This window comes from Salvelinus namaycush, chromosome 15 (assembly GCF_016432855.1).
Source record: "Salvelinus namaycush isolate Seneca chromosome 15, SaNama_1.0, whole genome shotgun sequence".
Classification (NCBI taxonomy): Eukaryota; Metazoa; Chordata; class Actinopteri; order Salmoniformes; family Salmonidae; genus Salvelinus; species Salvelinus namaycush.
Genome location: NC_052321.1, coordinates 5518108 through 5632597, shown reverse-complemented (window position 1 = coordinate 5632597; position 114490 = coordinate 5518108). Strand labels below are relative to the sequence as shown.

Genomic DNA, 114490 nt, shown 5'->3' with positions numbered 1-114490 from the left:
CAGATCACCGACCATTTCGAATCCCACCGTACCTTCTCCGCTTTGCAATCTGGTTTCTGAGCTGGTCATGGATCCACATCAGCCATGCTCAAGGTCCTAAACGATATCATAACCGCCATCAATAAAAGACAATACCGTGCAGCTGTATTCATCGACCTGGCCAAGGCTTTCGACTCTGTCAATCACCACATTCTTATCGGCAGACTCAACAGCCTTGGTTTCTCAAAAGATTGCCTCGCCTGGTTCATCAACTACTTCTCAGACAGTGTTCAGTGTCTCAAATCAGAGGGCCTGTTGTCCGGACCTCTGGTAGTCTCTATGGGGGTGCCTCAGGGTTCAATTCTCGGGCCGACTCTCTTCTCTGTATACATCAATGATGTCGCTCTTGCTGCTGGTGATTCTCTGATCCACCTCTACGCAGACGACACCATTCTGTATACTTCTAGCCCTTCTTTGGACACTGTGTTAACCTGTTTGGGCTGAAGGGGCAGTATTGAGTAGCCAGATAAAAGGTGCCCATTTCAAACGGCCTCGTACTCAATTCTTGCTCGTACAATATGCATATTATTATTACTATTGGATAGAAAACACTCTCTAGTTTCTAAAACCGTTTGAATTATATTTGTGAGTCAAACAGAACTCATTTGGCACAAACTTCCTGACCAGGAAGTGGAAAGTCTGAAATCGGGGCTCTGTTCTACTTCCTGCCTATAAATGGGCATGATACGTAAGAGTATACGTGCACTTCATAGACCTTCCCCTGGATGTCAAGAGGCGGTGAGAGAAGAAATTTAGTGTTTATCTTGGTCTGAAGTGGAATACAAGCTCTTTGTATGACGTGTCCGCCCATTTCCTGTTTTCTGGAGAGCGCGCAGGGGGACTTGGATTTGCCTTCTGTTTAGCTGCCGTTATAGGCGACTAATATCTCCGGCTTTGATTTTATTTGATACATGTGACCATATCATCGTAAAGTATGTTTTTTCAATATAGTTTCATCAGATTATTGAAAATTTTTTGGGAGTTTTGCCGTGTTCCGTTCTCTTCCGTTTGTTGACATGGAGAGCGTCGTGCCACTTGGCTAGTGTGCTTGCTAAATCGAGAGGGATAATGGACGTTCCAAATCCAAACAACGATTGTTCTTGACAAAGGACACCTTGTCCAACATTCTGATGAAAGATCAGCAAAAGTAAGAAACATTTTATGATGCTATTTCATATCTGTCGTACATGTGAACTAGTCGCCGACGCCCAACGTTTGGGTACTCTAGCTATACCGAAGCTGCATATCGTAATGAAGTTATTTTTAGAATTCTAACACTGCGATTTCATTAAGAACTAATGGATCTATCATTTCCTATACAACATGTATTTTTTAGTTATGTTTATGAATAGCTATTTGGTCAGAATATGTGTGTCAGAAAAAGTGTCAGAAAAATATCCGGATGTTGTGGGAAAAAGTAGCTAAGTTAGCACAATGTGTAACCACTGATTTCAGCTCTAAATATGCACATTTTCGAACAAAACATAAGTGTATGTATAACCTGATGTTATAGGACTGTCATCTGATGAAGAATATCAAGGTTAGTCAAAAAATATATATCTTTTACTGGTTTGTTACGATCGCTAACTTTTCGCTAACTTTTGGCTTGTCTTTCTGGCTATTGTGGTAAGCTAATATAACGCTATATTGTGTTTTCGCTGTAAAACACTTAATAAATCGGAAATATTGGCTGGAATCACAAGATGCCTGTCTTTCATTTGCTGTACACTATGTATTTTTCAGAAATGTTTTATGATGAGTAATTAGGTATTTGACGTTGGTGTCTGTAATTATTATGGCTGCTTTCGGTGCAATTTCTGATTGTAGCTGCAATGTAAACTATGATTTATACCTGAAATATGCACATTTTTCGAACAAAACATAGATTTATTGAATAACATGTTATAAGACTGTCATCTGATGAAGTTGTTTGTTGGTTAGTTTGGTTGGTTCTTGGTTAGTTAGGTTGGCTTTGTGCATGCTACCTGTGCTGTGAAAAATGTCTGTCCTTTTTTGTATTTGGTGGTGAGCTAACATAAATATACGTGCTGTTTTCGCTGTAAAACATTTTAAAAATCGGACATGTTGGCTGGATTCACAAGATGTGTACCTTTCATTTGCTGTATTGGACTTGTTAATGTGTGAAAGTTAAATATTTAAAAAAAATATCTTTTGAATTTCGCGCCCTGCACTTGAAGTGGCTGTTGTCATAAGTGTACCGACGCCGGGCTGCAGCCATAAGAAGTTAACTAACCTCCAGATGAGCTTCAATGCCATATAACTCTCCTTCCATGGCCTCCAACTTAATTGAAAGTAGAACTAAATGCATGCTCTTCAACCGATCGCTGCCCGTACGTCCAGCATCACTACTCTGGACGGTTCTGACTTAAAAATATGTGGACAACTACAATCACCTCGGTGTCTGGTTAGACTGTAAACTCTCCTTCCAGACTCGCATTAAGCATCTCCAATCCAAAAATTAAATCTGCTAACCATGTGTATGTGACCAATAACATCTGCTAACCATGTGTATGTGACCAATAACATCTGCTAACCATGTGTATGTGACCAATAACATCTGCTAACCATGTGTATGTGACCAATAACATCTGCTAACCATGTGTATGTGACCAATACAATTTGATTTGATTTGGTAGATCTATGGTTTTATGGTAAAATTTTTTTATGGCTCTTGACTTTCTATTCTGTATTGTGTTTTTGTTTCGTACGGTATGTGTATTTTTTCAAACATTGTTTGTCAAAATGCTTTTTGATACTACATGTATACGTTTTGACTATAACCATTTAAAACATTTGCATAAAAGCTCCATAGACTTCAATGGTACATTTTTTGGGGGGGATTCGCCACTGCTCTTGGACCATCTAAGCTACAAACACCAAAACAACATTGTAATCTACAGTCTTAACTTAGATTGCTTCAACACAGCTTTTTGCTACCAATTTACATAACACCTTTCTAAAGAAACAGTCATAACACATTTACTTTTGCAGTATCATTCATAACAACCATCATAACACATCTATTGAACATCTTTAGGATATTTTATTCTATAAAGTAGAAGTTCCCCCCCCCCCCCCACATACATTTTTATCAATCCATTGTACAACAGAAAATTGCTTATATTTTTACTGTCACAGCACCCGACCTCCTAACAAACCGGCACAGTGTCAGCCCAGCATTACCACGGATACAAGGGGAAACACTGATTACACGTGGGGTTAAAACCTCAAGCATCCACTGGGGGTTTCCACTCACCACCGAATAGGGAAAGGGGGATGTGAAACTCAAAGTGACAAATTAAAAAAATATGGCTACATACGCTTCTCTTACCATGCAAGATGATTTTATATTATGGAATAGAGCGAGATACAGATATGAGACACAGGATCTTAATTTGACCAGTTTCTCACAGCAGGAAAATAATCCTACAGCTACAGGAAATATGAATTATTATGCGGATTATAATTAATGGACATTTTTGTAGGGGTTGATGGAAAAAAAAAAAATTCTTTCAAATCAAGTATGACATTTTTAATTGGAAATTAAAATTGTTACGAGCCTTTTTATAACTCTGTTTATAAAACAGAACATTTAAAAATTCAAATACAATAAGTCTCTGACATCAGGGTGATCATTATAAGCTCCTTAATAGGGCCGGCCCTAGCCTTTTGCGAGATTTGGTTGAAAAAATTACTTTTAGGATCTGTGTCCCGCTAGCGGGACAACTTCCGGTGAAACTGGAGGGCGCGCAATTCAAATGAATAATCATACATTTGAAACATTTATGTACAAAATTTGTGTCTTATATCCGCTGAAAGCTTAAATTCTTGTTAATCTAACTGCACTGTTCGATTTACAGTAGCTATTACAGCAAAAACATGCCATACGATTGTTTGCGGACGGCGCCCCACATCAAAATATTTTTCTACCGGCACAGTTCAAATATAACAATTAAATATTCACTTACTTTTTGAAAATCTTCCTCTGATTTGTCATCCAAAGGGTCCCAGCTATAACATGTAGTGTCGTTTTGTTAGATAAAATCCTTCTTTATAGCCCAAAAAGTCAGTTTAGTTGGCGCCATCGATTTGAGTAATGTTCTTATTCAACTTGCAGAGAAAGGAATCCAAAAATCTACCCTTAAACTTTGTTTCAACAAGTCAAAATATGTTTCTATTTTCTCCTCAGATACCCTAAAATGTAATCAAACTATAATATTTCTTTCGGAAAGAAGTACGTTCAATAGGAAACCGATTTTAGCAGGTGGGTAATGTCTTCATGGCGCGCGCAAACACGAATTTCCAAGACTGTGTCCCTCTACTAAAACTGATTTCTTATCGTTTTTGAAGTTAAAAGCCTGAAACCTTGAACATAGACTGCTTACACCCTGTGGAAGCCATAGGAATTGCATCCAGGGAGCTAATTTTCTATATGACCTTTCTCTTGCATTTCTAAGAGGATGGTCTCTCAAAAAAAAAAGTTCAGGTTGGTTTTTCTTTGGATTTTCTCCTGCCATATCTATTGTTTTATATTCTCCTACATTATTTTAACATTTCTACAAACTTCAAAATGTTTTCTTTCCAATGGTACCAATTATATGCATATCCTGGCTTCAGGGCCTGAGCTACAGACTTTGGGCACGTCATTCAAACAGGAAGTGAAGAAAAAAGGAGCCCTAAGAAGATTTCCTACAATTCTACACATTTTGCCATGGGGCGGAGGGAAACATTTGTAGTTTTAAAGCTAATTTTCTACAATTCTACACATTTAGCCATTTCTGATGCTATCAGTTATGCCATGTTAGTATGATATCTGAGTGAGATTGACTAACAAAATCAATGGGAGCCCCCTGGAGGTCAGGGCCCCTGGATTAAATTAAATGTTTCCCTCATCAATCTACACACAATAACCCATAATAACAAAGTGAAAACAGGCTTTTGAAATGTTTTGCTAATTTATTAATAACAAAAAAACTTATTCACATAAGTATTCAGACCCTTTGCTTAGAGACTCGAAAATTCCGATCTGGTGTATCCTGTTTCCATTGATCATCCTTGAGATGTTTCTACAACTTGATTGGAGTCCACCTGTGGTAAATTCAATTGATTGGAAATGATTTGGAAAGGCACACACCTGTCTATATAAGGTCCCACAGTTGACAGTGCATGTCAAAGAAAAATGAGGTCGAAGGAATTGTCCGTAGAGCTCAGAGACAGGATTGTGTCGACGCACAGATATGGGGGATGGTACCAAAAAAAGTCTGCAGCATTGAAGGTCCCCAAGAACACAGTGGCTTCCATCATTCTTAAATGGAAGAAGTTTGGATCCACCAAGACTCTTTCTAGATCTGGGCAATTGAACAATCAGGGGGAGAAGGGCCTTGGTCAGGGAGGTGACCAAGAACCTGATGGTCACTCTGAGCGCTCCAGAGTTCCTCTGTGGAGATGGGAGAACCTTCCAGAAGGACAACCATCTCTGCAGTATTCCACCAATCAGGCCTTTATGGTAGAGTTGCCAGACGGAAGCCACTCCTCGTTAAATCACATGACAGCCCACTTGGAGTTTGCCAAAAGGCGCCTAAAGGACTCTCAGACCATGAGAAACCAGATTCTCTGGTCTGATGAAACCAAGATCGAACTCTTTGGCCTGAGCGTCACACCTGGAGGAATCCTGGCACCATCCCTACGGTGAAGCATGGTGGCAGCATCATACTGTGGGGATGTTCTTCAGCAGCAGTGACTGGGAGACTAGTCAGGATCAAGGGAAAGATGAATGGAGTAAAGTACAGAGAGAGAGATCCTTGACGAAAACCTGCTCCAGAGTGCTCAGGACCTCGGACTCGGGCGAAGGTTTACCTTTCAGCAGGACAACGACCCTAAGCACACTGCCAAGACAATGCAGGAGTGGCTTAGGGACAAGTGTCTGAATGTCTTTGAGTGGCCCGGACTTGAACCTGATCGAACATCTCTGGAGAGACCTGAAAATAGCTGTGCAGCGACGGTCCCCATCCAACCTTACAGAGCTTGAGAGGATCTGCAGAGAAGAATGGGAGAAACTCCCCAAATACAGGTGCCAATTTTGTAGCTTCATACCCAAGAAGACTCAAGGCTGTAATCGCTGCCAAAGGTGCTTCAACAAAGTACTGAAGACTTGTGATATTAAATATTTTGTGCAAAATGAGAAAAAAAAGTGCTTTGTAATTATGGGGAATTGTGTGTAGATTGATGAGGGGGAAAACAACTATTTAATCCATTTTAGAATAATGCTGTAATGTAACAAAATGTGGAAAAAGTCAAGGGGCCAGAGTACTTTCCGAATACACTGTAGGGCAGCAGGTAGCCTAGCGGTTAAGAGTGTTGGGCCAGTAACGGAGAGGACGCTGGATTGAATCTCTTAACCGACTAGGTGACAAATTTGTCAATGAGCAAGCCACTTAATCCTAATTGCTCTGGAAAAGAAGATCTGCTAAATGACTAAAACGTGTAAATGTAGATTAGGAGTAAGGCCCTGCGACAGGCTAGCATCCTGTCCAGAGTGTGTACATCAAGCTTAATCATGCTACAGAAACAGGAGATCTGCTCCTATGAGCCATTTAGCTCAAGGCTACTTACTTCCTTTTAACATGGACAAAGAGATGCTTGTCCTTTCTGTACAGTTCTGGGTATTTAAATATATCCTATACTGTAACGCAATAAAACAAGCTGCAGTGGCATATCTATATTTCAGTTAAGTGTTTCTGTAAATTGTGTAGCAGTTCTTGGAATATTTATTTTTCCCAGAGATGTTTTCTATAGACATTCACCATTCAAAAACCTCATGGAGCGTCCTCCATTTTGTTTTCTTCAATGGTGGTATTGGTGGATATTCTTCTGATTGAAAGAGGTTCAAATAGTAAGCCTTATTCAGAAAGACAAGAATAAACCATGAAAATGAGTCACACAGCACCCCTACAATTTCCTCTGTCTTTTGTCATGCCGAAGCGAACAGAGAAGCAGTGGAGAATGGAACAATAGAGAGGAGATGAAAGGTGTGGGGAAGACAGGTGGAAGTAGAGAGAGAGAAAATAATAGAAAAGGAGAAAAGGAGTGGGTGGTTGAGAGGAAGGAGGACACTGCCGCTAGCCTTTATGGTGAGTCTCCCCTTGTCGGTACAGAGCCTCTCCTGCATCAAGACCCCTATACTGTACTGTTCTAATACTAGATTATACTATACTATGCATCTTTGTGGCCAATACCTGGAGATTTCACCAACCTTAGAGATCCGCAGACAAATCCCTGAAGAACAACAAGACCCCTGGCCTTGACAGCATCCCTGCTGAGATGTTCAAACCCCGTGCACCCCGAAACACTCTGTTTATTACCAAAGTCTGGGAGCATGAAAACGTCTCCCGGAGAGTGGTGGCACGCCAACATAATACAATAACAAGTCCAATTGTGGGCTGTTGCTGCCAAAGTACTGCTTCACAGACTGGTCCAGAACATCACTGAAGACCTGCTAACTGAGTCAGTGTGGTTTCAGGAGAAACAGGAGCGCTGTGGACATGACAGCTTGTTGGTGATGTGGACACCATGGAACTTGAAGCTCTCAACCTGTTCCACAGTCAGCCCCGTCGATGAGAATGGAGGAGTGCTCGGTCCTCCTTTTCCTGTAGTCCACAATCATCTCCACAATCATCTCCGATCTGTGTAGATCAGCAATAAATGTTTGGACTTAGCTTAATACTGAAGCATGTCTGTTCTACAAAATATATTCCCAAATATTGTATTTCCTCTGTTTAGCTGTGTGCACTAAACTGACATGTATGATTGTTGCTGACACTCAGATGTTCTGTTAAAGGGATTTAAATAGTCTAGAATGCACCGCTGTGCTCACCTCAAACAGCGGTGCGTAGCCTATTGTAGCTACTGGGAAAAGTAATTCAAAGCCTCCACTTTATTACTCAGGTCAAGATGCAACTTTCCAGTGCTACCCATTTTTTGCCATGTAATGCTGTTATTAAAACGAATCAGACAACCCCATAGTAGATTAGTTAAGTTGGCATGTTGCTGGGTGCTTTAGGAGAGAAATATTCAGTTGCAATAGGGAGGGAAACATGTATTCTGACAAGCAGTCAATGCATTTTTGAAACCATTTTTGGCAGATGTATTTTGAAAGCAGTAACCTTTGTTAAAAAAAAGAATGGGGAACCACTTTTTGCTACCATTTTTTTATTTCTGTACTCCTCCAGTGGCATCTTTTACAAAATCAGCTACAACCGGAGTTTCAAGCATGGTTTAGGAGCAGCTGCATGACAATAGTGATGGGTCGTTCGCGAACGAAACAGCTCTTTTTTGAACACACATTTCACTATATGACATAATGTTTTAGGCTTTTTCCCATGTTTTTTCAATGTTTAAGCCTTACTGAACAAAGAGCCGTTTGGGAGCCAAATGAACATGGCTCTTGTAGGTGAATGGAGCCAAATGATCTGGCTCACAGAAAAGACTCGCAATGCCCATCACTACAGAACAGAGTTCAATGGGGACAATAATGTTTAAAAGGGCAATTACATATTTTGTAATAGAAACCAATTTTTTTTGTCTTTTTTCGAGTGAATAATTATTATTTATATATTTGTATTTATAATGAAACAATAATTAATAATAATATCAATTAGGATGTTGTTCCCAGTGGGGTAAATGCAGATGGACAAACGGTATGCTTCACCCTGTCACGTCCTGACCTTAGTTCCTTTTTTACGTCTCTATTTTGGTTTGGTCAGGGCGTGAGTTGGGGTGGGCATTCTATGTTTTTCATTCTATGTTTTGTATTTCTATGTGTTTGGCCTGGTATGGTTCCCAATCAGAGGCAGCTGTCTATCGTTGTCTCTGATTGAGAACCATACTTAGGTAGCCTTTTCCCACCTGGTGTTTGTGGGTAGTTGTTTTGTGTTGTGTCACCTTTCAGGACTGTTTCGATTTTCGTTGTTTCACTTTTGTTATTTTGTATTTAGTGTTCAGTTATAATAAATTAACATGGACACGTACCACGCTGCATTTTGGTCCGATCTTTCCTGTTCTTCAGATGAAGATCGTTACACACCCTATGTACATTTTAAGCCACTATGCTGCATCAGTTGGGCAACAGGTGATAATGCTTATTGCTAATAGCAACTCTGATAAACCATAGGCCATATGGTCCAATATGTAAACACAGTTTTAACATCTTTAACCTGTCTCCTCCCCTTCATTTTTACCAATATGTTTTTGGGCTCATTTCTGGAGATGGTAATTATATTTCATTTGGTGTCGGCATCATTTAATTATAATTCATTTTGGAGTAATATGACCTTTTAAAAAGTCACCAGAACTGAGCTTCTCAGTACTTCTTTCTAGAAATGATCCCGGGGGAGGACCCCGGACCCCCTCAGCAAGGGGACTGGAATTAGTCAAACTCGCAGTTTAATACATGCACAAAATGATCCTCTTTCCCTAAAAGCATGATGGTCATGACTTTCTGACATGAAAGGGCAGGTTAATTTGGCCCCAGACAATCGATCTGAGATCGACTTAAGTTTCAGTCACAGCATTTATTTTTATTTTTTTACACCATGCGTTTTTGGGGCAAAGCATGTTGCTGGCTCACACCTAAGAACCAATTTGTTATGCAACTTGTGTCTAGGATTCCTGTTCCTCTCAGTGTGTCTTGGTACACAACTCCGATTTGAGTTATCAGTTTAAGATCTTAGATACTGTTTTATCGACAATGTTTTCAAACGGGAGATTGGGTATTAAAGAACTACAGAAAGAGGACCTAACAGCTTTTAGCAACCAGCAGAAAAATAGCATGGGACAATGCTTTGTGATTCGTTACACCACTTCTATCCGACAACAACATTATCATCTACTTTACTCCTATACTTTTTTTGTAATGTTTAAGATTCTAAAGCCTGACTCAGCCCCACCAATGGGGGGACAGATTTAGAGGTCAGGCCTAAAACCAAGCGAGACGTCAGCCCTGATAGAGTGGCAGGATTAGTGGTGACTAACCCCGTGGCTTGGCTATTATCTGGTGTATCTGGTTGTGACGTCAGCAAGTCTCTGGGGGTATTGCCACAGATATGGTGCGTGCGCATGATAGTAGTGTTCACTTCAGGCACCAATTGAATTATCTGTCTGAACTAGTGGTTTTGAGACTGAAGAGTTAACCTTCTCATAACCCTCTTTTGAAGAAACAAGTTGGTTCTCGTTTGTGTGTATTGGTGCTTACTGTGTTTTGGGGGCGTTGTCTGTCTGCCTGTCTGCCTGTCTGTATTGGGTACATAAAGCATTTTTGGTATCTATACCTGTATGTTTGTCTTTGAAAGAAAAAGTATATTAATTCAAACGAGTATTTCGCAGACAATGTTATTGTTGAATCCAAGTTGAACCCATGTTGAACCCAGGTGAACCCATGTTGAACCCAGGTGAACCCATGTTGAACCCGGGTGAACCCATGTTGAACCCATGAGACAATGTTATTGTTGAATCCAAGTTGAACCCATGTTGAACCCAGGTGAACCCATGTTGAACCCAGGTGAACCCATGTTGAACCCGGGTGAACCCATGTTGAACTCATGTTGAACCCATGTTGAACCCAGGTGAACCCATGTTAAACCCAAGTGAACCCAGGTGTCAAAGAGAGCACATGGTCAGGTGCATTCTGACGTCTTTATTGGGTAACTGGTGTCATCAATTTGATCCAGGCACAAATCACCATTTGTGATTTTTCAAGGAACATTTCCAAGTCTTCCCCTGAGTCGAGTGAATTAACCCCAAACTTGATCCAAACTATTCCAGTGCCACTCTCTGTTTAGACCATCGTCCTTGTCTTTCATTGTCGTATTTTCTCCGTTTTCATTCTTTATTCTTTCTTTCCTGTGCTTCTTTCCTACACTATCCCCACCATTCTTCCACTCCTGTATACATCTCTTTCTCCCCTGTGTGTGTGGAGTGGCGTGTAGCTGTAACGGCTGTCATATTCGTTCTCCTCCTCAGACGAGGAGGAGCATGGATCGGACCAACACGCAGCGAGGCATGTAGCCATAATGATTTATTAAATGAAGACGAAACACGAAGAACACTTGAATAAACTACAAAACAACAAACGACGTTAAACAGACCTGAACTTGTGAACATAAAAAACAATGAACGCACGAACAGGAAAGAACGAACGAACGAACGAACGAACGAGACGAGACAGTACCGTGTGGTGTAACAAACACAGACACAGCAACAATCACCCACAAACAAACAGTGTGAACAACCTACCTTAATATGGTTCTCAATCAGAGGAAACGTCAAACACCTGCCCCTAATTGAGAACCATATCAGGCAACACATTGAACCCAACATAGAAACACATAACATAGACTACCCACCCAGCTCACGTCCTGACCAACTAAACAAAGTTAAACAAAGGAAAATAAGGTCAGGAACGTGACAGTAGCATTGGCAGCGGATCTGGTTTATGCTGCTCCTTTATGAGTGAAAGTGGATGAGGACATCAGACTGACATCTAATAGTGACGAGGACATCAGACTGACATATATTAGTGATGAGGACATCAGACTGACATATACAGTGGGGCAAACAGGTAACGAGTGGAGGACAGAGGAGCCTCTTAAAGAAGAAGTTACAGGTCTGTGAGAGACAGAAATCTTGCTTGTTTGTAGGTGACAAAATACTTATTTTCCACCATAATCTGCAAATAAATTCATAAAAAATCCTACAATGTGATAGTTGAAGTGTACCTATGATGAAAATTACAGGCCTCTCTCATCTTTTTAAGTGGGAGAACTTGCACAACTGGTGGCTGACTAAATACTTTTTTGTCCCACTGTATTAGTGATGAGGACATCCGACTGACATCTATTAGTGATGAGGACATCAGACTGACATCTATTAGTGATGAGGACATCAGACTGACATCTATTAGTGATGAGGACCTCAGACTGACATATATTAGTGATGAGGACCTCAGACTGACATATATTAGTGATGAGGACCTCAGACTGACATATATTAGTGATGAGGGCTTGGTGGTTACAGGAACCAATGGCTTGGATTTGCATCCTACCTCCGGCGGTAGTCAGACAAGCATTGAGTGTAGACAGATCTGGACAGAGAAACTATTTAAAGCGTAATTATTCCACCCTCTAAATCACTGACAGGTGGCATCATTGACTTTATTACATCAATACATTATTTTGAAAGATTAGATGTGAAATAATATGCATATAGGAAGCGACCAGAACATCTAGTCACAATGCAGACACAGTGGACTGATAACAAACACATTTTAATACCATGTGGAGACACATTTCGTGAAATGTGGGCACAATCAGAACGTGGACAGGATCAGGACAAAGGACCCATTTTAGCACCAGGTATAAACGGGGCTACTGAAGAGGCGTTTGAAATGGCCTTGTGAGCGTTATGGAGGATGTTGTTTTTCTAAACTGCTTGTCTTTTTTTTGTTGTTGCTTGAAAACACTGAGATTATTTATGTAATGAAGAGCATTATACAAGTTGAATAAATAATAATAATAATTATCGTTATTATTATTTTTATTATGATTATTGTTATTATTGCTATTATTATGATTATTGTTATTATTATTATTATTGTTATTATTGTTATTGTTATTATTGATGTTTATTATTATTATTATTATTAGCAGATTGGGGTGATGACAGCTGAAACCAACCCTCACTTGACCCTTTTAAGCCACGCCAATAGAATGTTAAACAAAGAATAAAAAGTATTCAAGGTCTCATTTCTCACGATGATTTAACTGTCAGACATTTACATAATTACACGATAAAACCGTCAGGGTCTCATGGAAAAAGACTATGGAGTGGAAACCAAGTGTCTGTCTGGCAGAGTTGATGATTATACATTTAGGGCTAAAACAGTCATATGAATACTATTGCATAACACAGAGTTTGACAGTCTGTGTGTCCTTACTGAAAGCCACCAGACCTTGACATGTTTAGATGTCTGCATGTCCTGTTATTCTCATTGAATAAACTTGTGCGGTTTTGTAAGAACTTCCATTTTTCTTTAAATGTGAGAAACATTTCAGTCAAAGGCTTCTCCTAGTCTAGTGTGTGAAATCTCCTCTCTCGTTGTTGTGTGTAAGACTGGGATGTAAGACTGTTCATTGTCTCACAAATGCAGACCTGGGTTCAGGTAGCCTAGTGGTTAGAGCGTAGGACTAGAAACCGAAAGGTTGCAAGATCAAATCCCTGAGCTGAAAACTTAAAAGTCTGTCGTTCTGCCCCTGAACAAGGCTGTTAACCCACTGTTCCTAGGCCATCATTGAAAATAACAATTTGTTCTTAACTGATTTGCCTAATAAAATAAAATCAGTATTCATTTTCTTTAAAATACTTTGAGCCATTGACTTACCCTGGCTGGACTACCAGATGGGCGGAGTTTGCACTTATGAGACGATTCCATTGGCTCCGTTGCGCCACGCTAGCCTCAGGATCCTTTCGTGTATTTGAAAGAAAACTACAAATACTATTTGAACCCAGGTATGTTCCTTAATTGTAGTGTCTTTTGTTTGTTTCGGTCCAAGGCTCTCCTCGTCAAGTCTGTGAAATCTCTCTGGGAAATACTTCCCCTCCCACTACCAGTTTGGTCTTGTCAATATGATTTGATGTGCCTTAATACAGTATGTTATGTCTGAATGTGTTCTAATACACTATGTTATGTCTGAATGTTTGTTAATACACTATGTTATGTCTGAATGTTTGTCAATACACTATTTTATGTCTGAATGTTTGTCAATACACTATTTTATGTCTGAATGTTTGTTAATACAGTATGTTATGTCTGAATGTTTGTTATTACAGTATGTTATGTCTGAATGTTTGTTAATACAGTATGTTATGTCTGAATGTTTGTTAATACAGTATGTTATGTCTGAATGTTTGTTAATACAGTATGTTATGTCTGAATGTTTGTTAATACAGTATGTTATGTCTGAATGTGTTCTAATACAGTATGTTATGTCTGAATGTTTGTTAATACAGTATGTTATGTCTGAATGTTTGTTAATACAGTAAGTTATGTCTTAATGTGTTCTAATACAGTATTTTATGTCTGAATGTTTGTTAATACAGTATGTTATGTCTGAATGTTTGTTAATACAGTATGTTATGTCTGAATGTTTGTTAATACAGTATGTTATGTCTGAATGTTTGTTAATACAGTATGTTATGTCTGAATGTGTTCTAATACAGTATGTTATGTCTGAATGTTTGTTAATACAGTATGTTATGTCTGAATGTTTGTTAATACAGTATGTTATGTCTGAATGTTTGTTAATACAGTATGTTATGTCTGAATGTGTTCTAATACAGTATGTTATGTCTGAATGTTTGTTAATACAGTATGTTATGTCTGAATGTTTGTTAATACAGTATGTTATGTCTGAATGTGTTCTAATACAGTATGTTATGTCTGAATGTTTGTTATTACAGTATGTTATGTCTGAATGTTTGTTAATACAGTATGTTATGTCTGAATGTGTTCTAATACAGTATTTTATGTCTGAATGTTTGTTAATACACTATTTTATGTCTGAATGTTTGTTAATACAGTATGTTATGTCTGAATGTTTGTCAATACACTATTTTATGTCTGAATGTTTGTCAATACACTATTTTATGTCTGAATGTTTGTTAATACACTATTTTATGTCTGAATGTTTGTTAATACAGTATGTTATGTCTGAATGTTTGTTAATACAGTATGTTATGTCTGAATGTTTGTTAATACAGTATGTTATGTCTGAATGTTTGTTAATACAGTATGTTATGTCTGAATGTGTTCTAATACAGTATGTTATGTCTGAATGTTTGTTAATACAGTATGTTATGTCTGAATGTTTGTTATTACAGTATGTTATGTCTGAATGTTTGTTATTACAGTATGTTATGTCTGAATGTTTGTTATTACAGTATGTTATGTCTGAATGTTTGTTATAACAGTATGTTATGTCTGAATGTTTGTTATTACAGTATGTTATGTCTGAATGTGTTCTAAAACAGTATGTTAACTTATCTCTGAACTAACTGTATCCTCCAGGCAGAGTGTGTTAGCCGTCATGCCTGCTGGGAGGAGCGACCCTGTGTGTGTGTGTGTCTGTGTGTGTGTGTGTCTGTGTGTCTGTGTGTCTCTGTGCCTGTGTGAGTGTGTGTGTGTGTGTGTGTGTCTGTGTGCCTGTGTCTGTGTGTGTGTGTGTCTGTGTGACTGTGTGTCTCTGTGCCTGTGTGTGTGTGTGTGTGTGTGCATGCTTGCGCGCGTGTGTGTGAGTGCTGGGAGGGGTAGTGACCCTGTTAGAGGAGGAGGGAGGGATTGTGGGATGTGTGGGGATCTGGTGAATGTCTCCTGCCTGCCGCAGTGAGAGAATTACCCTCACTTCTCTCTATTTCTCCCGGGAGTGACGTCGTTAGGCAGCACTTAGTGGCGGAGGAGCGGTGGTTTTGCCTGGGGGCCTCGACTATGATCAGATCAGATGAGCCCCTCTGAATCCTGTTGCACTCTGGCTTAGAGAAGACAGTGGAGAGAAGAAGAGGGAGTCAGAGTTCCATGTGGTAAGCTGACTAGATAAGCACGCTTATTCTGCGAGAGAGAAAGAGAGAGAAAATTTAAAAGTCATGCAAAAACTAATGCATGTATAGCTGTTATTTGGAGTGTGTGTGTGTGTGTGTGTGTGTGTGTGTGTGTCCTCTCTGTCTGTCTGTGTGTCCTGTCTGTCTGTGTCCTGTCTGTCTGTATGTCTGTCTGTGTGTCCTGTCTGTCTGTCTGTGTGTCTGTATGTCCTGTCTGTATGTCTGTCTGTCTGTGTGTCCTGTCTGTCTGTGTGTGTGTCCTGTCTGTCTTTCTGTGTGTCTGTGTGTCCTGTCTGTCTGTCTGTCTGTCTGAGTGTTTATGTGTGTTTTTGTATTTGATATGTGACAATAGGGATCCTCTGTCTCCATGTATTAAGGACCTGCTGCCATTAGGACTTTAGAGTTTTGCTGTTGTAATTGGCCGTTACGAAAAGTTGAACTGGAGAAAGTCAAAAACCGATTCAGGGACTATCAACTGCATTCCTTTTGGGAATGACGTGTTTTGCTGTTTTTTATATATATATGACATGGTTGGTAAGATTTCTGTTCGCTATACGGTAGTTTGAGCTGTGGACAAATTAATTTACCTGTACTAACACATTTGGAAATTAATTTACCTGTACTAACACATTTGGAAATTAATTTACCTGTACTAACACATTTGGAAATTAATTTACCTGTACTAACACATTTGGAAATTAATTTACCTGTACTAACACATTTGGAACTTAATTTACCTGTACTAACACATTTGGAAATTAATTTGGAACTGACGTAGCAAAAATCATCAGTCCTGCTTTTTCACAAAATTCTGCTTTAGAACATTTGCTGCTTTGATTAAATCAGTACGTCACCTGACTTGTCTGATAGTGAAATCCTTAAAAAAAATTCACGCATTAATTTAATACAAATATAATGGTGCTTCAAGCCAAGGACTTGCGTTTAAACGGACAGTGAGCTAGAAACTTAAAGCAAATTATTATAGGAAGAGGAGGAAGGGAAGCGCACTAAGGTACACAATAGTACATTTTGGTAGATAGAAGGTGCTCTTTGGTAAAAGGGGTCAATTGGTCATCAAAAAGAAAGGAGGACCAAGGTACTCTTCATATAATTAATTAAAATGCCTGATTTGTATGGCATGTTCAATAGAAACAAGGTTTTAAAAATCCGACGCGTTTCTGCAGGGAGTACTCCCTGACGAAGGCCATGCAGCCGAAACGCGTCGGATTTTTAAAACCTTGTTTCTATTGAACATGCCATACAAATAAAGGCATTTTAATTAATTATATGAAGAGTGCCTTGGTACTCCTTTCTTTTTGATGGCAAATTATTATAGATTCCACACAACACACGAGAAGCCTGAAAGTGCCAGAGGAATGAACTGAGCCCAGAGCTAAAGGGATAATCTCTCTCTGTGTGAAAACATTGGGGTTGATTGGATTCCCTGAAACGTGCTTCACTGAGGTGGATTGTAGTTCAACGTGCCAAGATGGCCCCTCAGGCAATCTGTTATTGTGTCAACTCCTTATTGTTTCTTTAACGTTGCAAAGGGAGTCTATGATAAATACTATGAACTGTCTCGATCACTGGAGTCTAGCGGTGTCCTGAATTTATTGAGCAATTTGTGGTTAGCCCACTTTCGAAAAGGTTAGAGCTGCCCTAAACATCATGACTGTCACTGATAACGACTGAGGAACTGGCATCGTGTCCTATGATTGACAGCTTTAGAACATCACGCTCAACTGGAGGGTCTCTGTCGGTCTCCGTGTATCAACTAAAAACAGAGGTGAATTTTAAAAGGAGGGACGAGTGCAGGTAGACGTGTTACAGTAAGTCATTAGCAACATGGAGACATACAGAACGTATCCCTAAGATAGGGGAGAGGTACGGTGGGGAATTCCGTTTCCTAACATCGTGTTTTCACAGGAAATCTCTCTTCCTTCCCGTCCTGGGGAGCGTTCAGCAGGACACAACCTTTTGGAACGTTCAGATAAGAATATGCTATGTGGAATAAACATGCCTGACATGTATGCACATCAAAGCATCCCGTTGGCTGTTTGTGGCATTTCTATCTGCAATGTTCGATAACGTTTGGCTACTGAATGTAGACCTGTGTCCTAATAGTGTTGCTTTAAAGGTCCAATACGGCCGTTTTTATCTCAATATCAAATCCTTTCTGGGTGACAATTAGGCACCTTACTGTTGTCGTTTTCAATTAAAATAGTCAAAAAGACACAAAAATAGCTTCTTAGAAAAGGGCAATTTCTCACTCAAGAATTTAGCTAGGATTGTCTGGGAGTGGTCTGAGTGGGGAGGGGGAAAACTGAAAAGTAGCTGTTATTGGCAGAGGGGTTTGGAACTTTCATTCTTATTGGTCTATTAAAGATGCACTCTAAACCCTTATTTTTATTTTTTATTTCGTTTTTTTACCCCTTTTGTCTCCCCAATTTCGTGGTATCCAATTGGTAGTTACAGTCTTGTCTCATCGCTGCAACTCCCGTACGGACTCGGGAGAGGCGAAGGTCGAGAGCCACGCGTCCTCCGAAACACAACCCAACCAAGCCGCACTGCTTCTTGACACAATGCCCACTTAACCCGGAAGCCAGCCGCACCAATGTGTCGGAGGAAACACCGTGCACCTGGCAACTGTGTCAGCGTGCACTGTACCCGGCCTGCCACAGGAGTCGCTAGTGCGCGATGGGACAAGGACATCCCTGTCAGCCCAATCCTCCCCTAACCCGGACAAGGCTGGGCTAATTGTGCGCCGCCCCATGGGTCTCCCGGTCACGGGACAGAGCCTTGATCCGAACCCAGAATCTCTAGTCGCACAGCTAGCACTGCGATGCAGTTCCTTAGACCACTGCACCACTCAGAAGGCCTACACTCTTAAACTTTTGTGTAATTTCAGCCAGTGGTTTTGAAAGTGGCCAAAAGTAGTCCATGTTTTTTGTGTGTACTACGTCACGAATCCAATTCGTACTATATGTTACGAATTTATTGAGGTTGAGATCCTGGAGTGCATCTTTAACTAATTTTCTACCTGGTGATGTCATCACACAGGCCAAAACTCCATCCCACCAAAACAGGCTGAAATTTCAGGTAGGTCTTTTCAAACAGCTCTTTCACTAAAATGACATTATCACCATTTCACAGTATTATTCCAACATCATAGTGTGGAAATATAACACAAGAAAATCACACTTTTGTCTGCACTGGGCTTTTAAGAGTGTGCAGTGTCACCTCATTTCATGTGTGGTGCACCCTGTGAGAAGGCATACCCCTTTAGACAGAAACAGAAGGTGAGAGAAAGAAATTAAGGAAGTTATTTATACAAAATACTTAATGTGGTGAGACACAGGACACAGATTTTACATTTCAATCAATGTGCTACAGTGATAAAAATAGTGTGTGTGTGCGTGTTAGTGTGTACGCGTGTTAATGTGTGTGCGTGTGTGTGTGTGTGTGTGCGTGCGTGCGTGTGTGTGTATCCAGGCTGGGCATGCTCTCCAAGCCTATTGTCATCCACAATGACTTCCTTCCCTCGATGAACGGAGGCGATGGCCAAAACCCCACACCAGGAAGTGGTGTGTTACCCAGCAGCCCACAGGATATTTTGGGTCTGCTCGATTTTCCACTTCCTGTTTTTCTTATTCCTTGTTGTTGTCCCACCCCCTAAATGTTTCTTATTATGATGATTGGATGATTTATTTTTTTGAATCATTTCCAGAAGGTTTAAAATGATGGATCATACAATACTAAAGTCTCACCCTGTCCAGATAAGTCACACTCCTTTCAGACTTAGTTTTTGTCAGCCAGTTTGAATGATTAGACTAAGGCACTCCCCTCCTATCTTTAATCACAACATGTATTTGTTTTAGTTACAACTCAACTCATCATTCAAACGAGGCTCCAGTGTTATGATGCTTCATAACAGATTTCCAGATAGAAACTGTGATGTGAAAAATGTTATATCAATAGGACCCTGGATCCATCACTCACCCCTATTGTAATGCTGAATCCATTCCAAGCCCATCACTGACCCCTATTGTAATGCTGAATCCATTCCAAGCCAATCACTGACCCCTATTGTAATGCTGAATCCATTCCAAGCCCATCACTGACCCCTATTGTAATGCTGAATCCATTCCAAGCCAATCACTGACCCCTATTGTAATGCTGAATCCATTCCAAGCCAATCACTGACCCCTATCCTAATGGCCTCCCATTGACTCCTCCTTTGCAGATCTGAAATTGCTGCAAAGGAGGGTGCGTGCGTGCGTGTGCGCATGTGTTTGTGTATCCCAGGAAGTTAGAGATTGGTATCTTGTTCTCTTTCCTTATTCTTCCTTCCTGGTTATTAGATAGGAGGGAATGAGCAATAAGAGGGAATCCCCATGGAAGCCCATATTGCTGATATTAGTCTCATCCTTTCAGATCCTGAAAAGAAATGTCAAGGAATCAGTCTGGAGTCATTTAGTGTGTGTGTGTGTGTGTGTGTGTGTGCGACCGTGCGTGCGTGCGTGCGTGTGTGCGTGCGCGGGTATCCCAGGAAGTTAGAGATTGGTATCTAGTTCTCCTTACTTATTCTTCCTTCCTGGTTATTAGATAAGGGTAGAGCAGGCACTCAGTAAAGGAGGGAATCGGGATTAGAGGAGGGGAAGGAAGAAAGCATTGCTAAATTGAATGTAATGTCATAAAGCATTACGAATAGTGAATGTAATGTCATAACGCATTACTAATAGTGAATGTAATATCATAACGCATTACTAATAGTGAATGTAATGTCATAACGCATTACTAATAGTGAATGTAATGTCATAAAGCATTACTAATAGTGAATGTAATGTCATAACGCATTATTAATAGTGAATGTAATGTCATAGTGCATTACTAATAGTGAATGTAATGTCATAACGCATTACTAATAGTGAATGCAATGTCATAAAGCATTATTAATAGTGAATGTAATGTCATAAAGCATTACTAATAGTGAATGCAATGTCATAAAGCATTACTAATAGTGAATGTAATGTCATAAAGCATTATTAATAGTGAATGTAATGTCATAGCGCATTACTAATAGTGAATGTAATGTCATAACGCATTACTAATAGTGAATGTAATGTCATAACGCATTACTAATAGTGAATGCAATGTCATAAAGCATTATTAATAGTGAATGTAATGTCATAAAGCATTACTAATAGTGAATGCAATGTCATAAAGCATTACTAATAGTGAATGTAATGTCATAAAGCATTACTAATAGTGAATGTAATGTCATAAAGCATTACTAATAGTGAATGTAATGTCATAACGCATTACTAATAGTGAATGTAATGTCATAAAGCATTACTAATAGTGAATGTAATGTCATAGCGCATTACTAATAGTGAATGTAATGTCATAAAGCATTACTAATAGTGAATGCAATGTCATAAAGCATTACTAATAGTGAATGTAATGTCATAAAGCATTACGAATAGTGAATGTAATGTCAACGCATTATTAATAGTGAATGTAATATCATAACGCATTACTAATAGTGAATGTAATGTCATAAAGCATTACTAATAGTGAATGCAATGTCGTAAAGCATTACTAATAGTGAATATAATGTCATAAAGCATTACTAATAGTGAATGCAATGTCATAAAGCATTATTAATAGTGAATGTAATGTCATAAAGCATTACTAATAGTGAATGCAATGTCATAAAGCATTACTAATAGTGAATGTAATGTCATAAAGCATTACTAATAGTGAATGTAATGTCATAAAGCATTACTAATAGTGAATGTAATGTCATAACGCATTACTAATAGTGAATGTAATGTCATAAAGCATTACTAATACTGAATGTAATGTCATAAAGCATTACTAATACTGAATGTAATGTGATAAAGCATTACTAATACTGAATGTAATGTCATAAAGCATTACTAATAGTGAATGTAATGTCATAAAGCATTACTAAATTGAATGTAATGTCATAAAGCATTATTAATAGTGAATGTAATGTCATAAAGCATTACTAAATTGAATGTAATGTCATAAAGCATTACTAATAGTGAATGTAATGTCATAAAGCATTACTAATACTGAATGTAATGTCATAAAGCATTATTAATAGTGAATGTAATGTCATAAAGCATTATTAATAGTGAATGTAATGTCATAAAGCATTATTATTAGTGAATGTAATGTCATAAAGCATTATTATTAGTGGATGTCATGTCATAAAGCATTATTATTGGTGAATGTAATGTCATAAAGCATTATTAATAGTGAATGTAATGTCATAAAGCATTACTAAATTGAATGTAATGTCATAAAGCATTACTAAATTGAATGTAATGTCATAAAGCATTACTAATAGTGAATGTAATGTCATAAAGCATTACTAATACTGAATGTAATGTCATAAAGCATTATTAATAGTGAATGTAATGTCATTAAGCATTACTAAATTGAATGTAATGTCATAAAGCATTACTAATAGTAAATGTAATGTAATAAAGCATTATTATTAGTGAATGTAATGTCATAAAGCATTACTAATAGTGAATGTAATGTCATAAAGCATTACTAATACTGAATGTAATGTCATAAAGCATTACTAATAGTGAATGTAATGTCATAAAGCATTATTATTGGTGAATGTAATGTCATAAAGCATTATTATTAGTGAATGTAATGTCATAAAGCATTACTAATAGTGAATGTAATGTCATAAAGCATTATTATTAGTGAATGTAATGTCATAAAGCATTACTAATAGTGAATGTAATGTCAAAGTAATATAATTAGTCAATGTAATATAAAGTAACACAATTGTCAGGTTGAAGGTAAATCAGGAAGTAAATAATGTAATACAACTTTTTCTGACATGAACACAATCATTGAGCTAACCCTCGGTCACTGCAGATGTGGCCAGAGCATTGAGCAATGTGACTTTAAACGTCCCAGTTTGAGTTGTATTTGGATTTATTATGGTTCCCCATTAACTGCTGCCAAGGCATCAGCTACTCTTCCTGGGGTACAGCAAAATGAAGGCAGTTATAACATTTTTTAAACATTACAAGACATTCACAACAGATTTCACACCATTTGAAGTGTGTGCCCCCAGGCCTCTACTCTACTACCACATATCCACAACACTGTGTATAGTGCGTATGTTATCCTGTGTTTGTATGCATGTGTCTGTGCCTATGTTTGTGTTGCTTTACAGTCCCCGCTGTTCCATAAGGTGTATTTGTATCTGTTTTTTAAATGGCCATGGCTCTATGTAGTACTCTGCGCCTCCCATAGTCTGTTCTGGGGACTGTGAAGAGATCTCTTGTGGCATGTCTTGTGGGGTGTACAGACAGCTTGGTGCATTCAACATGTCAATACCTCTCATAAATATCAGTAGTGATGAAGTCAATCTCTCCTCCACTTTGAGCCAGGAGAGATTAACATGCATATTATTAATGTTAGCTCTCTGTGTACATCCAAGGGCCAGCTATGCTGCCAATTGAAATTTTCCTAAGTCCCTCTTTGTGGTACCTGACCACACAACTGAACAGAAGTCGAGGTGTGACAAGACTAGGGCCTTTAGGACCTGCCTTGCTGATAGTGTTGTTAAGAATGCAGAGCAGCGCTTTATTTTGGACTTCTCCCCATCCTAGCTACTGTTGTATCAATATGTTTTGACCATGACAGTTTACAATCCAGGTTACTCCAAACAGTTTAGTCTGCTCAACTTGCTCAATTACCACATTATTCATTACAAGATTTAGTTAAGGTTTAGAATTTTGTGAATGATTTGTCCCAAATGCAATGCTTTTAGTTTTTGAAATATTTAGGACTAACTTATCCCTTGCCACCCATTCTGAAACTAATTGCAGCTCTTTGTTAAGTGTTGCAGTCATTTCAGTTGCTGTGGTAGCTGGCGTAGTGTTGAGTCATCCGCATACAGAGACACACTGGCTTTACTCAGTGTGCCTCTGTGGCATGTCGTTAGTAAAGATTGCAAAAAGGTAAGGGGCCTAGACAGCTGCCCTGGGGAATTCCTGATTCTACCTAGATTATGTTAGAGGCTCCATTACAGGACACCCTCTGTGTTCTATTAGACAGATAACTCTTTATCCACAGTATAGCAGGGGGGTGTAAAGCCATAACACATATGTTTTTCCAGCAACAGACTATGATCGATAATGCCAAAAGCCACATTGAAGTATAACTAAACATCCCTCACAATCTTTTTATCATCAATTTCTCTCATCCAATCATCAGTAATTTGTGTAAGTGCTCTGCTTGTTGAATGTCCTTCCCTATACGTGTGCTGATAGTCTGTTGTCAATTTGTTTACTGTAAAATAGCATTGTATCTGGTCAAACACAATTTTTCAAAAAGTTTACAAAGGGTTGGTAGCAGGCTGATTGGTTGGCTATTTGAGCCAGTTAAGGGGGCTTTACTATCCTTTACTACTAGGTAGGGGAATAACTTTTGCTTCCCTCCAGGCCTGAGGGAACACACTTTCTAGTAGGTTTAAATTGAAGATATGGCAAATAGGAGTGGCAATATAATCTGCTATTATCCTCAGTAATTTTCCATCCAAGTTGTCAGACCCCGGTGCCATGTCGGTATTGATAGACAACAATACTTTTTCACCTCTTCCACACTTACTTTACGGGATTCAAAATTACAATGCTTGTCTTTCATAATTTGGTCAGATATACTTGGATGTGTAGTGAAAACGTTTGTTGCTGGCATGTCATGCCTTAGTTTGCTAATCTTGCCAATGAAAAAAATCATTAAAATAGTTGGCAATATCAGTGGATTTTGTGATGAATGAGCCATCTGATTCAATTAATGATGGAGCAGAGTTTGCCTTTTTGCCCAAAATTTCATTTAAGTTGCTCCAAGGCTTTTTTCTATCATTTTCTTTGTGTCATGTATCTTTGGGGTGGCAGGTAGCCTAGTGGTTAGAGCGTTGGGCCAGTAACCGAAAGGTTGCTGGATCAAATCCCTGAGCTGACAAGGTCTTTAGTTCTGCCCCTGAATAAGGCAGTTAACCCACTGGTAGGCCATCCTTGTAAATAAGAATTTGTTCCTAACTGACTTAGCTAGTTAAATTAAAAACTATATATATATTGGTTTCATTGTGTAGTTTCTTATTTGTATTCAGTTTAGTCACAAGATTTCTCAATTTGCAGTACGTTTGCCAATCGTTTGTACAGCCAGACCTATTTGCCATTTATTTTTCCTCATCCCTCTCAACCATACAGTTTTTCAATTCCTCATCAATACACAGGGATTTAACAGTGTTTTCAGTAATTGTGTTAATGGATTCATGCTTATTAGTAACTGGGATAAGCAATTTCATAAATGTGTCAAGTGCAGCGTCTGGTTGCTTCTCATTACACACCACTGACCAGCAACATATGAATCGCTACAAAACTTCTTGTATGACCTCTTATACACTATATTAGGCCCAGCCTTAGGATATGGAACGTTGGTTTTCCTAGATACGGTTACTATATTGTGATCACTACATCCGATGGATTCGGATACTGCTTTCAAACTAATTTCTGCAGCATTAGTAAAGATTTGATCAATACATTTTGGTTGATTTCATTCCTGTGCTGCTTCCCACCAGAATGGGCTTTAGGTGAGGCAGATGATCCTGTAGCCATATTACTTCAACAGTATTTAACATTAGATCCTCTCTAAGCTTTACAGGAATGTGGTTCTGAATATAAACAGCCACAGCTCCACCTTTGGCATTTCTGTCTTTTCTGTAGTTCTTATAACCATGTATTGCTACCGCTGTATCACGACTCAGGATATGACCCAGATGAAGACTCAGGAGGCAGATTGTACAGTTCTCAGATGATTTATTGTAAACACGGGGCAGGCAAAGGGCCGTTCGAATACAGGCAGGGGTTTGTGATCAGGTCAGAGTCAGGCAGGTACAGGACAGCAGGCAGGCTCGGGGTCAGGGCAGGCAGAATAGTCAGAACCGGGAAAACTAGTAAATAGAACTTGATTAAAAAAAAGGAAGACGGAAAATCATGCTGGTAAGACCTGACCAGACAAGATGACTGGCAACAGACAAACAGAGAACACAGGTATAAATACACAGGATAATGGGAAGATGGGCGACACCTGGAGGGGCTGGAGACAAGCACAAAGACAGGTGAAACAGATCAGGGTGTGACAGCATCATCAAAGGTATTATCAAAGTGAGTTTCAGAGATTGTCAGAATATGAATGTCATCTGTTACTAGCAAATTATTGATTTCATGAACCTTGTTTCTTAAGCTACATATGTTAACGTGAGCTATTTTTAAACTCTTTTCTGGGATTCTTGATAGTTTTACTTGCTTTACTGGGAAGCTTAGCAGAGGTAGACATGCTTGGGTTATTTATGTTAGTGCAGGGTGAGCTGCATACAGTGGACTTCCTGCTAGGACATACCAGCTCAGTGCTAACAGTATAACTGGTTCATAGGCATATGATTGCTGCATACAATAGCTGTAGGATCAGCAGAGCCATTCAGGGCAGTAAGAGGGACATAAATTAGGTTACTTACATTGTCTTCCAACGCCCCTGGGATAATGTACATTTGCTTAAGCATTATGCCAACTCAGCGACACAATGGTAGGGATTAGCTGAGCTGGGCTTGGGTCATTGATAAGTCATTGTGTCAACGCAGCCTTACAATGCTATGAAAGGATCCAGGATCCCAAATAATTTGGGTGGATCCCATCCTCTTTATAATTCCAGCATTGTTATAATTCCAGCATCTTTATAATTTCAAAATTGTCAATAAATGTTACACCCACAGAGCTGCAATAGTCTCGTAGTCAGTTATGGAGGGCTAAAAGTCTGCTGAACCGTTCAATGCCACGATTTAGGGAGGGCAGATATGAGGCGTTTGTTGGTGTCAAGTAGTGACCCAATCAGTTCTTTAAAATCCATCTTCAGCTGTTCTGGGCTGCCTTTCATAATGCCATTCACCCCACAAGAACCATGACAGTATCAGTCCCTGACACACAGCCTCGGGAAGTAACCTGGTGATATCCTGAACTTTTGCCCCAGGAAAACACAAAGTCTTTGCCCCAGGTTCGATGGTGAGGCATATATCTGTACCTATCACAATAGCCGGAATGATCTGGCATCTGCCGTGTCTCAAAGCAGATTGTGAGGCCAGAGCCAAAGAACTCACCTGAGAAGAGGGCTGTGTGCAGGCCTCAACAGCCAAAGGGACAGAGCTCTGATCCAGAGAGCACTGGCAGCGGTGGTCCAGGCTGTGCCCAGGCAGTTTATTGACTAGGACAGGGAGAAGTAGCTGGAGGGACATCCACAGCCATGGAGGGAACAGCCAAGCCCCCGGCAGAAGACAGCTGCCACAGCCATGGAGGGAACAGCCAAGCCCCCGGCAGAAGACAGCTGGTACAGCCATGGAGGGAACAGCCAAGCCCCCGGCAGAAGACAGCTGGTACAGCCATGGAGGGAACAGCCAAGCCCCCGGCAGAAGACAACTGGTACAGCCATGGAGGGAACAGCCAAGCCCCCGGCAGAAGACAGCTGGTACAGCCATGGAGGGAACAGCCAAGCCCCCGGCAGAAGACAGCTGGTACAGCCATGGAGGGAACAGCCAAGCCCCCGGCAGAAGACAGCTGGTACAGCCATGGAGGGAACAGCCAAGCCCCCGGCAGAAGACAGCTGGTACAGCCATGGAGGGAACAGCCAAGCCCCCGGCAGAAGACAGCTGGTACAGCCATGGAGGGAACAGCCAAGCCCCCGGCAGAAGACAGCTGGTACAGGGGCTCAAAACATTTTGAAAGTCTTAAGTCAAGACGCGGGGAAGAAGGCAGAAACGCCGAGAATAATTATTGTCCTTCTTTCTGGTTCCGACACGCATCCATTTACACTCACCTGGAGTTGAACAATGATCAGCCATTTTCTGGTTCAAGCTAGTAGAGGGGTGCAGTGGTGGAAATTGATCATAGTCCAGGAAGGCCCCATTATGATCCACTTGGATGTTTTGATTGGAAGCATTTAAAGATGTCGCAAATCATACACTTAATAGCCTGCGGGTCCCCGGCAGATTCAAAGGAGTTTTCACTGCTCAACGCCGACAGTCGAAGGGAACAAACATTTCCCGGCACCGCCTGGGACTTAGATGCTCTCTCCATGGCCGCGGACGCCCCCACCAGCGCCTCGCACAACTGTGTTGTTGTCTGTCTTGCATTGAATGTGAAGAGCGAGAGAGATGCGCAGGGGGGCGGGTGATGGCTGGGTCAGTTGTCAGTGGCAGGTCGCTGGCTGTTTCTTGCTGGCACGGCTGCGTGTTAGCGTTTGTTGTAGCCTCTCAGAGCTTAGTCGGGTGTGTCCCCAGTGTCTGTAGTCGTGGGGGATACAAAACATACAGTTACAGCATGTACTGGCCAACAGTTGGAGTCACACTCACACGCTGGAAGTAAAGACTTTCCTCAGTAGTTCTAAAGAGAGCGTTGAATGAGTTGAGCTCTTGGTAGCCTGGCTCGGGTTGTTGGTATCCAAGTACCGAAGCATGCGGGGTTGAAAGTTGAATGATGAAAGTTGAGTGAGAAAAAAACTAAGATGTTTGTAAATGTGTTAAATGCAGAGTTTTGGTTAAAGGTTATTAAAAGTAAAAAATGAAAAGTTTGGCCAAGTCGCAACAAACAGCAACACGACAATGTTATGAAGAGAATATTTCAGAAACGTTACTGTCACGTTCCTGACCTGTTTTCTGTTGTTTTGTATGTGTTTAGTTGGTCAGGACGTGAGCTGGGTGGGAATTCTATGTTGTGTGTCTAGTTTGTCTGTTTCTATGTCAGCCTAGTGTGGGTTCTCAATCAGAGGCAGATGGTAGTCGTTGTCTCTGATTGAGACTCATATATAGGAGGCTTGTTTTGTGTTGGGATTTTGTGGGTGTTTGTTACCTGTCTCTGTGTTTGTGTTCTGCACCAGATAGGTCTGTATCGGTTTTGCACATTTGTTATTTTGTATGTTGTTTGTAGTGTTTCACGTGTTCTTAATTAAACATGTTTAACACTAGCCACGCTGCACTTTGGTCCTCTCCTTCACCCCTGGAAGAAAACCTTTACAGTTACAATAGTGTGTTAACTTTGGTGTCCTCAATAAACCTGGTGTCCTCAATAAACCACTTTCAAAAAGCGCATTTCCCTGCATGGAGAAAAATACACTCAACAAAAATATAAAACGCAACATGTAAAGTGTTGGTCCCATGTTTCATGAGCTGAAATAAAAGATCCCAGACCTTTTCCATATGCACAAAAAGATTATTCGCTCAAATTGTGTGCAGAAATGTGTTTCCATCCCTGTTTGTTAGCATTTCTCCTTTGTCAAGATAATCCACCTGACAGGTGTGCTATATCAAGAAGCTGATTAAGCAGCATGGTCATTACATAGGTGTACCTTATGCTGGGGACAATAAAAGGCCACTCTAAAATATGCAACAAAATGCCATAGATGTCTTAAGTTTTGAGGGAGTGTACAATTGGTATGCTGACTGCAGGTATGTGCACCAGAGCTGTTGCTAGAGAATGTAATGTTCATTTCTCTACCATAAGCCGCCTCCAATGTCATCTTAGAGAATTTGGCAGTACATGAAACCGTCCTCATAAACGGAGACCACATGTAACCACGCCAGTCTAGGACCTCCAAATCCGGTTTCTTCACCTGCGGGATCGTCTGAGATCAGCCACCGAGACAGCTGATGAATCTGTGGGTTTGTACAACTGAAGAACTTCTGCACAAACTGTGAGAAAGCGTCTTAGGGAAGCTCATCTGCGTGCTCGTCGTCCTCACCAGGGTCTTGACCTGACTGCAGTACGGCGTCGTAACTGACTTCAGTGGGCAAATACTCACCTTCAATGGCCACTGGCACGCTGGAGAAGTGTGCTCTTCACGGATAAATCCCGGTTTCAATTGTACCAAGCAGATGGCAGACAGCGTGTACGGCGTCATGTGGGCGAGCGGTTTACTGATGTCAACTTTGTGAACAGAGTGCCCCACGGTGGCGGTGGGGTTGTTGTATGTGCAGGCATAAGCTACGGACAACAAACACAATTTAATTTTATCGATGGCAATTTGAATGCACAGAAATACCGTGAGGAGATCTTGAGGCCCGTTGTCGTGCCTATAATCCGCCGCCATCACCTCATGTTTCAGCATGATAATGCACGGCCCCATGTTGTACACAATTGTACACAATTCCTGGAGGCTGAAAATGTCCCAGTTCTTTCATGGCCTCCATACTCGCCAGACATGTTACCCATTGAGCATGTTTGGGATGCTCTGGATCGACGTGTACGACAGCATGTTCCAGTTCCCACCAATAACCAGCAACTTCGCACAGCCAACTCTATGCGAAGGAGATGAGGCAAATGGTGGTCACTCCAGATACTGACTGGGTTTCTGATCCACGCCCCTACCTTTTTTTAAAGGTGTCTGAGACCAACCGGTGCATATCTGTGTTCCCAGTCATGTGAAATCCATAGATTAGGGCCTTGTTTGTTTATTTCAATTGATTGATGTCCTTTTATGAACTCAGTAAACATCTTTGAAATTGTTGCATGTTGCGTTTATATTTTTGTTCAGTGTACATGCATACATATAAAATGTATAACAGTTGATCTGTCCCAAACCAGTTAGCTTAGTCCCAGTTATATGATCTGAAGCAAGTCTTCTCAAGGTGCAGACAGGAACATTGTTTTTTTTTGTGCAGATTTGATTGAACTACTAAAACCTAGCCCTGGTTGAACAGACTGAACCCTGCGCTCACTATTGTTGTGAGGTGAAACAATACCCCTTCAGTTCAACATCTACTTTGATTTACATTTGATTGAGTTAATAATAAATAATTCTACATGAAATCAACAAATACTTTAATCATGCCATTGGATAAAAAAAATAAAAATTAAAAGGACACATTTCCCAAATTCCTTTACATTGATGACTTTTTGCAAATCCAATCAGTTTTCCACAACGTCATTGCATTTTTCTGTTGAAATGATGTGGAAACACATTGATTCAACCAGTTTGTGAATATGGGGTAGTGAGTGAAGCAGTCCTTAGAAAACCACCCAGGGAAGTCCCAGAAGGCCCAAAAGCAGATGCCCTGGCTTCCTGGCTCTGAGGGCATAGTGCCAGCTGTCGGACCATCACACAAAGGGCTCACTGGGACCCGAGCCAGGGGTGCCAAGCACCTGCCAACACAATACACAGCCAAGCCAGGGGGTGCCAAGCCAGGGGGTGCCAAGCACCTGCCAACACAATACACAGCCAAGCCAGGGGGTGCCAAGCCAGGGGGTGCCAAGCACCTGCCAACACAATACACAGCCAAGCCAGGGGGTGCCAAACACCTGCCAACACAATACACAGCCAAGGCAGGGGGTGCCAAACACCTGCCAACACAATACACAGCCAAGCCAGGGGGTGCCAAGCACCTGCCAACACAATACACAGCCAAGCCAGGGGGTGCCAAACACCTGCCAACACAATACACAGCCAAGCCAGGGGGTGCCAAGCACCTGCCAACACAATACACAGCCAAGCCAGGGGGTGCCAAGCCAGGGGGTGCCAAGCACCTGCCAACACAATACACAGCCAAGCCAGGGGGTGCCAAGCCAGGGGGTGCCAAGCACCTGCCAACACAATACACAGCCAAGCCTGGGGGTGCCAAGCACCTGCCAACACAATACACAGCCAAGCCAGGGGGTGCCAAGCCAGGGGGTGCCAAGCACCTGCCAACACAATACACAGCCAAGCCAGGGGGTGCCAAGCCAGGGGGTGCCAAGCACCTGCCAACACAATACACAGCCAAGCCTGGGGGTGCCAAGCACCAGCCAACACAATACACAGCCAAGCCAGGGGGTGCCAAGCACCATCCAACACAATACACAACCAAGCCAGGGGGTGCCAAGCACCTGCCAACACAATACATAGCCAAGCCAGGGGGTGCCAAGCCAGGGGGTGCCAAGCCAGGGGGTGACAAGCCAGGGGGTGCCAAGCCAGGGGGTGCCAAGCCAGGGGGTAAGGAGGGAGCATATATTGTTGCACTATATTCGCATGGCAAATAGAATGATTGATTGATTGATTGATTGAGTGGGGAGATCAGGGCTGATCAGGGCCTAGATTTGAAAAGTTAGAACAGGGCTGTTCAATGTCGGTCTTGGAGGGCAGAATCCCTTCTGGTTTACATCCTCGCCTTCTAATAAGGGACTGATTCAGACCTGGGACACTAGATGAGTGCAATTATCTACCAGGTAGAAACAAAAAGTTTTTCAACCCTTCAGAACCGTAATTGAACAGCCCTGGCTTGGAACAAGCAGCCCCAGGAGAGGGCATATTTTGGGCAGACAGGATGGATAACTGCCATAATGACAGTCACCCATAATGACAGTCATCCATAATGACAGTCACCCATAATGACAGTCATCCATAATGACAGTCACCCATAATGACAGTCACCCATAATGACAGTCATCCATAATGACAGTCACCCATAATGACAGTCATCCATAATGACAGTCATCCATAATGACAGTCACCCATAATGACAGTCACCCATAATGACAGTCATCCATAATGACAGTCACCCATAATGACAGTCATCCATAATGACAGTCATCCATAACGACAGTCATCCATAACGACAGTCACCCATAATGACAGTCATCCATAATGACAGTCACCCATAACGACAGTCCCCCATAATGACAGTCATCCATAATGACAGTCATCCATAATGACAGTCACCCATAATGACAGTCATCCATAATGACAGTCATCCATAATGACAGTCATCCATAACGACAGTCATCCGACAGTCACCCATAATGACAGTCACCCATAATGACAGTCATCCATAATGACAGTCACCCATAACGACAGTCACCCATAATGACAGTCACCCATAATGACAGTCACCCATAATGACAGTCACCCATAATGACAGTCACCCATAATGACAGTCATCCATAATAGCATTCCACATGACAAACATTTTTGGGGTTCAAATCAAAAGGGCTGCAGTCAATTGCATTCACATATAACAACATAGGGGACATATGTGGTCATCTGTGGCTCAGTTGATAAAGGAAGGCACTTGCTACTCCAGGGTTGAGGGTTCGATTCCCGCTGGGGCCACCCTTATGGAAAATGTATGCACGCATGATTGAAAGATGCTTTCAAATAAAAGTGTCAGCTAATTGGCACAACAGCCTTCAAATAATCACATGTGGTTTCTATCTAACAACTGTGTGTCTGAGCTGACTAAAAAAGCAGCACAAAATATGTTGTACTGTAGTCCTAGTAAGCAGTTTAGATTGGAATTGACTTGAGTGTCTGCTATGAAGATCTTTGAATTGACTAGCAGGCCGAAGCATTCGACCCCTCCTATAGTCAATGACCATCCAGCACCACTTGATGTGTGTGTGGCAGGGCTCTAATTGCCCTGATATGAGATTTCCACAGAGAACTACTGCAGTTTAACACATTCTGCATGCTCCATCTACTCATATCAGGGCATTAGAGCCCCGGCGGGTCTCTCACACAGACACACGCGTGCACACACACACACACACACCAAGGTTATTATAGTTTTGTGTTTATATTATACATGTATTTTGAATTCAGTTTAGTTTCTGTTAGTTTTTTAGACCTGATTTGCTATTTTTTGTTTAGTTGAAGTTGCATACAGATATTTCTATTTTGTTTTAATATTATTTAAGGCTCTATTCAATCCGTAGGAAGATCTATTCAATCCGTGCTGAAGATCCGCTTTATAGCGCGATTGGCAATTAAAGGCTGAGACTGCATTCACGTTAAACACTGCATATGTAGGCTCAATCGGAAATTACCTTTATATTTTAATGCGGATCTGTGTTTCCAAGATCCATGAGTAGTGGTTCAAAGATCCATGAGTTGTGGGTCAAAGATCCAGGACCAGATTACCGGGTATTGTGACTCGGCAGCGCGAGTCACGTGGAACTTTTGTGCCCGTTGTAAACAATCTCACGAACGTCATGTAGAATGTGCGTCTTGCTATTCGCACCCTGAAACTGTTTATTCTGTAGAATTCAGAATAAACAGTTCTGTAGAATTCTGTAGAATTCTCACAAACACTCCAGGAACTGAACCAGGGTAGTGAATTTCATATGTGAAAACGCCCTTAGTTTTTAGTGTTAGGTTCAGAAGACATGTGTGGGACGCTAGGAGCCTTTTGTGTTGTATATTGATTTGATTCCCACCGGGGGACCAGTGTGGAAAAAAAGTATGAAAATGTATGCACCCACTACTGTAAGTCGTTCTGAATAAGGGCGTCTGCTAAATTACTCAAATGTCAATGTAAAATGTATATGTTTTTGGGATGTCACTTTTTGCAACAGGGGGTTAGGATTACATAAGGAGATGGGTCAGGCCATAGGTTAGCCCTTATTATGACTCTATGCAAGTCTACGTTTATTGTCACAAGTCTTGTCCTGGAGGCAGAACTGACCGATTTCCCCTTAGATAGGCCAGCTGCAAAGTTAAAACTGGCTAAATTGTAAAAAAAAAAAAAAGTTTTGTTCCTAATTTAAGGTTAGGGTTAGGCATTAGGGTTAGCAGTGTGATTAAGGTTAGGTTGAAAATCAGATTCACTCTGCAGAGCTGCCACCAGAACAAGACCCATGATGAAAAACTCTAACTTGTGTAACGGCTGTCCTCGCTGACAGAAGGAGAGGACCAAAATGCAGAGTGGTTAGTGTTCATTATTTAATGAAAGTAAAACAGAACACTTCAAGATACAAAACAACAAACGTAACCAAACCGAAAACAGTCCCGTGTGGCACGAACACTGACACAAGATACAAACACCCACAAAACACATGTGAAACCCAGGCTGCCTAAGTATGATTCTCAATCAGAGACAACGATTGACAGCTGTCTCTGATTGAGAATCATACCCGGCCGAACACAAACATCCCAACATAGAAAATCAAACATAGACAAACCCACCCAACTCACGCCCTGACCAACTAAATAAATACAAGAAAAAGGAAAACAGGTCAGGAACGTGACATAACCCCCCCCTTAAGGTGCGAACTCCGGGCGCACCAGCATAAAGTCTAGGGGAGGGTCTGGGTGGGCGTCTGTCCACGGTGGCGGCTCTGGCGCTGGTCGTGGTCCCCACCCCACCATAGTCAAACCCCGCTTCCGTGGCCTCCTCCCAATGGCCACCCTCCATGTCAATCCCACTCTACCAAAGGGCAGCTCCGGACTGAGGGGCAGCACCGGACTGAGGGGCAGCACCGGACTGAGGGGCAGCACCGGACTGAGGGGCAGCACCGGACTGAGGGGCGAATCCTGGCTGGCTGGCTCTGGCGGATCCTGGCTGGCTGGCTCTGGCGGATCCTGGCTGGCTGGCTCTGGCGGATCCTGGCTGGCTGGCTCTGGCGGCTCCTGACTGGCTGGCTCTGGCGGCTCCTGACTGGCTGGCTCTGGCGGCTCCTGACTGGCTGGCTCTGGCGGCTCCTGACTGGCTGGCTCTGGCGGCTCCTGACTGGCTGGCTCTGGCGGCTCCTGACTGGCTGGCTCTGGCGGCTCCTGACTGGCTGGCTCTGGCTGGTCCTGGCTGGACGGCTCTGGCTGGTCCTGGCTGGACGGCTCTGGCTGGTCCTGGCTGGACGGCTCTGGCTGGTCCTGGCTGGACGGCTCTGGCTGGTCCTGGCTGGACGGCTCTGGCTGGTCCTGGCTGGACGGCTCTGAAGGCTCAGTACAGACGGACAGCGCTGGGCAGGCAGACAGTTCAGACAGCGCTGGGAAGGCAGGCAGTTCAGACAGCGCTGGGAAGGCAGGCAGTTCAGACAGCGCTGGGAAGGCAGGCAGTTCAGACTCAGGCTGCGCTGGAGAGGAGGAAGGCTCTGACAGCGCTGGACAGGTGGGAGCAGCTGGAGAGAGAACCCGGAGAGACAGCCTGGTGCGGGGGGCTGCCACCGGAGGACTGGTACGTGGAGGTGGCACCGGGTATACCGGACCGTGAAGGAGGACACGCGCTCTTGAGCACCGAGCCTCCCCAACCCTACCAGGTTGAATGGTCCCCGTAGCCCTGCCAGTGCGGCGAGGTGGAATAGCCCGCACTGGGCTATGCTGGCGAACCGGGGACACCATCTGTAAGGCTGGTGCCATGTACGCCGGCCCGAGGAGACGCACTGGAGGCCAGATGCGTTGGGCCGGCTTCATGACACACGGCTCGATGCCCAACCTAGCCCGACCAGTGCGGCAAGGTGGAATAGCCCGCACTGGACTAAGCACGCGTACTGGGGACACCGTGCGCTTTACCGCATAACACGGTGTCTGACCAGTACGACGCCCTCTCACTCCACGGTAAGCACGGGGAGTTGGCTCAGGTATCCTACCCGGCTTTGCCACACTCCGCGTGTGCCCCCCCCCCCCCCCCCCCCAAGAAATTTTTGGGTCTGACTCTCGGGCTTCCGTGCTAGCCGCATACCTTCATACCGCCGGTTCCTCTCTCCCGTTGCCTCTGCTCTCCTCGCTGCCTCCAGCTGTTCCCATGGGAGGCGATCCTTTCCAGCCAGGATCTCCTCCCATGTGTAGCAACCCTTGCCGTCCAAGACGTCTTCCCATGTCCATTCCTGTGTCTGTCTCTGCTGCTGTCGCTGCCCTTTTCCACTCCGCTTGGTCCTTTGGTGGTGGGTGTTTCTGTAACGGCTGTCCTCGCTGACAGAAGGAGAGGACCAAAATGCAGAGTGGTTAGTGTTCATTATTTAATGAAAGTAAAACAGAACACTTCAAGATACAAAACAACAAACGTAACCAAACCGAAAACAGTCCCGTGTGGCACGAACACTGACACAAGATACAAACACCCACAAAACACATGTGAAACCCAGGCTGCCTAAGTATGATTCTCAATCAGAGACAACGATTGACAGCTGTCTCTGATTGAGAATCCTACCCGGCCGAACACAAACATCCCAACATAGAAAATCAAACATAGACAAACCCACCCAACTCACGCCCTGACCAACTAAATAAATAGAAGAAAAAGGAAAACAGGTCAGGAACGTGACAACTTGCTCATTCCACATCCCTTTTGATGAAAATGCATCCTTGATTGAGATACGGTTTTGCAAACCTTGAACGCTAAACTCAAAAGTGATATCCCAAGTATAAAAACAGTATAGTACACACACTAAAGGGTAAAAAAAACAAACATGTTTAGACACAACTGCAAACTGGAAGGAGTAGGGCTTTCAATTAGTTGATCTGATGTGATGTCATCGGCCTCCATCTTGCTTGAAGAACAATAGAGAAGCAATAGAGGTCAAAAGAGGAAAGAACCCTCACACAGGAAAAATAGCTATTGTGTAATACCACAATGCAGGTTTGCAGTTCATCATGTCCTCTATGGTACCTTCCATCTTCCTGTAGTTCATCATGTCCTGTATAGTACCTTCCACCCTCCTGTAGTTCATCATGTCCTCTATGGTACCTTCCATCCTCCTGCAGTTCATCATGTCCTCTATGGTACCTTCCATCTTCCTGTAGTTCATCATGTCCTGTATAGTACCTTCCATCCTCCTGTAGTTCATCATGTCCTGTATAGTACCTTCCATCCTCCTGTAGTTCATCATGTCCTGTATAGTACCTTCCATCCTCCTGTAGTTCATCATGTCCTCTATGGTACCTTCCATCCTCCTGCAGTTCATCATGTCCTCTATGCTACCTTCCATCCTCCTGTAGTTCATCATGTCCTCTATGGTACCTTCCATCCTCCTGTAGTTCATCATGTCCTCTATGGTACCTTCCATCCTCCTGTAGTTCATCATGTCCTCTATGGTACCTTCCATCCTCCTGTAGTTCATCATGTCCTCTATGGTACCTTCCATCCTCCTGTAGTTCATCATGTCCTCTATGGTACCTTCCATCCTCCTGTAGTTCATCATGTCCTCTATGGTACCTTCCATCCTCCTGTAGTTCATCATGTCCTCTATGGTACCTTCCATCCTCCTGTAGTTCATCATGTCCTCTATGATACCTTCCATCCTCCTGTAGTTCATCATGTCCTCTATAGTACCTTCCATCCTCCTGTAGTTCATCATGTCCTCTATGGTACCTTCCATCCTCCTGTAGTTCATCATGTCCTCTATGATACCTTCCATCCTCCTGTAGTTCATCATGTCCTCTATAGTACCTTCCATCCTCCTGTAGTTCATCATGTCCTCTATGGTACCTTCCATCCTCCTGTAGTTCATCATGTCCTCTATGGTACCTTCCATCCTCCTGTAGTTCATCATGTCCTCTATGGTACTGTACCTTCCATCCTCCTGTAGTTCATCATGTCCTCTATGGTACTGTACCTTCCATCCTCCTGTAGTTCATCATGTCCTCTATGGTACCTTCCATCCTCCTGTAGTTCATCAGGTCCTCTATGGTACTGTACCTTCCATCCTCCTGTAGTTCATCATGTCCTCTATGGTACCTTCCATCCTCCTGTAGTTCATCATGTCCTCTATGGTACCTTCCATCCTCCTGTAGTTCATCAGGTCCTCTATGGTACTGTACCTTCCATCCTCCTGTAGTTCATCATGTCCTCTATGGTACCTTCCATCCTCCTGTAGTTCATCATGTCCTCTATGGTACTGTACCTTCCATCCTCCTGTAGTTCATCATGTCCTCTATGGTACCTTCCATCCTCCTGTAGTTCATCATGTCCTCTATGGTACTGTACCTTCCATCCTCCTGTAGTTCATCATGTCCTCTATGGTACCTTCCATCCTCCTGTAGTTCATCATGTCCTCTATGGTACTGTACCTTCCATCCTCCTGTAGTTCATCATGTCCTCTATGGTACCTTCCATCCTCCTGTAGTTCATCATGTCCTCTATGGTACCTTCCATCCTCCTGTAGTTCATCATGTCCTCTATGGTACTGTACCTTCCATCCTCCTGTAGTTCATCATGTCCTCTATGGTACTGTACCTTCCATCCTCCTGTAGTTCATCATGTCCTCTATGGTACCTTCCATCCTCCTGTAGTTCATCATGTCCTCTATGGTACCTTCCATCCTCCTGTAGTTCATCATGTCCTCTATGGTACCTTCCATCCTCCTGTAGTTCATCATGTCCTCTATGGTACCTTCCATCCTCCTGTAGTTCATCATGTCCTCTATGGTACCTTCCATCCTCCTGTAGTTCATCATGTCCTCTATGGTACTGTACCTTCCATCCTCCTGTAGTTCATCATGTCCTCTATGGTACTGTACCTTCCATCCTCCTGTAGTTCATCATGTCCTCTATGGTACCTTCCATCCTCCTGTAGTTCATCAGGTCCTCTATGGTACTGTACCTTCCATCCTCCTGTAGTTCATCATGTCCTCTATGGTACTGTACCTTCCATCCTCCTGTAGTTCATCATGTCCTCTATGGTACCTTCCATCCTCCTGTAGTTCATCATGTCCTCTATGGTACTGTACCTTCCATCCTCCTGTAGTTCATCATGTCCTCTATGGTACCTTCCATCCTCCTGTAGTTCATCATGTCCTCTATGGTACCTTCCATCCTCCTGTAGTTCATCATGTTCTCTATGGTACCTTCCATCCTCCTGTAGTTCATCATGTCCTCTATGATACCTTCCATCCCCTTTACCTCCTCCTCCTGTAGTTCATCATGTCCTCTATGGTACCTTCCATCCTCCTGTAGTTCATCATGTCCTCTATGATACCTTCCATCCTCCTGTAGTTCATCATGTCCTCTATAGTACCTTCCATCCTCCTGTAGTTCATCATGTCCTCTATGGTACCTTCCATCCTCCTGTAGTTCATCATGTCCTCTATGATACCTTCCATCCTCCTGTAGTTCATCATGTCCTCTATGGTACCTTCCATCCTCCTGTAGTTCATCATGTCCTCTATGGTACCTTCCATCCTCCTGTAGTTCATCATGTCCTCTATGGTACTGTACCTTCCATCCTCCTGTAGTTCATCATGTCCTCTATGGTACTGTACCTTCCATCCTCCTGTAGTTCATCATGTCCTCTATGGTACCTTCCATCCTCCTGTAGTTCATCAGGTCCTCTATGGTACTGTACCTTCCATCCTCCTGTAGTTCATCATGTCCTCTATGGTACCTTCCATCCTCCTGTAGTTCATCATGTCCTCTATGGTACCTTCCATCCTCCTGTAGTTCATCAGGTCCTCTATGGTACTGTACCTTCCATCCTCCTGTAGTTCATCATGTCCTCTATGGTACCTTCCATCCTCCTGTAGTTCATCATGTCCTCTATGGTACTGTACCTTCCATCCTCCTGTAGTTCATCATGTCCTCTATGGTACCTTCCATCCTCCTGTAGTTCATCATGTCCTCTATGGTACTGTACCTTCCATCCTCCTGTAGTTCATCATGTCCTCTATGGTACCTTCCATCCTCCTGTAGTTCATCATGTCCTCTATGGTACTGTACCTTCCATCCTCCTGTAGTTCATCATGTCCTCTATGGTACCTTCCATCCTCCTGTAGTTCATCATGTCCTCTATGGTACTGTACCTTCCATCCTCCTGTAGTTCATCATGTCCTCTATGGTACCTTCCATCCTCCTGTAGTTCATCATGTCCTCTATGGTACCTTCCATCCTCCTGTAGTTCATCATGTCCTCTATGGTACCTTCCATCCTCCTGTAGTTCATCATGTCCTCTATGGTACCTTCCATCCTCCTGTAGTTCATCATGTCCTCTATGGTACCTTCCATCCTCCTGTAGTTCATCATGTCCTCTATGGTACCTTCCATCCTCCTGTAGTTCATCATGTCCTCTATGGTACCTTCCATCCTCCTGTAGTTCATCATGTCCTCTATGGTACCTTCCATCCTCCTGTAGTTCATCATGTCCTCTATGGTACTGTACCTTCCATCCTCCTGTAGTTCATCATGTCCTCTATGGTACTGTACCTTCCATCCTCCTGTAGTTCATCATGTCCTCTATGGTACCTTCCATCCTCCTGTAGTTCATCAGGTCCTCTATGGTACTGTACCTTCCATCCTCCTGTAGTTCATCATGTCCTCTATGGTACTGTACCTTCCATCCTCCTGTAGTTCATCATGTCCTCTATGGTACCTTCCATCCTCCTGTAGTTCATCATGTCCTCTACGGTACTGTACCTTCCATCCTACTGTAGTTCATCATGTCCTCTATGGTACCTTCCATCCTCCTGTAGTTCATCATGTCCTCTATGGTACCTTCCATCCTCCTGTAGTTCATCATGTCCTCTATGGTACCTTCCATCCTCCTGTAGTTCATCATGTCCTCTATGATACCTTCCATCCTCCTGTAGTTCATCATGTCCTCTATAGTACCTTCCATCCTCCTGTAGTTCATCATGTCCTCTATGGTACCTTCCATCCTCCTGTAGTTCATCATGTCCTCTATGATACCTTCCATCCTCCTGTAGTTCATCATGTCCTCTATAGTACCTTCCATCCTCCTGTAGTTCATCATGTCCTCTATGGTACCTTCCATCCTCCTGTAGTTCATCATGTCCTCTATGGTACCTTCCATCCTCCTGTAGTTCATCATGTCCTCTATGGTACTGTACCTTCCATCCTCCTGTAGTTCATCATGTCCTCTATGGTACTGTACCTTCCATCCTCCTGTAGTTCATCATGTCCTCTATGGTACCTTCCATCCTCCTGTAGTTCATCAGGTCCTCTATGGTACTGTACCTTCCATCCTCCTGTAGTTCATCATGTCCTCTATGGTACCTTCCATCCTCCTGTAGTTCATCATGTCCTCTATGGTACCTTCCATCCTCCTGTAGTTCATCAGGTCCTCTATGGTACTGTACCTTCCATCCTCCTGTAGTTCATCATGTCCTCTATGGTACCTTCCATCCTCCTGTAGTTCATCATGTCCTCTATGGTACTGTACCTTCCATCCTCCTGTAGTTCATCATGTCCTCTATGATACCTTCCATCCTCCTGTAGTTCATCATGTCCTCTATGGTACTGTACCTTCCATCCTCCTGTAGTTCATCATGTCCTCTATGGTACCTTCCATCCTCCTGTAGTTCATCATGTCCTCTATGGTACTGTACCTTCCATCCTCCTGTAGTTCATCATGTCCTCTATGGTACCTTCCATCCTCCTGTAGTTCATCATGTCCTCTATGGTACTGTACCTTCCATCCTCCTGTAGTTCATCATGTCCTCTATGGTACCTTCCATCCTCCTGTAGTTCATCATGTCCTCTATGGTACCTTCCATCCTCCTGTAGTTCATCATGTCCTCTATGGTACCTTCCATCCTCCTGTAGTTCATCATGTCCTCTATGGTACCTTCCATCCTCCTGTAGTTCATCATGTCCTCTATGGTACTGTACCTTCCATCCTCCTGTAGTTCATCATGTCCTCTATGGTACTGTACCTTCCATCCTCCTGTAGTTCATCATGTCCTCTATGGTACCTTCCATCCTCCTGTAGTTCATCAGGTCCTCTATGGTACTGTACCTTCCATCCTCCTGTAGTTCATCATGTCCTCTATGGTACTGTACCTTCCATCCTCCTGTAGTTCATCATGTCCTCTATGGTACCTTCCATCCTCCTGTAGTTCATCATGTCCTCTATGGTACTGTACCTTCCATCCTCCTGTAGTTCATCATGTCCTCTATGGTACCTTCCATCCTCCTGTAGTTCATCATGTCCTCTATGGTACTGTACCTTCCATCCTCCTGTAGTTCATCATGTCCTCTATGGTACCTTCCATCCTCCTGTAGTTCATCATGTCCTCTATGGTACTGTACCTTCCATCCTCCTGTAGTTCATCATGTCCTCTATGGTACCTTCCATCCTCCTGTAGTTCATCATGTCCTCTATGGTACTGTACCTTCCATCCTCCTGTAGTTCATCATGTCCTCTATGGTACCTTCCATCCTCCTGTAGTTCATCATGTCCTCTATGGTACTGTACCTTCCATCCTCCTGTAGTTCATCATGTCCTCTATGGTACCTTCCATCCTCCTGTAGTTCATCATGTCCTCTATGGTACCTTCCATCCTCCTGTAGTTCATCATGTCCTCTATGGTACCTTCCATCCTCCTGTAGTTCATCATGTCCTCTATGGTACCTTCCATCCTCCTGTAGTTCATCATGTCCTCTATGGTACCTTCCATCCTCCTGTAGTTCATCATGTCCTCTATGGTACCTTCCATCCTCCTGTAGTTCATCATGTCCTCTATGGTACTGTACCTTCCATCCTCCTGTAGTTCATCATGTCCTCTATGGTACCTTCCATCCTCCTGTAGTTCATCATGTCCTCTATGGTACCTTCCATCCTCCTGTAGTTCATCATGTCCTCTATGGTACCTTCCATCCTCCTGTAGTTCATCATGTCCTCTATGGTACTGTACCTTCCATCCTCCTGTAGTTCATCATGTCCTCTATGGTACCTTCCATCCTCCTGTAGTTCATCATGTCCTCTATGGTACCTTCCATCCTCCTGTAGTTCATCATGTCCTCTATGGTACCTTCCATCCTCCTGTAGTTCATCATGTCCTCTATGGTACCTTCCATCCTCCTGTAGTTCATCATGTCCTCTATGGTACCTTCCATCCTCCTGTAGTTCATCATGTCCTCTATGGTACTGTACCTTCCATCCTCCTGTAGTTCATCATGTCCTCTATGGTACCTTCCATCCTCCTGTAGTTCATCATGTCCTCTATGGTACCTTCCATCCTCCTGTAGTTCATCATGTCCTCTATGGTACTGTACCTTCCATCCTCCTGTAGTTCATCATGTCCTCTATGGTACTGTACCTTCCATCCTCCTGTAGTTCATCATGTCCTCTATGGTACTGTACCTTCCATCCTCCTGTATTTCATCATGTCCTCTATGGTACTGTACCTTCCATCCTCCTGTAGTTCATCATGTCCTCTATGGTACCTTCCATCCTCCTGTAGTTCATCATGTCCTCTATGGTACCTTCCATCCTCCTGTAGTTCATCATGTCCTCTATGGTACCTTCCATCCTCCTGTAGTTCATCATGTCCTCTATGGTACCTTCCATCCTCCTGTAGTTCATCATGTCCTCTATGGTACCTTCCATCCTCCTGTAGTTCATCATGTCCTCTATGGTACTGTACCTTCCATCCTCCTGTAGTTCATCATGTCCTCTATGGTACTGTACCTTCCATCCTCCTGTAGTTCATCATGTCCTCTATGGTACCTTCCATCCTCCTGCAGTTCATCATGTCCTCTATGGTACTGTACCTTCCATCCTCCTGTACTTCATCATGTCCTCTATGGTACCTTCCATCCTCCTGTAGTTCATCATGTCCTCTATGGTACTGTACCTTCCATCCTCCTGTAGTTCATCATGTCCTCTATAGTACCTTCCATCCTCCTGTAGTTCATCATGTCCTCTATAGTACCTTCCATCCTCCTGTAGTTCATCATGTCCTCTATAGTACCTTCCATCCTCCTGTAGTTCATCCAGTCCTCTATGGTACTGTACCTTCCATCCTCCTGTAGTTCATCATGTCCTCTATGGTACTGTACCTTCCATCCTCCTGCAGTTCATCATGTCCTCTATGGTACTGTACCTTCCATCCTCCTGTAGTTCATCATGTCCTCTATGGTACTGTACCTTCCATCCTCCTGTACTTCATCATGTCCTCTATGGTACCTTCCATCCTCCTGTAGTTCATCATGTCCTCTATGGTACTGTACCTTCCATCCTCCTGTACTTCATCATGTCCTCTATGGTACTGTACCTTCCATCCTCCTGTAGTTCATCATGTCCTCTATAGTACCTTCCATCCTCCTGTAGTTCATCATGTCCTCTATAGTACCTTCCATCCTCCTGTAGTTCATCATGTCCTCTATAGTACCTTCCATCCTCCTGTAGTTCATCATGTCCTCTATGGTACTGTACCTTCCATCCTCCTGTAGTTCATCATGTCCTCTATGGTACTGTACCTTCCATCCTCCTGTAGTTCATCATGTCCTCTATGGTACTGTACCTTCCATCCTCCTGTAGTTCATCATGTCCTCTATGGTACTGTACCTTCCATCCTCCTGTAGTTCATCATGTCCTCTATGGTACTGTACCTTCCATCCTCCTGTAGTTCATCATGTCCTCTATGGTACCTTCCATCCTCCTGTAGTTCATCATGTCCTCTATGGTACCTTCCATCCTCCTGTAGATCATCATGTCCTCTATGGTACCTTCCATCTTCCTGTAGTTCATCATGTCCTCTATGGTACCTTCCATCCTCCTGTAGATCATCATGTCCTCTATGGTACCTTCCATCCTCCTGTAGTTCATCATGTCCTCTATGGAACCTTCCATCCTCCTGTAGTTCATCATGTCCTCTATGGTACCTTCCATCCTCCTGTAGTTCATCATGTCCTCTATAGTACCTTCCATCCTCCTGTAGTTCATCATGTCCTCTATGGTACCTTCCATCCTCCTGTATTTCATCATGTCCTCTATGGTACCTTCCATCCTCCTGTATTTCATCATGTCCTCTATGGTACCTTCCATCCTCCTGTATTTCATCATGTCCTCTATGGTACCTTCCATCCTCCTGTAGTTCATCATGTCCTCTATGGTACCTTCCATCCTCCTGTAGTTCATCATGTCCTCTATGGTACCTTCCATCCTCCTGTAGTTCATCATGTCCTCTATGGTACCTTCCATCCTCCTGTAGTTCATCATGTCCTCTATGGTACCTTCCATCCTCCTGTACTTCATCATGTCCTCTATGATACCTTCCATCCTCCTGTAGTTCATCATGTCCTCTATGGTACCTTCCATCCTCCTGTAGTTCATCAGGTCCTCTATGGTACTGTACCTTCCATCCTCCTGTAGTTCATCATGTCCTCTATGGTACCTTCCATCCTCCTGTAGTTCATCATGTCCTCTATGGTACCTTCCATCCTCCTGTAGTTCATCATGTCCTCTATGGTACTGTACCTTCCATCCTCCTGTAGTTCATCATGTCCTCTATGGTACTGTACCTTCCATCCTCCTGTAGTTCATCATGTCCTCTATGGTACTGTACCTTCCATCCTCCTGTAGTTCATCATGTCCTCTATGGTACCTTCCATCCTCCTGTAGTTCATCATGTCCTCTATGGTACCTTCCATCCTCCTGTAGTTCATCATGTCCTCTATGGTACCTTCCATCCTCCTGTAGTTCATCATGTCCTCTATGGTACTGTACCTTCCATCCTCCTGTAGTTCATCATGTCCTCTATGGTACTGTACCTTCCATCCTCCTGTAGTTCATCATGTCCTCTATGGTACCTTCCATCCTCCTGTAGTTCATCATGTCCTCTATGGTACCTTCCATCCTCCTGTAGTTCATCATGTCCTCTATGGTACCTTCCATCCTCCTGTAGTTCATCATGTCCTCTATGGTACCTTCCATCCTCCTGTAGTTCATCATGTCCTCTATGGTACTGTACCTTCCATCCTCCTGTAGTTCATCATGTCCTCTATGGTACCTTCCATCCTCCTGTAGTTCATCATGTCCTCTATGGTACCTTCCATCCTCCTGTAGTTCATCATGTCCTCTATGGTACCTTCCATCCTCCTGTAGTTCATCATGTCCTCTATGGTACCTTCCATCCTCCTGTAGTTCATCATGTCCTCTATGGTACCTTCCATCCTCCTGTAGTTCATCATGTCCTCTATGGTACTGTACCTTCCATCCTCCTGTAGTTCATCATGTCCTCTATGGTACCTTCCATCCTCCTGTAGTTCATCATGTCCTCTATGGTACTGTACCTTCCATCCTCCTGTAGTTCATCATGTCCTCTATGATACCTTCCATCCTCCTGTAGTTCATCATGTCCTCTATGGTACCTTCCATCCTCCTGTAGTTCATCATGTCCTCTATGGTACCTTCCATCCTCCTGTAGTTCATCATGTCCTCTATGGTACCTTCCATCCTCCTGTAGTTCATCATGTCCTCTATGATACCTTCCATCCTCCTGTAGTTCATCATGTCCTCTATGGTACCTTCCATCCTCCTGTAGTTCATCATGTCCTCTATGGTACCTTCCATCCTCCTGTAGTTCATCATGTCCTCTATGGTACCTTCCATCCTCCTGTAGTTCATCATGTCCTCTATGGTACCTTCCATCCTCCTGTAGTTCATCATGTCCTCTATGGTACCTTCCATCCTCCTGTATTTCATCTGAAACTAGCGTTTGTTTTCTAGCAGATGGTAGTTGTTTCTTATTAATCGTAATGCAGTCTATATTTATTAATTGATTATCAGACACTCAAAAATGAAGGCATACACACGACTAATACACTCAGTGTGCATAGCTAAACTCACGACAATGGAAAATCACACATGTATTTGAAAAACCATTTAGACATAATTGTAAAACATTCTGATGATGTATACATTTTTCTTTAAGGTCAATAATGATGGCTAATGAATATGCGCTGCATGTTAAGTTTTCATCTCCTAATAGACAAATTAATTGGCAAATTAGTCAGGATTTACCAGCTAATTTATATATTGTAGGTTTTCCATCAGATGCATAAAGCGATTTATCTAAAAAATTTCATTACGGACAGCTGGAGTTTCATATTTTGAGCTGCTCGTTGCCTTAGTACCCTCTTGTTTGTTTCATTTGAGAATGAGTAAACTATGTTAAAGGGATAGTTCACTCAAAACTATATTTGTAAAAAAAAAAAAACATTAGTCCGTTGTTAATACAATCCCCCAAAAAGTGTGCAGTATGTGCAGTGAAGTTTTCAAGATATAAATCGACTCATTTCAGATTATACCATTATTGAAGACTGCAGTTTTTCTGTTTGGTTTTCATTGATTGAGAACTAGAATGAGTAATGGCTTTTGGCAGGGCTGTTGATCAATTAGACATGTATGACATTATAATTCATTCCTGCAGAGTTGGCCAGATGTTGTCATGCAGATGCAACCTCAGAGTTGGCCAGATGTTGTCTTGGGTTCTTTCTAAACAAACTGGATCCTAGCCTTCTTAAGGATAAAAAAATATACCTAGTGTACATACCCCTATTACCAGGTTCTCTCTGTCTGTCCTCTCTATAGGCTATCTTCCATCAACCCCCCTGCCTATTCCCCTCCAGGAAAAAGGAGTCAGTTGCAGAGTGGAGGAAAACACAAGACTGTGAAAGAAAACAAGAAAACGTCAAAAGACTCATCTTGAAGGAGGGAGAGAAACACCAACTGGGCGAGAGGAGGGGCTGCCTCAGCCATGGGCAAACAGAACAGCAAGCTACGGCCGGAGGTGTTGAATGACCTGCGTGAGAACACAGAGTTCACTGACCACGAGCTCCAGGAGTGGTACAGAGGCTTCCTAAAAGACTGCCCCACGGGCCACCTGACTGTGGATGAGTTCAAGAAGATCTATGCCAACTTCTTCCCGTACGGGGACGCCTCCAAATTTTCCGAGCACGTCTTCCGCACGTTCGACACCAACGCAGACGGGACGATAGACTTCAGGGAGTTCATCATCGCGCTGAGCGTAACATCACGAGGCAAGCTGGAGCAGAAGCTCAAGTGGGCCTTCAGCATGTACGACCTGGATGGGAACGGCTACATCAGCCGTGCGGAGATGCTGGAGATCGTACAGGTCAGTCTCAATCCCCTATCTTCCACCGGTGTATTGTAACATCCGGTCGTGATTGGGAGTCCCATAGGGCGGCGCACAATTGGCCCAGCGTCGTCCGGGTTTGGTCTGGGGTAGGCCGTCATTGTAAATACTAATTTAAAATTCGTTATAAAATCAATGGACCAATGGATTATAGAAATGAGTAAAGTTTGTGGAAGCTAATAGACTGAAGCGTCAAAACACAGCATCTATCACATAGTAAGAAGACAGTGCTAATCAGTGTATCCCTCATTTATCCACCTTGAAGCTAGAATCTGCAGTTGCTACATACATTTTTGGAATTACAGTGCATTCGGAAAGTACTCAGACCTCATCTTTTCCACATTTTGTTATGTTACAGCCTTTATCGAAAATTGATTAAATCATTTTTTTTACCCTTCATCAATCCACACACAATACCCCATAATGACAAAGCAAAAACAGGTTTTTAGACATTTTTTCTAATGTATAAAATTTAAAAAATGCAAATATCACATTTACATTAGTATTCAGACCCTTTACTCAGTACCTTGCTGAAGCACCTTTGACAGCGATTACAGCCTCGAGTCTTCTTGAGTATGCTTGGCACACCTGTATTTGGGGAGTTCCTCCCGTTCTTCTCTGCAGATCCTCTCAAGCTCTGTCAGGTTGGATGATGAGTGTAGCTGGATAGCTATTTTCAGGTCTCTCCAGAGATGTTCGATCGGTTTCAAATCCAGGCTCTGGCTGGGCAATTCAAGGACATTCACAGACTTGTCCCGAAGCCACTCCTGTGTTGTCTTGGCTGTGTGCTTAGGGTCATTGTCCTGTTGGAAGATGAACCTTCGCCCCAGTCTGAGGTCCTGAGCACTCTGAAGCAGGTTTTCATCAAGGATCTCTCTGTACTTTGCTCCGTTCATCTTTCCCCCGATCATGACTATCCTGAAAAACATCCCCACAGCATGATGCTTCCACCACCATGCTTCACCATAGGGATGGTGGCAAGTTTCCTTGCATAGTTCAATCTTGGTTCCATCAGACCAGAGAATGTTGTTTCTCATGGTCTGAGAGTCCTTTAGGTGCCTTTGACAAACACCAAGTGGGGTCTGAATACTTTCCGAATGAACTGTAGCTACTACGAACCTCTTAGTGTAACTGTTAAGGTGTTGGCTTGACAGACACTGGATCAGGGTTTGAGTCCCAGTCGGGGCTTCCCCCAGAATTCACTACATTGGTTTCAGAAGTCGGATGGCGCCCTCGAGGCCATCCAAGAGGCGTGTACACGTGAGGGAGTTGGTATAGTCAGCGTGGGGACACGCTCTCCTGAAGGAAGATCCATTTCCTGTATTCTAGTGGCCTCGTGGGTGATATGCTATTGTTTTTTTTCATAATTAATAAACATTTGTTTTAAATTACCCACCGAAAATCCGGTGTTTCAATGTCAAACAGTTTTGTTATATTTCAGTCTTCTGTGATGTGTAAAAAGTGTAATATTGGGATGCAAACTCAAAAGGTAATATATTTAAACTCTTTATGTGTAATGGTACAGGTGTGTTCTTTTTTTAAGCCCATAACCATGTGTGTGAGGTGTATACATTTGTTTCAAAGTAGATTTGTTTTAAGACTACCAAGAAACACTGTGTGATCCTGATTTAGCCCACCACAATAAAAGGTTAAGCCAACATCAAGAGGTCATATGAAGCAAAATGCATCATACTGTGAAACTTTCTGTATTTTGAAAGTTCTATATCTTGACAACTTGATCGCTGACATGTAAAACAGTTTGGGACTGAGTCAATAGAGGACTGATGAAACAAATACCAAAATAGTTATTTTGTGGATTTTACCTTTAACTGACCCACATTTTTTACTACAACTTCTGAGCCTGTTGGAGAGGATCAGCAACGTGAGCTGTACTGTACAGTCGTGGCCAAACGTTTTGAGAATGATACAAATATTAATTTTCACAAAGTCTGCTGCCTCAGTTTGTATGATGGCAGAATGTTATGAAGAGTGATCAAATGAATTGCAATTAATTGCAAAGTCCCTCTTTTCCATGCAAATGAACTGAATCCCCCAAAAACATTTCCACTGAATTTCAGCCCTGACACAAAAGGACCAGCGGACATAATATCAGTGATTCTCTCGTTAACACAGGTGTGAGTGTTGACGAGGACAAGGATGGAGATCACTCTGTCATGCTGATTGAGTTCGAATAACAGACTGGAAGCTTGAAAAGGAGGGTGGTGCTTGGAATCATTGTTCTTCCTCTGTCAACCATGGTTACCTGCAAGGAAACACATGCCGTCATCATTGCTTTGCACAAAAAGGGCTTCACAGGCAAAGATATTGCTGCCAGTAAGATTGCACCTAAATCAACCATTTATCGGATCATCAAGAACTTCAAGGAGAGCGGTTCAATTGTTGTGAAGAAGGCTTCAGGGCGCCCAAAAAAGTCCAGCAAGCGCCAGGGCCGTCTCCTAAAGTTGATTCAGCTGCGGGATCGGGGCACCACCAGTACAGAGCTCGCACAGTGAGGTGAAGACTTTTGGAGGATGGCCTGGTGTCAAGATGGGCAGCAAAGAAGCCACTTCTCTCCAGGAAAAACATCAGGGACAGACTGATATTCTGCAAAAGGTACAGGGATTGGACTGCTGAGGACTGGGGTACAGTCATTTTCTCTGATGAATCCCCTTTCCGATTGTTTGGGGCATCCGGAAAAAAGCTTGTCCGGAGAAGTCAAGGTGAGCGCTACCATCAGTCCTGTGTCATGCCAACAGTAAAGCATCCTGAGACCATTCATGTGTGGGGTTGCTTCTCAGCCAAGGGAGTGGGCTCCCTCACAATTTTGCCTAAGAACACAGCCATGAATAAAGAATGGTACCAACACATCCTCCGAGAGCAACTTCTCCCAACCATCCAAGAACAGTTTGGTGAAGAACAATGCCTTTTCCAGCATGATGGAGCACCTTGTCATAAGGCAAAAGTGATAACTAACTGGCTCGGGGAACAAAACATCGATATTTTGGGTCCATGGCCAGGAAACTCCCCAGACCTTAATCCCATTGAGAACTTGTGGTCAATCCTCAAGAGGCGGGTGGACAAACAAAACCCCACAAATTCTGACAAACTCCAAGCCATGATTATGCAAGAATGGGCTGCCATCAGTCAGGATGAGGCCCAGAAGTTAATTGACAGCATGCCAGAGGTCTTGAAAAAGAAGGGTCAACACTGCAAATATTGACTCTTTACATCAACTTCATGTAATGGTCAATAAATGCCTTTGACACTTATGAAATGCTTGTAATTATACTTCAGTATTCCATAATGACATCTGACAAAAATAGCTAAAAACACTGAAGCAGCAAACTTTGTGGAAATTAATATTTGTGTCATTCTCAAAACTTTTGGCCACGACTGTAGGATTACTGATCTACAAATAGTGTTCCCTGTGAAATATATATATATATTTTTTAATTAAGATTAGCAGAGCTACGCCTCGCCCGGTTTAGGCAATCCCCCCACCAAATACACAGGCACAACCAGACGTGGATTGATTGGACAAAGCTTGTGTCAGTTACAGAACATTTCCTAGAATCTTCTGCCTGCAGCAACAGTAGTGGATAATGCTAGAAATACCGGTAAAAGCACAGTGCCTCAAAAAGCGCATTATAAACCACGGCTCCTACTCATGAGCTTAGTTCAACTGTCGTACCCCATCAGAACCCAAAATAGAATCTTGTTTTACTACAATGTTTGTAAACGATATAAATGTAAACAAACACTGTATAGCTTATAAAACATGGTTAAAACTATAGTTTTCGGTCAGTCCTGGCATCCGTAGCTCTATGAATTTTAGGGGTTATATGTATACATTCCTCAGCTTTTTAACAAAACAGAGGCGGGGTGGCTGCATTGTTATTGTTTCAATTAAGGATTATAGCTTTAACTCTCTACTCCTATGGTCCTCTCTCTATTCATCTATGTGCCATCTCCCTAGGCCATCTACAAAATGGTGTCCTCTGTCATGAAGATGCCAGAAGACGAGTCCACACCTGAGAAGAGGACAGACAAGATCTTCAGACAGATGGACTCAAACAATGATGGTGAGGAACCCTGCACGGGATTCGTCCCAAATGGCACCATATTCCACAAATACAGGGAATAGAGTGCCATTTGGGACTATATGGGGAATAGGGAGCCATTTGGGACTATATAGGGAATAGGGAGCCATTTGGGACTATATGGGTAATAGGGAGCCATTTGGGACTATTGGGGAATAGGGAGCCATTTGGGACTATATGGGGAATAGGGAGCCATTTGGGACTATAATGGGTAATAGGGAGCCATTTCAGACTATAATGGGGAATAGGGAGCCATTTGGGACTATTGGGGAATAGGGAGCCATTTGGGACTATTGGGGAATAGGGAGCCATTTGGGACTATATGGGTAATAGGGAGCCATTTCAGACTATAATGGGGAATAGGGAGCCATTTGGGACATATCCAACCCAGGACTTTTTAGTGCAGGCCGTCACTATTAAGGGGTTTCTTCTGTAGGGCTATTCAACTACCGGCCCATAAAGGGGTTAGGATTAAAAAAAACTTACTGCTGGTTTTATTTTCTCCCTGATAATTTGATAGTTTGATAGTTCGATCATTTGATAGCTTGATAGCTTGATAGTCTGAAAGTTTGATAATTTGATAGTTTGGTAGCTTGATAGTTCAACAGTTTGATAGTCTGATAGTTCAACAGTTTGATAGTCTGATAGTTCAACAGTTTGATAGTCTGATAGTTCAACAGTTTGATAGTCTGATAGTTCAACAGTTTGATAGTCTGATAGTTCAACAGTTTGATAGCAATGATTGAAAGAGAGAATCAAAACCACAAGTGTTTCTGCACATAATTTAATGGCCTGCTTTATTAGGTGAATCTCAATAGTCTAAAAGTGGATAAGTGGCGCCCTCTATCTTTATGTGAAGGCATAAGAAACATGGACTCTGACAATAGCGACCTTAACCCAACATCTAGCGACCCTGTCAAAGGGTTCGGATCTCTTGGCGTAACAGCCATGTTGGGTTGATAGTCATTGGACTGGAGTTTGAGTATGTGTGATCCCTGAGGGAATTGAACCCATGACCTTCCAACTGAGCCACACAGGCTAAGTGATAGCATCCAACTGAGCCACACAGGCTAAGTGATAGCATCCAACTGAGCCACACAGGCTAAGTGATAGCATCCAACTGAGCCACACAGGTAGCATAGTGGTTAGAGCGTTGGGCCCGTAACTGAAAGTGTTGCTGGATCAAATCCCTGAGCTGACAAGGTAAAAAAATCTGTCGTTCTGCCCCTGAGCAGAACCCACTGTTCCCTGGGTGCCAAAGATGTGGATGTTGATTATGGCAACCCCCCTGTACCTCTCTGAATCAGAGGGGTTGGGTTAAATGCAGAAGATGCATTCAGTTGTACAACTGACTAGGTATCCCCCTTCTCTTTCCCCACAGGCTAAGTGATAGCTTTGAACTGAGCCACACAGGCTAAGTGATAGCTTTGAACTGAGCCACACAATAGTCCAGTTGTCTGCAGTAGTTAAAAAAAAATAGTTTTTTTAACCTTTACTTAACTAGGCAAGTCAGTTAAGAACAAATTCTTATTTTCAATGACGGCCTAGGAACAGTGGGTTAACTGCCTGTTCAGGGGCAGAACTACAGATTTGTACCTTGTCAGCTCGGGATTCAAACTTGCAACCTTTTGGTTTCTAGTCCAACGCTCTAACCACTAGGCTACGCTGCCACCCCAGCAGTGCAGAAGAGGGAAATCAGTGTATGAGAGGGAGCCACTTTAGACTACTGGGATGCAACCCTTTCTCTGCCTCCACCCATTAGCTCTTACTTTAACCTTTGATGAATAACGAAGTTCCTCATCCAATCCCGTGGCTTATTATTGCAGGTAGGCTGTCCCTGGAGGAATTCATCAAAGGTGCCAAGAGTGACCCGTCAATAGTCCGCCTGTTACAGTGTGACCCCAGCAGTGCCAATCAGTTCTAAACACACACTACTTTTAAGCCCACTGTCACATGACTATGGAGATTATATAAATATTGTAATTATCATCAGTGTTGTTTTGAAGATCGTTTGATTTGTACTGTTACAGTTTCATTTCAATCCATAGGAGGATAATGTTTATAAAATGTAATCATTTTCATATTGTATTTTACTGTAAATGTAATGTGTCCATAAGTATGTTTTAGTATTCTGATAGTGTTTGTTGTGCAACAATGACATCCAGAATGAACTGAGGTATTGCATATACAGTATCAAGCCCCTGAGAAAGGCCAAGGCCCAATGAGAAAGGCCCAAGGCCCCTGAGAAAGAACCAAGGCCCCTGAGAAAGAACCAAGGCCCCTGAGAAAGAACCAAGGCCCCTGAGAAAGAACAAAGGCCCCTGAGAAAGAACAAAGGCCCCTGAGAAAGAACAAAGGCCCCTGAGAAAGAACAAAGGCCCCTGAGAAAGAACAAAGGCCCCTGAGAAAGAACAAAGGCCCCTGAGAAAGAACCAAGGCCCCTGAGAAAGACTTACAAGACTCTTTGTTGCCAGATAACGACAAATGTTATATTTATTCTGTTTTATTGCAAGAACATTTTGTTAAAAATCACCATAAGTTAGGTTTTATGCCCTGTGCCTTTGAATGTGTGGCTAACTGATCCAACCCACTTCCGCTAGCATTGCTAGAATTTAAAAAAATGCTAGCCAGGAGAATCTGGACATTGCTTAATAAACAGCTAACAATGGTTGGGAGGAAACAACAATAGGGAAAGATGAGAATAAAACTTCTAAATAATTACTTTAACCTCCAAAACACAGGGGTTTGGCTTGAACTGTGTCTGTAAAAACTAATAGTACCTCTAATGCTGTTTTGCTGAGTGTTGAGTTTTGTGACGTGACAAAACGTTCCTATACCTACTGCCAAGTTTGTGTTTGTAGAATTTTAAATAAAGTATACTGTTATGTCAAAAACCCTCCATCTACAGTGCACGTTATTCTTCACTCTTTCTTTGTCACTATTTCGTCATATCCGTGGACACCACACTTCCTGCCTGCCACCTGGCAACCGAACGTGAGAGCTTCCTGTACTCCTCCTCCTACCAGGGGAGAGGGAGACAATAGATGTTTGTTTGCATTCTGGGTGTAGAAAAAACTAATATAATCTCACCATTTGACTATGTGTAAAAAAAAAACTAATATAATCTCACCATTTGACAGGGTGTAGATCACTGAAGCATTGAAAGTATCGCCTGCTCCGAGCGTGTCCACAACGGCCTCCGGTGGAAAGGCATCTGAGTGGACCACTATGCCATCAGGACCCATCGCATCGGCCCCTTTCTCTGCCCAGGCACATATGAGGACAGCCCTGGAACACAGGAAGCCTACTTTCAGGTGTTGAGACTACAATGGAAAACTGGATCAGAATATGAAGAGTTAACAGTGGCATAAAGTTTTAGACTGTATCCCCCCCCACATCCTCGCCCTCTTTTTCCCCAATCCGTCTGTCTGTCTGTCAGTCACTCTTTCCAGCCATCTTTCCATCCATCTGTCTCTCTACCTACCTACCTGCATGTCCCTCGCTCTCTTCCTTCATCTGTGTGTCCACTCACCCTTTCTTCACTCTGTGGTAGAGGCCCTTCAGAGCACTGGCAGCAGAGTGGAAGCCAAAGTGCATGGCCACATCCTTACTGACAAACACCTGGAGAGGAAACGTTGTTTCAGGTCAGGTATGACAGTGTTATGACCAGGTTTGGTAATGCCCTCTTTAATGCCAGCAATGACATAATCAGGATAAATAGTAAACTATCATTCTATACATATTATATAAATCATATGACGCATGCACTGTTATTGCTTACATAGTACCTCAGTGAAACCACTCCACTTTTAAAATGCAAACTATGAATCGTGTCTTATAAGGCCATGTGGGCTGGGCATCCTTATAAGGCCATGTGGACCTGGCATCCTTATAAGGCCATGTGGACCTGGCATCCTTATAAGGCCATGTGGACTGGGCATCCTTATAAGGCCATGTGGACTGGGCATCCTTATAAGGCCATGTGGACTGGGCATCCTGAAGACGCAAGACACTCTCATAATAAAAATGTGTCAAAATCTATCTCCAAACCTGTAGAGAACGCTGAACATGTTTTTGATACAACATTCCTAAAGAGCATTGTCTGTCTAGATGTTGTCGGGGGGCATTGTTCCAGAGTGTTATGGGTGATACTCATGCTATCAGTGAGGGCGTCGTACCACATCACCATAGTGGAAGAGCTGGTACAGAGGCTCCCTGGTCTTCTCTATCTCCACGGATACGGTGATCCTGTGTTGCTGTGGCAACGTGCTGTTAGACAGCTCCACCTGCTGGATCATCTTCACCTGCTCCTCAGCATTACGGCCCTGTCATGTGTCAAACATGTGTCAAACATGTGTCAAACATGTGTCAAACATGTGTCAAACATGACCAGAACCTGTCATGGATGTTTCACTCTTGGTCATGTTTATAACATGTTTGTATTTTAAGTGTTATAAACAGTACATGATACAAAAATGGTTGAATCGTGATTAAATATAGAGCTCTATGAAATAAATGTTAAAGGGGCAATCTACAGTTCAAATAACAGCAAAAGTGGACACCCAAGACACCTTTTTAGGTAAACAGTTTAGGGATGGGTCTGGAGAAATGTAACCACTCACAAATTCAGAGACAGGGCTATGGGTGAAAAGGACTGATCATCCATGACATTAAAATGATTGTTTTAACCATGTGTTTTACAGTTACATTGTTCACAAACAATGGCGTAAAACAAGCTTATACTTTGGGTTATGGGGTTACGCAGCTGAACGAAGCTTGAGGCATATATAAGTTATGTTCTTTAATGATATATAGCCATTGATTATTGATTTCAAAGTCCAAGCAATCGATTGCCCCTTTAGCCTCTGAGTAGAGTATCCGGATGACTGTGTGATCACGCACTCCGTACCCGATGTGAGCAAGACCTTTAAACAGGTCAACATTCACAAAGCCGCAGGGCCAGACGGATTACCAAGGACGTGTACTCAGAGCATGCGCTGACCAACTGCCAAGAGTCTTCACTGACATTTTTAAACTCTCCCTGACCAAGTCTGTAATACCTACATGTTTTAAGTAGACCACCATAGTCCCTGTTCCCAAGAAAGCGAAAGTAACCTGCCAAATGACTACCGCCCCGTAGCACACACATCAGTAGCCATGAAGTGCATTGAAAGGCTGGTCATGGCTAACAACAGCATCATCCCGGAAACCCTAGACCCACTCCAATTCGCATAACCCACCAACAGACCCACAGATGAGAATGCTGTTCCTTGACAACAGCTCAGCGTTCAACACCGTAGTGCCCACAAAGCTCATCACTAAGCTAAGGACCCTGGGACTAAACACCTCCCTCTGCAACTGGATCCTGGACTTCCTGACGGGCCACCCCCAGGTGGTAAGGGTAGGCAGCAACACATCTGCCACGCTGATCCTCAACACGAGGGCCCCTCAGGGGAGCGTGCTTAGTCCCCTCCTGTACTCCCTGTTCACCCACGATTGCGTGGCCAAGCACGACTTCAACACCATCATTAAGTTTGCTGACGACACAACAGTGGTAGGCTTGATCACCGACAACGATGAGACAGCCTATAGGGAAGAGGTCAGAGAACTGGTAGTGTGGTGCCAGGACAACAACCACAACGTGAGCAAAACAAAGGAGATGATCGTGGACTACAGGAAAAGGAGGGCTGAACACGCCCCCATTAACATCACTAGGGCTGTAGTAGAGCGGGTCAAGAGTTTCAAGTTCCTTGGTGTCCACATCACCAACAAACTATCATGGTCCAAACACACCAAAAAAGTTGTGAAGAGGGCACGACAATGCCCTTTTCCCCCTCAGGAGACTGAAAAGATTTGGCATGGGTCCTCAGATCCTCAAAAAAGTTATACAGCTGCACCATCAAGAGCATCCTGACTGGTTGCATCACCACCTGGTCTGGCAACTGCTCGGCATAAGGCGCTACAGAGAGTAGTGCATGCAGCCCAGTATATCACGGGGGCCAAGCTTCCTGCCCTCCAGAACCTATATACTAGGCGGTGTCAGATGAAGGCCCAATACATTGTCAAAGACTCCAGTCACCCAAGTAATAGACGGTTATCTCTGCTACCGCACGGCAAGCGGTACCAGAATGCCAAGTCTAGGACCAAAAGGCTCCTTAACAGCTTCTACCTCCAAGCCATAAGACTGCTGAACAATTAATAAAATGGCCACCGGACTATTTACATGGATCCACCCCTTTGTTTTTACACTGCTGCAACTCGCTGTTTATTATCTATTCATAGTCACTTTACCCCAACCTACATGTGTAAATTACCTCGACTAACCTGTACCCCCGCACATCGACTCGGTACCAGTACCCTCTGTATAAAGCCTCATTGTGATTTTATTCATTATTATTTTCTTAAAACTGCATTGTTGGTTAAGGTCTTGTAAGCAAGTATTTCACTGTAAGGTCTACACATGTTGTATTTGGCGAATGTGACAAATGACATTTGATTTGATCAATAAGGTCAAAGTTGAACCTAAATCTAGAGTAGACTGTTCTATAACCTCTGTGAGCTCACCTCCCAGTGGATCCATTTGTACTGACTGAGATCTACCTCAGAGAAGTCTGCTGCTGACACATCAGGCAGGTTTCTGAGAGAGAGAGGGGGGGGGGAGAAAGAGAGGGAGAGGGGGAAGAGGGGAAAGAGAAGGGGGAAGAGAGGGAGAGGGGGGGAGAAAGAGAGGGAGAAGAGGGGAAAGAGAAGGGGGAAGAGAGGGAGAGGGGGGAAGAGAGAGGGGAGAGTTGGAGAGAGGGAGAAGAGAGGGAGAGGGGAGAGTTGGAGAGAGGGAGAGGGGTTGGAGAGAGGGGGAAGAGAGAGAAAGAGAGGGGATAAGAGAGGGGGGAAGAGAATGGGGGTGGAGGGGGAAAGAGATAATCAAAGATTTCCTTTTGTAAACAAAATTATTATTAACCTTATTGGATAGGCAACCTGGACTCAGGAGTAGACGTAACATAGTAAATGTTATTCCGGGACATAATTAGTATGATTAGTATGCCAGGTCACAGTTGTAAATGAGAACTTGTTCTCAACTGGCCTACCAGATTAAATAATGGTGAAATAAAAATGATATGATATGTTTCGTATGGTATGTATAAATTTGTGGATGTCCATTATCCATTTCGTATGATATGTTATGAACTGCAATTTGTACAATATGCTACGAATTTGCAAAATGTATAATATGTTACGAATTCCAATTTGTTGTAGCTAACATTAGCTAGGTTGCTAATGTTTCCTAGGCTAGGGGTTAGGGTTGAGGAGTCATGTTAAAAGGGTTAAGATTAGTGGAAGGTTTAGCTAAGTAGTTACAAAGTAGCGGCAAAGTAGCTAGTTAGCAAAAATGTTACATTTGTCCATGATGAAATTCTAACACGCAACCTTTGGGTTGCTAGACATTTGCTTTATATGCCTGCTCATCCAACCACCCTACTTTAGTTTTTGCCTTAAGTAGCCTTCTGTCTTTCGTAAACATACCAAACGTAACATATCATATGAATTTGAGTGTCCCCGGATTTACATTTATATGTTACGTCTAGTCTATGAGACCAGGCTGGGATAGGAAATCAAGCCAGCTTAATAGATATAGAATAGATTAGGCTACTGAGTTCATAATCAAAAACTGGGAGGAGGAGGGTGTCAATCTCAAATCCGATTGGTTGTCATGTTAAACCATAGAGCCCTAGAAATGCACCCTACCAAGTTTGACAGAAAACTCATCTTGAAACGAGGGAACGTTCATACTCCCACCCTACTAGCTGATTGGCTGCTTTTTAGGCAATTGAGAAATAAATGGACCGGAAGAATAAAAAAGGAAAAATCTAGGTATTTTCTTGATGCTATGACAGAGTCTGCTGGTGATCCCTCTAAATTCTGGAAAACTGTTAACTCACTTAAACGAGGAAACTCCTCGACGTCCCTGCCAAAGCAAATTACATCGGAATCTAGGATCGTCAGTGACCAAACTTAAATTTGTGATGTTTTTAATAAGCACTTTATTTCTGCTGGTTTTCTTTTTGAAAGAAAAAAATTGCCAATATCATCCTGACAGGTCTATTGTTTCAGCCTGTCGGCCCCCAGCTGATGTGGAAAAAAGTAAGCCGGTTTTTAATTTCCAAAAGGTCACAGAAGATGAGGTCTTATCTGCACTATCTGCTATAGATTCAAAGAAATCGTTAGGCGCTGACAATCTGGATCCATATTTACTCAAGTGTGCGGCACCTATTATTGCTAATGCAGTGACGCACAGCTTCAATCAAACAGTCATAGGAAAGATTCCTAAAGCTTGGAAAACAGCTTTTGTTTTACCACTCCTCAAGGGAGGTGATGGTAGTGAATTGGATAATTATCGGACCATCTCTAAGCCCTCCTGTTTGGCAAAAATTCTAGAGTAATTCTTGAATAGGCAAATACAATCATTTTTAACTGTTAACAATACTATTTCTAGCAATCAATCTGGCTTCAGACCTAAACACAGTGTTGTAAATGATATTACTAATGCCCTAGATAATAGAAAGTACTGTGCCGCATTGTTCATAGTTTTGTCTAAAGCTTTTGACACTGTAGACCATGCAATACCTTTGGGTAAGCTGTCGTTAATAGGACTAAGGATAGAAGTCAGGCTGTTAGAGTTGACGGCATCCAGTCGGAGCCATTGGAGTTGGTTAAAGGGGTCCCACAAGGTTCTATACTTGGTCCATTACTGTTCACGCTCTACATAAACAATATCGGTGATGAGGTAAAAAAAAAGTGTAAAATTCATCTATATGCTGATGACACTCATGTACTCTATTGCTACAACGGTTGACCAAGCATTATCGCAGCTGGAGACAGATTTTAAGATATTACAAGGGTCTTTTTTACAGTTGAAACTTCTTTAAAATGCAAAGGGAAAAAAACAACATTTTGTGATATTTAATAGGTTCAAAAAGTTGGTTGAAAATACACTTGCACTTACGAGCTCAGATGGCTCTCGAATTAATCAGGTCTCTGCATATAAATACTTAGTGATATGGTTGGATGATAAACTGCTTTTTAAAATGCATGTTGACGAACTTTGTAAACCGCAAAACATCAAGCAAGTCTTCCTCTATAGAAACAGGACATTTTTGTCCTCCACAAATAGAAGACACATTGTGCAAGCTACTTTTATGTGTTATAGATTATGGGGATATTATTTACATGCATGCTACGGCATCAACACTTAAATCACTGGGTGCTACTTATCATTGCACACTTAGGTTTATTACGGGTGCTAGCTACAGAACTCACCACTGTGTTTTATATCAAAATGTGGGTTGGACTTCGCTGTACATGAGACGAGAACATGCATGTCAACATGTCTATAAAGCACTTCTGAATAAACTACCTTCTTATTTATCATCACTCATCAATATTAGAATTAGAATTCCTAAAACCAGGTCTCAACATGGATTACACTTGAGGCCCATGTGATTTCCACAGAGTTGGGTATAGCTGCCTTTTCCTGTTACACTCCTTGCTTATGGAATAGCCTGCAGACTAAACTTAAACTTGAGACTCTTGTCCTCCTTGCCCATTTGAAACATTTATTGGGGGATTTTTATTTTTGTATTGCTTGTAACTGCTTCGGGTAATGCAAGTTCTTGTGCTGTTAGGGGAATAACCTGTGTGTAAATGTAACAATCTGCTGCTGTATTTTTTTGTTATCTGTGATCGTTTTGTTTGTCTTGTGTAGTTTCTTAATCATTGTACCTAAACTGTATGTGTAAACATGTATACGCAGGGCCCAGCTGTAAAAGAGACCTTGGTCTCAGTCTGTGTTCCTTGTTGAAATAAAAGGTAGAATACTACTTCTCTATGGAAATCACATCGCATGATAGTGTTACCAATGGATGAAATGACATTGTAACAAGACATTTAGCATGCAGTGATCGAATTGGTAGAATTAGAGATGATCCCCAGAATTAACCCACGCAGCGCCACTGCAGTCAGACACGCCCCTAACCCTACGTTTACAGGACATACTGCTACAAACTGTAAAGCTGATGATACATTGGCAATATTGCCACAAAAATTTGCTAGTGTATCATGGCCTTAACTGACTTGGCTTCTGAGTAACATCCATCTATACTGTAATGAATATCTCACTCACTAATTATTAACTCACTGACAAATGATTAACTCACTCACTTGGCTCAAGAAGTTTGACTAAGAATGACAATCTTACAACACCCTTTGAGCTGATATTGTGAGGCAGTTATCTGGCTACAGCGTTGTGTGACGCTCCATTCTGGCTCTATTCCGGCTCCATTCTGGCTCCATTCTACTGCAGTGGAGCAGCATATCCCGTATTAGACCCAAACACAGCATTACAGGATCCAGCGCCGGATCGTCCGCCACGTGCGTGTCTTACGTGTCGGAGAGCACGACCGTGCGTGAGCCGCTGGGGGGACACACCACGCAACACGCACATGGGGTCTCCCCCTCCTGCTGCCAGGCAACGGACGAAATGTCCACCCCGCGGCGAGAGAAATCGCCCACGATGAAGCTGACAGAGCAGGGAGACAGACACACACAAACACGCAACCCTCAATGAACCCAATGATAATGATACTACATACATCGTCGTTATATCATGACATCATTATTGTAATAAATAATGATGATAATAATAACACGTGTTTCCTCTGGCCTGAAGGGACGGAGCGGGGGGGGGGGAACATTGGCTGCAGACTGGGAGACAAGGGCATAACCTATGACCTCTGAGAAGCATACCTGGGACATGGGGTAGAGCAGGGGGTTAGTGGGGGCAGGTTCCCACCTAGTGGTAGAGACAGGGATAGCAGCACAGGAGAGCCCAAGTGGAGAAGTGAGCAAGTGAGTGTGAGTGAGGAATTTTGGGAGAGGATCTGAATTGAACGTACACACACACACCTACCTAAACACAGACACACACCTAAACACAGACACACACAAACCTGTTCATGTGTAGGATGGTGCGAGTGCCCGTGGTCACATTGCTTATGATCATAGAGGTAGGGAAGGAGCTGTGAGGGTGTTCTGATAGGAGAGAGATGTCAATCTGGTACTTCTGAAAGTCATCTAGTACGAAGCTGTGGGATATAGTCACTGTATAAGAAAGAGAGACGTCTAGACAGACAGTTATTGTTGTTGAGATCCATAACTGTTCTCGATCACAGCACCACCACCTCAGGAAAAACTGGAATAAATGATGGCAGATTTGGAAGATGTCTTTGTAACACCAAAAGGACATGAAATAAACAAAAAACAGCCTGTCTTAAGTGATTCTAAACACATGAAATAAATCCCCAAAAGTAGACCTAAGAATTGATTCTACCAAAACACATGAAATAAATCCCCAAAAGTAGACCTAAGAATTGATTCTACCAAAACATATTAAATAAATCCCCAAAAGTAGACGTAAGAATTGATAATACCAAAACATATGAAATAAATCGCCAAAAGTAGACCTAAGATGAGAGAATAAAATACATGTTATTATTTTTTATAATAATCCATGAGTTTGTCAGATGTAAAATCTTTATAAACTGGGTGGTTTGAGCCCTGAATGCTGATTGGCTGACAGCCATGGTATATCAGACCGTATACCACGGGTTTATTTTTACTGCTCTAATTGCGTTGGCAACCAGTTTATAATAGCAATAGGGCACCTCGGGGAATTGTGATATATGGCCAATATACCACGGCTAAGGGCTGTGTCCAGGCACACCGCGATGCGTCGGGCTTAAGAACAGCCCTTAGCCGTGGTATATTGGCCATATACCACACCTCCTCGGGCCTTATTGCTTTAAATTGACAACAGGCTACTTACTCTGCAACATGCCCAGGAGCTAGGGACCCCATGAACGCACAGGGAGCGCCAAGGAGTGACAGCACAGTGCACGAGTTGGACGCGTTCCCACCACGCTGCCATCGTTGAGACAAACACCTGTGCGCACATGCAGAGGCATGGGTGAATAACAGACAGCTGTAATATCTTGTTTTGGTAGTAACCATGACTGCCCTCCTTCAAGTCATTCATTTGCTGTTGTGAATTTACTGACTAGTGTAGCAATATTGAAACAACGGCTTTCATGTTTCTTTTCGGGCTAGTCTAGTGCAAGTAGGATATATCTTAGTAGGTCTAGGCGTGAAGAACGTGAGATCGAAGTTAACGTAAAACTCATTTCATTATGATTTTTGCAAGCTAGTGGTACAGCGAAGTGTGTAGTTCGTTTACAAGTGGATCTGTCACAGCCCCTAGCCATAACATTTACGCCTACCCTTACTCTAACCTTAACCAACCCTAACCCTTACCGTAACCATTTTAAATGTCAACGTCAAATGGGGTAGGGACGTACCAGGGATCCCGCATCGCAATGAGCTAAGTAGCGGAGTATTGCGCAGGCGCAGAGCTTTATTCGCTCCGCTCCGTAATCATAAAAAGGGTGTGAGTGTTTTTAGGACTGTAGCTATGTAATTGAAACGGTAAATGCACCAGAGATGATGAGTGCATTCAGTATGAAACATCACTTACCTGGTGTCAGTGTCCTCTTCCGGGTATTTGTCCACCACATTGATAATATCCAGACATACCAGCCCGATGCACAGTATCTTTTTGTCACCCATGTTCCCTGCGTGAAATAACGGGACTTTGAACTTCGGATACAATGTTGCTCATATCACACTTGTGTGGTCTTTGAACCCCAGATAGGTGACCACCAATAGACGAGCACGGTCTGGGTCTGGCTCTGCTTTGCTGAGCGTGTGCGCCTGCGCCGCTTATCCTTCATCTTTACAGAAACATGTTTCCCCCCTGAAAGTTCCCGAGTGTAACCGAAAGATGGTGCTGTATAAAACTCATACAGTATGCTACAGGTATTCTATTCTACCTTGTAGTTAATTGCGTTCACCTGATAGTTCATTGGATTCATCTGGTGTCCCAGCTCTAAATCAGTCCCTGATTTGAGTGATATAATTAAAACCAGCAGTACTCGGGTCTCCAGGCTCGGAGTTGAGAACCACTGAGCTAGCGTATCAGAAATGATTTGGTTATGGCTTGAATAAAGTGTTGGAAAGTTTCAAGTGATTATTTATTTGCGCACATTTTCTAAATGTATAAATAGGTCAGAGTGACTTGACATGAAAGCCTACTTACATATACCATTTACCCAGTGTTACATTGAAATAAAGTTTTACAATAGTAACTTGATATTCCTGGCCTGTGGCGTTTAGAATGCAGACCCGTTCTACCAGCTCAGAATGTGATCTCACAGTGCGCGGTTGCTCCGGCGACCAGAGAAATCCCAGACTGAGAGGTTCTGCTTCCAAACAATATGTCCTGTCACTAGTGATTTGTTACGAGTTAGGTACAGTGGTCAACAGCGCAGTGTCACCATGTTGCTGAATAGAATGGTGGTATTTGGACTCTTTTGTCTGGGGATACTGTAGAGAGGCAGTGATTCGAAGGCACTGAATTTGACAGGGTAAGTTATGGGGCCTGAACTATGCTATCGGGTAGCCCGAAAATATTGTTGGTATCTCAGATTGTTCTGGCAAGTCTCACATAGAAACGTCATTGGGAGGAAGGATGTTTGAAACGCTTTTTACATTTGTATCCAAAACAATGTTTTAGAATATTATGAAAGTGTCCATTTTATGCTCTTTGTAGACCTATACATAGCATGTATAGTTCTAAAAAGACCCTATGATGCAGACATATTATGATACAGACATCTTGTTGTCATTATACTCCTCATAGTGTGCTCTAACATATGCAGTGTCTTGATGAAATGTTTTTTAAAAATCACATTCATTTATTATTAAACAAAACAAAATTGTAATATCTAAAAAAGTACTATTTTTTTATTTATTTTTTAGAAATAATGTTGGAACATTATATTCTTCAAATACATCACATTTCCAGAGTGGGCTACCTGGTACTTTTCAAGATATGGCATTATTGACGTTATAGGTAATTAACCAATCACAGCAGTCCTTTACAATTGCATATTCAGTAAATCACCAGCAGAGGGAGTTCTTTTTGAATCCATTTTCCCATTCACTGTGTTGGAGGTGCTCATTAAATGTATCATCAATTAAAAATGAGCAGAGAGCCAACTCTGGAAATATGATGTATTTGTAGAGCGGTGGTCATCAACCCGGGCGATCGACTGGTCGATCTCCAAGGAATTCCTAGTCGATCACCAAACATTTCTGTTTAAAAAAACAAAAACAATGATAAAGCCTATTTTTTGGGGGTGGTTGTGCTGTTGGTGGTAGGTGCACTTGATTCAGCAGCCCTAGCGCCGGGAAGGCAAAGTATTTCCTTTTTGAACAATTTCCTGTGTCTGAAGTAGAACTCTGCCTACCCGGCAGGCCCAGAGAGCAAATCAAGTGCACTTATAGGCCTACCGCAGGCCAATCAGATAGCTCAGATCACCATGTCTGCACAGTTTCCTCGAGCCATAGACAGTAAAAAAAAAGCCTCGAACATACAGCAAAGTCAATACTGTGAGATTTCTAAAATGTTAGAACCATAGAGACTCAATGAATACAGCAAAGAGCTGCTGTTTTTTATGAGTGAGTTCATGTTTAAGTTGTTATTCAGCATTGTCAACACTTTGTTCAACACTTTCATGAGCCATAAAATGTGCGTTCTCTCTACTTCCACTCAGGCTACAACCAGCACTGCAGCCACACTGAAGGAGTATAGCAAAGTGTTCTGATAAGATTGTGTTGTTATATTAGTGTCTTGTGTCTTTTTTAATATCAAGGAATATTTCACTTTCTCTGGTTATAGGAGTAACAACATGAATTGGTGCATGAGGCCTTACAGGAGGCATGTGAAGGTCTATAAAGATGCCTTACAGGAGGCATGTGAAGGTCTATAAAGAGGCCTTACAGGAGGTGTGTGAAGGTCTATAAAGAGGCCTTACAGGAGGCATGTGAAGGTCTATAAAGATGCCTTACAGGAGGCATGTGAAGGTCTATAAAGATGCCTTACAGGAGGCATGTGAAGGTCTATAAAGATGCCTTACAGGATGCATGTGAAGGTCTATAAAGAGGCCTTACAGGAGGCATGTGAAGATCTATAAAGAGGCCTTACAGGAGGCACGTGAAGGTCTATAAAGAGGCCTTACAGGAGGCATGTGAAGGTCTATAAAGAGGCCTTACAGGAGGCATGTGAAGGTCTATAAAGAGGCCTTACAGGAGGCATGTGAAGGTCTATAAAGAGGCCTTACAGGAGGCATGTGAAGGTCTATAAAGATGCCTTACGGGAGGCATGTGAAGGTCTATAAAGAGGCCTTACAGGAGGCATGTGAAGGTCTATAAAGATGCCTTACAGGAGGCATGTGAAGGTCTATAAAGATGCCTTACGGGAGGCATTTGAAGGTCTATAAAGAGCCTAAAATGTCCACATATGATTTTCACTGAAATAGTTTGTGGTAAAAATGTAAAAAGCATTTCAAACATCCTTCCTCCCAAAGAAGTTTCAATGTGAGAATTGGCAGAACAATCTGAGATTCCCAAAATATTTTCTGGCTTTTTTCCCGGCGTGGAATCGTCCAGATAAATACAGTAAGCGTTATTAGTAGTATTGGTAGAAAATACAATTTGAGAAAAATCTAATGTAACCCTTGCCTATACCTCCTCCCCTACTCACCCTATATACACCCACTCTCTTCTCCCCTCCTCTCTCGTATCTACACTCACTCTCTTCTTCTCTCCCCTGCCCATCGTCTCTCCATCTCCTCTCCCTCCCCAGGCTGCAACCATGACCCAGAGTGGAGGTGTGAACGTACACAGCGCGGTGGCCGAGGATCGTCTGGAGGTGCTGCAGGTGTACCGTCTGCTGCAGTGCGTACGCGAGGGAGACACGCCCGCGATAGAGAAGATGGTGCGCCTGGGCGTGCCCAACCTCATCAACCTGACAGAGCCCAGCGAGGGAAACGCCGCCATGCACCTGGCCTGCGTGGCCAACGACACCGACATGGTGCGCTTCCTGATCTCACAGGTAGGCCCATTGTCCAGTCTACCAATCATCATTTAGCGCTATCAGGCCCGGTGTCCAGTCTACCAATCATCATTTAGCGCTATCAGGCCCGGTGTCCAGTCTACCAATCATCATTTAGCGTTATCAGGCCCGGTGTCCAGTCTACCAATCATCATTTAGCGCTATCAGGCCCGGTGTCCAGTCTACCAATCATCATTTAGCGTTATCAGGCCCGGTGTCCAGTCTACCAATCATCATTTAGCGTTATCAGGCCCGGTGTCCAGTCTACCAATCATCATTTAGCGTTATCAGGCCCGGTGTCCAGTCTACCAATCATCATTTAGCGTTATCAGGCCCGGTGTCCAGTCTACCAATCATCATTTAGCGTTATCAGGCCCGGTGTCCAGTCTACCAATCATCATTTAGCGTTATCAGGCCCGGTGTCCAGTCTACCAATCATCATTTAGCGTTATCAGGCCCGGTGTCCAGTCTACCAATCATCATTTAGCGTTATCAGGCCCGGTGTCCAGTCTACCAATCATCATTTAGCGCTATCAGGCCCGGTGTCCAGTCTACCAATCATCATTTAGCGCTATCAGGCCCGGTGTCCAGTCTACCAATCATCATTTAGCGCTATCAGGCCCGGTGTCCAGTCTACCAATCATCATTTAGCGCTATCAGGCCCGGTGTCCAGTCTACCAATCATCATTTAGCGCTATCAGGCCCGGTGTCCAGTCTACCAATCATCATTTAGCGTTATCAGGCCCGGTGTCCAGTCTACCAATCATCATTTAGCGTTATCAGGCCCGGTGTCCAGTCTACCAATCATCATTTAGCGTTATCAAAACCGTCGCCTTCATCCTAAACAGGGTTCGCTGTCACTTTAAATCCTGATACTAGTGTAGTTCCCCTATTTGTGATTACAGTACAACATCTACCAAGAGGTCTGGACCTTTGTGCCGTAGGTGGGAGTGCAGCCATACAGTCTCTGGTTCAAGCCCTGCTCTAGCTCATTCCCTGAACCGTTACAGTATCCATCGTCATATTTCCTGCTTGTTCTTTGGGCGGTTTAGACCAGGTTTTACTGTTAAGCACTTTTTCACAAATGTATTTGATAAAACCTTTAGCTCTATTAATGTTCCCCACTGTTTCCTCCCAGGGTGCACACCCTAACGTCCAGGACAAGAAGGGGTGTACGCCCGTCATCCTGGCAGCTCAGCTGGGCCATGACAACATGGTCGCCCTGCTGGCCAAGAATCACGCCAACATGGACGTGGTCGACACCGAGGGAAAAGGTAGGTAGGGAGAGGTTCTCTACCCTGCTCCCAGATCTGTTTGCACTGTCTTGCCGACTCCTATGGTCGTTGTCTGACAGTGACTCCTATGGTCGTTGTCTGTGACAGTGACTCCTATGGTCGTTGTCTGTGACAGTGACTCCTATGGTCGTTGTCTGTGACAGTGACTCCTATGGTCGTTGTCTGTGACAGTGACTCCTATGGTCGTTGTCTGTGATAGTGACTCCTATGGTCAAGCCAGAACAAACAGATGTGGGAGCAGGCTAATGGACGTTGAAAATGATGGGCCAAACATCACCGGAGCCATATACTTTAGAGAGTTGGGCCAACTTTTAGGTTGTAAAATATCGTTCTAATTCTAGACATTCAGTGACATGGCGTTGTTTAAATATTCCCCGTGTCATGTTAATGGACAGCTAACATGGCTGCCATAGAATGTTGTAGTGTCATGTAAATGCATCATAATGCAGAAACCTCAATGTCCCATCTCTCTAAATACATGGCTCTGAACAACACCAACTGTAGAGGAGTTTTGTATCTGTTCTAACCCTTAACCCTAACCACCTAACCACCTAACCTTAACCCCCCAACCCTAACCACCTAACCTTAACCCCCCAACCCTAACCCCCTACCCCCTAACCCTAACCTTAACCCCCCAACCCTAACCCACCTAACCCTAACCACCTAACCTTAACCCCCCAACCCTAACCCCCTACCCCCTAACCCTAACCTTAACCCCCCAACCCTAACCCACCTAACCCTAACCACCTAACCTTAACCCCCCAACCCTAACCCCCTAACCCCCTACCCCCTAACCCTAACCTTAACCCCCCAACCCTAACCCACCTAACCCTAACCACCTAACCTTAACCCCCCAACCCTAACCCACCTAACCCTAACCACCTAACCTTAACCCCCCAACCCTAACCTTAACCCCCCAACCCTAACCACCTAACCTTAACCCCCCAACCCTAACCACCTAACCTTAACCCCCCAACCCTAACCACCTAACCACCTAACCTTAACCCCCCAACCCTAACCACCTACCCCCTAACCACCTAACCTTAACCCCCCAACCCTAACCCCCAACCCTAACCACCTAACCACCTAACCTTAACCCTCCAACCCTAACCACCTAACCTTAACCCCCCAACCCTAACCACCTAACCTTAACCCCCCCAACCCTAACCGCCTAACCTTAACCCCCCCAACCCTAACCACCTAACCTTAACCCCCCCAACCCTAACCACCTTACCCTAACCACCTAACCTTAACCCCTCAACCCTAACCACATAACCTTAACCCCCCAACCCTAACCACCTACCCCTAACCACCTAACCTTAACCCCCCAACCCCTAACCACCTACCCCTAACCACCTAACCTTAACCCCCCAACCCTAACCACCTAACCTTAACCCCCCCAACCCTAACCACCTTACCCTAACCACCTAACCTTAACCCCTCAACCCTAACCACCTAACCTTAACCCCCCAACCCTAACCACCTAACCCTAACCACCTAACCTTAACCCCCCAACCCTAACCCCCTACCCCCTAACCCTAACCTTAACCCCCCAACCCTAACCACCTACCCCTAACCACCTAACCTTAACCCCCCAACCCTAACCACCTAACCCTAACCACCTAACAATAACCCCCCAACCCTAACCCCCTACCCCCTAACCCTAACCTTAACCCCCCAACCCTAACCACCTACCCCTAACCACCTAACCTTAACCCCCCAACCCTAACCACCTAACCTTAACCCCCCAACCCTAACCCCCTAACCACCTAACCTTAACCCCCTAACCTTAACCCCCCAACCCTAACCCCCTACCCCCTAACCCTAACCTTAACCCCCCAACCCTAACCACCTACCCCTAACCACCTAACCTTAACCCCCCAACCCTAACCACCTAACCTTAACCCCCCAACCCTAACCCCCTAACCACCTAACCTTAACCCCCCAACCCTAACCACCTAACCTTAACCCCCCAACCCTAACCCCCCAACCCTAACCACCTAACCCTAACCACCTAACCTTAACCCCCCCAACCCTAACCACCTAACCCTAACCCACCTAACCCTAACCACCTAACCTTAACCCCCCAACCCTAACCCCCCAACCCTAACCCACCTAACCCTAACCCCCTACCCCCTAACCCACCCACATAACCTTAACCCCCCAACCCTAACCACCTAACCCTAACCACCTAACCTTAACCCCCCAACCCTAACCACCTAACCCTAACCACCTAACCTTAACCCCCCAACCCTAACCACATAACCTTAACCCCCCAACCCTAACCACCTAACCACCTAACCCTAACCCCCCAACCCTAACCACCTAACCTTAACCCCCCAACCCTAACCCACCTAACCCTAACCACCTAACCCTAACCACCTAACCTTAACCCCCCAACCCTAACCCACCTAACCCTAACCACCTAACCCTAACCACCTAACCCTAACCCCTAACCCTAACCACCTAACCACCTAACCTTAACCCCCCAACCCTAACCCACCTAACCCTAACCCTAACCCTAACCTTAACCCCCCAACCCCTAACCACCTAACCTTAACCCCCCAACCCTAACCCACCTAACCCTAACCACCTAACCTTAACCCCCCAACCCTAGCCACCTAACCCTAACCACCTAAACTTAACCCCCCAACCCTAACCACCTAACCTTAACCCCCCAACCCTAACCCACCTAACCCTAACCACCTAACCACCTAACCTTAACCCCCCAACCCTAACCCACCTAACCCGAACCCTAACCTTAACCCCCCAACCCCTAACCACCTACCCCTAACCACCTAACCCTAACCACCTAACCACCTAACCTTAACCCCCCAACCCTAACCACCTAACCTTAACCCCCCCAGCCCTAACCACCTTACCCTAACCACCTAACCTTAACCCCTCAACCCTAACCACCTAACCTTAACCCCCCAACCCTAACCACCTTACCCTAACCACCTAACCTTAACCCCCAACCCTAACCGCCTAACCTTAACCCCCCAACCCTAACCACCTAACCTTAACCCCTCAACCCTAACCACCTAACCTTAACCCCCCAACCCTAACCACCTTACCCTAACCACCTAACCTTAACCCCTCAACCCTAACCACCTAACCTTAACCCCCCAACCCTAACCACCTTACCCTAACCACCTAACCTTAACCCCCAACCCTAACCGCCTAACCTTAACCCCCCAACCCTAACCACCTAACCTTAATCCCCCAACCCTAACCACCTAACCTTAACCCCCCAACCCTAACCACCTAACCTTAACCCCCAACCCTAACCGCCTAACCTTAACCCCCCAACCCTAACCACCTAACCTTAACCCCCCAACCCTAACCACCTAACCTTAACCACCTAACCCTAACCACCTAACCTTAACCCCCCAACCCTAACCACCTAACCTTAACCCCCCAACCCTAACCACCTACCCCCTAACCACCTAACCTTAACCCCCCAACCCTAACCGCCTAACCTTAACCACCTAACCTTAACCCCCCAACCCTAACCACCTAACCTTAACCCCCCAACCCTAACCCACCTAACCCTAACCACCTAACCTTAACCCCCCAACCCTAACCACCTACCCCCTAACCACCTAACCTTAACCCCCCAACCTTAACCACCTAACCTTAACCCCCCAACCCCAACCCTAACCCCCCAACCCTAACCACCTAACCTTAACCCCCCAACCCCTAACCACCTAACCCTAACCACCTAACCTTAACCCCCCAACCCTAACCACCTACCCCTAACCACCTAACTTTAACCCCCCAACCCTAACCACCTAACCTTAACCCCCCAACCCTAACCACCTAACTTTAACCCCCCAACCCTAACCACCTACCCCTAACCGCCTAACCCTAACCCCCCACCCCTAACCACCTAACCTTAACCCCCCAACCCTAACCACCTAACCTTAACCCCCTAACCTTAACCCCCCAACCCTAACCACCTAACCCTAACCACCTACCCCCTAACCCTAACCTCTTAACCCTAACAGACAAGACGTTTCTCTCCAGGCACACTGTTCTACTGCATCTCTCCCACCAAGCGTCACATGCGCTGCCTGCAGGTGGCGCTCAACAGCAAGGCCAACGTCAACAACGTGTCCACAGCCGGGACGCCCGTCTTTCTGCTGGCCTGCGAGCGCGCCCACGACTGTGAGAACATGTGCATCAGCATCCTGGAGAGAGGGGCTGACCCCAACGCCACCAACGAGGTAATCACAAGACAACCTTGCCGAAAAGGACGCAGTTGGCTATGACATCATCAGACATCAAATCACATGTTATTTATGTGATTTGTGCCGAATACTCTGTAAATGAGGCGTTTGGTCTTGATAAAATGAAGAGTTTGCTTTCTGTACTTTACTTCAATCCTTTCTTGTATGATTTCAAATAGTGACAACCGAGATCTCCGCTCTCTTCCTACTACTCCGCCCTTCATTGCCTTCATCTCCTTTACTTTGTCATTAGCGTATTAACGTTAGCCTGTTGCTGGCTCTCCTGTTCCCCCTCCAGGCGTCTGGTCGTTCGGCCCTGATGGAGGCAGCCAGGGCGGGAGCTGTAGAACTGGTCAGGGCCATTCTCCAGAAAGGGGGAAACCCCAACGCTGTGGACAAGAAGAGGAGAAACGCTGCCCACCTCGCTGCAGAGGGGGGCTTCTTTGAGGTACTACAGAGCTGCTGGTTAACAAAAGGATACCTTAGTAATCAGGTTTAAAACCAGGTTCTTCAACATACAGTGCATTCGGAAAGTATTCAGACCCCTTGTTACGTTAGAGCCTTATTCTAAAATGGATTACATCGTTTTTCCTCCCTCGTCAATCTACACACAATACCCCATAATGACAAAGCAAAAATGTTTTGGGAATTTGTTGCAAATTTAATTTAAAATAAAAAAAACTGAAATACCACATTTACATAAGTTTTCAGACCCTTTACTCAGTACTCTGTTGACGCACCTTTGGCAGCGATTACAGCCTTGACTCTTCTTGGCATTGACGCTACAAGCTTAGCACACCTGTATTTGGGGAGTTTCTCCCATTCTTCTCTGTAGATCCTCTCAAGCTCTGTCAGGTTGGATGGGGAGTGTCCCTGCACAGCTATTTTCAGGTCTCTCCAGAGATATTAGATCGGATTCAAGTCTAGGCTCTGGCTGGGCCACTCAAGGACCTTCAGAGACTTGTCCCGAAGCTACTCCTGCGTGTGCTTAGGGTCATTGTTCTGTTGGAAGGTGAACCTTCGCCCCAGTCTGAGGTCCTGAGCAGGTTTTCATCAAGGATCTCTCTGTACTTTGCTCCGTTCATCTTTCCCTCGATGCTGACTAGTCTCCCAGTCCCTGCCGCTGAAAACCATCCCCACAGCATGATGCTGCCACCACCATGCTTCACCGTAGGGATGGTGCCAAGTTTTCTCCAGACATGACGCTTGGCATTCAGGCCAAAGAGTTCAATCTTGGTTTCATCAGACCAGAGAATCTTGTTTCTCATGGTCTGAGAGTTCTTTAGGTGCCTTTTTATGATTTAAAAAAATAATAATTTGGTTACTACATAATTCTATATGTGTTATTTAATAGTTTTAATGTGTTCACTATTATTCTACAATGTAGAAAATAGTAAAAATAAAGAAAAACCCTTGAATGAGTAGGTTTGTCCAAACTTTTGACTGGTACTGTATACAAAAATGAATGCTATATAGGAATATATATGTTTTTAAGTTATTCAAGTGTAAATTACCAACGTTAGCATACATTGCCATAGATTAACTGTTAATTACCGTAACTTTGGTAAATTACTGCTAGCTTTGCAACCCTAAAAATAAATCAAATCAAATTTATAGATTAGGTCTAATTCTCTTTTCCCTTCCAGGTGATAGTCGTGCTGTCTGCTTACTCTGCAGACTTGAGTGTGACTGCCATGGACGGGAACACCCCCTTGCACTTGGCTGCAGCTGGAGGCTTCACTGAGTGCTGCAGGTTCCTGGCTCAGAGAGGTGGGGAACCTGATTGACTGGGCAGAGAGCCCACTGGTTGTGCAGGCTTTGGTTCCAGCCCAGCACTGCTAGCACATTGAATTCAATAAATCAGTCAACTGCTCATGAAGACATTGATTGGCAGAATCGGGTGTTTTAGTGATGGGACGGAACAAAAAGCCTGCACACCCTGTATCTCTCTAGGACCACGGGTGTTGACCTCCGATGTTGACCTCTCTTTCATCCACAGAAGATTAGAAAGTCTAACCCCAGCACCATATATACTGTAGCTAAATCTAATCAACTCTAACCCCAGTACCATATATACTGTAGCTTAAGCTAATCAACTCTAACCCCAGCACCATATATACTGTAGCTAAAGCTAATCAACTCTAACCCCAGTACCATATATACTGTAGCTTAAGCTAATCAACTCTAACCCCAGTACCATATATACTGTAGCTAAAGCTAAGCAACTCTAACCCCAGCACCATATATACTGTAGCTAAAGCTAATCAACTCTAACCCCAGTACCATATATACTGTAGCTAAAGCTAATCAACTCTAACCCCAGTACCACATATACTGTAGCTAAAGCTAATCAACTCTAACCCCAGCACCATATATACTGTAGCTAAAGCTAAGCAACTCTAACCCCAGGGCCACATATACTGTAGCTAAAGCCAGCCAACTCTTACCTGTAGATTACATCTTAAAATTCAATATGCCTCCTGTGTCAACCCCAGGCTGCAACGCCAAGCTGAAGAACACCGAGGGTTTGATCCCCAGTCAGATTGCCAAGAACAACAACCAGAAGCCAGCCATGAAGGAGCTGAAGAAGGCAGAGCGTCTGGAGGTGAAGTTCTCCAAACCGGGCGCCGTCAATCCCAATGAGTTGTGGGCGCTCACGCTGCACGACTGGTCCTGCGAGCACGAGGCGTCGCTTCGCACCGCCATGGAGATCGCTGAGGAGGCTGTGGGTCCCGTAGAGACTGTTACCCGGGAGACGTTTGTGGCGGTGCTGCAGGATCACCGGGCCCCAGTGGATGACGAGAACCTCCAGAAGGTCATTCTAGAACTGATAGTCATTCTGGAATGTATAGAGCTGATGTTTAACTGTATGTGTTTGATATCTGATCTGTGGGACGTTGGGTTGTGTTCTTGTTTATGGCTTTATTGGACAACCCTCATGGGCAATGCAGTACATTTTCGACACAGTAACTCTGGTCTACAGTAGTTCATTAGAAAGGCGAATAGGGTGTCATTTGAGAAGCAGACTTTTTAGTATAGTGTTTTACATTGTGCTCTTATTCTGCTGTATGTCCTGAACTATAGCCCCATGGGTGCCAGAAGAAAAACACTTCATGAATTAAAATGAATTGTTGTGATTATTTCTATCCAGGTGATTCTGGAGCACGACAAGAAGCGCGAGGGACTGATCAACGTAACTGATTTCTTCAAAGGGGTGCGCTACCTCCAAAAAGCCTTTACCCTTCCCTCCTATGAGCCCAAGAAGAAGAAAGCCGGGAAAGGGGGGAAGGGGAAAAAGAAAGGTAAGTTCGTCCTCCCCATGCCCATTTGCATTGTCCCTCCGGAGCTCATCTTCCGACGCGAGGATGGCGGGCCGCCACACTTCATGGTGGAGAGCTACCAGCAGTTCACCGACACCAAGCGGTTCGACCGCGACCACCCGCCGGGCCACCCCATCGAAGACGACTCGGCGTGGTACGTGGACGAGCCGGAGAAAATCTACATCAACATCAACTACTGTGTGAAGACGGGGGACCTGGAGTCTCTGAGCCTGGCCTTCAGTCAGGGGGTCCCTGTGGATGTGAAGGACTGCTACTATAAGACTCCCCTGATGACCGCCTGCGGGAGCGGGAACTACGAGGTGGCCAAGTTCCTCATCAGCCTGGGGTAAGCAATGAGCGTTATACCAGGGTTGTGGTCAATTCAATTTCAATTCCAGTCAATTCAGAAAGTTAACCAAATACCAATTCCAAATGTCACTAATTGAAAAGCATGAAAAAAATATTGGGGAATTGCAATTTGAATTGAAAATGGAATTGACCTCAATCCTGGTGAGCAATGAGCATTATACAGCCCTGTAGTATTGCTGTTCCTCATTCTCAGTGCTGATGCTGGTTTATTCAGTAGTGATCAGGTCTCAGTGCTGATGCTGGTTTATTCAGTAGTGATCAGGTCTCAGTGCTGATGCTGGTTTATTCAGTAGTGATCAGGTCTCAGTGCTGATGCTGGTTTATTCAGTAGTGATCAGGTCTCGGTGCTGATGCTGGTTTATTCAGTAGTGATCAGGTCTCAGTGCTGATGCTGGTTTATTCAGTAGTGATCCGGTCTCCGTGCTGATGCTGGTTTATTCAGTAGTGATCAGGTCTCAGTGCTGATGCTGGTTTATTCAGTAGTGATCAGGTCTCAGTGCTGATGCTGGTTTATTCAGTAGTGATCAGGTCTCAGTGCTGATGCTGGTTTATTCAGTAGTGATCAGGTCTCAGTGCTGATGCTGGTTTATTCAGTAGTGATCAGGTCTCAGTGCTGATGCTGGTTTATTCAGTAGTGATCAGGTCTCGTTGCTGATGCTGGTTTATTCAGTAGTGATCAGGTCTCAGTGCGGATGCTGGTTTATTCAGTAGTGATCAGGTCTCAGTGCTGATGCTGGTTTATTCAGTAGTGACCAGGTCTCAGTGCTGATGCTGGTTTATTCAGTAGTGATCAGGTCTCAGTGCTGATGCTGGTTTATTCAGTAGTGATCAGGTCTCAGTGCTGATGCTGGTTAATTCAGTAGTGATCAGGTCTCCGTGCTGATGCTGGTTTATTCAGTAGTGACCAGGTTTTTTATTGATCATTAGTCAATGAGCCAGCTCTGGACCACAAGGGGCTTTCACTAATCAAGTCTATTGATTCCTTATTTTGAGTGAATCTTATTCGATACCTGCCGATACATCTTACTGCTTTGGCGGGTGGTTAATAGGTCAGTGATCAGGTTATTGGCCATTAATCAGGTGTATGGATCTGCTACAGTGCTGATGTGACCGCGTGCGACCAGTTCAGTTGGACACCGCTGCACCACGCCTCCCATGCAGGCCAGGTGGACATCGTGGACCTCCTGGTGCATTCTGGGTCAGTGGTGGACGCCGTGGCCATGAATGGGGCCACGCCCCTCATGAGGGCCATCGAGAGCTGCAGACCGTGCTGTGTGGACTACCTCATCAAGGCCGGGGCCCAGGTGCAGGCAGAGAACAAGAAAGGTACTACTACTCATACTCTGTACACAAAAAAAAAACGGATGACTCTTTTAAACGCTCGGTAAGACTGGTAGTCAAAAGGTAGTAGACAAAACATTAAGAACATCTGCTCTTTCCATGACATAGACTGACCAGGTGAATCCAGGTGAAAGCTATGATCCCTTATTGATGTCACTTGTTAAATCCTCTTCAATCAGTGTAGATGAAGGGGAGGAGACGGGTTAAAGAAGGATTTTAATAGCCCTTTTGAGACCACGGAGACATGGATTGTGTATATGTGCCATTCAGAGGGTGAATGGGCAAGACAAAATATTTAAGTGCCTTTGAACGGGGTATGGTAGTAGGTGCCAGGCACACCGGTTTGAGTGTGTCAAGAACTGCAACGCTGCTGGGTTTTTCATGATCAACAGTTTCCTGTTTGCATCAAGAATGGTCCAGCACCCAAAGGACATCCAGCCAATTTGACATAACTGTGGGAATCATTGGAGTCAACATGGACCAGCATCCATGTGGAACGCTTTTGACACCTTGTAGTCCATGTCCCGACGAATTGAGGCTGTTCTGATGGCAAAAGGGGGGTGCAACTCAATATTCGAAAGGTGTTCCTAATGTTTTGTACACTCAGTGTATCGGGAATAGGGTGCCATGTTCATGTTATCAATAGTCCAGCAGATGTCCCTGTTTCCCTTGATGTGATGTATTCCTCCAACCCCCTCCTCCCCCCACCCCCCTCCAGCCCTTCCACCTCCCCCCCACCCCCTCCAGCCCTTCCAACCCTCTCCACCCCTTCCACCTCCTCCCCCCCAACCTCCTCCAGCCCAGCTCACAGTCACAGTCTCTGGCTCCTCACTCATGCGTGAAATTAAAATGTGATACGATAACAGGTCTATCATCCCCAAATCCCTATAGCAACTGTGGACAGGTGGAAAGTTGCAGAGTAGAGGACTACTGTTATGTATGAAAGGTGCAGGGTAGAGGACTACTGTTATGTATGAAAGGTGCAGAGTAGAGGACTACTGTTATGTATGAAAGGTGCAGGGTAGAGGACTACTGTTATGTATGAAAGGTGCAGGGTAGAGGACTACTGTTATGTATGAAAGGTGCAGAGTAGAGGACTACTGTTATGTATGAAAGGTGCAGGGTAGAGGACTACTGTTATGTATGAAAGGTGCAGGGTAGAGAACGACTGTTATGTATGAAAGGTGCAGGGTAGAGGACTACTGTTATGTATGAAAGGTGCAGGGTAGAGGACTACTGTTATGTATGAAAGGTGCAGGGTAGAGGACTACTGTTATGTATGAAAGGTGCAGGGTAGAGGACTACTGTTATGTATGAAAGGTGCAGAGTAGAGGACTACTGTTATGTATGAAAGGTGCAGGGTAGAGGACTACTGTTATGTATGAAAGGTGCAGGGTAGAGAACGACTGTTATGTATGAAAGGTGCAGGGTAGAGGACTACTGTTATGTATGAAAGGTGCAGGGTAGAGGACTACTGTTATGTATGAAAGGTGCAGGGTAGAGGACTACTGTTATGTATGAAAGGTGCAGGGTAGAGGACTACTGTTATGTATGAAAGGTGCAGAGTAGAGGACTACTGTTATGTATGAAAGGTGCAGGGTAGATGACTACTGTTATGTATGCTATTTCTTGTCCACATTTAGATTTCCAAATATTACCTCCATGTGTATCTGTGTATCACTGGATTAGCTTTTAATATACATTACCGTTCAAAAGTTTGGGGTCACTTAGAAATGTCCTTGTTTTTGAAAGAAAAACACTTTTTTGTCCATTAAAATAACATCAAATTGATCAGAAATACAGTGTAGACATTGTTAATGTTGTAAATGACTATTGTAGCTGGAAAAGGCAGATTTTTTAATGGAATATCTACATAGACATACAGAGGCCCATTATCAGCAACCATCACTCCTGTGTTCCAATGGCACGTTGTGTTAGCTAATCCAAGTGTATCATTTTAAAAGGCCAATTGATCATTAGGAAACTACTTTGCAATTATGTTAGCACAGCTGAAAACTGTTCTGATATAAAGAAGCAATAAAACTGGCCTTTAGACTAGTTGAGTATGTGAAGCATCAGCATTTGTGGGTTCGATTACAGGCTCAAAATGACCAGAAACAAAAAGGACTTTCTTCTGAAACTTGTCAGTCTATTCTTATTCTGAGAAATGAAGGCTACTCCATGCGAGAAATTGCCAAGAAACTGTGTACTACGCTGTGTACTACTCCCTTCACAGAACAGTGCAAAATGGCTCTAACCAGATTATCCTTTGCCAAGATTATCCATCCACCTGATAGGTGTGGCATATCAATAAACTAATTAAACAGCATGATCATTACACAGGTGCACCTTGTGCTGGGGACAATAAAAGGCTGCTCTAAAATGTGCAGTTTTGTCACCCAACACAATGACTGAGCGTGCAATTGGCATGCTGACTGCAGGAATGTCCACCAGAGCTGTTTCCAGTGAATGGAATGTTCATTTCTCTACCATAAGCCACCTCCAACATTATTTTAAAGAATTTGGCAGTACGTCCAACCGGACTCACAGCCTCAGACCACGTGTAACCACGCCAGCCAAGGACCTCCACATCTGGCTTCTTTACCTGCGGGATCGTCTGAGACCAGCCACCTGGACAGCTGATGAAACTGAGGAGTATTTCTGTCTGTAAAAAGGCCCTTTTCTGGAGAAAAACTCAGTCTGATTGGCTGGGCCAGGCTCTCAAGTGGGTGGGCCTATGCCCGCCCAGGCTCACCCATGGCTGTGCCCCTGCCCAGTCATGTGAAATCAATAGATTAGGGCCTAATGAATGTATTTCAATTGACTGTTTTCCTTATATATATTCCTTAACTGTAACTTTGCAAAATCTTAGAAATTGTTGCATGTTACATTCATATTTTTGTTCAGTATAATAATATAGGCCATTTAGCCAATGCTTTTATCATAATTGACTTCGTCATGTGGGAATAAACATTTTTTTTACGCACGGGTGGTCCCGGGAATTGAACTCACTGTCCTGGCGTTGCAAGCGCCACTCTCTGTCAAATGAGCTACGTAAGACCACTGTGTACCTACAGTATGTATAACAGCTTTAGCTATTGTTATGTACAGAATATAGGTACAGAATATGGTTCCAATTAAAACGCTATGGTCTCATTTCAGAGCAGAATTGCCTGGACATTGCCAGAGCATATGGAGACATCAGGATAACTGATCTGATCCAGGCTAAGTTTGACAGCCTCCCCAAGTTCAAGGAGGGGAAGGGGAAGGGAGCAGGCAAACCTGCGGCCAAGCCAGCCAGTCTAGCTGCTCCTAAGGTAAATAACTACCTGCTTGTGGGATTACGTTATTTCCTTATTATGGTTAGAAACGTACACATACTGCAGACTAGTTTTATGTGTCTTGTAAATACACTGAGTGGACAAAACATTAAAAACATCTGCTCTTTCAATGACATAGACTGACCAGGTGAAAGCTATGATCCCTTATTGATGTCACTTGTTAAATCCACTTCAGTCAGTGTAGATGAAGGGGAGGAGACAGGTTCAAGCAGGATTTTTGAGCCTTGACACAATTGAGACATGGATTGTGTATATGTGCCATTCAGAGGGTGAATGGGCAAGACAAGAGATTTAAGTGCTTTCGAATGAGGTACGGTAGTAGGTGCCAGGTGCACCGGTTTGAGTGTGTCAAGAACTGCAACGCTGCTGGGTTTTTCATGCTCAGCAGTTTCCCCGTGTGTATCAATAATGGTCCAGCACCCAAAGGACATCCAGGCAACTGGACACAACTGTGGGGAAAGATTGGAGTCAACATGGACCAGCATCCCTGTGGAACGCTTTTAGACATCTTGTGGAGTCCATACCCCCGATGACTTGAGGCTGTTCTGAGGAAAGGGAGGGGGGGCGGATTGCATGCAACTCAATATTAGGATGATGTTCCTTATGTTTGGTATACTCAGTGTCTTTTTTTAAATGTATGACATATGCTTCAATATGTATGTTATTAATGATGTGTAGTGTTTGATTTGATGTGTGGATCTGCCTGTGCACGTGTGTCTTTGTGTGTAACGTTTGTGTGTGTGTATGCGTGTGTCCGTCTATCCGTCTCCATCCAGTCTGACTCTGTGTCGGCGACCTCCTCTGAGACGGCGGTGAGGAAGGTTTCTCTGAAGGACAACATCATCTTCCTCAACACCCAGATCACCAGCGGAGCCACCAACCGACTCGACATCAGCTTTGTGCCAAAAACAGTAGGTTCCCACTTCTCCGCTTCCTCCGTGACAGAAGGCACCTGATCCAGCCAATGACCTCATCCTCTGATTAGCCTGTTGTTTTGTTCTCAACTTGTTAGGTGGCTATTACATAACGTCAATTTCTTTCTCCCTCCTCACCATTGTCTCACTCTGCTGCCCCTCCTCCCCATTGTCTCGCTCTGCTGCCCCTCCTCCCCATTGTCTCGCTCTGCTGTCCCTCCCCCCCTCTTTGTCTCGCTCTGCTGTCCCTCCCCCCCTCTTTGTTTCGCTCTGCTGTCCCTCCCCCCCTCTTTGTTTCGCTCTGCTGTCCCTCCCCCCCCTCTTTGTTTCGCTCTGCTCTCCCTCTCCCCCCTCTTTGTTTCGCTCTGCTGTCCCTCTCCCCCTCTTTGTTTCGCTCTGCTGTCCCTCCCCCCTCTTTGTCTTGCTCTGCTGTCCCTCTCCCCCTCTTTGTCTCGCTCTGCTGTCCCTCTCCCCCCTTCTTTGTCTCGCTCTGCTGTCCCTCTCCCCCCTTCTTTGTCTCGCTCTGCTGTCCCTCTCCCCCCCTCTTTGTTTCGCTCTGCTGTCCCTCTCCCCCTCTTTGACTTGCCTTGCTGTCCCTCTCCCCCTCTTTGTCTCGCTCTGCTGTCCCTCTCCCCCTCTTTGTCTCGCTCTGCTGTCCCTCCCCCCTCTTTGTCTCGCTCTGCTGTCCCTCTCCCCCTCTTTGTCTCGCTCTGCTGTCCCTCTCCCCCCTTCTTTGTCTCGCTCTGCTGTCCCTCTCCCCCCTTCTTTGTCTCACTCTGCTGTTCCTCTCCTCCCTCTTTGTCTCGCTCTGCTGCCCCTCTCCCCCCTTTATCTCGCTCTGCTGCCCCTCTCCCCCTCTTTGACTCGCTCTCCTGCCCCCCCCCCCCCCCCCCCCCCAACGTTGTCTCGCTCTGCTGTCCCTCTCCCCCCCTCTTTGTCTCGCTCTGCTGTCCCTCCCCCCCTCTTTGTCTCGCTCTGCTGCCCCTCTCCCCCCTCTTTGTCTCGCTCTGCTGTCCCTCCCCCCCTCTTTGTTTCGCTCTGCTGTCCCTCTCCCCCTCTTTGTTTCGCTCTGCTGTCCCTCTCCCCCCCCGTTGTCTCGCTCTGCTGTCCCTCTCCCCCCTTCTTTGTCTCACTCTGCTGTCCCTCTCCCACCCTCCCTTCTTTGTCTCGCTCTGCTGCCCCTCCCCCACACTTTGTCTCGCTCTGCTGCCCCTCCCCCCTATTTGGCTCGCTCTGCTGCCCCTCCCCCCTCTTTGGCTCGCTCTGCTGCCCCTCCCCCCTCTTTGGCTCGCTCTTCTGCCCCTCCCCCCTCTTTGGCTCGCTCTGCTGCCCCTCCCCCCTCTTTGGCTCGCTCTGCTGCCCCTCCCCCCTCTTTGGCTCGCTCTGCTGCCCCTCCCACCCCCTCTCCCTTTTTTCTCACTCTAACATCTCTTTTCTCTGTCTCTCTTTTTGTCTCCTGATCTTTCCTCTCTTTCTCCCCTTCTCTAATTCTCTCTCTCTCGCTCTCTCTTTCCCTCCTCTCCACCTTGTCAGGTGTGGGGTAAGCAGCTGACCAGCAGCCAGCTGATTGAGAGGAAGGAGGAGAGGAGGGACCGTCTGTCCTACGAGGTGGACTTTGAGGACTTCATGATGCCTTTCAACCAGAACATCAGGCAGAAGGCCCAGGAACTGGGAGGCCTCGACAACTGACACAGACAGAGGCAGTGTCCCAAATGGAACCCTTTTCCTATTATATAGTGCACTACATTTGACCAGGGCCCATAGGGCACAAACATAGTGCAGTAAATGGGGAATAGGGTGCCATTTCAGATGCACACAAAAAGAGACAAAAATAAACCATATGTCCAGTCAGTTTTGATTCAACTAGCAGTTTTTGTAATGCCAGCATGCTATCATATTGTTACTGATGTAACGGATGTGAAATGGCTAGCTAGTTAGCGGTGGTGCGAGCTAGCAGCCTTTCAGTCGGTTACGTCACTTGCTCTGAGACCTTGAAGTAGTGGTTCCCCTTGCACTGCAAGGGCCGCGGCTTTTGTGGAGCGATGGGTAACGACGCTTCGTGGGTGACTGTTGTTGATGTGTGCAGAGGGTCCCTGGTTCGCGCCCGGGTCGGGGCGAGGGGACGGACTAAAGTTATACTGTTACACTGACATACAGGTCACATATGCCATATTGTAGCATTGTAACATAACGATAGACACCATAGTTCTCAGTACATCACATGAGGTTGGTGGCACCTTCATTGGGGAGAACGGGCTTGTGGTAATGACTGGAGCGGAATCAAGTGGAATGGGATCAAATACATCAAAACACGTGGTTTCATTCTAGACATTATTATGAGCCGTCCTCCCCTCAGCAGCCTCCTGTGCTCTACATGTTTTAATAAAAGTGAATAGTAGTTGATAGGAGTTGATAGTATAGGAGTTGATAGGAATTGATAGTATAGGAGTTAATAGTATAGAAGTTGACAGGAGTTAATAGTATAGTAGTTTATAGGAGTTGATAGTATAGGAGTTGATAGTAGCTAATAGTATAGTATAATAGTTAATAGTATAGGAGTTGATAGTATAGTAGTTGATATAAGTTAATAGTATAGTAGTTTATAGGAGTTGATAGTATAGGAGTTAATAGTATGGGATTTGACAGGAGTTAATAGTATAGTAGTTGATAGGAGTTGATAGTATAGTAGTTTATAGGAGTTAATAGTATAGTAGTTGATAGGAGTTTATAGGAGTTAATAGTATAGGAGTTGACAGGAGTAGATAGTATAGGAGTTAATAGGAGTAGATAGTATAGGAGTTGATAGGAGTTAATAGTATAGTAGTTGATAGGAGTTAATAGTATAGTAGTTGATAGGAGTTGATAGTATAGTAGTTGATAGGAGTTAATAGTATAGTAGTTTATAGGAGTTGATAATATAGGAGTTAATAGTATAGGAGTTGACAGGAGTTAATAGTATAGGAGTTGATAGGAGTTGATAGTATAGTAGTTTATAGGAGTTAATAGTATAGTAGTTGATAGTAGTTTATAGGAGTTAATAGTATAGTAGTTTATAGGAGTTAATAGTATAGTAGTTTATAGGAGTTAATAGTATAGTAGTTTATAGGAGTTGATAGTATAGGAGTTGATAGGAGTTGATAGTAGCTAATAGTATAGTAGTTGATAGGAGTTGATAGTAGCTAATAGTATAGGAGTTGATAGTATAGTAGTTGAGATAAGTTAATAGTATAGTAGTTGATATTAGTTGATAGGAGTTAATAGTATAGGAGTTGATAGGAGTTAGTGGTATAGGAGTTAATAGGAGTTTATAGGAGTTAATAGGAGTTGATAGGAGTTGATAGCTGTTTTATTGAGATATCCTGCAGATGAAAGCAAGAGGGTTTAATCTTTCCTATTCCTTTACAACCCCTTCGTTATTGCATTCAGGTCACAGTAATTATGTGTGTATACCCGACACTGTAAATGTCCATCGTTTGTTTACATAGTAAACAGAAAGACTAACAAGCTAAATTAACACATCTCCAGGCCCGGGGTTCATTGGCAACATATCTACTTCCTCACCCCACCCTCATGTGCTTATACAACCTGTCCTCTCGCTGTGAGCACCACCTGTCATACACACACACACACACACATACACACACACCCTCCTTCCAGTATCCCTCTCTCTCTCCAAGCCGGTAGTCTGTGCTTCAGTCTTTCACTAGCCTGCTGATGGGGAAGAGAGAACTACAGTAGCCTTTGTTGTCACCCATCCTGTGTTTTCGGTATGTGCTGATGAAGGAGAGGAGACCTGGGACAGTATGTGTCAAGCCCCATGGGTCCTGGTCCAAAGTAGTGCACTATATATGGAATAGGGTGCGATTTGGGACACAAATGAAATGGCAGTGCCACCAAGAAGGCAGAGAAAACAATGGGAGCCAACTCTTCTCAGCGTGTGAAAGGGCACTGTTAGTAGGTAGACTACTCTTCCCATTGGAGCCTAATGTTGAGCTGGTTTGCTGTGAAACAACATGATGTGTACACGGTTTGTACCTCTGGAGTCATTGTGTTGAATGGGTTCAAACCAGTAAAGGGATCTGAGAGAAAGAAAGAGAGAAGAGAGAGAGAACGAGAGAGAAGGGTAGAGTGAAACATGCTGTTGAGGTGATAGACATGACTCTCAGATGGAGGGAGAGATACGGAGGGATGGAACGTGGGAGGGTGAGAAAGATGGGGGATGGATTTGAGGGTGAGACATTAAGGGAGGAGATATTCATGGGCAGGGAGATGGTTGGAGGGCTGAGAGAGAGAGAGAACTAGGATGAGGGTGCACTCTTAGAAAAACGGGTTATCCGGCTGTCCCCATAGGAGAACCCTTTTTGGTTCCAGGTAGAATCCTTTTTGGTTCCATGTAGAACCCTCTGTGGAAAGGGTTCTACAACCCAAAATAGTTATATCTGGAACCAAAATGGGTCTACATAGTACCACAAATGGTTCTACAACAAGTTCTGCTATGGGGACAGCCGAAGAACCATTTTAGGTTCTAAACAGCACCTTTTTTTACTAAGAGTGTAGTGGGGGAGGTCAGGGACCAGAGGGATGGACTGGATGAGGATGAGTGATACTGTTAATAAGGGGATGGAACAGAGGAATAAAGAGAGATGGAGTTAGAGGGAGAGATTGAACAGAGGGATAGAGAGAAAGAGGTGGAGGAAAGGAGATAAGAGGAGAGTGAGTCAGGGATAATGGTGAGAGTAGAGGGGGGGGGGGGGACAAGGGCCGGCTCCATTATTTAAATCAATAGTATGGAACATGGACAGGGGCCGGCCGGGTCCATTACTTAAATCAATAGTATGTAGAAGGGACAGGGGCCGGCCGGGTCCATTACTTAAATCAATAGTATGTAGAAGGGACAGGGGCCGGCTCCATTACTTAAATCAATAGTATGTAGAAGGGACAGGGGCCGGCTCCATTACTTAAATCAATAGTATGTAGAAGGGACAGGGGCCTGCGCCATTACTTAAATCAATAGTATGTAGAAGGGACAGGGGCCGGCTCCATTACTTAAATCAATAGTATGTAGAAGGGACAGGGGCCGGCTCCATTACTTAAATCAATAGTATGTAGAAGGACAGGGGCCAGCTCCATTACTTAAATCAATAGTATGTAGAAGGGACAGGGGCCGGCTCCATTACTTAAATCAATAGTATGTAGAAGGGACAGGGGCCGGCTCCATTACTTAAATCAATAGTATGTAGAAGGGACAGGGGCCGGCTCCATTACTTAAATCAATAGTATGTAGCAGGGACGGACTGGGACCAGAAATTGGCCTGGGCATTTCTACCACACTGGCCCATTGTTTTCCCCAAGGCCCCTGCATTGGCCAAAGTTTTTCCTCGAGGACCGTTATATTAGCCAAATCAATTGCGCTAAACCATCAATTTGGACAGGCACACTTGGCTAAAAATGGACCAGTCCAAAATGCCCTTTGGCCAGTCTGTTTCTGACTATGAGTACCGAACACATCCCCTCTGGACCTGTAGGAGATGATGCTCTCTGTCTGTCTACCCTGAGAGACTATCAGCTCTCTGCTGACTGGACAGACAGGAGGAGAGGATATCTCTACCCTGAGGTACTACATACGTCGTTTTTTTGGGTATCTGTACTTTACTATTTATTTTTGACAACTACTACTCAACTACATTCCTAATGAAAATGTTGTACTTTTTACTCCATGCATTTTCCCTGACACCCAAAAGTACTCGTTATATTTCGAATGCTTAGCAGGACAGGAAAATGGTCCACACACACTTATCAAGAGAACATCCCTGGTCATCCCTACTGTGTAACGGTCGTCCTCCTCCTCTTCGGATGAAGAGGAGGAGTAGGGATTGGACCAAAGCGCAGCGTGATAGTTTGACATAATGATGTTTATTAAAGTAAAGACGAAAACACGAAAATACTTAAACAAACTACAAAATAACAAACGAACGTAGACAGACCTGAACTATGAGAACTTACATAAAACACGAAGAACGCACGAACAGGTACAGACTACAACAAACGAACGAACAAACCGAAACAGTCCCGTATGGTGCAACATACACAGACACTGAAGACAATCACCCACAAACAAACGGTGTGAACAGCCTACCTTTATATGGTTCTCAATCAGAGGAAACGTCAAACACCTGTCCCTGATTGAGAACCATATAAGGCTAATTACACCTGACCTAAACATAGAAACACAAAACATAGAATGCCCACCCCAACTCACGCCCTGACCAACTAAACACATACAAAAACAACAGAAAACAGGTCAGGAACGTGACAGAACCCCCCCCTCAAGGTGCGAACTCCGGACGCACCACCAAAAGTCTAGGGGAGGGTCTGGGTGGGCATCTGTCCACGGTGGCGGCTCAGGCTCTGGGCGTGGTCCCCATCCCACCATAGTCAATCCCCGCTTTCGTATCCCCCTCTCAATGACCACCCTCCAAATAAACCCACCAAAATTAAGGGGCATCACCGGGATAAGGGGCATCACCGGGATAAGGGGCATCACCGGGATAAGGGGCATCACCGGGATAAGGGGCATCACCAGACTAAGGGGCATCACCAGACTAAGGGGCATCACCAGACTAAGGGACATCACCAGACTAAGGGGCATCACCAGACTAAGGGGCATCACCGGGATAAGGGGCATCACCAGACTAAGGGGCATCACCAGACTAAGGGGCATCACCAAGATAAGGAGCAGCACCGGGATAAGGGGCAGCTCCGGACTGAGGGACGGCAGCTCCGGACTGAGGGACGGCAGCTCCGGACTGAGGGACGGCGGATCCTGGCTGGCTGGCTCTGGCGGATCCTGGCTGGCTGGCTCTGGCTGGTCATGGCTGGATGACGGCTCTGGCTGGTCATGGCTGGATGACGGCTCTGGCTGGTCATGGCTGGATGACGGCTCTGGCTGGTCATGGCTGGATGACGGCTCTGGCGGATCCTGGCTGGATGACGGCTCTGGCGGATCCTGGCTGGATGACGGCTCTGGCGGATCCTGGCTGGATGACGGCTCTGGCGGATCCTGGCTGGATGACGGCTCTGGCGGATCCTGGCTGGATGACGGCTCTGGCTGGTCATGGCTGGATGACGGCTCTGGCTGGTCATGGCTGGCGGAAGGCTCTGGCTGATCCTGTCTGGCGGAAGGCTCTGGCTGATCCTGTCTGGCGGAAGGCTCTGGCTGATCCTGTCTGGCGGAAGGCTCTGGCTGATCCTGTCTGGCGGAAGGCTCTGGCTGATCCTGTCTGGCGGAAGGCTCTGGCGGCTCCTGTCTGGCGGAAGGCTCTGGCGGCTCCTGTCTGGCGGAAGGCTCTAGCGGCTCCTGTCTGGCGGAAGGCTCTAGCGGCTCCTGTCTGGCGGACGGCTCTGAAGGCTCATGGCAGGCGGGCGGCTTTGCAGGCTCAGTACAGACGGGCAGTTCATGCAGCGCTTGGCAGACGGACAGTTCAGACGGCGTTGGGCAGACGGGCAGTTCAGGCGCCGTTGGGCAGACGGGAAGTTCAGGCGCCGTTGGGCAGACGGGCAGTTCAGGCGCCGCTGGGCAGACGGGCAGTTCAGGCGCCGCTGGGCAGACGGCAGACTCTGGCCGGCTGAGACGCACTGTAGGCCTGGTGCGTGGTACCGGAACTGGAGGTACCGGGCTAAAGACACGCACCTTCAGGCTAGTGCGGGGAGCAACAACAGGGCACACTGGACTCTCAAGGCGTACTATAGGCCTGGTGCGTGGTACCGGCACTGGTGTTACCGGGCTGAGGGCACGCACATCAGGGCGAGTACGGGGAGAAGGAACAGTGCGTACAGGGCTCTGGAGACGCACAGGAGGCTTGGTGCGTGGTGTAGGCACTGGTGGTACTCGGCTGGAGACACGCACCATAGGGCTAGTGCGTGGAGGAGGAACAGGGCTCTGGAGACGCACTGGAAGCCTGGTGCGTGGTGTAGGCACTGGTGGTACTGGACTGGAGCGAGGAGGTGGCGCCGGAAATACCGGACCGTGCAGGCGTACTGGCTCCCTTGAGCACTGAGCCTGCCCAACCTTACCTGGTTGTATGCTCCCCGTCGCCCGACCAGTGCGGGGAGGTGGAATAACCCGCACCGGGCTATGTAGGCGAACCGGGGACACCATGCATAAGGCTGGTGCCATGAAAGCCGGCCCGAGGAGACGTACTGGTGGCCAGATATGTAGGGCCGGCTTCATGACATCCGGCTCAATACTCAATCTAGCCCTGCCAGTGCGGGGAGGTGGAATAACCCGCACCGGGCTATGCACACGTACAGGAGACACCATGCGCTCTACTGCGTAACACGGTGTCTGCCCGTACTCTCGCTCTCCACGGTAAGTACAGGGAGTAGGCGCAGGTCTCCTACCTGACTTCGCCACTCTCCCTCTTAGCCCCCCCCCCAAGACATTTTTGGGGTTTACTCACAGGCTTCCTACCGCGTCGTCGTGCTGCCTCCATTCGCCGGTATCCCTCCTCTCACTGCGCCAGAGAATCCCAGGCGGGCTCCGGCACTCGCCCTGGGTTGATCGCCCACCTGTCGATCTCCTCCCACGTAGTGTAGCCCAGATCCTTCTCCTGCTTCCGAGCTAGCTCCTCGAAACGCCGCCTCTCTGCTTTCGCTGCCTCCAGCTCAGCTTTGGGGCGGCGATATTCTCTTGGTTGAGCCCAGGGTCCCTTTCCGTCCAATATTTCCTCCCAAGTCCACGAGTCCTGGTTCTTTGGCCGCTGTTGCTGGTTCCTCTCACGCTGCTTGATCCATGGTTGGTGGGTGATTCTGTAACGGTCGTCCTCCTCCTCTTCGGATGAAGAGGAGGAGTAGGGATTGGACCAAAGCGCAGCGTGATAGTTTGACATAATGATGTTTATTAAAGTAAAGACGAAAACACAAATACTTAAACAAACTACAAAATAACAAACGAACGTAGACAGACCTGAACTATGAGAACTTACATAAAACACGAAGAACGCACGAACAGGTACAGACTACAACAAACGAACGAACAAACCGAAGCAATCCCGTGTGGTGCAACATACACAGACACTGAAGACAATCACCCACAAACAAACAGTGTGAACAGCCTACCTTTATATGGTTGTCACACCCTGGCCTTAGTATTCTTTGTTTTCATTATTATTTTAGTTAGGTCAGGGTGTGACATGGTGAAGTATGTGTTTTTGTATTGTCTAGGGGGTTGTATGGTTTAGAGGGTTAAGGAGAATAGATGGTTTAGTGTTGTGTGTAGGTGTCTAGGAAAGTCTATGGTTGCCTGAATGGGTTCTCAATTAGAGACAGCTGGTTATGGTTGTCTCTGATTGGGAGCCATATTTAAGGCAGCCATAGGCTTTAGCTGTTGTGGGTCATTGTCTATGTCTAGTCTATGTTGAACGTAAGTAGTTTGTGTGTGCACTTGCGTTTGTAGCTTCACGGTCGTTTGTTGTTTTTGTTAGTTTGTATAAGTGTTTCGTGTTACGTCTTCGAATAATAAAAAAGAAGATGTATTCATATCATGCTGCGCCTTGGTCCAATCTCTCATATCAAGACGATCGTGACAATGGTTCTCAATCAGAGGAAACATCAAACACCTGTCCCTGATTGAGAACCATATAAGGCTAATTACACCTGACCTAAACATAGAAACACAAAACATAGAATGCCCACCCCAACTCACGCCCTGACCAACTAAACACATACAAAAACAACAGAAAACAGGTCAGGAACGTGACATACTGCCTCTGATCTGGTGAACTCACTAAACACAAATGCTTTGTTTTTAAATTATATCTGAGTGTTGGAGTGTGCCCCTGGCTATCTGTAAATTTAAAAAACAAGAAAATTGTGCCTTCTGGTTTGCTTAATATATAAGGAATGTGAAATGATTTATAATTTAACTTTTGATACTTATATTTGAGCAATTACATTTACTTTTGATACGTATATAAAACCAAATATTTTTTTACTTTTGCTCAAGTAGGATTTTACTGGGTATTTTTCCATAAATCCCTTTTGGACCTAGACTTGGCGCTCCGGTACCCCTTGCAATGCAGTAGCAGAGAGAAAAGTCTATGACTTGGGTGACTGGAGTCTTTGACAATTTTTTGGGCCTTCCTCTGACACCGCCTAGTGTATAGGTCCTGGATAGCAGGAAGCTTGGCCCCAGTGATGTACTCAGCTGTACACACTACCCTCTGTAGGGCCTTAAGGTCGGATGCCAAGCAGTTGCCATACCAGGTGCTGATGCTGTTGGTCAATTTCTTCAACAAATGATCAGGTCGATATAATTATCAAACATACATTAGTAATGGAAAGGAAACACAGACTCTTTGTTTAAGTATTAACATATTCTTTTAGTAATACAATTGTAGGCAGAAGTTGGTACAGAGTACAGTATAACAATATATGATAGTTCTGCCCAAGTTCTGCAAAATGTCTGAGACATCCTGTAATATCCTGTAACATCCTGTAGAATCCTGTAACATCCTGTAGCATCCTGTAACATCCTGTAACTCAGATAGTCTCTCCCAGTCCTCCGTGCATGAGTTTCCCTGGCAACAACATTTTAATAAATCTAACCTCCCCCTGACAGCATTAACCATCTTATCAGCAATTAAAAGTTCAGAAGTGGATTTGACCGAAACTTGACCTTTCATCACAAGTATAGAGTCATAACAGTGTGAACGAGTGTAAGCATCTTCTGACAGCTGGCTAGTTTCATCAGGTCTGTGGTTACCTTGTGTTCTCAGTGAACCAGATAACCACAGTGGGATCCAGACAGGAGGAGTCTGAACGTAGACGCCTTCTGATAGTGTCTGAAGGTCAGAACACTCAAAAACAGGTTTTAACACACACACAGAGGTCTCCTGAAGAGGAGACCTTACAGTTTATCATAACATCATGTATTAACCCTTTAAAAGGTATAAGGCCTTGGTTTAACCCTCTTCAATGCAACCCGTCAGGATGCTCTCGATGGTGCAGCTGTAGAACTTTTTTAAGATCTGGGGACCCATGCCAAATCTTTTCAATCTCCTGAGGGGTAAAAGGCGTTGTCGTGCCCTCTTCACAACTTTCTTGGTGTGTATGGACCATGATAGTTTGTTGTTGATGTGCACACCAAGGAACCTGAAACTCTCGACCCACTCCACTACAGCCCCTTCGATGTGAATGGGGGCGTGTTCGGCCCTCCTTTTTCTGAAGTCCACGATCATCTCCTTTGTCTTGATCACGTTGAGGGAGAGGTTGTTGTCCTGGCACCACACGACCAGGTCTCTGACCTCCTTCCTATAGGCTGTTTCATCATTGTCGGTGATCAGGCCTACCGCCGTTGTGTCGTCAGCAACTAAATTATGGTGTTGGAGTCGTGCTTGGCCACACAGTCTTGTGTGAGCAGGGAGGACAGGAGGGGACTAAGCACGCACCCCTGTGGGGCCCCTGTGTTGAGGATCAGCGTGGCAGATGTGTTGTTGCCTACCCTTACCACCTGGGGGTGGCCCGTCAGGAAGTCCACGACCCAGTTGCAGAGGGGGGTGTTTAGTCCCAGGGTCCTTAGCTTAGTGATGATATGTGGATCTGTTGGGGTGATATGCGAATTGGAGTGGGTCTAGGGTTTCTGGGATGATGGTGTTGATGTGACTCACGACCAGCCTTTCAAAGCACTTCATGGCTACCGATGTGAGTGCTACGGGGCGGTAGTCATTAAGGCAGGTTACCTACGCTTTCTTGGGCACAGGGACTATGGTGGTCTGCTGGAAACATTTAGGTATTACAGACTCAGTCAGGAAAAGGTTGAAAATGTCAGTGAAGACACTTGCCAGTTGGTCCGCGCATGCTCTGAGTGCACGTCCTGGTAATCCGTCTGGCATCGCGGCCTTTTTGAATGTTGACCTGTTTAAAGGTCTTGCTCTCATCGGCTCCGGCAAGCGTGATCACACAGTTGTCCAGTTTGCACCTCATTTTGTAGGCAGTGTGCACATAGCATGTCTTCTCTTGAGAGCCAGGTCTGCCTTCAGCGGCTTTGCTCACTGAGTCTGTACATAGTCAAAGCTTTCCTTAATTTTGGGTCAGTCACAGTGGTCAGGTATTCTGCCACTGTGTACTCTCTGTTTAGTACCAAATAGCATTGTAGTTTGCTCTGTTATGTTGTTAATTCTTTCTAATGTGTCAAGTAATTATCTTTTTGTTTTCTCATGATTTGGTTGGGTCTAACTGTGTTGCTGTCCTGGGGCTCTGTGGGGTCTGTTCGTGAACAGAGCCCCATAACCAGTTTGATTAGGGGTCTCTTCTCCAGGTTCATTTCTCTGTAGGTGATGGCATTGTTTGGAAGGTTTTGGGATCGCTTCCTTTTAGGTGGTTGTAGAATTTAACAATTATTTTCTGGATTTTGATAATTAGCGGGTATCGTCCTAATTCTGCTCTGCATGCATTATTTGGTGTTTTACATTACACAAGGAGGACATTTTTGCAGAATTCTGCATGCAGAGTCTGAATTTTTGGTTGGTGAGCGGACCCCAGACCTCACAACCATAAAGTGCAATGGGTTCTATAACCGATTTCAAGTATTTTTAGCCAGATCCTAATTGGTATGTCAAATTTTATGTTCCTTTTGATGGCATCAAAGGCCCTTCTTGCCTCTCAGATTGTTCATAGCTTTTTGGAGTTACCTGTGGCGCTGATGTTTAGGCTGAGGTATGTATAGTTTTTTGTGTGCTCTAGGGCAGCGGTGTCTAGATGGAAATTGTATTTGTAGTCCTGGCAACAGGTCTGACAGAATCTGTGCAGAATGTCTAGGTGCTGCTGTAGGCCCTCCTTGGTTGGGGACAGAAGCACCAGATCATCAGCAAACAGTAGACATTTGACTTCAGATTCTAGTAGGGGTGAGGCCGGGTGCTGCAGACTGCTCTAGTACCCTTACCAATTTTTTGATATACATGTTGAAGAGGGTTAAACTGCATCTCTGTCTCACCCCACGGCCCCGTGGAAAGAAATGTGTGTTTCTTTTGCCAATTTTAATTCACACTTGTTGTTTGTGTACATATACTGTATTTTATAATGTTGTTTGTTTTTCCCCCAACACCATTTTCCATCAATTTGTATGGCAGATCCTCATGCCAAATCGAGTCAAAAGCTTTTTTTAAGTCAACAAAGCATGAGAATACTTTGTTTTGAATTGTTTGTTTGTGAATTAGGGTGTGCAGGGTGAATATGTGGTCTGTTGTATGGTAATTTGGTAAAAAGATGATTTGAAATTTGCTCAGTACATTGTTTTTACTGAGTAAATGTACAAGTCTGATGTTAATGATAATGCAGAGGATTTTCCCAAGGTTGCTGTTGACGCATATCCCACTGTAGTTATTGGGGTCAAACTTGTCTCCACTTTTGTGGATTGGGATTATCAGTCCTTGGTTCCAAATATTGGGGAAGATGTCAGAGCTGAGGATGATGTTAAAGTATAGACAATTGTAGTCTGTATATTTTGTGGTCTGTATATTTGTGGTCTGTATATTTTATCATTTCATGTAGGATACCATCAACACCACATGCCTTTTTTGGGTTGGAGGGTTGGAGGGTTTGTATTTTGTCTTATAGTTCATTCAATGTAATTGGAGAATACAATGGATTCTGGTAGTCTTTAACTTCTACTTCATCACAATCATCTTTAATAGATGATTGTAAGATTTGTAATTGATCATGTATATGTTTTTGTTGTTTGATCTTTGTTATAGAGACAAAAATATTGGAGAAGTCGTTTGTCCATACATCTCCATTTTGGATGGATAACTCTTCATGGTTTTTTTTGTATAGTGTGTTCCAATTTTCCCAGAAGTGGTTAGATTCTATCTATTCTTCAATTACATTGAGCTGATTTATGACGTGCTGTTCCTTCTTTTTCCGTAGTGTATTTCTGTATTGTTTTAGTGATTCACCATAGTGAAGGCGTAGACTCAGGTTTTCTGGGTCTCTATGTTTTTGGTTGGACAGGTTTCTCAATTTCTTTCTCAGGTTTTTGCATTTTTCATCAAACCATTTGTCATTGTTGTTCATTTTCTTAGGTTGTCCGCTTGAAATGTTTAGATTTGATAGGGAAGCTGAGAGGTCAAATACACCGTTTAGGTTTTCTACTGTCAAGTTTACACCTTTACTATTACAGTGAAATGTAATGTCCAGGAAGTTGTCTAAAAGGGATTGAATTGTTATCTTTTTTTTGGGTAGGTTTCTACACTACATTCCTTCCATCTATAGCATTTCTTAATATTGTGCAGTTCCTTTGGCTTTGATTCCTCATGATTGAGTTTTGCTCTGTTCAGGTAGACTGTGATTTTGCTGTGATCTGATAGGGGTGTCAGTGGGCTGACTGTGACCGCTCTGAGAGACTCAGGGTTGAGGTCAGTGATAAAGTAATCTACAGTACTACTGCCAAGGGATGAGCTGTAGGTGTACCTACCATAGGAGTCTCCTCAAAGCCGACCATTGACTATCTGCAGACCCAGCGTGTGACAGAGCTGCAGGAGTTGTGAGCTGTTTTTGTTGATTGTTTTGTCATAGTTGTGTCTAGGGTGGCATATTTGGGAGGGAATACTGTCATTGTTCAAGTATGGGGATTTTATTGGGGGGATATAGGTAGCACACATGAGGACATTTTTCTCTGTTGAGATAATTTCCTTATTAATTTATTTCTTTCTCTTTCTCTCGCTCTCTCGTCTCTCCATCCCCCATCTTTCTCTTTCTCTCCACCCACTCTCTTCACACTGAAACCCCCCTTGGGATGTGATGTATTTATCTCTCCCTGCTCATGTTGCCAGTGTGTTGGTGTTCTTAATGTATGGGCATGTCGCTATGTAATAACTGCATGAATTAGTATGCTACTGTCTTATACAATAACGATTATGTATTACCTAACCTACATACTGAAGATCAGAGACAGAACTATGAATGTGGATAAAGTTGGCCCTATCAATAATCTGACTGGAGAGCTGCACTATAGAATGACAATCTGAGTGAATTCTACATTCTACATTAGAATCGGAGTGGATTCTACATTCTACATTAGAATCGGAGTGAATTCTACATTCTACATTAGAATCGGAGTGAATTACACATTATACATTAGAATCTGAGTGGATTCCACATTAGAATCTGAGTGGATTCCACATTAGAATCTGAGTGGATTCCACATTAGAATCTAAGTGGATTCTACATTAGAATCTGAGTGGATTCCACATTAGAATCTGAGTGGATTCTACATTAGAATCTAAGTGGATACTACATTAGAATCTGAATGGATTCTACATTAGAATCTGAGTGGATTCTACATTAGAATGTGACTGGATTCTACATTAGAATGTGAGTGAATTATACATTATACATTAGAATCTGAGTGGATTCCACATTAGAATCTGAGTGGATTCCACATTAGAATCTGAGTGGATTCTACATTAGAATGTGAGTGGATTCTACATTAGAATCTGAGTGGATTCTACATTAGAATGTGAGTGGATTCTACATTAGAATGTGAGTGGATTCTACATTCTACATTAGAATCTGAGGGAATTCTACATTAGAATCTGAGGGAATTCTACATTCTACATTACAATCTGAGGGAATTCTAACTAGATTTCTAAATTCTAAGTTCTGTATTCCCCACAGTCTGGCAGAGCAGCATGTGGACGATCATTCCCAACGTCCCTGTTCTCCTGTATGTATGATCTGACATGATCCTCAATGTGTACTGTGTGTGTGTGTGTGTGTGTGTGTGTGTGTGTGTGTGTGTGTGTGTGTGTGTGTGTGTGTGTGTGTGTGTGTGTGTGTGTGTGTGTGTGTGTGTGTGTGTGTGTGCGCATTCCAAGTGTCCCTGTGGGCATTCCCACTGGGATTGGATGCCCCTAACGCTTGAGGAGGAGAGCAGTCTCAGTGTAACAGATTCACACCTAAATAAAGGGGTCATGAGTTCAGCTGCTAGCAGGATATGTTGACATGGTGATTACCTGCTGTGCAGTAGTAGTACCTCTCTGTTACTGTGTTTCACCCCAGGGTATAGATGTGCTGGGATTTCACAAGCAATATACTGTATGTTTGACCATTGGCCGCATGGACAATCGTATAGCTGTATAGATTGCATTTAGGTTAAGTGTATTATCTGATTGACACATTTGTTTGAAATGTAAATTCTATTATGCTAGCGTCAGTAGCCATTACTGACAACAACCTATAATCATGATTGTAACACAAATGCTAATTAATATTCCACCATTTTTCAGTTGCAGATAACTGCTTCCTCCAGCTCTTTTGTTTCTAGATTAGGATTGGTTCACCAGCCACATGACGCTGCAGTCTAACTGGATGGAGGTTTATACACTACAGCCCTCCAGTCTAACAGGGTGGAGGTTTATACACTCAGCCCTCCAGTCTAACTGGGTGGAGGTTTATACACTACAGCCCTCCAGTCTAACAGGGTGGAGGTTTATACACTACAGCCCTCCAGTCTAACAGGGTGGAGGTTTATACACTACAGCCCTCCAGTCTAACTGGGTGGAGGTTTATACACTACAGCCCTCCAGTCTAACAGGGTGGAGGTTTATACACTCAGCCCTCCAGTCTAACAGGGTGGAGGTTTATACACTACAGCCCTCCAGTCTAACAGGGTGGAGGTTTATACACTACAGCCCTCCAGTCTAACCGGGTGGAGGTTTATACACTCAGCCCTCCAGTCTAACAGGGTGGAGGTTTATACACTACAGCCCTCCAGTCTAACTGGGTGGAGGTTTATACACTACAGCCCTCCAGTCTAACCGGGTGGAGGTTTATACACTACAGCCCTCCAGTCTAACAGGGTGGAGGTTTATACACTACAGCCCTCCAGTCTAACAGGGTGGAGGTTTATACACTACAGCCCTCCAGTCTAACAGGGTGGAGGTTTATACACTACAGCCCTCCAGTCTAACCGGGTGGAGGTTTATACACTACAGCCCTCCAGTCTAACAGGGTGGAGGTTTATACACTACAGCCCTCTAGTCTAACTGGGTGGAGGTTTATACACTCAGCCCTCTAGTCTAACAGGGTGGAGGTTTATACACTACAGCCCTCCAGTCTAACAGGGTGGAGGTTTATACACTACAGCCCTCCAGTTTAACAGGGTGGAGGTTTATACACTACAGCCCTCCAGTCTAACAGGGTGGAGGTTTATACACTACAGCCCTCTAGTCTAACAGGGTGGAGGTTTATACACTACAGCCCTCTAGTCTAACAGGGTGGAGGTTTATACACTACAGCCCTCCAGTCTAACAGGGTGGAGGTTTATACACTACAGCCCTCCAGTCTAACAGGGTGGAGGTTTATACACTACAGCCCTCCAGTCTAACAGGGTGGAGGTTTATACACTACAGCCCTCCAGTCTAACAGGGTGGAGGTTTATACACTACAGCCCTCCAGTCTAACAGGGTGGAGGTTTATACACTACAGCCCTCCAGTCTAACAGGGTGGAGGTTTATACACTACAGCCCTCCAGTCTAACAGGGTGGAGGTTTATACACTACAGCCCTCCATTCTAACAGGGTGGAGGTTTATACACTACAGCCCTCCAGTCTAACTGGGTGGAGGTTTATACACTACAGCCCTCCAGTCTAACCGGGTGGAGGTTTATACACTACAGCCCTCTAGTCTAACAGGGTGGAGGTTTATACACTACAGCCCTCTAGTCTAACAGGGTGGAGGTTTATACACTACAGCCCTCCAGTCTAACAGGGTGGAGGTTTATACACTACAGCCCTCCAGTCTAACTGGGTGGAGGTTTATACACTACAGCCCTCTAGTCTAACAGGGTGGAGGTTTATACACTACAGCCCTCCAGTCTAACAGGGTGGAGGTTTATACACTACAGCCCTCCAGTCTAACAGGGTGGAGGTTTATACACTACAGCCCTCCAGTCTAACTGGGTGGAGGTTTATACACTACAGCCCTCTAGTCTAACAGGATGGAGGTTTAGACACTACAGCCCTCCAGTCTAACAGGATGGAGGTTTATACACTACAGCCCTCCAGTCTAGTGAATTAAGAAACTGCTCTATAGCATGCAGAGCCTCTCTGTATACACAGTGACACTCAATACTTCAGGAAGCAATTAGACTGCGTTCAGACAGCCAGACCAATTCTGATCTTATTTTTCTCCATCAATTGGTCTTTTGGCCAATCAGATCAGCTCAGAAAAAGATCTGATGTGAAAAGATCTGATGGGATTGGTCGAAAGACCAATTAGTTGAGAAAAGATCAGAATTGGGTCGGCTGTCTGAATGTAGCCTTAGTCTCATACCAAACCAATGTCAGCAGCAGACTCTCTTCCTGTAATCAGCGGGCCTCTGCTTTCTCCATTACCCTCCTAATGAACCAGGTCCTGCATGTATTGGGTCATGTGTTGTATAGTATATCACTTAGAATAGCTCTATAGGGGATGTTATGGTCTCATTAAGACAAAGGTAACTCTCACATAGACTGAAAACAGATCAGCAACTCAGCCAAGGCTTGAATAATCCATTCTAATGCATACATGACATGCTCTATCACGGTCAGATAGTATTGTTGTAAAAGAGAATGTGTTGTCAATGACTTAGCTTATTTAAATAAAGGAAACTAAAAGGTTTATTGACCCCAGCTAGCGGATATTAAAGTAGGTTTCTATTGGCTCGTATTTACAAGGCATGTCACATGTCTATTAAAGACAACATAAAATGTGACATAGCAGCTTAATATTTATTGTACATTCACTGCTTGGTTAAACCCTTTGAACGATAGGGCTCTGGACAAAAGTAGTGCACTATGTAGGGAATAGGGTGGCACAGAGCCCTGGACTGTGTTAGTGATCTATGCTTTAGTATGTGTTCAGCAATACACTGTGGAATCACCACGGAGAAACGCCTTGCCTCCCGTACCTAATACTGCTTGTAAATCATGACAATCCACCATTGACTTAGGTGTCCGTGATCAATAAATACCTGTTTTGTTTTTGAACATCAGAGTCATCAATGGAACATATATACAGCGATCAATAGAATGTGCTTTTCCCAATCCGGACAGAGTAATGAGAAACAGGCTTGAGTAGATAAGAGCTATTCGGTTCAGGTGAAATGGCAAGGCATTTTAAATCTTTCATCTAGCTCTACTACATGCATGGATTAGTCCATTGTAATACCTGTATCTCTGACTCAACCGTGCACCATCAGTATTCTGAACACTAGGCTGGTTCTAACACACACACGCACACACACACACACGCACACACACACACACACATGCACTGGTGCAACTATGATATCCAATGAGGGTTATATGGCAGATAGAGGAGAATAGTGTAATTAGAATTTACGTTTTGACACTTTTCTCACACTCAAAGCTCTCTTGTAATTGGTGGAACTCATCCCCCAACCAATAGCATCCACCTCCACCGCACATACAGATGAGACAATGACTGAGTCCATCAGGATACATGAGCTAAATTGAAAACTTTGTTCAGATCAGATGGATAACCTGTGTGTATCTCTGAGTGAAGGTCGTTCAGATCAGATGGATAACCTGTGTGTATCTCTGAGTGAAGGTCGTTCAGATCAGATGGATAACCTGTGTGTATCTCTGAGTGAAGGTCGTTCAGATCAGATGGATAACCTGTGTGTATCTCTGAGTGAAGGTCGTTCAGATCAGATGGATAACCTGTGTGTACCTCTGAGTGAAGGTCGTTCAGATCAGATGGATAACCTGTGTGTATCTCTGAGTGAAGGTCGTTCAGATCAGATGGATAACCTGTGTGTACCTCTGAGTGAAGGTCGTTCAGATCAGATGGATAACCTGTGTGTACCTCTGAGTGAAGGTCAGAGAACACAGCTACTGTATTAGTAATCAGTGGGTCACCCAGGATCACTAAGTAAACAGGCAGATGTGTTTGTTTATGTAGATAGGACCAGCAAACACTGAAACACAGAGTATTTATCACTGCCATGTGTGTACTCAGCCATGTCACATCGTTTCTCTCTGTTGTAGAAACACCCTGAGACACACGCTACGACTCTCACTCGGCTAAAAAACACACTCTTACTCACTCAGAACGCCACTGAAATGCATACAGTACTTGTGTGTACACACACACACACACATCTGCTCGTCACACTCCGGTACCCTCGTCCTTTGTCCTCCTCCCCAGGCTACCATTTCCTCACTCCCTTTCTCTCCTAGATAAACCTGCTCTATCCAGTGATGACTGACTCATGACTTTCTCTCCTAGATAACCCTGTGTCCGCTCTATCCAGTGGTGACTGACTCACTCCCTTTCTCTCCTAGATAAACCTGCTCTATCCAGTGATGACTGACTCATGACTTTCTCTCCTAGATAACCCCGTGTCCGCTCTATCCAGTGTTAACTGACTCACAGCACAGATAAGGAGCCTAAATCAATCAATCACAGAAGACACATCTCACAACACACTGGTTGCCACATATAAAGGTCATGGCTAGATAGAACACAGCTTATGTCAAATTGACATCAAAAGTAGATTTTCTTTTTTTCTTCATATTTTAGCTATTCCTAACCCCAACCCTTTTCCTAATATTAACCAAATACTCCTAACCTGTTACGTTAATTATCCAAACCTGCTCGGTAAGTTCTCCTAACCTGCTATGAAAAGTCCATTCTGGTCAATTCTGACACAAGCTGTAAACTATTTAGTCAAAACTCTAAGAACCATATGATCTAAACGACTCAAACTGGACGGTCAGAAAAAAAACATGAAAAGATAGATAAAGTAAGATAATAAAAGATTGAGAGAAAAAGAGAGATCCACAGATAGAGACGGAGAGAGAGAGTGGGGGGGAGAAAGAGAGAGATCCATAGATGGGGGGGGAGAGAGAGAGATCCACAGATAGAGAGAGAGAGAGGGGAGAGAGAGAGAGATCCATAGATAGAGGGGGGAGAGAGAGAGAGAGAGGGGTTGAGAGATCCACAGATAGTGAGAGAGATCCACAGATAGAGGGGGGAGAGAGAGAGAGCACAGTGGAGGTCATGATCAGCTGAGCTCCTGCATTTTTCATCATTTTCTTAAAAAAATATAGATTTAGAGTTAGATAAACTTGGATTTTTTTGTCAGGAACATATACGGGATGCTACAACATAACCTTCACTCCAAATCAAAACTCAAAACCTACAACCTGATTTTGGATGGAATTACAGAATCACCTGGAAGGATTACAACTAACAAGGATTATTATTAATCAAATCAAATTGTATTTGTCACATACACATGGTTAGCAGATGTTAATGCGAGTGTAGCGAAATGCTTGTGCTTCTAGTTCCGACAATGCAGTAATAACCAACGAGTAATCTAACCTAACAATTTCACAACTACGTTATACACACAAGTGTAAAGGGATGAAGAATATGTACATAAAAATATATGAATGAGTGATGGTACAGAACGGCATAGACAAGATGCAGTAGATGGTATAGAGTACAGTATATACATATGAGATGAGTAATGTAGAGTATGTAAACATATTAAAGTGGCATAGTTTAAAGTGGCTAGTGATACATGTATTAAATAAAGATGGCAAGATGCAGTAGGTGGTATAGAGTACAGTATACAGGTCTCGTACTGGTCTCGAGCTTGATGACGAGTTTGGAGGGTACTATGGTGTTAAATGCTGAGCTGTAGTCGATGAACAGCATTCTCACATAGGTATTCCTCTTGTCCAGATGGGTTAGGGCAGTGTGCAGTGTGGTTGCGATTGCGTCGTCTTGACCTATTGGGGCGGTAAGCAAAAAGTCTGGAACAGTAATGGTACAGGGGCAACCCCAAACAGTTTCAGCTGGACTTTCACCTAATCAAATAATTAGCCCAGCAGGAGAAGCTCTCCCTTGAGAAAGATAGCCCCACCACAAGCGGGTCAGACCAGACCTCTTCATTATATAACCCCACAGACAAGCAACCCCACAGACGAGCAACCCCAAGCGGAAAGTCAACCTCCCAGCACAGAGTACTACCCCCTCATTGAAATGAAGGATACATTTACCAAGTTGGAGGTAAAGAAGGGGGAGCTGGAACAGCAGGTGATTACACTCCAGTCAGCACAGACCCAGACAACAGTCCAGCACAACAACACCCCCTTAACCAGACCCGGAGAGCTGGAGGTGGAGAGAGACATATCTGCACTCTGGACTGTGGTGAGACAACTTCAACAATATAAAAAGCAAGAGCAGGAGAAGAACAGAGCACTAGAGGAGAGGATCAGACTGCTGGAGGAGAGGGTGCCACAACTGGGCAGTAGTCCAGGTGCAACACAACTAGGGCCTGTAGGACTTGTCTGGTTGATTTAGATGTCAAGAAATCACCGCGTTATCATGAACAGACCTGTTCCCGTTTTAGCAACCATTGAATCTATATGTTTTGACCATGACAGATTGCTATCTAGGGTTACACCCAGGAGTTTAGTCTCCTCAACTTGCTCAATCGGTACATTATTCAGCAATAGCCAGCAGACCAGCCCACCTCAGTTCCCGACAAAAGTCTCGACACCACAGCAGAACAGTCCACACCAGACCCTGACCATAGCATCGACATCACAGCAGAACAAACAAATGAAGAACCCCAAGCCCAGGGGCTCTCACCCCCTCTGAGAACCCCCCCTGTCAGCCACCCTGATAGCCCTCCTGACAACCCCCCCACACCCACTGAGGACATGCACAAGACACAGATTGTACTCCTTATGGACTCAAATGGGAAATATATACAAGAAAAAAAACGTTTTCCCAAACACAGTGTGTCTAAACTCTGGTGTCCAAACACCCAGGGCGCCCTAGACCTTCTCTCTGAGGACCAACTAGTTTCACCCAGCCACATAATAATACACACAGGCACAAACCACCTGAGAACACAGCAGGAAAGGGTGGCCACAGCACTGAAGGGGGTGATTGAAAAAGCTTTGCCTACATTCCCCAATGCACAAGTGGTTATCTCCACCCTGATATCACGAAAAGACTTCCACCCTGCTACCACGAAAAGACTTCCACCCTGCTACCACGAAAAGACGTCCACCCTGCTACCATACAGCGGGTAAACGCAAGTATTTCCCGTGACTGTGCCTCAAAACCAAATGTTTTCCTGGCAAACCACCACTACACCCTGGACTTGAACAGCCTCTATGACCAGGTCCACCTATACAAGGCAGAAGTGCCCACCTTCGCCCGGACTCTAAAGGACATCGCTCTCAGACGTAGCCCCAACACTTCACACAGGAGCAACAGATCAATAGACACCCCGCCCAGACCAGCGAGACACTCTCCCAGACCTGCGGGACCCCCCCCTGGACCTACACATAGAGGACCCACGCCGAGAGGACATACATCCAGACCACAGCACCACCAGCCACATACACACCCCCACCCCAACCAATCAACAACCCCCCCCCAAGTCAACCATGCCCACACCCCATTTAGGCCCTCTCAGATCAGACCTATGACCTCACTCCATTAAATTAATCAAAGCAGGAACATTTTACATTTGGCTCGAAATTCAAAAAGAAATGATTTTAACAGAGAAACATTTCCTCCTGTGTGCTACCTATATTCCCCCACTAGAATCCCCATACTTTAATGAAGACAGCTTCTCCATCCTGGAGGGGGAAATCAATCATTTCCAGGCCCAGGGACACGTACTAGTCTGTGGCGACCTAAATGCCAGAACCGGACAAGAACCTGACACCCTCAGCACACAGGGGGACAAACACATGCCTGGAGGTGACAGCATTCCCTCCCCCATATGCCCCCCTAGGCACAACTATGACAATATAACCACAAAAACGGGTCACAACTTCTGCAGCTCTGTCGCACACTGGTTATGCACATAGTCAATGGTAGGCTTCGAGGGAACTCCTATGATAGGTACACCTATAGCTCAGAAGAGGGGCATTTATAAAGTGTCATGGTATAACCAAATGTGAGGTATAAAAGGCTATGTGCATTGTATGATTTTCAGAGCTCTCTGAATAAAGAACTGATCCATTGCAAGCTGAGACTTTGTCTGTTTCTTTGAACTGGAGATTTACAATCTTCAGGATACAGACAGAGTTTGAGTAGTAGTTGAGTTCAACCATTGAGATAGCAAATTCTCGTGACAATGCGTCAACAGCAACCTTGGGAAAATCCTCTGTATTATCAATAACAGCAGACTCGTACATTTCTTCAGTGAAAACAATGTACTGAGCAAACGTCGAATTGGCTTTTTACCAAATTACCGTACAACAGACTACGTATTCACCCTGCACACCCTAATTGACAAACATACAAACCAAAACAAAGGCAAAGTCTTCTCATGCTTTGTTGATTTCAAAAAAGCCTTCGACTCAATTTGGCATGATGGTCTGCTATACAAATTTGATGGAAAGTGGTGTTGGGGTAAAAAACATACGACATTATAAAATCCATGTACACAAACAACAAGTGTGCAGTTAAAATAGGCAAAAAACACACACATTTCTTGGGGTGGGGTGAGACAGGGATACAGCTTAAGCCCCACCCTCTTCAACATATATATCAACGAATTGGCACAGGCACTAGAAAAGTCTGCAGCACCTGGCATCACCCTAATAGAATCTGAAGTCAAATGTCTACTGTTTGCTGATGATCTAGTGCTTCTGTCACCAACCAAGGAGGGCCTACAGCAGCACCTAGGTATTCTGCACAGATTCTGTCAAACCTGGGCCCTGACAGTAAATCTCAGTAAGACCAAAATAATGGTGTTCCAAAAAAAGGTCCAGTCGCCAGGACCACAAGTACAAATTCCATCTAGACATCGTTGCCCTAGAGCACACAAAAAACTATACATACCTTGGCTTAAACATCAGCTCCATAGGTAACTCCAAAAAGCTGTGAACGATCTGAGAGACAAGGCAAGAAGGGCATTCTATGCCATCAAAAGGAACATAAAATTCAACATACCAATTAGGATCTGGCTAAAAATACTTGAATCAGTTATAGAACCCATTGCCCTTTATGATTGTGAGGTCTGGGGTCCGCTCACCAACCAAGAAGTCACAAAATGGGACAAACACTGTCACGTTCCTGACCTGTTTTTCCTTTTTCTTGTGTTTATTTAGTTGGTCAGGGCGTGAGTTGGGGTGGGTTGTCGAGGTGTTATTTTCTTGTTGGGTTGTTTGTGTTCGGCCGGGTATGATTCTCAATCAGAGACAGCTGTCAATCGTTGTCCCTGATTGAGAATCATACTTAGGCAGCCTGTGATTCACGTGGTTGCTGTGGGTGTTTGTATCTCGTGTCTGTATTCGTGCCACACGGGACTGTTTGTCGGTTCGTTTCGGTTTTGTCACGTTTGTTGTTTGTATGTGTAAGTGTTCAGTGATTTGTTCATTAAAATAATCATGGACACAAACCACTCCGCATATTGGTCTGATCCTTCTCGCCTCTCCTCCTCGTCCGAGGAGGAGGATTACGACGACCGTTACAGAAACACCCACCACCAAAGGACCAAGCGGAGTGGAGAAGGGAGGCGACAGCAGTGGGAAAAAACCCAGGACTCCTGGACTTGGGAGGAGATCCTGGACGGCAAAGGACCCTGGGCTCAGCCAGGGGAATATCGCCGTCCCAAGGCGGAGCTGGAGGCAGCGAAGGCAGAGAGGCGCTGGTATGAGGAGGCAGCGCGGCGACGCGGTTGGGAGCCCGAGAGTCAGACCCAAAAATTTCTTGGGGGGGGCACACGAGGAGTGTGGCAAAGCCGGGTAGGATACCTGAGCCAACTCCCCGTGCTTACCGTGGAGTGAGAGGGCGTCGTACTGGTCAGACACCGTGTTATGCGGTAAAGCGCACGGTGTCCCCAGTACGCGTGCTTAGCCCAGTGCGGGCTATTCCACCTCGCCGCACTGGTAGGGCTAGGTTGGGCATCGAGCCGGATGTCATGAAGCCGGCCCAACGCATCTGGCCTCCAGTGCGTCTCCTCGGGCCGGCATACATGGCACCAGCCTTACGAATGGTGTCCCCGGTTCGCCAGCATAGCCCAGTGCGGGCTATTCCACCTCGCCGCACTGGCAGGGCTACGGGGACCATTCAACCTGGTAAGGTTGGGCAGGCTCGGTGCTCAAGAGCGCGTGTCCTCCTTCACGGTCCGGTATACCCGGTGCCACCTCCACGTACCAGTCCACCGGTGGCAGCCCCCCGCACCAGGCTGTCTCTCCGGGTTCTCTCTCCAGCTGCTCCCACCTGTCCAGCGCTGTCAGAGCCTTCCTCCTCTCCAGCGCAGCCAGTGCCTACACCACGCACCAGGTCTACAGTGCGTCTCAGCCGGCCAGAGTCTGCCGTCTGCCCAGCGGCGCCTGAACTGCCCGTCTGCCCAGCGCTGTTTGCGCTGCCTGCCTGCCCAGCGCTGTTTGAGCTGCCTGCCTGCCCAGCGCTGTTTGAGCTGCCTGCCTGCCCAGCGCTGTTTGAACTGCCTGCCTGCCCAGCGCTGTCCGTCTGTACTGAGCCTTCAGAGCCGTCCAGCCAGGACCAGCCAGAGCCGTCCAGCCAGGACCAGCCAGAGCCGTCCAGCCAGGACCAGCCAGAGCCGTCCAGCCAGGACCAGCCAGAGCCGTCCAGCCAGGACCAGCCAGAGCCGTCCAGCCAGCACCAGCCAGAGCCGTCCAGCCAGGACCAGCCAGAGCCGTCCAGCCAGGACCAGCCAGAGCCGTCCAGCCAGCACCAGCCAGAGCCATCCAGCCAGGAGCTGCCAGAGCCAGCCAGTCAGGAGCTGCCAGAGCCAGCCAGTCAGGATCCGCCAGAGCCAGCCAGTCAGGATCCGCCAGAGCCAGCCAGTCAGGATCCGCCAGAGCCAGCCAGCCAGGATCCGCCAGAGCCAGCCAGCCAGGATCCGCCAGAGCCAGCCAGCCAGGATCCGCCAGAGCCAGCCAGCCAGGATCCGCCAGAGCCAGCCAGCCAGGATCCGCCAGAGCCAGCCAGCCAGGATCCGCCCCTCAGTCCGGTGCTGCCCCTCAGTCCGGTGCTGCCCCTCAGTCCGGTGCTGCCCTTTGGTAGAGTGGGATTGACATGGAGGGTGGTCATTGGGAGGAGGCCAAGGAAGCGGGGTTTGACTATGGTGGGGTGGGGACCACGACCAGCGCCAGAGCCGCCACCGTGGACAGACGCCCACCCAGACCCTCCCCTAGACTTTATGCTGGTGCGCCCGGAGTTCGCACCTTAAGGGGGGGGTTATGTCACGTTCCTGACCTGTTTTTCCTTTTTCTTGTGTTTATTTAGTTGGTCAGGGCGTGAGTTGGGGTGGGTTGTCGAGGTGTTATTTTCTTGTTGGGTTGTTTGTGTTCGGCCGGGTATGATTCTCAGAGACAGCTGTCAATCGTTGTCCCTGATTGAGAATCATACTTAGGCAGCCTGTGATTCACGTGGTTGCTGTGGGTGTTTGTATCTCGTGTCTGTATTCGTGCCACACGGGACTGTTTGTCGGTTCGTTTCGGTTTTGTCACGTTTGTTGTTTGTATGTGTAAGTGTTCAGTGATTTGTTCATTAAAATAATCATGGACACAAACCACTCCACATATTGGTCTGATCCTTCTCGCCTCTCCTCCTCGTCCGAGGAGGAGGATTACGACGACCGTAACAAACACCAAATTGAGACTCTGCATTCAGAATTCTGCAAAAATGTTCTCTGTGTACAACGTAGAACACCAAATAATGCATGATGAGCAGAATTAGGTCGATACCCGCTAATTATCAAAATCCAGAAAAGATCCGTTAAATTCTACAACCACGTAAAAGGAAGCGATTCCCAAACCTTCCATAACAAAGCCATCACCTACAGAGAGATGAACCTGGAGAAGAGTCCCCTTAGCAAGCTGGTCCTGGGGCTCTGTTCACAAACACAAACACACTCCACAGAGCCCTAGGACATCAACACAATTAGACCCAACCAAATCATGAGAAAACAAAAAGATAATTACTTGACACATTGGAAAGAATTAACAAAAAAACAGAGCAAACTATAATGCTATTTGGCCCTAAACAGAGAGTACACAGTGGCAGAATACCTGACCACTGTGACTGACCCAAACTTAAGGAAAGCTTTGACTATGTACAGACTCAGTGAGCATAGCCTTGCTATTGAGAAAGGCTGCCGTAGGCAGACCTGGCTCTCAAGAGAAGACAGGCTATGTCCACACTGCCCACAAAATGAGGTGGAAACTGAGCTGCACTTTCTAACCTCCTGCCCAATGTATGACCATATTAGAGACACATATTTCCCTCAGATTACACTGATCCACAAAGAATTTGAAAACAAACTCGATTTTGATAAACTCCCATATCTACTGGGTGAAATACCACAGTGTGCCATCACAGCAGCAAGATTTGTGACCTGTTGCCACAAGAAAAGGTCAACCAGTGAATAACACCACCATTGTAAATACAACACATATTTATGCTTATTTATTTTCCCTTTTGTACTTTAACCATTTGTACATCGTTACAACACTGTATATATACATAATATGGCATTTGTAATGTCTTTATTCTTTTGGAACGTCTGTAAGTGGAATGTTTACTGCTGATATTTATTGTTTATTTCACTTTTGTATATTATCTACCTCACTTGCTTTGGCAATGTTAACATATGTTTCACATGCCAATAAAGCCCCTTGAATTTAATTGAGAGAGAGATCCACAGATAGATAGGGAGAGAGAGATCCACATATCGAGAGGGAGAGAGATCCACAGATAGAGAGAGAGGGAGAGAGATCCACAGATAGAGGGAGAGAGAGAGGGGGGGAGAGAGAGAGATCCACAGATAAAGAGGGAGAGAGAGAGAGATCCACAGATAGAGGGAGAGAGAGATCCACAGAGAAGGGAGGGAGAGAGAGAGAGAGAGAGAGAGGGAAAGAAGAGAGAGAGAGAGATTAATTATTTGCTGGGTGTAGGGTACATTTATGTTCCCGCTGTGAGTGTGACGCAGTGAGCCTCTGAAATGGATGAGTAGACTCATCAGACAGACACAGGGGTTCACCATATTAGGGCACAGTAGAACAGGTGGTATGTAAGTTGTTTAGGCTGTTGATTCATATTGGTTATTGGCATGGACGCTCACTCTCTCTATATAAACGTCTGTCTCAACCTAGCTAGATAAAGGGTTGTGTCTCATTATTGTTTATAGCGTTTCCTTTCCTCGTCTCCTGTTAGTGTCCTCCCTTTTAGCGTTTCCTTTCGTCTAAGCTCTTAGTGTCTCCCATGCCCCATCCCTAGACTAGAATATATGTTCTCTACAATTAAAGCCTGATTGATAGGATGGAAACACAGCACATCATCAACATTACAAGTCTTTTACACACACTAACGCACAACATAGTCGACCTAGAGAGAGAGAGAGAGAGAGAAAGAAAGAAAGAGATCGATAGAGAACTAGAGGGAGGGAGGGAGGGAGGGAGAGTAGCCTATCCATCTCTCCATCTCTTTACTCTCTAACTAGAGACCTAGTTCTCTTCATGGAGACCTATAACACCTTGCTAGAGGACGACAGCACCACAGAGCCAGTCCCCAGTGGGTGGTCAACATGATGTGACGCAATGTAAGCAAGGACAGTTTTGAACCAGGTTCAGTTAACATTTCCACACAGATGTAGTAGCATTGTCATTGCTGACACTCCAGCCTACAGGTCAAAGGTCACTCAAGTAGCTTCAAATCATATTTTATTGTGAGCTGTGTGTATTATTTAGTAACTGTTACAACTTCTAAACAACCCTACTAGTCGGACTATCAAAGCTGCTCCCCGTGATAAACCAGTCATCTCCCATTCCTCTTTTCGCCTGGTTATCGGTAACCACTAACAACGGACTAAAACTCACTCTATTGCCGCGTTCAAGACAACTGGGAACTCTGAAAAAAACGAGCTCCGACTGGGAAAAATAATTTTGAACAGTCATCCAACTTGAAATTCCAAGTCGGAACTCTGGCCTCTTTTTAGAGCTCAGACTTTCCAACCCGAAGATCACTGACGTCATGATTTGACCTTGTTTTGTCCAGAGTTCCCAGTTGTCCTATACTGCGTTCAAGTGTTAGTCAGAACTTGGAAACTCTGACATTTCTGACTTACTAACCAGTTGTAGCTATACATGTGCTGCGTTCAACCAGTTAGCAAGTCGAACATTTCTGAGTTTCACAGTTCCGACTAGAACGTGAATGCGGCAAAAAAAAGCACCACATGAGCCTCTCCTTCAATAAAGGTCTTGTGATGTCATAGGGCGTGGCCATCTTGGATGAGGGCAGAAGGGTTATGGAATCCAGCTTTTGCCAAATTAATGTCAGATTTGACTTTTCGTAGCAGGTTAGGAGAATTTAAGCAGCAGGTTAGGAGAATTAACGTAGCAAGTTTGGAGAATTAGGTTAAGGTTATTTGGGTGCAGGAATGTCACATTTGTATTTACATGTTATGTAATTATCATTGAAGTTGGTGGTTACTAAGCCTGATGAATTTACTGTGTTAAATGAGGCACCACCTCCTGGTTACACTAGTGACCATATCCCCCGCGCATCCCGCAAAGGCGGAGGTGTTGCTAACTTTCACAATAGCAAATTTCACCCCCCCCCCCAAAAAAAAATCGACTGCGTTTTCGTATTTTGAGCTTCTAGTCATGAAATCTATGCAGCCTACTCAATCACTTTTTATAGCTACTGTTTACAGGCATCCTGGGCCATATACAGCGTTCTTCACTGAGTTCCCTGAATTCCTATCGGACCTTGTAGTCATAGCAGATAATATTCTACTTTTTGGTGACTTTAATATTCATATGTAAAAGTCCACAGACCCACTCCAAAAGGCTTTCGAAGCCATCATCGAATCAGTGGGTTTTGTCCAACATGTCTACGGACGTACTCACTGCCACAGTCATACTCTGGACCTAGTTTTGTCCCGTGGAATAAATGTTGTGGATCTTAATGTTTTTCCTCATAATCCTGAACTATCGGACCACCATTTTATTACGTTTGCAATCGCAACAAATAATTTGTTCAGACCCCAACCAAAGATCATCAAAAGCCGTGCTATAAATTCTCGGACAACCCAAAGATTCCTAGATGCCCTTCC

General features: G+C 44.5%; 3 protein-coding genes across 6 annotated transcripts; 2 read left to right on the top strand and 1 right to left on the bottom strand.

The window, feature by feature from the left end:
* The first annotated feature begins 15475 nt into the window (after nucleotides 1-15475).
* On the top strand, nucleotides 15476-55385 carry LOC120060144 (hippocalcin-like protein 1). The gene is made up of 4 exons (XM_039009248.1): nucleotides 15476-15687; nucleotides 47825-48368; nucleotides 52366-52471; nucleotides 54316-55385. Exons 2-4 carry the CDS (start codon nucleotides 47991-47993, stop codon nucleotides 54411-54413), a joined length of 582 nt encoding a protein of 193 aa, XP_038865176.1. The 5' UTR covers nucleotides 15476-15687; nucleotides 47825-47990; the 3' UTR covers nucleotides 54414-55385.
* On the bottom strand, nucleotides 54957-65205 carry khk (ketohexokinase). 4 transcript variants are annotated; one of them, XM_039009243.1, is made up of 9 exons: nucleotides 65073-65205; nucleotides 64368-64484; nucleotides 63493-63627; nucleotides 62928-63062; nucleotides 59054-59126; nucleotides 56668-56814; nucleotides 56022-56110; nucleotides 55620-55777; nucleotides 54957-55508 (listed from the first exon to the last, which is right to left on the bottom strand). In XM_039009243.1, the coding sequence occupies exons 1-9, from the start codon at nucleotides 65162-65164 to the stop codon at nucleotides 55411-55413; spliced, it is 1044 nt and encodes a 347-aa protein (XP_038865171.1). In that variant the 5' UTR covers nucleotides 65165-65205; the 3' UTR covers nucleotides 54957-55410. The 4 variants fall into 4 exon arrangements, with proteins under 4 accessions (XP_038865171.1, XP_038865173.1, XP_038865172.1 ...); XM_039009245.1 differs by lacking the exon at nucleotides 62928-63062; XM_039009244.1 differs by lacking the exon at nucleotides 63493-63627 and having other exon boundaries at nucleotides 65073-65203.
* A 2191-nt stretch (nucleotides 65206-67396) lies between these two features.
* Nucleotides 67397-85053, top strand: LOC120059736 (ankyrin repeat and EF-hand domain-containing protein 1-like). Its single transcript, XM_039008791.1, has 12 exons — nucleotides 67397-67444; nucleotides 68304-68552; nucleotides 69691-69826; nucleotides 73877-74076; nucleotides 74378-74527; nucleotides 75726-75849; nucleotides 76575-76894; nucleotides 77231-77745; nucleotides 78868-79094; nucleotides 82272-82426; nucleotides 83227-83361; nucleotides 84898-85053. Exons 1-12 carry the CDS (start codon nucleotides 67397-67399, stop codon nucleotides 85051-85053), a joined length of 2415 nt encoding a protein of 804 aa, XP_038864719.1.
* Nucleotides 85054-114490: the final 29437 nt, after the last annotated feature.

Excerpts from the sequence above, each read along its gene's own strand:
- LOC120060144 (XM_039009248.1), top strand. The coding sequence starts at position 47,991 with ATGGGCAAACAGAACAGCAAGCTACGGCCGGAGGTGTTGAATGACCTG. Across the intron at positions 48,369-52,365 it reads AGATGCTGGAGATCGTACAG|GCCATCTACAAAATGGTGTC; the intron begins GTCAGTCTCAAT and ends CCATCTCCCTAG. Across the intron at positions 52,472-54,315 it reads GATGGACTCAAACAATGATG|GTAGGCTGTCCCTGGAGGAA; the intron begins GTGAGGAACCCT and ends TTATTATTGCAG.
- khk (XM_039009243.1), bottom strand. The coding sequence starts at position 65,164 with ATGGGTGACAAAAAGATACTGTGCATCGGGCTGGTATGTCTGGATATT. Across the intron at positions 64,485-65,072 it reads GAAGAGGACACTGACACCAG|GTGTTTGTCTCAACGATGGC; the intron begins GTAAGTGATGTT and ends ATGTGCGCACAG. Across the intron at positions 56,815-59,053 it reads ACAAATGGATCCACTGGGAG|GGCCGTAATGCTGAGGAGCA; the intron begins GTGAGCTCACAG and ends GACACATGACAG.
- LOC120059736 (XM_039008791.1), top strand. The coding sequence starts at position 67,397 with ATGCCTTACAGGAGGCATGTGAAGGTCTATAAAGAGGCCTTACAGGAG. Across the intron at positions 74,528-75,725 it reads CAGAGGGGGGCTTCTTTGAG|GTGATAGTCGTGCTGTCTGC; the intron begins GTACTACAGAGC and ends TTTCCCTTCCAG. Across the intron at positions 77,746-78,867 it reads AAGTTCCTCATCAGCCTGGG|TGCTGATGTGACCGCGTGCG; the intron begins GTAAGCAATGAG and ends GATCTGCTACAG.